The sequence below is a fragment of the Muscardinus avellanarius genome, assembly GCF_963383645.1.
Source record: "Muscardinus avellanarius genome assembly, chromosome: 10".
NCBI classification, from domain to species: Eukaryota; Metazoa; Chordata; class Mammalia; order Rodentia; family Gliridae; genus Muscardinus; species Muscardinus avellanarius.
The window spans coordinates 77,852,238-77,996,416 of record NC_137796.1 but is presented as its reverse complement, the minus strand read 5'-3'; the positions used below and the strand labels follow the sequence as shown (position 1 = coordinate 77,996,416).

The following is a 144,179-nucleotide window of genomic DNA, read 5'->3' as shown; positions in this document are numbered from 1 at the left end:
GCTGCCGCTGCTGGCAATATGTTACCACTGCCACGCCCTCGGCTGTGAGGCTGGTGTATTTCTTTTCTGGTTTTGAGCTCTGTTGTGAGTCCCTGGAAGCCACGATAAGCTTGGCCACTGGAAGTTTTAGGTGTTCTTTGCACTGAAAGAACTGCTGCATTACACCCAAATGATCTGCAGCTGCTCACTTCAGCTCCTTGTTTACCTTTCCTTTCTGGAGCCTGGTGCTGTGAGGGAAGATGTTCTGGCACAGCTGTTCTTCTAGTCTTATTTCTCTGTCCTTTGTGTTTACATTTTTTATTTCTCTGCTGATGTTCTGGTATGAAAAGCGCTGATTTTGTGGTATTAGAGATAGAGTTTTAGCAGAACTCATAAACGCTGCTTTTCTCAGGCTCCATCTTCCCGGAATTCCCCATTTCTTTTCACTATACCTATGTGTTATGTTGTTTACTAGCATTTTTATTTATTTTTAGTACCTTTATTTTTATTTATTCTATCCTTACTTAAACTTATTCTACTTGATTCTATTTTCAAGGAATTTCAAGTTTGGAGATTTCAAGGCTCTAAGAGAATGGGAAAAGGTGGGGCTTGTTGTCCACATAGCTGACCAGAGAATGCCAACCCAATTAAAGTCTAGGAGATTAAATCCTTAAACTCTGTGGCACCTGTGGCACCTCTCCCAGGACATGCTAGTAAGAGCTGGTTTATGTAAATTATCAAAGGTCAACAGTCCTCTCTCAGCAAAATGTTGACCTCTGAACCACTTTTATGTAAAATTTGAACTTCTATGTTCTTTTCTGACACATTATGCAACCTGATGTTACTCTCTAACTCTAGTCACTTCTGAGACCACTTGTTGAACTTTTTTCCATATGAAGTGAACATTTATGGAGGGTCTGAAGACTGTCATATGCTGAGACAATGCCATGTTCTCTCTAGAAAGGTTCTATGCTATTATGGTTTGGATATAAAATGTCCCCAAAGCATCATGTCTTGGCAATACTGAAGGAGATGTATTCCTGGGTTTATTGCAAGTCTTCATATTCTGTAATGGCAGCACAAAATGAACTGAGACCATAAGGATTAATTACATTGAGCCATGTCACAGTTTGTGAGAATGTCAGCCAGTGTATAATGTTTTGTGATTTCTTCTCCTCCTTGGTTTCATCACCTTTTACTTTCTCCTTTCCTGGCAGCTCAAATGGTTCTGAAATGTACATATCTGAACTCTCTGGAATGTGTGCCTTCTGCAGATACCACGAGTAGGGTGAATGCAAAATTTAGTATGACTAAAGGGATATGTCTGCCATTTCTATGTTCTTTTTTTATTGGTGCATTTTATTTATACATCATAGTGGGATAAAAAATGTGTAGACAAACATGCACACATCACCCAGTCAGTCCCCATTCATTCCCCACCCCCTTCCCTCCCTTCCCTCCTCCCCTGCTTGGCTTACTGATATCGTTACATTTGTGTAAATACATCATGTGCCTCAGAGAGCTTTTATTAATTTGTAACTACACTGTAAGTTTTTTTAATGTGTGCAAGATTCAATAATATGGGTAAGTCTCCTCCCCATTGTTTCCTTTCCATATCTATAAAGTCAAAATTAAGGTAACCTAGCTCTATGTATCTCAATGACTTTATGTAAGGATTCATTAGGAGAGATGTTAAGAAAAGTATAGCATTATAATGGGTGAATTTCTGTGGAGATGTTTAGGATTACTTTATCAGAAAGAAAGACTCAAGGACAGAGAGGAAAGTGAATAACCATGATGCACTCCTCCTCTTTCCTTTGCCCAAAAATCTAAAGGGTTTATATTTTTCATTTTTTATTGGTGTATTTTTTATTTTTATTGGTGCATTATATTTATACATCATATTGGGGTAAAAAACTTGTGTGTAGAGACATGCACACATCACTGATTTAACCCCACCCAATTCCCACCCCATTCCCTCCCCTTCCCTCCCTCCCTTGCTCGGCTTAGTGGTTGATTTCAATATGTTTAAGTACATTGTGTGTTTTAGAGATTTTCCTCTTCCCCCCTTCTTTCTGATCTTTTAGGTTGCCTTGTTTGCTCCTCCATAGGATTTTCTTTTTCATCTAGAGTTCCTCCTATGACCCAATTCTCCCTAACTCTCACATATTGGGGAAAGCATCTGATTTCTTATTTTTTGTGACTGACTAATCTCACTTAGCATAATGTCCTCCAGTTCCATCCATTTCCCTGAAAATGATGTAATTGAGTTTTTTTTAATGGCTGAGTAAAATTCCATTGTGTACATATCCCACGGTTTTGTAATCCATTCATCTGTTGATGGACATCTTGGCTGATTCCATAGTTTGGCTATGGTGAATTATGCAACTATGAACATAGATACACATGCATTAGTTTGGTAGTTTGGTTTCTTTTCTTTTGGTAGATACTCAGAAGTGGTATTGCTGGATCAAATGGTAGATTTGTTCCCATTCTCCTGAGGATTCTCCATATTTTGGATGGCTTTATTGGTGTATTGTAGTCACACATCTTAATTGAGTATAAGATGGTAGAGATATACATGCCACATCACTTGTTTACCTTTTCCCCAATTCCCATCCCATTCTCTTCCCCTCCTCAGAGCTTCATGGACAGAATGGATATTATCCTTTCTTCCCTCAACATTTTTCAGTGGTCACATTGGTGTCCTTACCCTGTTTCTGTGTATGTTAAGAGCTTTGAGAAACATCCTTTCAACACTCTCTTCCCCTGACTCCACATTCTCTCTATTAATCAGCAAAGATTAGCCTTTGTGAAAGAATATGGACACTGAATTCTAGCGCAAGATTATCTACATTTGAATCATGGCTATAATAGTAATGAACTATATAACCTTAGATGGTTGTATTAACTTCTCAGTGCTTAGTGTACTGATATATAAATGAGTTTATAGAAATAAAAATGTACACAATAGAGTTGATAACAACACTTATCTCACAGGGTTGTTGCATGGACTATAGTATTTAACTTTGGAAAAGTACTTAGAACAGTAAATATTAGCTTCCATTTTATGTGTTAAGCTTTCTATTCCTTTCTTTTCTTTCTCTTCTCCCTCAGGTGTGTTGTCTCCTTTTCATTAGACTCAGTCTCTCAAGAATATCTTTAAAATTCAGGTTTAGGTACTCTATGACAACTGTCTTCTCCTATGTCGAGAATATTCCAGTGTGTTTCCCTGAGAAGTTCTTGATTCCTGAATGGACTGGATGTGCAAGATAAGGAAAATAAAGAGGAGGATATGGTTGTCTTAGAACTTTACAGAGGCACAGAGGTTTTAGAAAGGCAGGAAGTCCTGAAGGTCTTGTGATTGGGAAAAAGGGAACCTTGGACTTCATTGGTCAATTCTTGTCCTATTCCCTGATGTACAGATGACAGAAGAGGTCCAGGCATGTCTAAGGCCTTCCACTTCCCATCCTGCAAGTTCCCTTCATTATGTTGTCTTCAAACTTTTCAAAAATGAGATTTGAATGAGAGAAGGAATGGTCATTTGGTCAAATCCTACTGGTACTTTCAGTTAAGGGTTCTTTACAATATTTATTTGCAGATCAATTTGCAGTTCATTCAATATTTATCACGTGCTTGTGTGATATTTTATACTTTATGTTTGGAAACAGGGTCTCTTCAGCTATCACAGCTGCCTTCAAACCTGCACGATCCTCTTGTCTCCGCCTCCAAAGCTCAGGGATTACAACTGTGTTCCACCATGCCCAGGCTCAGAGCTGAATCTTGAAGGAGGATTAAAAGTATTCCAGAGGGCACAGGATCATTCTAGAGTGAGGAACCTGCATGGGTAAGTGCCAAGACTTTGCTGCCCACTCCATCTCGGCATCTACATGTGTGAGAATCCATGTAGTCATCGGCGATTAGCCCCGAGAGAGGGCATCGTCTCTGGCCAAAAAACTCCTCCACTCTTAGATATTCTTTCATAACTATTATTCATTTAGTAATGATTCTTTTAACTTTCCACATGAAATTGCTCCGGTGGAAAAAAGATCAGGACTGCAAGAAAAAAATTGAATCCATGTAAAATAATCCTTCCTGTAAACTTCAGCCTTGCTCAAATGGTAATTAGATGAGCCTTGTTCAAATGGTAATTAGAAGCAGCATTCCAGTCCACCTTTATCTTTGATCTTCAATAAATCTTGGCTTTTGCACCTAGTACAGTGACACCACCAGTTTAAAAATAGCTATGTCGAAACAAAGGACAGATAAAATAGATGTGTAAAGGTGAAAGAAAGAAAATATGGTGAGAATAAGAAAGTATTTTGTATGAAGAAGAGCTTATCCTGAGATTGGCCCGAATGGGAAAGAGAGAATTAGGGTAATCAGAAAAGAAAAGAAAGTTGCAGAGGGTTAGTGATAGGAGTATGGATTATTAAAAGAGGGATAGGCTTCTAATAAGTCTATCATTTGAGGAAAATTGCTCAGCTGCTAGAGAAATATATCTTGACAACTAAATCTAGAGACTTTGTGTTACTTCTTGGTGTTTACCTGCTAAACTGTGTCATGAGTTTGTTTAAGTTTTCAGACAGCGGATGGTATTGCAGACAAAATCCAGCAGACATTCATCGAAATTCCCTAAATCATCATAAAGGAACACGGATTTTCCTTACGATAACTATATGAAAGCTGGAATCTCGGACTTCGTCCCCCATTTTAGATAAAGGAGGACATTGGACTAAGCCCTAGGATTTTGGGTGTGACTTTTAGGCAAAGAGAAGCCTCTGCAGCTGCAAGGCCAAAGGGGGCTGGGCTCCTGAGCACAAGACCCACCTGAGATAATGGGACTGATTTCAATCACAAAGACCTGGGATATCCCAGGCCTTACTTTTGTCTTGTTCAGGGTTGGTAATCTGCATGTGTATCTCTCTTTTTTATCTTGGGTGATTTGCACTTTCTTTTTACTAGAAACTCACTGGGAGAGGGGAATATATAAAAAATCTTGTGTCCAAAATAAAGTGTTCGATTGCACAAGAAGCATTGATCCATGTCAGGTTCTTTTCAAAAGCGCTGATCATAGGATTATTTTCCTAGGAAAGAACCGCTACAGATAAGAATCTGTAGTACGTCACCCTATCTTTCCCCATCTTTACTGAGACTCTCGACCCCAAGCAAACTCGCGCCCCGATTGGACTAGCTGGCTTTCGACAGGTAAGGATGTGGAGATGTAGTTTATTAGATCAAACTCAAGTATTTGTGAATGAGAGTAGCTACAAGACCAACACAAGTTAGAGGAAATTTATTGCCAAAAGATTTAGTTGAGTTTCTGATAAGCATGAAATAGTCTTTGGGTTATGATAACACTGATAGAGTTGTTCATTGATTTAGCTAAAAGTATGTTTTCTGAGAAGGTTAGAGTTTTGTTGTACATAATTTTTTTTCCAAAGTCCAAAGGACACATGTCTTTTCCAATTCCAGATAATACACAGGTGGCCCTTCTTCTTGCAGAAGTCATGGCACCACCTCCTTTCTAGGACCATGAATCTTCCAGGATGCCCTCTCTGGATCGCAGCAGGGTGGGTACAGGCTACTGTGCAGGTGTAGCCCTGCAAAGTACAGCACATTGTGCTGAAAGAAAAACTCAAGGAGAGAATTGGGGAAGGAAAACAGTAATGAATCTGATTCCCAGCTTTTCCATGGAAATCTGGCTTCTCCTGGCTATCAGCCTGCTGCTCTTCTCCATGTGAGTAACTGACCAGGATCCTCCCCTTTAACTCAGGAGTTGGAGTACACACCAGGGTTCTCTTTCTGTCATCTGATTTAGAGGATCAAAACATATGCTGGAAGGGAATATGCTTAAGACTCTTAAGTTCCTCCTGATCTTAGGCATATACCCAGAGCTCACCCTTCCACCCTCACCTACTAACCATTCCTGTGCCTAGGAGAATAACTGACAAGGTTTGATTCTGGGGATGATCTGAGTTGGGACTTAGAGAAATGTACCAGAGTGCAGCAGATACAGATTACAAACAACTGACCACCAAATCCAGTGGGAACTTCACTCTCTTCCCAAACTTGGGTATTCTGGGACAGCTGGATTATTTGGGGTTTGGTCTCAGTACTTTGTCTTCTGTGTTCTGTCTGCTTGAAGAGACATGTAGAAGTTTCTGTGCTGCGAACGAGACAAGGATGTCCATTATCACCACTTCTCTTCAATATAGTACTAAAGACTCTAGCCAAGCAATAAGGCAAGAAAAGGAAATCAAAGGAGTACAAAGAGGAAAAGAAGAACTCAAACTTTCACTATTTTCAGATGGCATGATACTTATTTAGAAAACCCAACAAACTCAACCAAAAGGCTTATAGAACTGATCAACAAATTCAGCAAAGTATCTGGATACAAAATCAATCTTAAAAAATCAGAAGCTTTTCTGTATACCAACCACAAATCCACTGAAAAAAATTCAGAAAACACTTCCACCTAGGATCTCCCACAAAAAATTAAAATACTTAGGAATAAACTTGTCCAAGGAGATAAAAGATCTCTACAAAGAAAATTATAAAACACTGAAAAAAGATATCAAAGAAGATCTTAGAAGATGGAAGGATCTTCCATATTCATGGATTGGCAGAATAAATATCATTAAAATGGCCATCCTTCCAAAAATGATCTACAGATTTAATGCAATGCCCATTAAACTACCAAGAGCATTTCTCACAGACATAGAAAAATCAGTCCTTAAATTTATCTGGAATAACAAAAAGCCCAGAATAGCCAAGATAGTTCTCAGCAACAAAAACCATGCAGGAGGAATCACAATACCTGACTTTAAACTATACTACAAAGCCATTGTAATAAAAACAGCATGGTACTGGCAAAAAAAAAAAACAGATACATAGACCAATGGAAAAGAATAGAAGACCCAGAAACAAGTCCACACACTTTCAGCCAATTGATTTTTGACAAAGGGGCCAAAAACATACACTGGGAAAAAAATGGCCTGTTCAACAAATGGTGTTGGCAAAACTGGTTAACCATATGCAGAAAACTGGAAATTAATCCCACTTTCTCACCCTGTACAAAAGTCAACTCAAGATGGATCAAAGACTTGGAAATCAAACCAGAGACCTTGAAGCTCCTAGAGAAGAGCATAGGTCCAACACTGCAACACATAGGCACAGATAAACACTTTCTCAACACGACCACAATGGCACAACAAATTAAAACGTGAATCAATACATGGGATTGCATGAAACTGAAGAGCTTCTGTTCAGCAAAGGAAACTGTCAAGAACCTCAATCAAGAGCCAACAGCATGGGAGAAGATTTTTGCCACCTACACCACTGATAAGGACTATTATCTAGAATATACAGAGAACTCAAGAAACTCAACACTAAGAAAACAAAGAATCCAATAACAAAATGGGCAAATGAACTAAATAAACACTTTACAAAAGAAGAAATTCAAATGGCCATAAATGCATGAAGAAATGCTCAACATCACTGGCAATCAGAGAGATGCAAATCAAAACTACCCTGAGATTTCACCTAACACCATCTAGAATGGCAATCATTCAAAACACAAACAACAACAGATGCTGGCGAGGATGTGGAGAAGTGGGAACTCTAAAACACTGTTGGTGGGATTGCAAATTAGTGCAACCACTTTGGAAAACAGTATGGAGAATCCTCAGAAGAATGGGAACAAATCTACCATTTGATCCAGCAATACCACTTCTGCGTATCTACCAAAAGAAAAGAAACCAAACTACCAAACTAATGCATGTGTATGTATGTTCATAGCTTCATAATTCACCATAGCTAAACTATGGTACCAGCCAAGATGTCCATCAACAGATGAATGGATTACAAAACTGTGGGATATGTACACAATGGAATTTTACTCAGCCATTAAAAAAAACTCAATTACATCATTTTCAGGGAAATGGATAGAATTGGAGGACATTATGCTAAGTGAGGTTAGTCAGTCACAAAAAATAAGAAATCAGATGCTTTCCCTAATATGTGAGAGTTAGGGAGAAATGGATCATAGGATGAACTCTAGATGAAAAAGGAAATCCGATAGAGGAGCAAACAAGGCAACCTAAAGGAGGAGAAAGGAGGGGGGAAGAGGAAACTCTCTAAGACACACAATGTACTTAAACATATCGAAGTCAACCACTAAGTCAAGCAAAGGAAGGAGGGTGGGAATTTGGGTAAAACTACCCAATCTAGGTAAAACTACACACAGATACATAGACTAATGAAGCAGAATAGAAAACTCAGAAACAAATGCCAGCAATACCACTTTTAGGTATTTACCCAAAGGAATGGGGTGGGAATTTGGTCGGGGTTAAACCAGTGATGTGTACATGTCTGTACACTCAAGTTTTTACCCCAATATGATTATCAATATAATGCACCAATAAAAAATTAAAAAAATTCATTTGAATCAACAAAAACACAAAATAGCAAAAGTAGTTCTCAGTAACAAAACTATTTGGGAAGAATCACAATACCTGATTTTAAACCATACTACAAGGCTGGGCATGGTGGCACATCCTTGTAATCCCCGCACTTGGGAGGCGGAGACAGGAGGATAGCGCACGTTCGAAGCCAACTGCGCTGGCTTAAGAGACCCTATTTCCAAATAAAAAAATATTTAAAAAGTATGTCTGGCAGTGTGGCCCGGAGGTAGAAGGGCTTCCAGGAACCCAGTACCACCAAAAAAAAAAAAAAAAAAAAAAAAAACCAACAACAAAACATACTACAAAGTCATAGGAATAAAAGCAGCATGGTACAAGCACACACACACACACACACACACACACACACACAGATACATAGACTAATGAAGCAGAATAGAAAACTCAGAAACAAATGCCAGCAATACCACTTTTAGGTATTTACCCAAAAGAAGGGAAACTGAACTACCAAACTAATACATGTGTATCTATGTTCATAGCTGCACAATTGACCATAGTCAAACTATGGAACCAGCCAAGATGTCTATCAACAGATGAATGGATTACAAAACTGTGGAATATGTACACAATGGAATTTTACTGAGCCACTAAAAAACCACAATTGCATTATGTACAGAGAAATGGATGGAACTGGAGAAGATTATGCTAAATGAGACTAGTCAATAACAAAAACAAGAAATTGGATGCCTTCCCTAATATGCAAAAGATAAGGAGAAATGGGTCATAGGAGAAACTCTAGATGAAGAAGGAAATCCTATACAGGAGCAAATAGGACAATCTAACGATGGGGATGGGAGGGGGAAGAAGGAAACTCTCTAAAGCACAGGATGTACTTATTCATATCGTAGTCAACCACTAAGCCAAGCATGGGAGGGAGGGATGAGGAGGGAGTGGGATGGGGACTACATAGGGGATAACTGGGTGCTATGTGCATATATCTATGTCTACGCAAGTTTTTTTTAGCCCATTATGATGTATGAATACAATGCACCAATAAAAATAATTTTAAAAAGTAACAAATTCGCACACTTACAGCCAATTGATTTTTTACAAAGGGACCAAAAACATACAACAGAAAAAGATAGCCTCTTCAAAAATGGTGTTGGCAAAACTGGTTAAATATATGCAGAAAATTGGAATAAACTTCACACTCTCACCATGTTCAAGAGCCAGTTGATGATGGATCATAGACTTGGAAATTAGACCAGAGACCTTACAGCTCCTTGAAGAGGGCATAGGTTCAACACTGCAACACACTGGCACAGGTAAAAATTTTCTCAACAAGACTTCAAAGGCACAAGAAACTAGATGGCACATCAATATGTGCAATTGCATTAAACTGAAGAGCTTTTATAAAGCAAAGGAAACTCAAAACCTCAACACAGAACCAACAGAATAGGAAAAAAATTTTGTGAATTATTTCTCTAATAGTGGACTAATATCTAGATTATACAAAGAACTCAAAATCAGCACTAAGAAAACAAATAATCCAATGATCCAATCAAAAAATGGGCAAGTAAACTAAATAGACACATTCAAAAAAGGAAATTCAAGTGGCCAATAGATTTATGAAAAAAGGCTCAACATCATTAGCAATCAGAGAGATGCAAATCAAAACTACCTTGAGATTTCACCTAACTCCAACTACAATGGCAAGCATTCAAAACACAAACAACAACAAATACTAGCAAGGATGTGGAGAAGTGGCAACTCTATATTTTATTTATTTATTTATTTATTTATTTATTTATTTATTTAGATGGTATTGGGATTCCTGGAAACCCTTCTAACTCCGGGCTACACTCCTAGACCTATTTTTATACTTTTTTAAATTTGGAAACAGGGTCTCTAAAGCCAGCACGGCTGGCTTAGAACCTGTGATATCTTCCTGTCTTCCCCTCCCAAGCGTGGGAATTACAAGCGTGCACCACCATGACCAGCTGAGAAATGAGAACTCTAAAATATTGATGGTGCGATTGCAAATTAGTGCAACCACTTTGGAAAATAGTATGGAGGATCTTCAAAAGAATGGGAACAAACCCACCATATGATCCAGCAATACCGCTCCTGGGTTTTTACCCAAATAATGGAAAGCAAACTATCAAACTAATGCATGCATATCTATGTTCATAGCTGCACAATACACAATTATCAAACTATTGAGCCAGCCAAGGAATCCAAAAACAGATGAATGTATTACAAAACTATGGGATATGTACAAACTGAAATTTTTCTCTGCCATAAAGAAGAAAATTACATCATTTACAGGAAAATAGATGGAACTGAAGAAAATTTTACTAAGTGAGATTAGTCAGTCACCAAAAGTAAGAAATTGGATGTTCTCCCTAATATAAAGAAACTAGGGAGAAAATGAGGGAACGTGGGACAACCTGCTGGGTGAAGAGGGTGCTCAGATCGGAGCCTGCCGAGGGGTGAAGCCGGTGACGGGGACAACAAAGCCGGGATTGGAGCCTGTTGTGAGGCAGGGCTGGTGCTGGGGCCTTAGAGGCTGGGATCAGAGCCTGCCGAGTGGTTAGGGTAGTGCCGGGTTCAGCAATGCTGGGATCAGAGCCTGCTGTGAGGCAAGGCTGCTACTGGGGCCTCTGAGGCTGGGATTGGAGCCTGGCGAGGGGTTAGGCCGGTGCTGGGGCCTCCGAGGCCAGGATTGGAGCCTGCTGAGGGGTAAGGCCGGTGCCAGGGAGGGCCAGCAAGGCCGGCATCAGAGCCTGCTATGAGGCAAGGCTGGTGCTGGGGCCTTCGAGGCCAGGATCGCAGCCTGCCCAGGGGTTAGGCCAGTACCAGAGTCAGCGAGGCCAGGATTGGTGCCTGCCATGAGGCAAGGGTGGTGTTAGGGCCTCTGAGGCCAGGATTGGAACCAGCCAAGTGGTTAGGCCAGTGCCAGGGCCGGCGAGGCCAGGATTGGAGCCTGCCAAGGGGTAAGGCTGGTGCTGGGGCCAGCAAGGCCGGGATAGGAGCCTACCATGAGGCAAGGCTGGCTACTGAGGCCTCCGAGGCCGGGATTGAAGCCTGCCAAGGGGTAAGGCTGGTGCCAGGGCCAGCAAGGCCGGGATAGGAGCCTACCATGAGGCAAGGCTGCTACTGAGGCCTCCAAGGCAGGGATCAGAGCCTGCCGAGAAGTTAGGCCGGTGCCGGGGTCAGCAAGGCCGGCATTGGAGCCTGCTGTGAGGCAAGGCCGGTTCTGGGGCCTCCGAGGCCCGGATTGAAGCCTGCCGAGGGGTTAGGCAGGTGCCAGAGTCAGAAATGCTGGGATCAGAGCCTGCCATGAGGCAAGGCCAGTGCTGGGGCCTCTGAGGCTGGGATCAGAGCCTGCCGAGGGGTTAGGCCCGTGCAGGGGCCAGCGAGGCCAGGATTGGAGCCTGCTGTGAGGCAGGGCCAGTGCTGGGGCCTACGAGGCCTGGATCAGAGTCTGCCGAAGGGTTAGGCCAGTGCTGGGGGCCAGCGAAGCCAGCATCGGAGCCTGCCATGAGGCAAGGCCAGTGCTGGGACCTCCAATACATGGAATGGAGCCTTCTGAGGGATAAGGCAAGTGCCAGGGCCAGCGAGGCTAGGATCAGAGCCTGCCGTGAGGCAAAGCCAGTGCTGGGGCCTCCAAGGCCAGGATTGGAGCCTGACAAGGGGTTAGGCTGGTGCGGGTGCCAGCGAGGCCAGAATTGGGTCCTCCCATGAGGCAAGGTTGATGCTGGAGCCAGCGATGTCGGGATCAGAGTCCTCCGGGTTGCCAGTCCACTACTGGGGTCGTCAAGAGTGGGATTGGAACTTGCAATGAGGCATGCACAGAGAAATATCACAAAAAATAAAAACCAGATGCTTCCCCAATTAGCAAAAACCAGGAGGAAAGGGGTAACAGGAGGTGGTCGAGTTATAGAAAGGGCCCTATAGCGAAACAATTAAGGTGACCAATCAGAGGGGATGGGATGAGGGAGGATGGAACCTCTTTAAAGCTCAGGAGGTATGTAAACAAATGTATCAAAGATAATCACCAATCAAGCATGGGATCAAGGGAGTGGTAGGGAATGGGATGGGGATTAGATGATGGATAATTGGATGATGTGTGCTTGTATATCCTCTCAAGTCTTGTATTCCAATGTGATGTATGATTACAATGCACCAAGAAAAATATAAAAAAATAAATAAAATGAGAAAAATAATCACATCATCACATTAGTACCAAAAATTATGCATTTCAGAAAATTTAATGTTAATTAAAAATGAAAAACAATTTATAATAATAAATGATTTATTAAATAATTATAAACCTAAAAAAATTCAAAGAAAAAGTGGTGCACACTTTTAATCCCAGCATTTGGGAGGCTGAGACAGAAGGATCATGGTTTTCAGACAGACTCAGATATTTAGTGATGCCATTTGCAACTCAGTGACACCCTGTTTCAAAATGAAGAATAAAAAATAGAGCTAGGGGTATAGCTTGGAGGTAGACTGTCCCTGGGTCCCATCCCCAGTACCACAAAAAAAAATCGTTATTCATAAATTATATTTGCTGGTATTATTATGTCCCCAAGTAATATAATATTATGTCCCCAAGTAATATAATATCCATGAATTATCTCAATTCCAAGCCTTTTAATGGATACGTTTCCTATGGAATACCCTACAAGGCTCCCTGGTAGAGTTTGATCCATATATAGTTTGAGCCCTCTTCCAGGCTGGAGTGGGTGAGGGTGTCTACTGAGCATTGGGCGGTGTGTGCTGGCTACTCAAGCTTTGGGTCATAGAGCTTGGAGGTAGCACAAGAATGTCTACAGGTCAAGGAGCTGAGAAAGGCACCCTAGTTGTCACTGAGAATTTTGTAGTATTCTACATTTGTGGATAATTTGAAGATTCTCACACAGCAGAAGGTAATGAGCTCTGGAAATAGCAGTTGATGAGTTTTGGGACCATTTAATAGGAATTAAGATGGAAAAAAAGAAAGGACTGAAATCTAGAAATTCTTTCTCAGCAATTAAATGTGATAAGAGAGGGAGACAGCCATTTTATGGCCAGAAGCCTGTGGTAGGAAGCCAGAGAATAAAATTAAGTCATTTACAGGAAAATATGAGGATATTATGGTGGTGATATCAGTAAATCTTGGAAAGTTAAGGGATGTATGTTTTCTCTTATGTACAGAAGTTAGAGAGAAATTAGAAAACAAAAAGGACTTTAGATAAATAAGGAAATATACCAGTAAACTAGTGGAAAGGAATTTGGACAGGGAAGTGGAGAGAGCAAAAGGAGACTTGATGAAGGAAAAAGTTCAAATAATGCTCTGTATGTTTATGAAGTTACAAATACCAATCTCAATATGTTTGAGAAAGGGAAGAGTTCGGGATGGTATCTGGAGAGAAACACACCATGTTCTTTGTTTATGTATATTACTATCACTCTTGACCTCTTCATAATGTACAATTAAAATGCACTGATAAAAGCATTTTTTAAAAAAGATGGAAACCAGTGAAATTTCAAGGGCAGAGAGAGCAAACACTGAGAGTTGTTGGACCCCATGGCTGGTTTCACACAGGAAACACCCTGTTCTCCAAAGATCAATGTTGTTTCTCACTAGTGATTCAGTCAATGCTAGCCAGACTTCTGGACTTAAAAGAACCGTTTTCTCAGAAGAAGTTTGTCTACATCTCGATTCACTCCTCACTTTACAATTGACATTCTTTTTTTGTGTGTGTGGTACTGGGGTTCCTGGAAGCCCTTCTACCTCCAGGATACACTCCCAAACCTATTTTATACTTTTTATTTGGAAACAAGGTCTCTTAAGCCAGCGCACGCAGCTGGCTTTGAACCTGTGCAGTCCTGTCTCTGCCTCCCTATCTTTCCCCATCTTTACTGAGACTCTCGACCGCGAGCAAACTCGCGCCCCGAGTAGACTGAGCTGGCTTGTGACACCATACTTGATTGGTGATTAACTTTGATACATTTGTTTACGTACCTCCTGAGTTTTAAAGAGGTTCCATCTCCCCTATCCCATACCCTCTGATTAGTCACCTTAATTGCTTTGCTATAGGGCCCTTTTTATAACTCGACCTCTTCCTGTTACCCCTTTCCTCCTAGTTATTGCTAATTAGGGGAAGCATCTGGTTTTTATTTTCTGTGATATTTCTCTGTGCATGCCACACTGCAAGTTCCAATCCCACTCTTGACGGTCACAGTAGTGGCCTGGCCACCCGGTGGACTGATCCAGACCTTGCTGGCTCTAGCACGAGCCTTGCCTCATGGAAGGACCCAATTCTGGCCTCGCTTGCCCTCGCACCAGCCTAACCCCTCAGCTGGCTCAGATCCCAGCCTTGGTGGCCCTAGCACCGGCCTTGCCTCAAGGCAGGCTCTGATCCTGGCCTCACTGGCCCCAGAACCGGCCTAACTCCTCAGCAGGCTCCAATCCTGGCCTCGGAGGCCCCAGCACCAGCCTTGCCTCATAGCAGGCTCTGATCCCGGCCTTGCTGGCCCCGGCACCAGCCTACCCTCTCAGCAGGCTTCATTCCCGTCCTCAGAGACCTAGGCACCGGCCTTACCCCTCAGCAGGCTCCAATCCAGACCTCAAGGGCCCCAGCTCTGGCCTTGCCTTACGGCAGGCATGGCTCCCGGACTCGCTGGCCCCGGTACCAGCCTAACCCCTCGGCAGGCTCTGTTCCCAGCCTCGGAGGCCTTAGTAGCAGCCGTGCCTCACGGCAGGCTCTGGTCCTGGCCTCGCTGACCCCGGTACTGGCCTAACCCTTTGGCAGGCTCTGATCCTGGCCTCAGAGGCCCCAGCACCAGCCTTGCCTCATGAAAGGCTCCAATCCCAGCCTTGCTGGCCCCGGCACCGGCCTAACCCCTCAGCAGGCTCTGATCCCAGCCTTGGAGGCCTCAGTAGTGGCCTTGCCTCATGGCAGGCTCCGATGCCGGCCGCTGACCCCAGCACCGACCTAACCCCTTGGCAAGCTCCGATCCCAGCCTCGGAGGCCTCAGCACTGTCCTTGCCTCACGGCAGACTCCAATCCCAGTTTTGCTGTCCCTGTCACCGGCCTCACCCCTCAGCAGGCTCCGATCTGAGTACCCTATTCACCCAGCAGGTTGTCCCACGTTCCCTAGGGTGCATGGTGGTAACATTCTGCCTCTGGGGTTATTACTTCAAAGGTTCCAGGTGTAATGCATCAGATCTCTGCCTCCCCTGAGTACTGGCCACTGCCATTGCCATTGCCTCCACCATTTCAAATCTTTCCCAAGCTCTTTTTCCACTCTGAATGTTGTCCAGTGTTCCTAAGCATGCGCGACGGTAGCATTAGACATTTGGTGTAATTTCTCCAAAAAAATAAGGTTGGTAGGATCCGATTTCTGCTTCTCCTGAATACAAGTCTCCACCACCATCACGGAGACCGCTTCCAACACCGCCTTCCTCTTAGGTCTCTGCTAAACTCTCTCCTTACAGGTGATGTCCAGGATTCTTAAGAATGTAGAGAAGAAGCAGTCCTCCTTCGCGGGGAATTTTCCAAAAGTTCCAGTTCATTTGGATAAGTTTTGTCTGCATCTCCAGTATCCTGGCATCTGCTGCGGCCTTATTGACCCCTCTCTGATATTTTTCTTTTCTTTTTTCTTTTTCTTTTTCTTTTTTTTAAATAAGAGAAGACAGTATGTGTGGTTTGAGGAGGTTGTGGGATCAGGCACGCAGTAGCACTGTGGCCCGGGCCCCGGTTCTTCCAGGAGTCTTGCGTGCCCCTCGAGACCCCTGCCCAGGACCCAGGGTCCTGCAGCCTGGGCCCCAGTTCTTCCAGGGGTGCGGTGTGCCTTGTGTGACCCCACCTGCTCCAAAGGGTCCTGTGACCCAGGACCTGTTTTTCCGGGGGTCCGGCGTGCCCCCCACGACCCATGCCTTGGGCCCAGGGCCTTGCGACCTGGGCCCCGGTTTCTCTGGGGGTCCTGCATGCCCTGCATGACCCTCATCCAGGGCCCAGGGTCTTGCGACCCGGGCCCCGGTTCTTCCAGGGGTGCAGCATGCCCCATGTGACTCCCGCCCGGGGCCCAGGGCCTTGCGACCCGACTCCGGTTATTCCGGGGGATCAGCGTGCCCTGTGTGACCCCACCCAGGGCCCAGGGCCCAGGGTCCTGGGAAGCCCACATTTTAAAAAAATATCTATTATATAGTATGTTTGACACATACTCAAGTATAATCTATAATATAATTTTTATGAACTTGATCATATATCATATTGAGGGTTGTGGTGTAAAAACATATATGTACATAGTACCAAATGCATTTCTCTCTGAGTCTCCCCCTATTCCATCCCTCTTCCATTCTTAATATTGAAATTTGAATTGATATAATTTTATTGGCTTATTGTAACCATACATCATATTGAGTTTTAGTGTGATAGAAACATATATATGCATAAAACCTGAATATTGAACACTTTTAATGTATAATCATGTGCATTATTACCTGCCACATCCACCACACACCCACCTGAGTTCCATGTTCACTCACAAGGATATCATCAGGACAGAACCTGAACTTTGGAAGCTTCCTATACTGTAGTTAAAAGCACTCTTGAGGGATGTTAAGTTTGTACATACTTCAATTTTCTAAGGAACTTAAAAGTCTCCTGTGTTTATTTCCTGTGTTTTAACTCTATGATATTTTGTGGGGGAGAAATAGAGTGATAGAATGCCTGTGTTCTACTCCACAATAACAGAACACACTAACACAGAATTGCAGAGATTGACAGAAGGAAAGATCAGAACTATAAAAGTAGAAATATACAGGATTTTTAAAAAGATTTTTAGAGAAAGAATTAAAGAAATAAAGGAACAAATTTATTCAGCTTTCTGCAGGGAAATGAGATCTGGAGAATGCTGAATAGAATTCTCTTCATTTGGAGTGACAAACTGTCTACATAGGAGAATAAGCTGTCTTGAGGATGTCCTCCTAGAATAAATAAATTCTGAAGACCTTTAAGCATTAGCAGTATCAAGCATATATTTCATCCTATTCTAGAATTATGACTTCTTAAAGTATTTTCAGTAAAAAAACTACTATATTGTTATACTGTTTCTTTGTTAAGGATATGAAGGTAAATTATATATATATTTTTGAATGTTTGTAAGGGGGTCAAAATCTAGTGGGCAGAGACACAGCCAACTAGAATACAAGTTCATTAATCATTTATTTTTATTAATTTCCAAGAGGGAAATTAACATAGCACATAGACCAAAGTAGTAAGGGAATCTGGTTAGCCAGGAAGTTCAGGGAAGCCCATTTAGAAGAGATGGTATTTTTAGCTGAGACCTTAAGAATGAGGCCTCATCCCCATAATCGGTCAGGGGAGGGCATTAAAGAAGGTAGAATCATCAATGCAAAGGTGCTGAGACAGTACAGGACTTGTCCTTCTTTGATGAGTGACAGAAGGCCTGTGTACTGGAATGTGCTGAGTGAGGTGAGAGGTTGAGCTTGGGGAGTGTGCAGACATCATCAAGGTCTGACTTGATCATGTACAGTAGGTGTATTATTAACTGCATTGGTGTTCTGCCTCTTTCTTTGCCCCCTTTGAGATTTGGCCAGAGTGCTCAACATGGGAAAATGTGTAAAATATATTTCTTTCCCTGATACAGGGAGAGGAATGGGAGTAATTTCAGGTTTGGGGAATTTCAAGGCTCTAAGGAAATGGTAAAAGATGAGGTTTTCTGTCTATATAGTTGAGCAGACAATATCAGCCCCAATTAGTGTCCAGGATATTAACTCCCTGAACACTTGTGACACCTGCAGGTCCTCACAGTGTGTGGTTTGGTAGCAAGAACTGGTTATGTGTAAATGATAGAGTCAATAGTTCACTGTCAGCAACTTGTGACCTCTGAATTATTTCTCAAGGTTGAACATCTATGTCCTCTTTCTGGCACAAGAGAACACATTATACAATCTTATGTCGCTGTATAACTTTTTTACTCTCTGAACATCTATGGAGTGTCTGAAAAGGTCAAGTATTGAGATTATGCCATGTTCTGCAGAAATGCTCATGTCTTGGCAATACAACAAGTTTCAGAGGTAGGGAATGGCTGGGATAGGGAAGTCAATGGGTTTGTTCCTTTGAATACTCCCCTTACCATATCCTACTATCATGAAGTCCACCAACTAGGGATGGAACCTTTGAAACTGTGCACACAGATAAATTTTTTCTAAGTTGCTATCTTTTTTTTTTTTGTACTGCAGATTGAATCCTGGAGCATTCTACCTTCAATTTACACCCCCAGCTGTATTTTATTTTTATTTTAAATCAGGGTATTGCTAGGTTGATAAGAGTCTCACTATTAACTACAAGTAAGGGCTAATTGGGTGATGTATACATGTATGTCTACACAGGTGTTTTATCCCATTTAGATGTATGACCACAATGCACCAATAAAAAATTTTAAATAAGAAAAAATTTGACTAAAATAATAAAACAAAGTCATATTTAGCAGCAGCAGCAACAAAACCCCCTGAATTTTAAATATTTTCCAGGAAGGAGGCAAGGGATGTATGGAATTCTGTTACTACTCTAAGTAGCCAGGCTAATAGACAGATAAATTTTGCATGTTTCTGATTTGGTCTGGCTTGATTTGGTTTACTTTTCTTTGGTGCTTTTGCCTTTTGCTAGGCAGTTAATCGAAATCATATGAATATGTGACATTCTTTGTTAAAAGCAAATACATAGACAAACATATATATATGAAAACATATATTATTGTTATTTTGATTTATAGATCCAGTTTTTATTGATGTGTAGGATATAAAAGATTAGAGATAAAAATGAATAGAATTATAGTTTAAAGGCCAGCCTCAGCAAACTAGTGAAACTCTCAGCAGCACCCTGCTGCCAAACCAAATTCAAATGGGTTGGGTATAACTCTGAATTAGAATGCTTCTGGGTTCAATCTTCAGAACCACACACAAAAAAATAAGTACAATTCTGTAATACTGGAAATAATCTATGTAAGGATACACTTTATGACATTTAGAATATAAAGGGATTTTTCAGAGCTGTAAAGTAGTACAGATTTTCTGTGAGACTTGGGTTAAGTGGACATCAATTTAAAATTATTGTTTTTTTCTTTCCCATTTAAATTTGAAAAATAAATTGAGATTCTCAACCAAGACCTTCAAGCCATATTGGTAATCACCCCAAAAGGACTTTCTGAAGAAATTCTCAGCTCAACTGCAAAGAAGAAGTACATCATAGAGGTAACATTGATGACCTTTTCCCACTCCTGCTAGTGCATTCTTGATCTCTTAATGAATTAATCTGAGTCTTCCTGGCTTTCTAAATTCCTAGACCCAAATAAAAGGATGACTCAGAACACCTAGAGCTACTACGGAATGTCCCCCAATGTTATCTCCCTACTTGTGATGTCAAATACATTTGTAGAATGGCAGCACACATATTTCCTTTTTGGAAATTGCTGAACAACTATGACACAAAGATTGCATATTTCATCTTTATGAAAGATGTCTGTGTGTTTATTTTCTAAAATGAAGTTGAAGCTGGAAATGATAACTCTGGAAGCCAAACTTCAAAAAAAAAAGTCAGCCTTCTGATGACCAGGCATAGTATGTATCTGGTATAGTAAGATGATCCTTAATAGGCAGTTGCTATGGGCTCCATAGTTCATGTCTGCCCTAGTCAGCATTCTCACTGTTGTAGCCCAGTAAATCTGACCACACAACTTAGAGAAAGGAAGACTTGTTTACTCAGTTATTTGGAGATTGGACTACATGAATCTGGGGAGAGAACCTGGAGCTCAGGCTATCTTGGAGGGAAGCAGAAAGTGGTGAAACACACAGGCTCTGCTTCTCACATCATGGAGGCCAGAAGCAAGTGAGGGCAAGCAAGTAAGGGGAGTCCAAGCAGCAAGTAGCATCCTGAAGGCCACACTCCTAGGGACCCACCTTCTCCAGCCATACCCCACAGCCTTAGGTTTCCACCCAGATAAATCCATTACAATCCACTGATGAGATTATACCTGCATGACTTAACTAGATCAACCTTGAATATTAATAAATGAGCTCTTTAGAGACAATCTATAACTATGACAGTGTCCTAAACACTTCAAACACATCACCTGAATTCATCCCTACTTCTCATATTTGCCAGCACTATCTCCTTGAATTATTGGTGAGGAATATGAGGTTGTAACTACTGAAGCATTAAGACCTCAGAGAATTGATCAAAGTTCCTGAAGCCTATAAATCTGTGGACTGAAAAAAGGAAATAACCCCTTGGGCTTTGTCAAGACCCAACCCCAGTCAATGTGAGTACTGGCTGACAGTAGCTCAAAGCTACCCCATTCTCTGAAGAATCACTTTAGCAAACCACTTAAACTAGGACTTCATGCCACATGAAATATATAACCTGTGACCAACAAAAGACAGCATCCTTGACCCAAGGTGACTGCAAATCTGTATTACAATCCTGACTTCAAGGCTTCCTGTGAAATCATACTAAAGTGAACCTCCCCTAAGACCACCTCTTCACACAGCTCTCCTCTTTATCCCTAGCCAGCACTCTCAATCCCCTTCTCTTGGAAGCACTGCCTCGAGATACTATATGCACAGGAATCCATATCTTAGGCCCTGTTTTTAGGAACCCTGAGCTATGAAAATAACTCACCCAGAGCTAATCTGAGCACATTGGCATTCACTGAGGAACAAATAACTGCTGAAATTCAGCCCAAAGTCAGCAGTCCACCTTAGGCAAATGAGAGCCCATTTCACAGGGAGAAAACACACTGAATAGTCAGAATTTGGCTCAAGGATGAGCTGGGACTTAACACCCCGAGTATTCAGCTTCACAACCCTCATACTTACTCACTCATAGAACTGCCTCTTCCATGACATAAACAAATTCAGTGAGGCTAACATGAGTGTCACAGTAAAGCCATGTAAACCACCCAGTGCCTGTGAGACCTTTTCCCCTGAGCAATCACAAAGCAACTCTGTTTGTTCAAATAACTATTATTCTGAAACTTCTGAAACTAAATGGGCAGCCCTGGGTTTGATAACAACTTCTATTTTTATATTATTAAATGGGGGTACTGAATAGAGCTCCATCTTAAGCGGTGAGCTGCACCAAAGCCAGAAGCCTGTGAGCTCACCAAGGATGGCACCACAGTGGCACAGCGAGTCCTCCAGACACCTGGATCAAGGAAGCCAGGTATCTGAGGGTGTTCAGGGAAGCTGTTGGTCTTAGCATGCACCCCAGGTCCAGCACTACACTAGCCCTGGGCACCTGTCCCTCACCCCAGGACCCAGCACTATCCTCGTGTACCCTGCCTGCACCTTAGGACCTATGCTAGTTGTCTGTGCCACCCGTACCCCTAGACCCAGCGCTCACCTGGTACACCTAGCCCACGCACCATGCCCAAGCCTCTGTGCTAACCTCATGGGCCCTGCCCACTCCCCAGGGTACCACTAGCTCTGTGCGCCTTACCCAGAGACCCACTGCTGGCTGGCTGTGTTCTCCCCATGCCCTGAGACTCAGCGCTAGCCTAGAGTGCCCAGCCCATGCCTTGGGTCTGGCTCTAGCTCTGTGCACCCTGCCCAAGCCCTGGATTGGGTGCTAGGCATCTGTGCCCACCCGCACCCGAGGTCCAGCAATATCCATGCATCCAGCCTGCACCCTGGGACCTGGCAATGCTCTGGCAGTAATTGTGTGTGCATTGGGACCCTACAGCAATCCTTTGCCCAGGGTGCATCTTGGGACCCGATGGGCTAGCCCAGTTAGAATTTCCAGAGACACAGGAAAAGTCCTCAAGATGCAATACCTGCACAGGGCCTCAGGGGGAGGTTTCAAGACTACTTTGAACATCCTCCAGCCCTGCAGTAAGGAAGCACAGGCCCGAGTCTAGGGTGGAGAGTGCAGCGGCACTGGCTACAGGCTGGAAATAGAACCTGGGACTTGTACAGAATTTACTATCAGTGACACCAGATGCCCTGAAACCTAAACCCAAAGCTGTCAAAGGCAAGAAAGGGGTCCAAACACTCAGAGACTGGCTTAAGAAGCTGACAATAGAGTACAGAGAAAATTAAGAGACATTGGATTATACTCCGAAAGCTACCACAGCAATCAGACATTCAAATATTATATGGACCTGACCCCATATTCGTAAATTAGTAGGACTATTTTGTTGTTGTTGTTGTTGTTGTTGTTGTTGTTGTTGTTGTTTAGTTCTTTTCCCCCTTCTTTCCTTTTCTTTTATTTGTTTTATTTTTATATATTTGATAGTTTGTTTTGTTTTCTGGTCTCACACAGTGACTAGTTCTTTTTATTTTATTCTTGTCCTTTTTTTCCTCTTTCTTACTCTTTTTTTTCTCTTTTCCTTTTTCCTGTTTTGGTTGTTTTTTTTTTCTTTGGTTATATAATAGTTAGCTTTTGTATCTTGTGTTGATACTTTATTTGAGTTTGTTTGCTCCTTCCCCCAACCCCCTTACAAACTTCCCCACTCTAGCCTATCTACTCTATTCCCACAAAACTTTTTCCCATACTATATCTCCTTGTTTAATATTCAAAGTATTTTATATCTCCATATAAATACTCTACTAACTAAAAGAGTCCTACTATTTAACTCACTCTCATTCTCAACAAGATATTACCTTATTATACTTAAATTCTTACTCAACCAAAACATATCCTTTTACGTAACCCAATTCCTGTACCATTACCCCAGCTCCTCTCCCATCACTCAACTCTCACCATTGGAAAAAGTACTGCTAACCTGCTGACACCTCTAAATTCCTAATTCTAAGATTAGAGTAGACATAATAATCACAAACGATGGGTAGACATCTGAAAAACAGGACTGAGAACACTGAAAATAAGAGAACCAAGAATAATGAAGAGACAACAGAAATCATGAATACTGACCTACAAGAATTGCAAAAAGGAGAATCTTGATAGACAATATGATGAAATGCTTTAAAACAAGTCTACAGAAAATGAAAGAGGAAATAGAAACACTAAGAAATCAGAAAGAGGTCTGGATTGAAATGAGAGTCAAAAAATGAAATGAAGATGGCAATAGAAAGAAATTCTGGAAGATTAGATGAAATGGAAAGTAGAATATCACTGTTAGAAGACAGTTAGTTAAAAAAACAAAAACACAGTCAACAGCATGCAGAAGTCATTACAGCAACAAAACCTAAACATCCAACAACTATGGGACAATATGAAGCGTCCTAACTTATGGATAAAAGGCATTGAAGAAGGGATAGAGGTACAGATCAAGGGCATCCATAATCTCTTCAAAGAAATAATTTCAGAGAATTTTCCAAATATGGAAGGAGACTTGGATCTTCACGTTCAGGAGAAATACAGAACACCATTAAGACAAGATCAAAGAAGAACATCCCCACGCCATATAATAATCAGAATGACCAAAGTAGATGTCAAGAAAAGAATCTTAAAAGCATGAGAACAAAAGGACAGGTGACATATATAGGCAAAACAATAAGAATCGCCCCAGACTATATATCCCATGTCATGAATGCCAGGAGAGAGTGGTATGATGTGATCCAGACCCTGGAAGAAAAAAAAAATTCCAACCAAAACTGCTTATATCAAGCAAAACTATTATTCAAAATTGATGGATGAAGTGGTCTGGGGGTCTTCGGGACCAACGAAGGGGGATCTGTGCAGGAAAGACTCAAGGCCAGCCGTTGGAGATAAGCAAGCAAGCAAGCAAGCAAGCAAGCAAGCAAGCCAAAGCTTTATTAAGACAGCCCAGCTCCCTTTTATATCAGGCAGCTGGGAGGAGGGAGCTTCCGCTCACAGCAGAAGATCACACAAAGTACGGGGCATTTACTGATTGGGTGGCTCATACCCCAGTGGGTGTGTTCTCAGAGGACTAGTTATTGGGCATCCCGTGCCCCCCTTTGGCTGGCTATGAGGCAATCAACACAATCTGGAAGAGAAGCTGGAGAGGCACCATCTTTGGCATGACTGGCTGCTTATCCTAACATTCCTCCCTTTTTGGTTTTTTAGGGGCAGGGGGCGTCAGATCATTCTGACTACTTCCTGCTGAAAGGGGGCAGCGATTGGAAGGGGTGGGGAGGAGTAGGGAAAGCAGCCCCCAAGTCCAGGCCATAAAAAGTAAATTTCGTCGGGGCAAAAGTTGGCGAATGTTCCCTGAAGATGCAGATCCCACAAAGACATAAGGCAGTCGTCAGGATGGTGGATAGGAGGTATCATCAATCTGTTTTCCAGGAGGGCTTGTATCATAAGTCTCCATCGCAAAGGGATCTGTCTCTGTACGCTGTCAGTTGTCCCTGGGAATTGGCATCTTCTGAGTTTCAAAGCTGGTAGTTTCTAAGGAGAAGCTGGTTAAAAGTCTGATTAGATATTTTATTTACCTGGTTTGGTTTTGTATGAGCTTAGTTATGCAGAGTAAGAACATGCAGGCAACAAATATAATAGAAAGTGGACCCAAGATGGGCCATATCCATGTAAATATTGGGGACTGAAACCATATGGAAAGGGATGTTTTTGAGATCCTTTTTAAGCCTGAGTATAATTTGCTCTACTATGCCTGATTCATTAACATAATAGCAACACTCTTCCTGTAAAAAAACACAGGTTCCACCCTTTTCAGCTGTCAAGAGATCAAGGGCCCTATGGTTTTGACACATTACCTGGGCCAGGAATATAACCTGTTTCTGTAATGCTGAGAGTGATTCAGCAGTTGATGTGAGGGCACTTTCAAGTTTATTGCCTAAATCATCAGTGGCCCATAAGGCATAGCCTAGAGTCGCTCCTGAAAGTTTATTTCTGACGAGGGAGGAGGTTAAGGATACTTCAACCATGTTTGGGAGAAAAGCAACCCTTTTTGTAAGCTTGGGTGGTGTAATCAAATATTGTAGTTCGGCATAGCTGTAGAGAGTCAGTTGTGGGACCACCGTGACCAAGAAACAGGGAGTGGTGGAGTTGGGATGTATGATGTTGCTGAAAGTCCCATTGCACCAGAAGAAATGGCCTGGTTGGGTATAACTGGGACTGGCAAGAGTGATAATGTACTGACAAGTGGGATCTCAGGAGGAAGGTAATGTCACAGAAATGTAAACTCTGTTTGGTTGGCTGATATTGTCGTCACTGGGTTCCCATAAGGGAACATTTTGGAGAATACGAAATGAATTAGTTTGAGAGGTGAAGGCATACTGAGAGGAATTTATAGGTACTTTAGCTCACAAGGGCCAGGCAAGTGATGTTTAAAGGAAACAGTTTGAGGGGCTCAAGGCAGGAGAGATGAGATTTAGAACCGATAGAGTTTTGGTAATTAACTGAAACCACGCATATGTAGAGGAAGACAGAGCAGAGTTAGAGACTTTTTGGAGAGAGTTAAGTACCACCTAAACTGAGTGTTGAATATCTGTGGAAACTTGTGAGATTTGGGTGCCAGTATATATATATATTTTTTTTTTAAAGAAGAAATAAAGTGAACTGCAAAGGGTAGAGGCATCTCCATTACAGTACGCCTTGGCTGTAACTCCAGAAGCCCATTTTGGATCCCATGGGTCAGGAATAGTATAGAGGTAGATTTTAGTTTTAGGATTGAAATTAAAATTTCCTGATCCTAGTTGTCCTAGATAGGCATCATGGATTTTGCATGACCAGTATGGGCATCTACCATATACATTAATCCAATTTGGGTTGCAGCAAAAACTTTCAGTTTGGTCAAAAGAAAACAAAGATAAGGGCATATAGCTTGATGGAATAACTTAATGGTAGGAGAGAGGGTTAATTGTAAACTATGAGAATATTCGGCTAGGGGGCAATCAGCCATTGTGGCTAGTTTGGTGACCCTTGTCTTATCTTCGGTGTAGGTTTGTTGAACCTTGAATCTCCAGACAAAAGGAGAGGAGAAAATTATGGGGAAGCATATGAAATTAGTGAATATAATAATGTAATTATTCATCTTCAGGTATGGGAGCCTCCAAACAAAGTTGAGATATTTAGAGTTTTTTGAGGATTATGGGGAGAGATAGTGAACATATGAGTTGATCTATTATCTTGAGGCATCCAGGTTTTTTGTGAGGCTGCTGAATCAGGTGGTCGGATATGTTCTGGAGCCGGTTTGAGCCTAGAAATATGGATCCAAGAAGGATATTGGTTATTTTTTAATTTAAGTTTTGCAGCCATAGGGGTACATAGGATAACCTGAGCTGGGCCATCCCATTTTAGTTGTAGGATAGGTTTGTCTCCCGGGGGGTTGAAATAGACTTTTTGTCCTATGGTCAAAGAGGAACTGGTAGGGGTCTGCTTAGGGTCTGGGAGTAACCAGTCCTGATATTTCCAGAGTTCTGATCTGAGATGGGATAAGAGTGGAAAAGTTATTTGTGGAGGAAAGACATTGGAATGAGGAGAAATTCCTGGGAGTAATAAGGAGCAGCCAAACATAATCTCAAAGGGAGATTGAAAGGAGGGTTTTTTTGGTAAGGCTCAAACGTGTAAAAGAGCCAGGGGAAGTAATTTTGTCCAATCTAAATGTGTTTCCAGAGACAGTTTTGTGAGAATTTCTTTAAGAGTGCGATTAGAACGTTCTAATCGCATGCCAAAGTGGGGGATAATTTGAGAAATTAGGAGATCAGAGACTGTAGAGGCCCTTTTATTGGAGGTTGGGAAGGTCTCGATCCATCCCAAGAAAGTGTCGATGAAGACGAGAAGGTATTTGAATCTCTTAACCCTGGGCATATTGGTATACTTTACTTGCCAATCAGCAACTGGAGTATGTCCCCTTGCCTGGTGGGCCAGAGAGACCTGAGGTCTAAGGGGAGTGGTTGGGTTTGTTCTTTGGCAAATGATAAAATTAGATATAATCTGATGAATGAATTTTTTGTCCTTGGGTGTGAGAACAAAGAACGACTGTAGAAATAACTCAAGGCTTTGTGGCTTCGAATGAAACAAGGAATGTAGATATTGTAAAATATCAGAATGGGATGGGTTGGAATCAGAGGGGGAGTCTGAATTATTAGGGACTGGCAAAGGTATGTCATCAGCATTGTGTAATAACAGTACGAAGGGAAGGGGTTGATAAGTTTTTTGGGCCGCCTCCCGTGCTGCCTGGTCAGCCCTAGGATTTTCCTGAGTTATTGGAAATGAGTCAGTCTGATGAGACTTGCAGTGAACAATACCTAACTGCTGTGGGAGAATAGAAGCTTGGAGGAGTTTGGCCCTTAGAATTGAGAAGACCACATTTCTTCCAAATTGCAGCATGTGAAACTAAGATATGGTAAACATATTTGGAGTCTGTGTACAGGGTGAGAGTTTTCTGTGCCGCTAATGTACAGGCTCTGATAGCTGCCATTAGCTCGGCCTGTTGGTTGGTGGTATTAACAGGAAGAGGATGTGTCGGGGCCCACTCGGCTGGACCGAGATGGCACCCAGGCTTGTTGCCAGCGTGGATGCAAGATGGCGCCTAGGCTTGCAGCCAAGTCATGAGACTCACAAGATGGACGTCTCCTTGAGCATGCGCAGTGTGCCATGCTATGTGCCTGCAGAATGACCAGTGACGCAGCACCTCATGCTGCCACCAGCCTGCCTATGAGAAAGTCAGAAATGTGCATGCCCTAGCTGTGGAAGCTTGGGGTTGGTAGGGAATAGAGGGAAGGATTATGATGCTGATATATATTGTGCTTGTTGTACACATTGTCAGACATATTAGAGACATATTTGAGACATATTAAAAGAGACATATTAGAAGAGACATATTAAGGATCCATTAAAGAAGAATTCATATTTCAGCTGAAGAGGTGTCTGTGTCATTCTCTAAGCCCCTGCGGGTCGGAGTCTTAGGGGACAATAAGGATGGGTCTCAATTTTCTCGGTGAATGGGACTATGGCATAGGCCACCCGCTGTATCCCATCCAGAAGGAATGATCTCCCATCAATGAACCAAGTAAAATCAGGATCTGTTAGTGATGAGGTTGAGGAACAAGGGAGAAATGCTTCCAGAATATCACAATAATTATGTATAGGAGAAGGATGGTTAGCTGTGGTTTCTGGTAGTAAGGAGGCAGGATTTAGAGGTGGGCAGGCCTCAAAAGAAAGGGACAAATTTTGAAGGAATGAGACTAAGAGAGATAAGATTCTAGAGGGAGGTAAAGTCTGTAAGCCTTTATAGGCGAGGAAACCCCAGAGATGATGTGGAGAAAAAATGTTAAGGGTGCTCTGAAAGTCAGTTTGTGAGCTTCCTTTGTAGAAGATGGCCTGCTGCCAGGGCATGAAGGCAGGGTATTGTTTGGACAGATATCCGACCAGGGCGAAGGTGGGCCTATACTGTTGACCAAGAACTCTGAGGCCCTGTCTTCCCCTTTCATGTATGTATAGAATAAACAGTTTCTTTAGGTCTGGCAGGTGTAAAGCTGGGGCTAAGAGTAATGCCTTTTGTAGGAGATGAAAAGTATGTGAAGGGGAGGAGGCCAGGGGCTCATGAAGGGGGCCCTTGGCCAGCTCATATAAGGGTTTGGCAAGAAGGAAGCAGTTGGGAATCCAGGCCCAAAAATAACCAGCAAGACCCAGGAAGGAAAGAATTTCATTTTTTGTGTTGGGGACTGGGAGAGTCTGGATAAGCTTCTTGTGGTCCTGTTTTAATACTGATTTATATATAGATAACCATAGAAAACAGAAACATAGGAAATTATCTTAATTTCACTGTCCTTACATAAACTTAATTCTACACAATAATTTTTAACATGCTCAGACCTTCTGCGACCTGCTTTTTGCCTTCTGATCCTGTCCTTTCCCATTTTGTCCTTCCTTACCCAAATTTCCCTTCTTTACATCTTTCTCTCATCCCTACATACTGGTTCCTTTCTGCCATAATTCCCTTCTTGAATCTACATTTTGAAATGATTCTGCATAATTTTTAACAGAATAGGTCTCCATAGAAGAGAACTCTAGGAGAGACAAAGTAAGCAGAGAACTAAGCCCTGTATTTAAAAAAAATCAATATTCTGCCTGATACCTCAAGAGCTACCCAGGCTTTCTCTTGCTGGTTAGAGGGCTGATCAAAGGGGCCTTGCCAAGCCTCGGGCATCTTCAGTCTTCAGTCTTTTAGGGCAAATTACCTCACTTCCCTTCAGAGGTGAGGGAAACATGCTTTCCGGTATTTTTTTCTTTACAGAGATGGCACAGCCCAGATGCAGATGGACTCCTTTCAGGAGTGGAGGAAATCAGGCACTTTTGTACCAGCAGGTACCAAGGAATTAGCCCCTTTTTCTCTCTGTATGAGAAGCCTTTGGTATCTCTGAGGGAGCAAAGACTTATTATCCAATGCAGGGCTATTAAATGGGCTTGTCCCTGTGTTTGTATTTGTCTCCTCTGATGCTTAATAATCAGCCAATATATTAAACCATCATTTTAATAAAACAAATTCTCAGAATGATATTAGAATTTGAACATCTATTACCAAGAAGCCAATGGTAGTTGTCTTAGCCTGAAGAAAACAAAGTGTATTATTTTTAGTGGCAATTTTGAAATTATTTTTTTAATAAGAGTAAACTTCTGATAGCCAAGAACTTTATCCAGTGTTGACCTTGGTCAGATAAAAGTTGGTTGTTATCCCAGCTGAACTCTGAATGCCAAGTGAGGCTGTAGGCTTGAGTGATATAATGGAATTTTCTGATATAGATATCAGTGTTGGAGGTGTAGGAGCATAACTTGGAGTGAACCTGGGACAGATCTGCCATGGAGAAGGGGATGTGAACTCTGATTATACCCTCGGTCCCAGCCACCTCACGGAGAGGAGCCACAGGGGGCTGGGGGTCAAGAGTGAGATTGAGCATAAGATCTTGTTAACGAAGGACTAAAGGCTGGTTGGGGAGAAATCTGAGAAATGGGGGGGGGTATAGACGAGAAGATGAAGGTTGCCCAGGAGGGGTTGAGGTTTGTGGAGGAGGGGTAGAGTTTGTGGGAGGGCGGAACACAAAGAAAGAGATAAGCGCTGGAGGGATTTGTGGTGAGGGGAGGGGAGGCAGGCTGCTGAGAATGTGATAAGCATGCTGGAGAAGAGTTTGTGTTGAAGGCACATGCCAATAAGGGGGGGTTCATTTGCCGGGTCAAAGGCAGCAGTGTCTGACTCAGGGAGAGTTTCAGAGCAAGGTTTTTTTTAGAGGGAATTGCAGCAGTTTTGCAGTCTAACAGAACTTGCTGAGGGTGCAGGACAAATACAGATTGGGGTAAGAGTGTAGATCTCCTTTCACCCTTTTGCATGCTTGCAGTAATGAAACAAATCACGGAGGAGTAGAGGGTCAAGGGATTCCTCAGGGGAATGGTTGTTATTGTCCAGAGAGTAATGAGGCCAATTTAGGTTTAATGTCTGGAATAAGGGAGAGATGGCTTAAATCAGGTAAGGAAGAGAGAGAGAGAGAGAGAGAGAGAGAGAGAGAGAGAGAGAGAGAGAGTTAGTTCTGGTGTTTGAGGAGGTGTGGGTGAAAGAAAACAGTAAGTCCCAGACCAGTAAAGGAATAAAGGACCAAAGTGGGTGTCCCCAGATGGCCGATTATTCCTGGTACCCCCAGTGGGGTCAGATAGGCTGAAGACATTGTCAGGTAATCACCTGAGAACAGTCTGCCTGGTCTGCCAGAGCCGGAGATCATGGGAAACCTAGCGCTACAATTTTCAGACAGACAGTAGTCCGACTTTATCAGTAGTCAGAAGGTGGTCAGTTGGACTTTATCAGTCAGACAAACAGTATGGACAATAGTCAGACTTTATCAGTCTGGTAGTCAGTAGGACTTTATCAGTTGGACCAAAGGTATCAGAATGCTATCAGAAAGGAGAGTGTTAGGAGGAGGAAGGGACAAGAGTGAAAAGAATAGCAGGGCCTGTTCTTCCTTCCCATTATCTCGTAATTAAATGAAGCAGTAGACTATCATGAGAGTCCACTGTAGCCTTGAAGGCCGTGGTGGGGTGCAGTCTTCTCCCAAGCCTGGCATCAGGGCAGAGCCGGACAATCACAGTCAGATACCCTGCTATAGCCAGACTCAGGCAGATAGCCTAAGGAGGACTTACCCAGCTGGCGGAGTGACAGAGGTGGTCAGGATGGCCGGTGGTGGTGGGTGCAGAGAGCGAGCGCCCCAAAAGAAGGACGAGGATGGCTGGGCAGGGGAAGAGCCAGGAGGATGGAGTTCTCTAGATAGAGGGGTCTCCCTCCCGGATTTTGACACCAATGAAGGGGCCTGGGGGTCTTCGGGACCAATGAAGGGGGGTCGGCACAGGAAAGAACCAAGGCCAGCCATCAGAGATAAGCAAGCAAGCAAAAGCTTTATTAAGACAGCCCAGCTCCCTTTTATATCAGGCAGCTGGGAGGAGGGAGCTTCTGCTCACAGTGGAAGATTGCACAAAGTACAGGGCGTTTACTGATTGGGTGGTTCATACCCCAGTGGGTGTATCATCAGAGGACTAGTTGTTGGGCATCCCGTGCCCCCCTTTGGCTGGATATGAGGTAATCAGCTCAATCCGGAAGAGAAGCCGGAGAGGCGCCATCTTTGGCATGACTGGGCTGCTTATCCTAACAATGGAAAAACAAAAGTGTTTCAAGATAAGCAGAACTTAAAAAAAATCATGAATTCTAAGCCAAAACTAGAGAAAATACTTAAAGAAATAAATCATAAAGAAGAAAAAAGAAGAAGACTCCAGAACCAGAGAAGAGATGAAGTTGATCAGCAGGGCATCTAAAAAATAATATTATATCCAACAGAAGATAGAACACAAAATGACAGGAAATAAACAACACATTTCAATAAGAACTCTGAAAGTCAAAGGACTTAACTCTCAAATCAAAAGACACAGACTGGCAATGTGGACTAAAAAACATAATCCAAATATATGCTGTTTGCAAGAAACTCACCTTACAGCAAAAGACATTCACAGACTGAAAGATGGGAAAAGATATATCATGCTAATGGAGACCAAAAACAGTCAGGAGTAACAACACTGATATCCAACAAAACAAAACAAAACAAAACAAAACAAAACAAAAAAACAGACTTTAAGCTAAAAATCATCAGAAGAGACAAAGAAGGACACTTCCTTTTATTAAAAGGAATATTCCACCAAAAAGATACAATAATAGTAAATGTTTATGCCCTGAATGTGGGTGAAGCCACATTTGTAAAACAAACCCTCCTGGACATCAAATCTCAAATAGACACAAATACAATAATAGTGGGAGACTTCAATACACCTCTCACACCAGTGGATCGACCTTTAAGGCAAAAGATGAGTAAAGACTCTTCAGAACTAATGAAAACTATAAACCAAATGAACTTAATAGACATATACAGAATATTTCAACCAGGAACAAAAGAATACACATTCTTCTCAGCAGCCCATGGTCACCTTCTCCAAAACAGATCATATCCTGGGACACAAAGCAAGCACCAGCAAATTCAAAAGATGTAATATAATTCCCTGCATCTTTTCAGACCATAATGGAATGAAAGTAGAAATAAACAACAGGAAACCCAAAAGAAACTAAATATATGGAGATTGAATGATACACTATTAAATGATGAAAGGGTAAGATCAGAAATTAGGGGAGAAATAAAGAAATTTATGGAATTAAATGAAAATAGAGAAACAAGTTACCAAAATCTATGGGACACTTTGAAGGCATGTTGAGAGGAATGTTCCTAGCATTGAGTCCCCACATAAGAAGAACAGAAAGTTGCCAAGCAAACAACCTAATGACACAACTCAAGGACCTATAAAGACTGCAACAGTCTAATCCCAAAGCCAGCAGAAGGCAGGAAATTATTAAAATCAGAGCAGAAATAAATAGAGAACAAAAAACAATGCACAGAATCAGCAAAGCAAAAAGCTCATTCTTTGAGAAGATTAATAGTATTGACAACCCCCTGGACAACTTAATCAAAAGAGAGAATCAACTCAAATTATTAAAATCAGAAATGAAAAAGGAGACATCATCACAGACATAGGGGAAATTCAAAGGATTATCAGAAACTATTTTGAGAATTTATACTCCAACAGACTGGAAAACATGGAAGAAATCGACAGATTTCTAAGCACATATAACCTACCTAAACAGAACCAAGAGGACATAGCAAGCCTCAACCAACCAATAGAAAACAAATAAATAGAAACATCAATCAAAATTCTGCCATCAAAGAAAAGCCCAGGCCCTGATGGGTTCCCAGCTGAATTGTACAAAATTTTCAGTGTAGAACTAATACCAATACTTCACCACTTGTTCTGGGAAATTGAAAGAGATGGAATTCTTCCTAATTCCTTCTATGAGGCCAGTATCACATTAATTCCCAAACCAAATAAAGATACTTCAAGAAAGCAAAATTACAGACCAATATCCTTAATGAACATAGATGCAAAAATTCTAAACAAAATACTAGCTATACACATTTAAAACCATATCAAGAGAATTGTACACCATGACCAAGTTGGTTTTATCCCAGAAAAACAAGGCTGGTTCAACATATGCAAATCAATACATGTTATTCACCACATAAATAGAACTAAGAACAAAAACCACATGATCATATCAGTAGATGCTGAAAAAGCATTTGACAAAATCCAACACCCATTTATGTTAAAAAAAAAACTGCCAAAAATTGAAATAGAAAGAACATATTTCAACACCATCAAGGCTATATACAATAAACCCCAAACCAACATTATATTGAATGGGGAAAAACTGCAAGAATTCCCTTTAAAGTCAGGAACAAGACAAGTATCCCCATTATCACCATTCCTTTTCAATATAGTCCTTGAGACTCTTGCCACAGCAATAAGACAAGAGAAGGCAATCTTCTTATTTGAATCTAATTCAAATAAGAAGAGAGGGATTAAAACTATCCTTATTTTCAGATTATATGATTCTTTATCTAGAAGATCCAATGAACTCAACCAAAGGACTTCTGAAGCTGATTAATCAGTTCAGCAAAGTTGCAGGACACAAAATCAACCTAAAGAAATAATTTGCTTTTCTTTATGCCAACAATGAATCCATAATGAAAGAAATAAAGAAAACTATTCCATTTACTATAACCTCTAAACCAATAAAATACCTAGGAATAAACCTAACCAAAGATGTAAAATACCTCTACAGAGAAGACTACAAAACATTAAGAAAGAAATTGTAGAAGACCTTGGAAGATAGAAATATCTCCCTTGCTCATGGATAGGCAGAATAAATATTATCAAAATGTCCATTCTGCCAAATGTGGTCTATAGATTCAATGCAATTCCCATTAAAATACCAACAACATTTCTCATAGACCTGGAAAATTCAGTTATGAATTTTGTATGGAGAAAGAAAAGACCCAGAATAGCTAAAGCAATGCTCAGCAACAAGAACCAGGCAGGAGGCATCACAATCACATACTTTAAATTGTAATATAGAGCAATAGTAGTAAAAACAGCATGGTATTGGCACAACAATAGGCAGACTGACCAGTGGAACATAATAAAAGATACAGAAACAAACCCACACATCTAGATTCAATTGCTCTTTAACATAGGGGCCAGACCCATACGCTGGAGAAAAGACAGCCTTTTCAACAAATGGTGCTGGGAGAACTGGATATCCATTTGTAGAAAGTGGATCTGAATCCTTACCTCTCACTGTGCACAGGAATCAACTCGAGATGAATCAAAGACTTAGAAATTAGACCAGAGACTGTGAAGTTATTAGAGAAAGGCATAGGATCAACACTCCAACATATAGGTACAGGCAGTAACTTTCTCAACAAGACTTCCAAAGCGCAGGAGATTAAAGCAAGAATTAATAAGTGGGATTGCATCAAACTAAAAAGTTTCTTCTCATCAAAAGAAACCATCAAGAACCTAAAGAGGAAGCCTACGGAATAGAAGAAGATCTTTACCAGCCACCACTCTGATAGGGGGCTAATATCCAGAATATACAAAGAGCTCAAAAGACTCTACACTAGGAAAACAAACAACCCAATCAAGAAATGGGCAACTGAACTTATTGGACATTTCACAAAAGAAGAGATACAAATGGCCAATAGATACATAAAAAGATGTTCAACATCACTAGACATCAGGGAGATGCAAATCAAAACTATGCTGAGATTCCATTTAACCCCAATCAGAGTGGCAATCATACAAACAACATACAAATCAAACAACAACAAATGCTGACAAGGATGTGGGCAAAGAGGTACTCTTTTATACTGTTGGTGTGAGTGCAAAGTAATTCAGCCACTATGGAGATCAGTGTGGAGATTCCTTAGAAAACTGGGAATAGATCCACCATTTGATCTGGCTATACCACTCCTGGGTATCTTTCCAAAGGGCTTGGAATCAGAGAACTACATTAACATATGCATACCCATGTTCATAGCAGTACAGTTTGTAATAGCCAAAATATGGATCCAACCTAGATCTCCATCAACAGATGAATGGATTGCAAAATTATGGGAAATACACACAATGGAATTCTATTCAGCTATAAAAAAGAATAAAATAATAACATTTGCAAGAAGATGGAAGGAACTGGTGAACATTATGCTAAGTGAGATTAGTCAAGCACAGAAAGAGAAGGGACATATGTTTTCTCTAATATGCCCAAGCTAGGGAGTAGTGGTAATACCAGAGGGACTCCAGATGATGGAGGGGAAATCTCAGCAAAGTTAGAATGGAAGGATAGGAGAGGAAGAAAGCTGAGGTTGTTCAATGGAAGGAGCTACATCCGAATATGTGTAATAGTATAAATATAGCATGGTTAACCTGGACACTCTTTATTGGGATGGGGAAAGGGGAATGGGAGGGGAGAGGGTATGAAGCACAATCTAAATGTACACCAATTTCAATAGGTTCCACTTATAAATAAAATAAAATATGGAAAAATGGGGGCACTGGTTCACATGACCACAATATAGCCATCAAAATAGGGGAGAGAAAACTGATGCGACACTGCCATCCACATCAGCCCAGTTGTTACATCAAGGTGCTTTATAGCAGAAGGATTCAGCCCAAGTGTCTTTTTTAGTTGTTTTATCACTTTTGTCTCCTTTGGTCTGGGACACTTTTTGTTTTCATGAGTGTGATTCTTTCAAACTTTATAAAATAATGACCTTCCAGGAGTAAACTATTTATAAATCTGTTTGTGTGATGCCTCTTTATGATTTTATTCAGGATAACCTCCTCAGCAAGAGTGTCACAGAACTCCCTCTACATTCTTCTCTCTCTGCTATGTCAGATATTTTCAGATAGATGTATTTTATTTCCAAGAATGCTGTTAGTAATGACTTGACTGGGGCGAGGAGGGAGTTTGGCAAGCTTCTCCATTTAAAGTTTGCCCTTTATCTTTTGCAATTAATTCTGAATGCCATTCTGATAGTAGTACACTCAAACTGTGTGTGTGTGTGTGTGTGTGTGTGTGTGTGTGTGTGTCTTTCAATATATTTATGTATGTGCTCATAGGTTTTGTGTTCATTTGTTTTGTGTGTGTGGTAGTGGGGTTTAGCCCAGGAGTGTTCTACCTCTGAGCTATACCCTCAGCTTTTTTTATTTTTTATTTTGAAATAGGATCTCATTATGTTTTAGAAGGCTATGAACCTGAATCCCTCCTGTCTCAGACTCCGCAGTACTGATATTATAGACTTTCACTACCACATCGGGCCTCATGTTTTGTTATTTAAATCAATAAATGGCAAGTTCTAATGTTTTTATCTATTATATAGACTAAGTGGACACTTAGTATGCCAACAGAAATTCCTCTGCCTGAATTTTGTACTTTTTTGATCTAGTCATATCATTTGGGAACATTTTTATTACTTTCCAACAGAATAAGTTGCTTCAGGGTTATCTTGGACTTTCCAATCCTGACCCTGGAATCAGCCTTTTTCCTAAAAAGCCCTGACTTCTCCAGAGAAAATGGTATTTAGAACCCTATATATGAACCGTAGGTTATCTTATTGCTTTTAGGATGTCTTTTATACCTATCTCTATCCAAGTAGAGATGTAGGTCATATATAATTTTATTATATAAACACACACACACACACACACACACACACACACACTGAGAAACACACACCTCTATCATCTATCAGCATAGATCAATATGAGTTTACACAGAATCATGCTACTAAAGATTTAACTGGCATGGCTCATTCCAATTTTTTTCCTGTATGAATTTGATACCTTTCACCAAAAGAAAACTGAGCTTTCATTGTCTTTTACATATTTACTTATTTCATGAAATCTCATTTATAGAACCAACTTTCTTCCATGCCTTTTTCACTCATGAATGCCCTCCTCATCTTACCAATGTTCTCCAGACTGTATTGAGGCAATGACAACTCATGTCAGAAAAGGTCTCTTTGGTGTGAAACCTTCCCCATCTTGTGTGGACCCCCACTCCTTGGTCTAGCTTCCCCTTCACATGAATGTCTCCCTGACCTACTGAGTCTTTTCTTTGGAGCCACCAAGACTACTTCTTCTACCATGATGTGTGACCACCATCTTGCTGTGCCCCATCTATGGCTTTAGGACTGAATTGCTTAGGAAGGAAAGAGAGGGAGCTGAAAAAGAAAATGAAGAAAAGTGTACCTTCTGATACCAAAATGAACTTGATAAGTTCTTATAGCCTTGTATCCCAATCAATTCATCCAACAACCATTTTTTAAAGTACAGAATTCACTGTATTGAAGCAGTTGGGAATTGAAGGAATACAAAGAGCTATACGAAAACAGGTACTTTGCCTTCCAGAAATATTGGGGGAGATGATAATAAGTCAAAGAATAATAGAGTAAAAAGTATCTCCTTTGAGTCTTACATTTACCTGCTTCAAAGTGGTACAATTCAATTAGGATTATATCTTCCAAGCAATGGGAAAATTTAGAATGTCTTCATTAGCATTTTCACTTCTATAATCTAAAAGACTGACCATGCAATTTAGAGAAAGGAAGAATTGTTCATGGTTTCCTTGGAGATTTGGGTTCATACCATGTCAGGACAGGGGCTGAAGATCTCAGGGTATGGCAGTGGCAGGAAGAAGATAGAGGAAGAGCTTACAAACTTTCTTGCTTACAAGTCTTCACTCGCACCATGGAGGATGGAAGTCAGAGGGTAGAGGAGGAGGAACCAATATATGATCTCCAACATCCCCAGGGTTGTTTAGCAACCTATCCCTGCTTTCAATATTTCTACCCTGTTTCCATGGGAGATAGGAGATAATTACAAATCCAAGTAATTACAGAGAGGATTAACTCTCACCAACATAATATTAAAAAAGAAATTAGGGAGAGCCCTCACACCTAGTGAGGATGAAGATGAAAAGTTGTTTCTGCTACTCCATGGTTTGTCTCTTAAGTTTTTCTTTCAAAAGGCATAATGAAACACATGTTGTTTTGGAAGAAGATATTTATTTATGTTCTCAGAAAATAGTATTTTAAACTAAACATTTGATAAAAATTTTACTTAGAGAGTCACTACAATTATTACCATTTTTGTTAAAAATTACAGTGTACCAATAAAAAATTAAAAAATGTTATTGACCAAATTTCTGGTGAATATTCAGTGAGAGTCCAAAAGCAATTGATGATACTAAGTGGGGAAGATGTGTAATGAGCACACATGCTGCACATGAGAAGCAGAAAAGATGAGTCAAATTATGCTACCGATTTACTCATTTTCATTACACTCCCAAACAGATCATACTCTATAAGAACACTGATCATATTTAATGAATTAACGGAATTCCTAATCATCCACTAAGGGCTGTAGATTAAGCCCATATTTACCTAGGATTTTTTTTAAAGTAAATTAAAGTCTCTGATGTTATGGGTCACAACCTCCAAGACAAACAATGCAGAAGTCCTTAGGGAAGGTCAGGCTCTACTTATGTTCCCATTTCTTGACACAACCTTTAGGACAATGGGTTTTTCTGGTTGAAGAAGTTGTTTATTGCTTAATGTCAGAGGGACCTGAAACAGATAAGCAAACACACTGAGAAGCAATGAAACACCAGCAAACACAGCAGAAAATTAGAAAAGAAACATTAATGCTTTATTTACAAAAGGACATTATATCCTGTAACTCATAATGATGTATGATTAAAATGTACCAATAAATTCAAAAAATTAAAAAGGACATTATAAAAGAACTTTAGAAAAGGACATTAATATTTTATAAACACAAGCAAACTATGTTTAGCATCATGTATACTGAATTCCTTCTACCTATTCTTTAAACTGTGTCAGGATTGAATAATGAAAGTATCCATCCATCTCTTCATGCAGGAAAATATTTCCTGGGTACCTATTCTATATCAAGTTGGAAACAATATCATGGGAGATCATGTTCTTAATTGATTTAAATCAAAGTAAAAAGGAAGAGAAGCATATTAAGTGTTCTCATGTTGAAAGCTAGGGCATAATTAGGATACAGGAGTGACTTAAATAATAATGAGAAACTCCAATGGAGTAATGGAAAGTGTTTAGAGGAGGGTGGCAGTTGGGAATGAAGGAGAATTAATGAAGCACACACTTCCACTGATGTTATTTACTCGTGTGAAATTAATAATGGGCAATCTCAATATCATGCATGGGGAAGAGGAGGGACTAGAGAGGAAGTAGGGGGTAAGCTAACCAAGTACATGCATGTCTCTATTACTCTGAACTACATCATAATGGGGGACTACAATGCACCAATAAAATTGTGTGCGTATGTGTATACCATATATTTAGGAATGTGGGAAATGTGTTTTGAAAGGCTATATTAAGTTAATTTTGTGTTTTTTAAAACTATCAGTGTGACCTTGAATAGGTGGGTTATATTTAAATTTATGGCCAGTTATTGAATTCCATAGTATTTTCACAACTGAATATATTCCCAAAATTCAGGAAATAAATACCAGAATCAGTAAATGGGATGACATTTAATTTTAAATTTTTTAATTAATTAAAAAACCAAAGGAACCAAAGGAAACCATCAAAAGTCTGAAGAGAGAGCATACAGAATGGGAGAAAATATTTTCCAGTTACTCTTCTGGTAGATGAACATATCTAAAATATATAAAAATATTAAAAATACCATTAAGAAAAAGTAACCCAATAAAAATGGATGGAATTAAAGAATATTATGCTAAATGAAATTAGTTTCAGCAATTAAAGAGTTGTGTTTTCTCTCATATGTGGAAACTACAGAGAAAATAGGAAATAAAAGGGAGGTCAGATAAATGAGGAGAGACTAGTAGAAGCATAAAAACAGATTTGTAAGAAGGGAAGGAAGGATTGGCAAGGATGAGGGAAACAATCTGAACAATGCTATGTACATATGTAAAATTATCAACACCAATTTTAATATAATGAATGAGTAGGAGGAGGGATCAAGTTAAGATCTAGAGGGAAGTGTTCTAGGTACTGTATGCATGTATGTTTCTATCACACTAAATCTCAATTTGATGTATTAATACAATTAACTAAAAAATTTTTAAACATTGAAACCAGATATTTAGTCATCATAAGAAGCCATTTTTAAAGGTCACATAAAGTTAGTTTTATGTTTGTTAAAACTTGTACCATGAGACACACTATTATACCTTTTAACTTGGATTCTAAAGAATACAGGTTGTCATCTATCCTGATTGAACAAATTTAATTCACTGATGAATAAGGAACTTAGGTTTATGCTTCTGTTTTCTTTCATCACCTCCTTGTGTTCAAGGATAGTTAAATAGGAAATTTCTGGGTCTTACAGGCTTTTGACTAATCCTGGAGCCCCCTTCTCCTCACTGCTGGGGATGCATCAATGAAATACTCTTTTTATATAGCCCTGGAAAGGTATCTAATTGTCTTGGAGATCAGAAACTGCCAGCTTATAGATAACTGGATCTTTGCCAGGGATGTCTAATCCACCCTAAAATGTGTCAGAGGATTGCTGTCTTTCATTCTTTAATACAAAGAAAACACAGAACCAACGTGGATATGTAAATGACAAAGTATTGAAAAAGGTGTTGACAACATCCCTCTTCCCCTGTAGTAATTAATAACAGAACATAGAAGTAAATGAGCCCTGAAGGAAATGAAGAAGGCCCCTGGTGGGGCTTTGGGGATTTAATTAGCTCTTGAAGGATAAGAGAATGAAGAAGAGACAGGAAAGGTTCATTTTGGTTTATTGGCTCTACAGTAAAAAAAAAAAAAAAAAAAAAAAAGAACTCCCAATAAATCTTATTAATGTAGAAGGCTCATTGCCTCACCTCTGTTTCTTTACAAGGTTGGAAGGAGAAGTTCTGTAGTACTCTGATGAGACCAAGTTTCATGTTCATGAGAGCAAACCTCATGCCAATGCAGTTCCTGGGCCCAGTTCCAAAGGGCATATATATGTAGGAATTGATGCTGTCCTTGTTCTTCTTACTGAACCTGGTTCCACAATAGAGGAGCAAAACAAGTTAATGAAGCACAAAAAGAGCAGCATGTTTGTGGTTCTCACACATCTCAATCAAGATTACTCAGAATATTGTGTGTGTGTGTGTGTGTGTGTGTGTGTGTGTGTGTGTGTGTGTGGTGGTACTGGGGATAGAACTGAGGGGCATTCTACCACAGTCCCAGCCCTATTTAATCTTTTATTTAGAAACAGAATCTCACTAAGTTCCTGAGGCTGGCCTGGAACCTACAATCCTTCTGTTTCAGCCTCTCAAGTCTTGGGATTACAGCCATGCCCCATTACATAGATATTTTAGAGAGATAATTATAGAAATTTTGCTGTCGTTATTTGGTTCTGAGAATTGTAAACTGAAGATTCTTTCCACTCTCCCTAACCTCTAGGAGCTTTCAGTCTTTGTTAAAAACTTCTGCCTCATCTCACTTAAGTTGGTCAAGTGGTCATTGAAGAAAGAATAGGAGAAAATCAGTCACAATTAAAATTCACTCCCCCCCTACTTTTCTTTCCACCATTTCCCTCTCTTTCCTCCTCTTGTTAATTGCTATTATTTTCATCATCATCTATCTCTTCCTCTTCCTCTGTTTCTTTCTTTAGCTCTTCCTTCTTTTCATCCATCTTCTTTCTCAAACTCTCTTTCCTTTTCTCTAACATTCAAGAAATGGGGAAAGTTCAATAATTTCAAAGGCCATATGGTGCTTTTCCATTGAGCCATCATCATCACTGAATTCCTTGTTGGTTTCCTTTACTAGGCCATAAATTATCGAAAGGGTATCAGGTTTTATTCTAAGTTGATGCCTCATTTTGATATTCATGAAACATTGATTTAGGAAAAGTAATGAGCATCTAAACTATGCTTGTGTGTGTGTGTGTGTGTGTGTGTGTGTGTGTGTGTGTGTGTGTTACTGAGGATTTAACCCAGAGTCATTCTATCTCTGAGTTACACCCCCAGCCCTATTTTTTTTATTCTTCATTTGGAAACAGGGTCTCACTAAGTTGCAGAGGGCCTCACTGAGTAGATGAGGCTGGCCACAAACCTGCAATCCTCCTGTTTCAGCCTCCCAAGTACTGGGATTACAAGAGTGTATCACCACGCTTGGCTCTAAACTACATGTTTTTAAGAGCAGTTCTTATATTTTGGAGGACATTATTTATTGTTATATGCTACAAAAATGCATAGAAGTCTGGGTATGATGTGGTTGTGTGTAGACAGGGGGCTCAGGCGAGTGGGTGGTGGATGGGGCAGATGATGGGCACATGATGATACCTTAAAAGTATTCAGTATTCAGGTTTTATGCATATATCTGTTTCTATCACACTAAAACTCAATATGATGTATGGTTACAATGAACCAATAAAGCCATATCAATACCAATTTCAATATTAAGAATGAAGAGGAGGAGGGTGTAGGACAAGAGTCAGAGAGCACTTGGTGCTATATATCTATATGTTTCTATAACACTAACCCTCAATATAATATGTGATCACAGTTCACTAAAAATTATATTAAGAATAGTAAGTAAAAATGAAAGCATATTTTAGAAGGAAATTCCTTAATGTACATGATGTACAATCATAAACATATCAAAGTCAATTAGTAAGCCAAATTTGAGAAGAAGTGGGAGATGGGGCAAGGGTTAAATAAGTGATATATGCATGTATGCCTCTACCATCTTGTACCATATTAAGGTGTATGACTCTGCCGGGCATGGTGGCACACGCTTGTAATCCCCGCCCTTGGGAGGCAGAGACAGGAGGATCGCGCAGGTTTGAAGCCAGCCGCACGCGCTGGCTGAGGAGACCCTGTTTCCAAATAAAAATGTAAAAATAGGTCTGGGAGTGTAGCCCGGAGGTAGAAGGGCTTCCAGGAACCCCAGTACCACCAAAAAAAAAAAAGATGTATGACTACAATGTACCAATAAAATATTTTTTAATTAAGATGCTCATAAAACTAAGTCACTTAATTAGATCCCCTATTAAAAATAACAAATTTGTTTTCTGCATGTATGTTTGTGCCACTTTGAATTTCATTATGTTGTATCATTACTGTGCATCAATAAAAGTATAAAAAAGAAAAAAGAATGGAAAAAAATAGAGACTAAGAAAATATATTCTACAGGTTTGTGACATAGATTATAATTAAGTATGTGTCAAACATACTCTGTAATGGATTTTTTTTGAGTCTGGGGATGGAACCCAGGGGCATTCTACCTCTGAGCTATGCCCCCAGCCCTATTTTTTATTCTTTATTTTGAAACAGGGTCTCACTAAGCTCTGGAGGGCCTCACTAAGTAGCTGAGGCTATCTGCAAACCGCAATCCTCTGGTTTTAGCCTCCCGAATGCTGGGATTACAAGAGTGCACCACCATGCCTGGCTTGTAATAGACATTTTTTAAATGTGGGCTTCCACTGCTTGGCTCAGTCCCTGACATATGGTAAGAACTTCTCAACTGTTTTATGACTGAATGAATAAAAAAAAGTACAGTGAGTGGTCCTTGAGTTTATGTTTGTAAAGTTACAGGAGTTGGAAGTGTTGGGCTTTAAGGAAACATAGAAAGGCTCTGGCTAGAAAGCAGAGTAACCAGGCAATTCAGATTGACTGCTACAAGTACTACATAGAGACTCAGAGTTGGCACTGGAATACTGTAGCCAAAAGTCTATGTCCCTACCATCAGGAAGTACAGAGTCATGGGCCAATATATGTCTAAACCACAGACCTCTTACCATAAATATATATATATATATATATATATATATATATATATATATATATATATACATACATACATATATGTATGTATAATATATATATATTCCTTAATATATATATTGTTATATATATAATGTTAAGGAATATATATATATATATATATTCCTTAACATTATAATCATTGGCAAACATCAACTATAATCATCATGGTACAAACTGTGCCCAATGCCTGATTTCACCCAAATTATCCAAAGACATGAGAAATCTCAAAAGAGAAATATTGCAGTCATCTAGAGAGCAGATAACTTGGCTTTGGAAATGACAACTACAGAGACTGTGAGGGAGCTGGCCCAGGATGTCAGCCAGAGATGGGACCTAGAGGACCTATGCTCCCCTGTCATCAGTGAGGCTGCCTGGACTGCCACAGAGGAGGACTTCTCAAGCCCTCAGCCTGCACTCTTACAATCATAGTGGAGGAACAAGGATCTAATGTTTTATCAAACAAAAGGTGACACTATTTTCTAAAGCTTGTGGTGAATTTGGATAGCTTAAGGGAAGAGCACACACACACACACACACACACACACACACACACACACACACGATGTAAAAACACTTCATACCTGAACAAAAAGGGTAAGTAAATCAAGTCAGATATATACAGTCACCAAACAATATATGTGCATGTAAATTTTATAATGAAACAATGACTAGTTAATAGTTTATTGTAAGCAATATATTTCATAGATTAAACTCAAATAAAATGTGATGGCATAAGCTATAAAATGTATATATGCACAGATATATTAAATGCATCACATTTTATGGTGCTGAGAATAAGACCCAGAGCCTAGGCACATACTCTACTATGGAGCAATAAACCCAAGAGGACACCATCTTATTAAAGATGTTTATCTTAGGGTATTAGGGCTGTGAATAGGTATGTTTCTTTTATCTGGTCTATAGATTGTATAGTTTCCACAACAATTATCAGATTGTTATTTAGAACTTTTAAAGCAAAAAGGACAAAGATGCAATTAATGTACAGTCACATATATATCATCTCCAGTCAGAGGTACCATTATGTTCTTATACCCGCCTCATGATTTGGGTTGGGTTCTCTTTCCCTGGGGTCCTGTACCTTTCAGGGTGGAACTCCTCAGGCTCTGGCCAGTATGTTGGGTCTCGGTGAAGAACATAGGTTGGCATCATCACCACAGTCCCTCCGGGAATAAACACCCCATTGACTTCAACATCTTTCTTACAGACCCTCTCAATTCTGTTGAGAATTGGGTATAATCTGAGAGTTTCATTCACCACCATGTCTAGATATTCCATCTGTACCAAAGCATCATAAGTGACAGGTGCCTGGAAAGAGAAGAAAAAATTTTGGTATTCTGAGATTTAAAATTACTTTAAACACAGGCTGTATAGTACTAAAAATTGTTAGGCGCTCCAAACATTAACTCATCTTGGTACAGAACATTAGCACTAACAAATAATGACTATCATGTCCTTTGACCTGCTACTGTAATGTGTGGTGTAATTATGAACATGGGAGATTTTTAGTATCCCATCCTCTCCTAACTTGAGCCTGAAATCCTCAGAATCCTATGCATTGATTGTCTTTCTCATGGTGGGAAAGTTGACTAATAGATTATGACAATTATTCTCCAGTGAAAAAAGGAAAAGTCACTGTCACTTCTTGATAGAGAGCCCATGTGTCTATACCAAGTAAATAGATGAAGGAAAAGAACAAAATTTCACACTCCTAATATACATTCAGCTTTCTCTTATATTACTGTTAAGATCTTTGATTTCTGGAAATACCTTCTACCAGCCATGTTTGTCCCTGTTTTTCTCTTTAGATCTTTGGTAAGTCGAACTGGTGAAAAGAATCAATGCTGGCTCCACTTATAAAAATGATCATTGCCAAGTGATGAAGACACTGATGTTGAGGCTTTACCTCTTTCTGCCCTCTCTATGTGCCATTGACTCACTTTATTGGGCAAAATTGCATCAATCTCCTCTTGAAGTTTCTTCTGAACATCAGGGTGAGTGGCCAGTTCATACATGATGAAGGAAAGAGTGCTGCTTGTGGTCTCATAGCCACCAGAAAGAAAGATAATTGCTTGGGCAGTAATCTCCAGGTCAGACAGACCTAAAAGAAACAGAAAGACTTTTTCAGATAGAGCAGGTTGATGTAGAATATCACAGTTTAGATGAGGAAAAATCCAAATGGGGCTCCCACACAACTAAAGAGAGACATGAGAAGGTAATTCAGAGTCACACTGGGAGTGGTTTTTACTCTGATGTTTATCTTACCAAGAAAAAAAGTATATTATTTTAATACAGATTGTCCAAAGGTCTATACTACTGTAGTCCATCTTTTCCTCATTACACCATCCTCACCATTGTAGCTGGATAGTGTCAATAGATAGCATTTTTGTGTCCTATACACAGTATTATCAGAATATCTCTTGGATAATCATAATTTTACCTTCAAGTAAAATACAGGTGGTTTTGTACTTCCAACAATTTTTAACTTATTCTACTTAAAATGTAGCTGGAAAATGACTAAAAAATTTGTCAGATTAAGACATCACCATATGGAAAATGTGATTTAGGTACATGAGCTAGTATTAGAAGCAGGATTTCTGTCTGTGAGAGGCATCAGGCAATAGAAGAAATGAGTCTTAAAAATGGACAATCACAAGATGTGTAGAAACTACTGAGCAAGAGAAAAAGCTAGAAGAGCAGCGACCAACCCTCATCTAATGAAAAATAGCAGAACAAACAAGGTGTCACTAAAACAGCATTGAGCATAAAGTATAAAAAATGAGGATCTGGCTGGGCGTGGTGGTGCATGCTTGTAATCCCAGTGCTTGGGAAGCTGAGACAGGAGGATCACACGTGTCCGAAGCCAGCCTCAGCTACTTAGTGAGGCTCTCAGCAACTTAGTGAGACCCTGTTTCCAAATAAAATATAAAATAGGTCTGGGAGTATGGTCTGGAGGTAGAAAAGCCCCTGGGTTCCACTCTTGGTAACACACACACACACACACACACACACACACACACACACACACACACACGAGGATCTGCATGTGGAATTAGCAATGCTTATTTAATCATAGTCTAAATTTTGTCTTCCTTAGTACATGCTCACTCTCTCTGCTCTACTTCTTGCTCAGAAAATGACCCTTGTGATTATTGTTTGGCCTCTTTTTATTTTCCTTGAGCTAGGTAAGCTGGTCATGCACTGGTATGATCCGTACTGAAACTGGCTCTTTTATATACTTGGAACTCTCAGAGAAACATCATGGCCACACCATTCATTTAATTTGAAACTACAAATACTGCAAAATATAAGAAAGGTATACAGGATTCTGATTTTCTGATAACGAGTCCTGTGATTTTGTTACCAGTAAATTCAACCATCAATTTCAATCTTTCATTTAGCATAAACCACATGATAATGAACTGAAATCAGACTGGAGCTCCATTTACTATGGTAGCCTGTAGTCATGCGTGGCTATTTTTTTAGTGTATAGCAAAATTTTTATTAGCTTATTTACAAACAGTGAAAAGTCTTTCTTGAAATCTAGGGAAACACATAGGTTCAGTACTGCACAGAAGAACCAGGTGAGATGTTCGTTTGTTGCAATACAGTATTTTGTAAATTATCATAATCTCTTTTTGAGGTACTTAGGAGAATTAAGCAGGATTATATATGCCAAAAAGAAGAAACAGCTTTTAATTACTTGAACAGTAACTCCAAGTGAGCATGACATTGTTCTTCTACAGTCCCTTCCCTGTGTTTACAGATTGCTGCATCCTGCCCCCTGCTGGAATAAAGAGCTAATGACCAATGGTGGCCATCCAAAAAGCACTTCAGTTATTTTTTATTTATTTATTTATTTTTAACTAGAGTAAATTACATCCTCAAATTGCGTTTTGTTCTCCTATTTATTCCTACTTACAGATTAAATAAAAAGCAAATAAAAAGGAATACAAGTGCCCAAAATACAGAGGGGAGAAAAAGAGCCTTTGTATATTTAAAAACAAAAATAATCCTTTATATCTGTAGAACTATTCAGGTTGGACTTATCTGCCTCTTCAAATATATACCATTACTTTATACTGACAACTTATTTTTTATTTTATTTTTAGTGTATACTAGTTATCCAAAATGGTGGATTTATTGTGGCATATATGTTCATATGCAAAATACAATTTGATTAATTTAAATTCTAATTAATTAAAGTTAAATATAACAAACTTTGTGTATGTGTGGTACTGGGGATTGAACCCAGGAACTTTCTACCTTTGAGATCCATCCAAAGCCCTATTTTATTATTTTTCTTTGCAAAAGGATCTCACTAAATTGCTGAAAGCCTCATTAAATTGCTGAGACTGGTCTTGAACTGGTAAGGTCAGCCAATCTCTGTCCCATTATAGGTGCGTGTCACTACACTTGACCAATTGAAACATTAATTCTTTGCCACATATCAAGTGGTAAATAGTCACACATATCTAGTGGAAATCCCATTGAATTACAGTAAAATATTGTCTTTATTACAGAAATTCCTATGCCGCCAGAGAGATAAATTGATATATAAATGAATAGAAGATATAGACATGGATATGTTCCAGAGATTGTCAGCCTATCTCTGATCTAGAGCCCATTGGTAAATATTCAGGACTTTGGTGAGATTATTATTATTATTATTATTATTATTATTAGTAGTAGTAGTAGTAGTAGTAGTAGTGGGGTAGAACCCAGAGGCTTTCTACCTCTGAGCTATACTCCCAGATCTATTTTATATTTTATTTGGAAACAGGGTCTCACTAAGTTGCCGAAAGCTGAGGCAGGCTTTCAACCTCTACGATTCTCCTGTCTCAGCCTCCCAAGAGCGGGTATTACAAGCGTGCACCACCACGCCCGGCTTGGTGAGATTATTAACAAACCACTGGGAGGTTCATATTGAAACTGATAAAATTATTGAATTTATATCATAGCAACAGGCTATATCTCAACTTTTTTAGAAAGAATCAGCTTGTGAATATCACCAAATATGAATATACATAAAATATTTGTATTTCTCTAATTGGTGTATTTTCTTAGGTTTGTATTTTCTTAGCTTTGCCCACTTAAAGGAGGTAGAAGAAAAACAAAATCCCAGTACCCCTAGTCACACTAGCTCTGAGATTTTGGTGTTGAACTCTTATTTCTCCTATTTATTTCTCAATTTTAAAAAAGCTCTCCTTGGAGAAATGGCTAATTTCTGGTTTTGGGGGGGGGAAATAGAAAAGAAACCTTGAATATCTTCCACTAAAAATTAAGGCATTTCTCAGAAAATAATAAATTAAAAAGACATAGAATACTCTGGATTTTTAGGAGACTAGAGGGGGATTTGTCAAAACTCACAGAATGCACAAGACCATAAATGAATTCTAATATTAACTACGGGTTTTGGGTGATGATAATGTGTCCATGTGGATTCATAAATTATCATGAAAGTAGCACTCTGGTAGGGTTGCTAGCAGTGGGAGAGTGTCTGCACATGTGGGAGATTGCATATGATGGGTCTGGAATACTTGGGAAATCTCTATATTTTCCATCAGTTTTGCTATGCAGAACACTGCTCCAAAACATTACATTTTAGGAAATTAAAAAATTTTGGAAAGAAAGAGAAAGATCCAGAAGGCCAAGTTAAAAAAAAAAAAAAAAAAAAAAAAAAAAAAAAAAGCTTTGAGTGGACAAGCCCAAGAGAATTAAAAAAAAAAAAAAAAAAACACCATTTAAAAAATTTATCCACTATTTTCTTTGCCTGGTGCTGTTTTAGAAACACAATGGCAATGGTGACAAACTAAAAGCCCTTGCAATTTTGGAGCCAGCATTTTTTTGAAACTGGATTACATTCATAACTGGATTACATTCATTTTGCTCTCAAGCAGATATAGCCAAATACTATGTCCACTTACATTAGTTGACAGGAACATTAGACTGAAAAGGAGAAAGGATTAACCTAATTATACTCACATAAGATAGTATGAACATGGAGCCAGGTACGGTGGCACACACTTGTAATCCCAGCATTTGGGAGAATGAGACTGGAGGTTTGCGGTTCACAGACACCCTCAGCTACTTAGTGAGGACCTCCATAACTTAGTGAGACCCTGTTTCAAAAAATAAAAGACTAAAAATAGGGCAGGGTCTGGGTCTGTAGCTTGGAGGTTGAATGCCCCTGGGTTCCATCCCTGGTACCGCCAAAAAGAAAAAGAAAAAAAAAGCTAGTATGAACACTGTATCTCTGTATCTAGATGAAAATTTTAATTCTGTATATAATAATATTCCCCAGGAGATAAAATGGAAATTAACTATGTGTAGATTTGGGAGAAGAATAACTAACCAAAATTACTTTTGTCACTGAAGGAAAGGAGCTAGTGGAAAGAAATTCTGATGACTAGTAAAATCCCTCCTTCTTCCTTAAATGTTAAAAATCCTCATTAAAGACTTGCTATCTGTCAGAATATAAAAGTCACAGACCAGAGAAGTAATATAATTCACAGAATTAAAGGGGCTGAAAATGTTAAAAAAAAAACCCTGAGTAATGACAAGAAGAGAGTAAATGGTGAAGAAATACAATCACACCGATATAAATACATGAGTATATGAAGATCAAACAAATATATAAGAGGAAAGTACTTCCCATATACTGGGTGCTGAATCATAAATATAGAAGAAATTATGAAGTTTGAAAGTCACTATTTTCCACTATGATAGTAATAATGATTTTAGTCAAAACAATACATGAGTGCTAAAACTAGTAAATGACAATATAAAAAGGAACAGAATTATTTGCAAAGTAACAAAAGCTTCTTCCAGAAGTCACTAATTCATTATGAAATGAAAAATAAATCTTTAAAATAGGTGAAGCCACTGAGCATATTTTCACCAAGCATTCCAGGTGAACATCACTCTCACTGGGACAGTTGTCTGATTGGATGTCTAGATCAAATTTCCAGGTTGAGGGTCAGATTTAGTGGCTCTGGATGAGGCTGAGAATCAGCATTTATTCTGATGGAGGTGATTCAAGACCTGCTGCTCAAAATTTCACCATACTTATGTCTGTGCAATGTTAGAAAGCACCTCTCTCTGCCATATTTAATACACAAGCATATGTCTTTCTGCAATCTGATAAAAATACTTCTCAGCATGGAAATATTTTCTCCATTTCTGTTATATTTTCTGAACAACCCCCTTACCCTGAGATTTCCCATGAGCAGGTAATGAAATATCCCTGGTTACCTTTATGTGACTCTGTGTCGTTGGAGTTAGAGTTCATCATCAGTTGAAGAAAATCCACTCGGTTCTAGAAACAGACATTTCAAAGACAGAATGTCAATTGTGAAATGAGAAGTGAGTTGAGATGTAGACATTAAAGCCCTTCTGAGAATATGATTTCTTTAAGTCTGGCTAGTGTTGGCTAAATCACTAGTGAGCAACATTCATCTTTGGAGAACAGGGTGTTTCTTGAGTAAAACCAGCTATGGGTTCCAACAATTCTCACTGTTTCTTCTGTCTGTCCTTGAGTTTCTCTGGCTTCCACTTTTTTAATGCTCTTATCAGTGCATAATAATTATCATGAGGAGGTTAAAAGTGATAGAAATACATATATCATGGTGTGTTTCCCTCCAGATCCCACCCAAAATTGGTATTTATAACTTCATAAATGTACATAGCATTATTTGAGCTGTTTTCTTCATCAAGTCTCCTTATTCTTCTCCCCTACTCCCTGTACAAATTCCTTTCCAATATTCTACTGGTATCTCTATTTATCTAACTCTTTATTTTCTAATTCCTCTCTAGCTTCTCTATATAAAATAAAACATACATCTCTGAACTTTCCAACACTTGCTGATATCACCAGCTTAATGTCTCTAGTTCCTTGCATTTTCCTGTAAGTAACATAACTTTGTTCTCTGGTTTCTTACCACAGGTTCTGGCCTGAGAATGGCTGGTTTCCTCTCCTAGCACATTTAGTTGTTGAGAAAGAATTTCTAGATTTCAGTCCTTTCTGTTCTTCTATCTTAATTTCTATTAAATGATCCCACAAGTTTATCTACTGCCATTTCCAGAGCTCATTACCTTGTGTTGTCTGAGCATCTTCAAATTCTCCATAAATCTAGAATACGATAAAACTCTCAGTGACACCTAGGATGCCTATCACAGCTCCTTGACCTGGAGACATTCTTGTGCTGCCTCCAACCTGTATGACCCAAAGCTGACTTATCCAGCACGCACCCCAAATGCTCAGTAGACACCCATGCCACTCCAGGCCAGGAGAGGGCTCCAACTCAATATGGATCAAACTCTATCAGGGAGCATTCCATGGAAAATGTGTCCATTAAGAAGCTTGGAATTGAGATAATTCAAGGGTATTACATTATTTGGGGACATGATAATGCTAGCAAATATAGCTTTTGAATAGTAATTTTTATTATTTGGCAATTTATTGAAAATGGGTAATTGCAAAGATGTTGTTTTAAGAATACACATACTATACACAGTAGTTTTTATTCTATTGCTAATGTTAAAATCTATCACTGACCAATTCTCATAGCAAAATCCAAATCTCCACCTTTCTTATTTTCTTCAAAATATAAAAAAATCTCCTGCTTTAAACTTTGAGTTCTCCATCTGTTCCTAACAAAATGCAGAGGTAGTTATGCAAATTACATGTATTTAGCTCAATTTATTATCAAAAGTGAACAATTTCATGTCACAAAACCCCATTTTACCTTCTCCTTAGCTTTAATACGATTTTCTTTTGTTTTTTTTACAAATTCCTTGAAAAATTCCGTAGATTCACTTGGAAAAATGTAGAGATTTAACATCTCATATATTGGGGTAAGGAATGGAAAGAGTACTGTAGACAAAAGAAGAGAAACTTTCATGAAAATGGAATTTTACTTGGAGCAATTTTACTCTTCTTTAAAAAAATAGTGGAATAATAGTCATCAGCATTCCTAAGGAGAGGCCACTCACTCTGTGACCTTGCATCAGGCTCTAGGCCACTAGCTGAGCAAGGGAACATCCACACATATGCTACCACCATAGTGAGATCAGTGGCTTCCACTGAAGTTTGCAGTGACCAAACCAGTAGGATTAAATTTGCTGAACTCTTACCCTTTACCTACTGAACTAGAACTAGAATATTTATAATAGACATGATTATTGTCAGATATAATTAATTATACTGTTTTAGAAAGGGCAGTCAGGAATGAACTAATACAGCACATGTTCCTCAACCACCAGGGAATAACACCAGAAATAAAGAATAGAAAGAAAATTACAAAACTCCAAAATATAGGCAAATTAAATATACTCCTTGGTAACCAATGGCTCAAAGTAGAATTAAAGAAATTAATTACAAATTATTTTGAGATGAATGAAAGTAAAGACAACATACACAACTTGTGGCATGATGACAAAGCAGTACTCCAAATGAAAGATAATTTATATATTTTTAAATCCCAAATACTCATGGGAATATACAAAATTTTCAGCATATATCCAATCTCCTGCATCTCTGTCTCCTACTAAGGTTCTCCCCACCATCTACCCTGACTATCCACATGGACCTTTCTGTCCTCTGCTGGTTCAGGGGCATCAGGAACACCAGGAGAGATACGTTGGGCACCACAGTGTACCTGCCCAGGCACTCACATTTGGCTGGTCACACTCATCAATAGTTGGTTTTGTATGCACAGAATGTATTCGTGACATTGAATAGAAATGCCCTCTAGTATCTCTGTATTCATCTTGATGTGGAAATCAAGTCATTCTACAGAGCATTCTGTTTTGGCTGTGATCCTAGGAGTAAAACTAAACAAGAATACAAACCACATTCCAGTCTGGTGTTTTCTCTCCACCTACAGGCTATACTTTTACTGTATTTCTTCATACTTGAAACTCATTCTGCTATTTTAATATCTGGGTACAAACATGAGGGTGCATGTTCCCTCCAGGTGCATAATTCCTCTCATTATGTTGTCTCATACTGCTACAGAGTGCTCTGTACTCTGTCAATCAACAACTGACAATTATGACAAATTGAATTTTACATTTTAAATGGGAAATTATTGGCATCTGAGGTATCTATCAATGACATTTGTAAGTGAGGGTGGAAGAGGAAGAGAAATAAGAAATAGTCTACTCACCTACTGAGAAAACAAGTGGACTGAGGAAATCAAAGTCTATAAACTTCTTGACTTTGTCCAAAAAGGGATCTTGTGGGTTATTGAGGGAATCAACATCCACTCCAAATGATGTGGCAGTGATCACGTCCATGCTGTAGGCCCCAAAGATGCTGAGGAAGAAAGACATGAAAGTTAAAATCTGTGCCTCTTCCCAGTCCTTCTACCAATTGTGAAGTAAGAAGTGGGAGGAAATTCTCAGACCTCATCAATACAAGTTGAGAGTTAGGCTATATAAGAAGTATCTGCTGGCCATCCCAAAACCATATGGTCCCCTCACATTCACTAACTGAACAAATGCTGGTGATGAAGCCACCCTTGTACTACAGTGACAGTGATACTAAGGTGAAGTAAACTCATTTTGAGCTCAAGAAGCTTGGTCATACAGAGAAAGACACCCAAGATCTAATAAATTATAGCAGTATAAGTGGAGGGTAGACAATAATAGCTATGTAAGCATCAAGTTTCAGAAGGACAAGGGTGGAGTAATAAAATCTTCCTGGTAACTCAATTAAAATTACCTTGATCCTGGTCTTGTCTAAGTACAGAGTCTGTGCCCAGGACTAATTTCTCATCAGCACATTGCACAGTATCAACATCCTGATAAGAGTAAGTGGAGCAAGATTGTTGCTTCTCCACACCCCCTCCTACAGTTCCCAAGAGACCCTTTTCCCCACTAAAGGAGTCTGAGGCTGCCATGAGAGCAGAGTCATTTCTGAACAGGGTTAAAACCAATAATGTCCTCATTTCAAAATAATAGTAAAAAAAATCCCAAAATAAACTTGGGGATCCTCTAACTTACAGAACACATGTCCCCAATTAGCACAGGAAGGTCAGCATGTACACCTGTGGTTCTGGCAAAACTAGATAGTCTAGTTTATACAATAAAGTATATTGTTCATCTATCATTAGCTTTACGAGTACCATTCACCTTGTGAATGGAAGAATAATTGCTAGAAATTTTTAATATTGAACATTAAAATGAGCAAATAATGTGATCTAACTGAGGCTGGTGGGAAGGAGGAAAATGGAAATTCTCTAATGCACATGATGTACATTCACAAACAAGTCAAAGTCAATTGCTAAGCCAAACATGAGAAGGAAGTATAGGAGAGGGAATGAAGTGGGATATGGAAAGGGCTAAATGAGTGATGTGTGCATTTATTCCTCTACCATCTTGTACCCCATTAAGATGCATTACTACAATGTTCCAATAAAAAAAATGGAAAATTATGTAGGTATCCTCAGCAAAAGCATGAAGATTTAAAATTCTTCCAAGTTTCATATTTTAGCTTCCCTACCCTGGTAATTGCCTCTAAAATGTACCAAGTACTTTTATTTCTCATCATCACCTACTCTCTAGACTCACAACTTCAGTATGAGTATGTTTCTTCTTTCTAAACTATATAGTTTGTCCTGTGAATATCTAATGTGATATGCAAAGAGCTAAACTAATCCCAGATCCTATACATAGAGAAAAAAAACCCATTCCCCCCAGATAGCCTGCCTCCCTCTAGAGATGCCTTTTTATGATTGGCCCATTGCAGTGTTATCTCCACACCCCTTCCTTGTGTGGTCATTGAAGTAACTCTACAGTGGGAGTGGCTCCCTGGAAAACAGCTGGAGGGTCTCATGACAGAGCTCAAAAAACAGAAGTTGCAGTGCTCCTTACTCTTTCATGGTGACAGGCTCGCCTTTGTCTGCTTTTTGCTTCAGATTTTTCACCAACACATCTCCATAGTGATCAATGATGGGGAACATCTAAGTACAAAACACAATATGACCCACAGTTATACATGGAGACTCAAGTCCAACACAGACAAGATACTCTTGATCATGAATCCATAAGTGAAATTTCTTAATAAATTGTAAAAAGGGCCTTCTAGGCTATAAGGACAAAAGAACATTCTTAGAAAGCTCTACCTTAAATGACCACAGCTTGGAAAGGGACTATAATCTCATTCTCTCCCTGTCCTTAGATTCACTATTTTATTCTCAGTGAAAAGTCCTCTTCTTTTATTACCTCTTTGAGTTTCCCACTGGTGAAAGTTGGAGACAGCACTGTTCTAATTCTCTTCCATTCTTCATCCTTAGATATGGAGAGAGCTGTCTTCATAAATCCCACTGGACCAAAATCCTGTAATACCAAATGAAACGTAATTTGTCCTTTGTAAGCATAGGGATATTTATAGTTGTATAATTTATTGAATGGACATCACTTATTTAATAAATATTTAGTTACTGTCTACTAGGTGTTTGGCACCAGGATGGATACACCATCAATATTTATCTCCATTGCCTCTTCTCCTATGATGATAAAAATTCAGCTGAATAGGAAGAGAAGGAAAATTCCTCTACTTGATAAGGATAGTCTACAGAAACTATAAAGATATAAAGATAGTTACAGAAAAAAAAACCTCCAGCTAATGTCACATGTCATTGTGAAAGGCAGAATGTTTCCCATTAAGATCAGGATCATTAAAAATCATCCCCTCTCACCATTACTCAGTACCATCCTGAAAGTACTAGGTAGTGAAATAAGGGAAAATTTTAAATAAAAGCATATAGATTGTGAAGGGAAAGTAGAAGTGCCCATATATTATGGAGATATCCTTATCAATGTAAACAATATCAGAGTACACACAAATAATTTCTAAGACTCATAACTTTGTTTGGCAATGTTCTTGATACAAGGTCAACACAGAATTCACTTGCACTGTGTGTAGCCACAATAATAGGCAAAAATATTAAGAACATCAAACTACTTACAAACACCCCAAAGAAAATGACATATTTTGGGTATATATCTGAACAAGGTATATATAGGGATTCTATGCTGAAGGCTAAAAAATGTTGATGAAAGGAATCCACAAAAGCTAAAAAAAAAAAGAGAGAGAGAGAGAGAGAGAGAGGCTCAGTTTGTTCATATGTGCATGTGATTAATTTGCATATAGGTACACAGGTGCACACAAACAAACACACAAACAAGAATACAGACAACTGAGAAAGTGGAAATAAGATCCATGAGTTGTGTTAATTTCAATTGCTTTTTTTATTGGCAGCAACATATTTAATACTAGTGCAAGACATTATTTTTAGGAAAGAGGCATAATAAAGGTAACTTCCTTACTTTTCTGGCAATTTACTATAAATCTAATATTTAAAAAAAATAAAAATTTTAGGGAATTTTCTTCTTTCCCCCTCCCATCTCCTACATTCACAATCATATCAAAATCAATCACTAAACTAAACATGAGAAGGAGGGAAGATGGAGGGAATGGGGTGGAAGTTGAGGAAAGACTAAAAGAGTGATGTGTACATGTTTTCCTCTATCATCTTGTACTCCTTTAAGATGTATGATTATAATGCATGAATAAAAATAAATAAATAAATAATTTAAATAATAAAGTATAGTTATTTTTAAAAGATGTATGCCTGCTGGACATAGTGGCACATGCCTATAATCCCAGCACTTGGAAGGCTCAGACAAGAGGACTACAGATTGAAAATTAGACACAGCAATTTAGCAAGACTTATCAACCAGAAAGACTCTGTTTCAAAATAAAAATAAAAGGGGCTCTGGGAGTAGCTGGGAGGTAGAATGCCCCTGGATTCAATCCCATGTAAAAAAAAATTTTTTTTAAAGTGTATGCCTACCCGCCGGTTTGTAAAGATAGAATAACATTCTTTCACCATCACTGTTTTGATCATCTCTGGATCTGTGATAACCAGAACAGGCATTCGACCATCATACAACCTGAATGTGAAAAAGAAGGCAGATTAAACCTAATAAGCCAGGTTTAACACCTGGGATTGTACCTAGGAAACCAGAATTTTATCCTGATGTAATATAATCTACACTCCTGGTTGTACAACACACAGCAAGATTAGCTCCCAGTTCAATTGAACAATTTAATCACAAAAGTCACTGGAGTGTCCACAAAATGTGGCATATGTAGGTCAGGCAAGGAAGAGACGGAAAGATAAATGACTCCTTAAAGAGAGCATTATTGGAAATATCAGGGGAACATACATGTGGTATGCATGGTCCCATCAAATATGTATGTTCCACATTCGCCATAAGTTTAGTATTTTTAACATGTTCTAATATCTTTACTGAGCTTGTTGATCATGGTAGAATACTTGCCTAGCATAGGTGAGACACGAGGTTAGATCCCCACAAGAAATGGACAAAATATTTAAAATCTAAAAATGATCTGGATGTGGTAATGCATGCTTTTAATTTTAATACTTGGGTGGCTGATATAGGAGGATCATGGATAGCCTCAGAAAGGATCTTTCCAAAATACTCACCCCCATATTTTCCCATATTTTTTATAGCACTCTTCATCAAATTTCCAAGTGCCCTGAAAAGAAAAACAAAATGAAAATCCGTGATGGCTCTATATATACTGATCATGGCTTTAATGGGGCACAAGTGACTGGAATTGCATGAAATCGGGGCTTGTTATCCCTCACTATCAGTTAGAGGAAGCTCTTGGAGATGGATAAGGAAAAAAGAAAATGCAAGAGATACTTGAAATGGAGAATTTAAAGTCATCCTTGAGTTTTCTCTAAGTATTGTATATATTACAAGAATTGTCTTGGTCAATGAATCTTATTTTTTATTTTTTATTTTATTTTACTTTTTGAGGGTCTGGGGATGGAACCCAGGGGCATTCTACCCTCTGAGCTACACCCTCTGCCCTCTTTTTTATTCTTTATTTTGAAACCAGGTCTCACTGAGTTCCAGAGGGCCTCACTAAGTAGCTGAGGCTGTCTGTGAACTGCAATCCTCCAGTCTCAGCCTCCTGAATGATGGGATTACAAGTGTGCACCACTACACCAGGTGGTCAATGAATCTTAACTGTTAAATTTTCTAAAGTGTTTGGGATTGTGCATGTGTTATCTCTAGAATTCTACAAACCCATGAATGCCTTCTGCTCCCACTGAAGGAATGTGAAGAAACCAATGTGAGAGACAGTGAAGTTCCAGGCACATGCACATTTTTAATCTCCTAGTTGAACATTCCTCTCTCTTTTTTTCATGCACTCTCTGTAGAATTTTGGTAGGATTAGGAAATTGAAGGCACAAGACCTCTTTAGTCTAACAGACTTATGCAAGTCTTCAGCAGGTTGTTGAGTGACAAACTGAGTAAGTGAGTGAATGACAAAGGGGACTTGGCCTCAGTGTTCCCCATCAATGTGAGCACATGTTGAGAGGCCATCCCTACTCACAAGACATGAAAAATTAAACACCAATCTGTGTTTTTACTTCTGAAAATACAAAAGACATCTTCCTGTTGCTAAGTCACACTTGCCACTGTGAACTTTAACTGTACAAATGAAGTTCTAGAAATGTGGATCTTGGGTTATCTGTACATGAAGAGGTAGTTATTGATTTTTCAAAGAGAAAAAGAAGTAAGGTATTTGTGAAGTGGTTATTAGGCAAAGAAGAGCTCATGTGCAAAAGTTAGAATCCAAGAGATAATATATGAGAGTTGGGAAAGAAAATCTGAGCAGGGATGGGCCTGAATACAGGCTTTGCTGCTGGCTTTCTGGATGAGAGGTTGGTATTGTCTATCCAGGTGCTCAGCCCTGAACCAAGTATCAGATCAGGTTAGCAATGAAGACTCAGCCAAAATCCAGTCTGTGTGACACATATTGCATTGCATTCAAACTCATGTTTTAATAATTTTGCCAAATCATTCATTCTTTAGTGATTTTATGTAAGTGATTCTGCCTTTGGTTAGAGAAACAAAACTCATTATGTGGTGAATTATCTGAAGTCAATAGACACCCGCTGTCCTGTAACAGTTATCGCCAATCCCTACTTAAACTCAACCCTAGAGTGCTCATTTTAAAGAAAAATAAACACTATCTCTCAATTCCTCAAAGAGGAATGAGTAGAAAGTAGAAAGGTAGGGGAGGGATGAAAAAATAATCACAGGGGATTTAGCAGTTCCTGAAAGAATGAAAATAATATTTGAATCTATACCAGTAGTGAACTTGGCTGCCTGAAAATGAACATTCAGAATTTTCCATTCGGAAGAAAAGAAAAGCTGCTTTATAGACTCAGGAATGAAGAAGGAAGCTTATATGTAGTGTACATAGGTTTATGGGCAGGAATCTTTACTAGACAGGAACAAAATCCTATTCCAATGCTCATAAAGTCTCAATATCATGCCATGAGCGTCCAAAGATGATGCAATAGCTTTCTGGAAGATGCTCCAAAGCTAAACCTGAGGCTGTAAAGTGCTGATAACAGACCTAGGGATACCTGGCCATAGTCTGGTTGTGGCCACACACTGTTTTGGAGAACCTGGAATCTCAGAACTTCCTACCAAGGCATAACTTTGATGGATGGAAGTAAACTAGAATTTGCAATCATGAGAAGTTCAAACAATGCTCACCTTTCGGTTGGAGAGAATATTTCCCACAAAAGGAAGTGGTTTTGGCCCAGGAATCCCCATCTTCTTAAAAATTCCATGTGAGTAGGTTCCATATCTATAAATTTAAAGAGAAAGACAAATCACAGGGATTGTGAATTTACATATATGAGGAATAACCAGTCATGAACTAAGGAAATGGCAAGGTCAAGCCAGGAAGGTGACTTGTGGGCAATAGGAACAGTGAAACCTCCAACAGCAATCCATTCACCATCTCCATTTCCACCTCTACTGTGAGACCTCCCAAACTGACAATGACTAGCTAAAGTAGCTGAAAGATTAATTCTTGCAATTCTAAAGTGAATGCTTGATACATGTCCCCATACTGGAGTTTTCCTGGAAGATTCAGAGTAAATATTTTCCAGGGGATTTAATTTATTTAAATTTAATTTTAAGAATTAAATTTAAGAATTTGCCTCTTTGGTGAAGTAGAAATTCTCATTCTACGTAGGTGAGGGGACTTGTTTTACTTCTGCACCTATGATAAGAATTTATATACCTAGATTTCCTCAATAACATGAGGTCATGGAAAGCTTATGTTACAATTTCCACTGAGGTTTTTTTTATAGTTTTCCTTTCCTCTAAGGTATGTTCATGTCTTAGTATCTATTTCTTCTTATATATGCTTTCCAAGAACAATCTGGGAATAGACATAGCATTCTTGTTTTAATAGAATGACAACTGGAATATTTATGTGCTGAGAAAGAAGGCGAGACAGAATTGCAGCCTGTAGAAGAGACACCTGTGCAACATATGGAGTTGAAGGATTCAGGCACCCTCTGCACCTTGGCCATTGACAAACAGTTACATGCACCTCTACTTTGACCTCCTTTGAATTCAAAGATTTTATGGACTTTAAATAAACTTGAACACTTTCAGAGACCTATAAGTCTTTGTTGTGAGACAATAATGATGATTTGATCTGTTGGTAAGGCTGACTGGTTCTCTCTTTCCTAAATGACACAGTTCAGAGGAATATATAATTAACAAAACAGGGATAAGGCCATTCCTCTACAAGGAATCTGTACTTCCAACTGGAGATGCTCATTTGGTAAGCACAGTGCCAGTCATAATCATATTCATAGAGATTCAATGTAAAGCTATTAGAATCCTGCCTCTACATCAACTATCTCAGTATGAAAACCCACTAAGGCTGGTGGCCCCTAGGGAAACCCTGCCTGCAACTCATCCTTGATGTGTTCTGTCCTGATACTGACAGCTGAGGTTTTTGGATGCTGCAAACCTCCCTGCTCCAATGTGACTGAGAGACATCAGGCTGGAAAAGAAGAAGGGCTAGGAGAAGAGCCTTATAATATCCACGTGAAGTTTGCAGCTGCCATTCTCACATGGTTGTCCATGTAGCAGCATATAGGGAAAATATGGCTGTACCATTTGGTAATGGTTCCACATTCCCCAAGAGTGCTTTCAGATACAAGCAAGACTTGAGTCTGAGCATTCCAGGATATATGAGGTGCACTACAGAACCTTGTATAAACCTTGATGAAGGTAAAGGAAGGGAAGCTAGAAGTCCCAATGTCCACAGAGAAAAAGATTTACACATACCTCTTCAGGAAGACAGAGAAAGGAAGGCAAAGATATTAAAACAAAAATCTAAAAATCCCAGCCACTCCCAGTATTCCCAAGGTCTGTGAAGAGGGCAAGGTTCCCACTGCACATCATGATTGGTTGTTTATAATATGCTTCTGCCAAACTCTTGTGCATTCCTCTAGGTATCACCTCAAAGTCAATCCTCCTAGACACAGAAATAAGGTGGGGTAGGGAGGGCACTCAAAGGATCTGAAGATCATAGGAAAACCCTTTGGGTTTATAGCAACTTTCCCTGTATTATCTCCTTTGACTTTCCAAAAAGAAAGGGAGTAAAGAGCCTGATGATTACCTCAACCCCATGGTTTAGAAGATAGAAGCCTGAACAGTTATTTACCGATAAAGTAGCAACAAGCTGATAGCCAGGAGAAACCAGGATTCAATGGAGAAGTTTGAAAACAGGTCCATCACTGGTTTTCTTCAGCAATTTTCTCCTCTGGGTTTTCCTTTCAGATGTATATTCTGAATTTTGCAGGGTGGTTCCTGAAGAGTTGTCTGTACTGCCAAGCAGTGATCTACTGAGGCCTTCCTGGAAGATTTATATTCTGGGAAAGGAGGTGGATCAGACATGCAGCCAGTAGAAGGGCCACCTATGCATTACTTGGACTTAGAGGAGTCAGGTGTCCTTTGCACCTTGGCCTTTGGCAATGAATCATGAACACCTCTACTTTGATCTCCTTTGAGTGCATATTCTGTGAAAAAATCAATAAAGAACTCTGCCGGGGTCATTTTAAGACCCAAATTATTTTATTCCTATAAGAAACTCAAGGGAAGCCACTGGCATTTACTTTTTTCAACTTGCAATTGTCACCATTGCTTTTATCATTCCAAATTATTTGAAATCAATAAGAAGGCTCATCTAAAGACCTTTATCCATACAATTCCCTCAGCTTCAACTGAAGCCATTGACATTAAATTCTTTCTAACTTGAGTTTTTCTCTATGGCTCACATCATTCCAACATTCATGAAATAGATCTAATAAGCTAAACATGCAGACCCTTACTTATGAAGTTTCCAAGCTTATACTTACTGGGTGACATATGGAAGACTTCTGATGCTTAAAAATCTCATATATGTCACTATCACTATAAACTAAATTATAACATAAGACTAAAATGTACCACTAAAAGTACATTTTTAAAAATCCGGGTTGAGTTCAAAAGCAATCTGGTAGAACCTTTCTTCACCATTCACCTCTGACAAATAAAAGCACTTCCTACTCTGGGAAACTTCTATCAAGAGCACATAATTATGTCAGTGGCATCTCTATACTTGGCCTCAATTGGAGGTTTCTATATGCATACTTTCAGTGGGTTGTGGGGATGTCAACAGAATACTCTGTGTGGTATTCACTGTTTATGTCCTTGGTCCCAAGCAGAATACTTCACACAGAGTGAGCATCCTGAACATTTGGTTGAGTCAAGTGTTCTTGCTGGGCCTCTGCATGTTCTTCCCTGTGAATCCCTTGTGAACACTCCATGTTGTTGGTGTTATATAATAAGAGAAAAGACCTGTGTCACAGTCACCATTACTACATGTTCAAGCAAACCCACCAGGATAATGTGGGAATGGGCTCCTCAGGGAGACACTGGAGATGGATGAAAGAGCACCAATTGATGACTGAGCACTAAAGATTCATGCTGCTCTTTGGGCATAGACAAATGCTGGGCCCAAGAATGGTCTCATCTCTCTGACATGCTACATACCTGAGAACGACTTGTGTGAAAGGACAGAAGAGATGAGCAACCTGCGTGGCCAGATGGACTCAACTAACTAGACTATCAATATTGTGACAGATATTACTATAGGCAACATACATAACACCTAAGACTCCAAAACAGGGGTGGAAATGTAGCTCAGAGGTAGAGTTCTTGACTAGTATGTGCAGGACCCTGGGCTCAATCTGTAGGACCAGATTTTAAAAAAGATTTCAAGCCGGGCGTGGTGGTGCACGCTTGTAATCCCCATGCTTGGGAGGCAGACAGGAGGATCGTGCAGGTTCTAAGCCAGCCACGTGCGCTGGCTTAGGAGACCCTGTTTAAAAATAAAAATGTAAAAATAGGTCTGGGAGGGTAGCCCAGAGGTAGAAGGGCTTCCAGGAACCCCAGTACCACCAAAAAAAAAAAAGATTTCAAAACAAAGGTCCCAGATTTTTCTTTCAGTCATTCTGGTCAATTAAGTTGGGTTCTGGCTTTTTAATGAGTGATTTCTCAAACACATGGAGAAAAGGCCTTGGAAGACACTTGGTTTTAGTCCTGTATTAGTGCTCTTTGACCCTCATGACACTTCATCACACTACTATGGCAGAGATCCCAAAACTGAGTGCTTAGAAATCATCATGACAAGTAAAAACTTAAAACATCTTCAAAAGAAAATAGAAAATACATGCTGCTCCTGTGAACATCCTTTTCTCAGTATCCTTCTGCAGAAACTGATGGGCTATGCATGACCTATAACTGAAGGAGCCAGGTACCCTTTCACAGTGGAAGTTTCACACACCTCTTAGATCTCTCTTGAGTTTATATTCTGTGAGATGTTAGTAAACACTTTTTTATTTTTTTAATTGAAAATAAATGGTATACACTTAAACTGTGCTTGGTCTCCTCCCCCCCCCCCAACTCCCTTCAATGAGTGTCCTGGGTATCCATGCTATATTCATTATTTTACACATGTTCAGATGTAGTTCCTCCATTAATCAGGTTCAGCCTTTTACCTCTCCTATCCTTTCATTCAAACTTTGCTGAGATTTCCCTTCCCTTATCTGGAGGCCCTCTAGTATTCCTAATGCTCCCTAGTTTGGGCATATTAGAGGAAACATGTGTCCCTTTTCTTTCTGTGCTTGACTGATCTCACTTAACATAATGCTTTCTAGAATTTTCCATCTTCTTGTGAATGCCATGATTTTGTTCTTCTTTATAGCTGAATATAATTCCATTGTGTGTATTTCCCATAATTTTGAAATCCATTCATCTGTTGATGGAGACCTGGGTAGGTTCCATATTTTGGCTATTACAAATTGTGCTGCTATGAACATAGGTATGCATATGTTACTGTAGTTCACTGATTTCAATCCCTTTGGAAAAATACCCATATGTGGTAGAGCTGGGTCATATGGTGGATCTATTCCCAGTTTTCTAAGGAATCTCCACACCAATCTCCATAGTGGCTGAATTAGTTCACTCTCACTAGTTTGAACTCCCACTAGTTTGAACTCTTGGTCTTTTGGCTAATATAAAGTGTAGTATCTGTTCTTATCAGTTAGTAAACACTTTAAACAGTGTTATCAGGAAGACTAAAGGTTACCAATCACTGCTGCTCATCTATTTCAAATCTGGGGTTGCTGGATACTGGCCTAAGTAGGTGGAAATGTTAATGGTAACATGTACTAATTCACAATCATCTCACTTGCTTGTATTGCTTACATTGTAGTTTCATAAGCATCCATAAATGTTTAACATTATAGTTTGTCACCTTTGGATGAAGTCTTTCTCTAGAAAGCACCAGAAGAACTCCATCAATTCCACTTAATGTGTAATAAATGAAGGCATTTATTCCTGCATGCACTGAATCAAAACCAAGCAGGTAAATACCATCCATAGGTATTATGCCAGGTGTAGGTCTAAATCTCCTAGCACAGTTTCATGTGGATGGAGAACCACATGTGTGGACTCAGATGGAGATGTGCCTCTAGCATACCTATGAAATCTCTGGACAAATAGAGCTCTTTGGAAATGTAATTAAGGAAAAGCAATGTCATAGTGCTTTAATATCAGCATAGAACAGGCATGAGAAACTCTAAAATTATCAGGGACAGCCATATAAAAAGTGCAAGAAAATGTAATGCATTTTTTACTCCTTTCCTTGACTTTAATGTGCATGTTTAATAGGGTGATGCTACCACCCCTGATTTTCAGAGATATAAAGGAGACTCTGTAACTGCAACTGGCAACTCCAAAGCTACAAATTCTAGTTAAAATAACATATATTAGGCCGGGCATGATGGCACATGCTTGTAATCCCTGCACTTGGGAGGCAGAGACAGGAGGATCGAGCAGGTTCTAAGCCAGCCGCACTGGTTTAAGAGACCCTGTTTCCAAAAAAATATAAAAAAATGGGTCTGGGAGTGTAGCCTGGAGGTATAAAGGCTTCCAGAAACCCCAGTACCACCAAAAAAAAAATAATAACATATATTAGGTTAATATGAAAGGAGAGACTTCCGGGAAGATGGCGACGGAGGAAAGCGGGGCTTATGAGCCCCGCTAACAACCAATCTCTATTACCACAAAATCAGCGCCTTTCATAGCCAGAAAACACCATCAGCAGAGAAACAAAAAATGTAATTACAAGGAACAGAGAAAAAAAGGGCTGGAAAAACGAGGCACCAGAAAGAAACCAGACCGCAGTGCTGCAGCCAGAGCCGTGGCATGGAACGGCGTGGGCGCCATCTTTTCTTGCAGCACCAGGCCTCAGAGAGGAGGGGGACTCAGAACGGAGCCCAGAGCCACAGAAGAGATATGCCGGCCTCATGCCCGAGGACGTGGCAGCAGCACCTTACTGCCAGCGGCAGCGGCGAGTTCACCTGATGGCACCAGACCAACGCACTGAACAGCCCACCAGGCTCCAGAGAGGAGTGGTGGACAGCGAGCTGAGGTGAGCCACTGCGGATCAGCTGGGAGGAATTGGGCAGATTTTTCGGCGCAGGGAGCATCTGAAGCTCCCAGGGGCTGGGCTCAGCATACCCTGCAGGGACTCAGAGCAGAGCTCAAAAACAGAGAAGAAATACGCCAGCCTCATGGCCGAAGGTGTGGCAGTGGTGCCATATTGCCACTGGCGGCAGCAGCAAATTCACCGAGTCCACTACAGTTCCATCAGCGCACTCAACAAGAGTGAGTGAAATTGCGGCCCCTAGAGGAGAAATCCCAGTACTGCACTCCCAGGGACTGGACCCACTGGGGGAGTGGCAGTGGCAGAGATATCACACCATAGCAACAATTCCCTGCAGGAGAACACCCAACCTGGCACTCCCCATGATCTAAAGCTGCCTTGATTGACTCCCTGGGTGTCTGAGACTTTGCAATACAAACTAGTAAAGGAGTAGTGGTGACTGAGATACCACAGACTCGAGATCCAGAGCACCTTAAGTGAAGTCATATTGACCCAAGGGAAGAACCCAGAGAAGGCACAAACTTCTGAAATCATGGGAAAGAGGAATAACAATGGAGCAATGAATGCCCATAAACCCCACAACATCAGAACCTGATAAAACAGAAATTCAGAGGTTTCTAGAAGACCAAATCAGGAAAATAACTGTAGAAATAATAGAGGTGTATCAAAAAGAATTCAGAGAGAGAGAGCCAAAAAGAGATAAAGGATACAATCAATGAAGTAAAGACCTCATTAAGTATAAACAACCGATTAGACCACATGGAGAATAGAATTTCGCTTCTAGAAGATGATCACTCCAAAATGAATGCATGGTTTCTAATTTAGAAAAAAAAATCCGACAGCAGAAATCTGACATTGAAGAAATATGGGCCCATTTTAAGAGAGCTAACCTAAGAATAATTGGAATAGAGGAGGGAAAAGAAAGTGAAACCAAATAAGAGAGCTAACCTAAGAATAATTGGAATAGAGGAGGGAAAAGAAAGTGAAACCAAAGGGATCAACAATCTCTTCAAGGAAGTAATAGCAGAAAATTTTCCAAACATAGAGCAAGAGGTCAATACACAGGTCCAGGAAACTTATAGAACTCCCTTTAGACAGGATTGGAGAAGAGGATCCCCATGCCACATAACTGTCAAAATGACCAATGTGGAAGCCAAGCAGAGAATCTTAAAGGCAACAAAAACAAAGGGCCAAGTGACATTCAGAGGCAAACCAATTAGAATCACTCCAGACTTCCCAAACCAAGTCATGAGAGCCAGAAAGGCTTGGAGTAACATATTCCAAACTCTGAAAGAAAACAACTTCCAGCCAAAAATTTCCTACTCAGCAAAACTTTCTATCAAATTAAATGGAAAAATAAGAAGCTTCCGTGACAAACAGAAACTGAAGGAATTTATGTCTTTAAAACCAGCGCTAGAGAAAATACTCAAAGAGATTAACTACAAAGAAGAAATAGGTAACACACACCAGAACCAGAGAAACAAGATTTTCTATCCAGCAGACAACTAAGATTGGTTATCTGTGAGATTCATTATTTATGTTAGTCTTTTACCTATCTCTAAATGGTATTGTTTGCTTTTATTGTTGCTAATTTTTAGGATTTCTAGTTGGAATATTAATATACCTTCAGATATAGCATTTGGAAATATTTTATTCCATTATATCAGTAACTTTTAACTCGGTTTACATTGTCTTTGGATATACAATATGTTTTTATTTTTTAGGGAGTTTGTTTACCCTTCTGTTGCCTGTGCCATTGAAATCATATCCAAGAAATCACTGCCAATTTCAATGTTGTGAGGTTTCATGACCCATATTTTCTTCTAAAAGTTTATAGTCTTAAGATTTATATTTAGGTCTTTTAACTATTTTGAGTTAATATTCGTATATGGTGTTAGGTAAGGGTCTGATCTTATTCTTTTTCATGTAATTATTATTTTTCAACAATATTAAGTTAAAAGATAATTATTTCCACCACCAAATGTTCGTGGAAACCTTGTCATAAATAACTTGACCATATATAGAAGAATTTATGTCTAGGCTTTTTATTTTACTCCACTAATTTATATATCTGCCTTTATAGCAGTACTACACTGTTTCAATTATTGTAGCTTTATATGGTTTGAAATCAGAAAATATATATCTTTTAGCTTTGTTCTTTTTCGAGATCATTTTGGGTATCTAGAGTCCATATTCCATATTAGGATAGAAGGATCGATTTTTTGTGAAAAATAAATAAATATATGATAGTTTCACCTTAAAAAAGAAAAAGAAAGAAATATTCTCTGGTAAGAAAGAAAGCAAAAAGAAATATTGAAATGTTATCTTTAAGTCATCAAAATCTTAGTATCAGACAAATGAAACTGTTATGTGAGATTATCAATGTTAATTTTGGATAAATTGCTATAATACTAGATGCCAACCACTAAGCCAAGCATGGGAAGGAGGGATGGGGAGGGAACGGGGTGGGGATCAGGTAGGGGCTGACTGGGTGATGTGGACATGTATGTCTACAAAAGTATTATTTTTATCTCATTATGATGTATGAATACAATGCACCAATAAAAAAATTAAAAGAAAAGAAATTTCAAGTTCTAAAAAAAAATATAAAAGGAGTTTGAAAATGCCTCTGCTCTCTGCTGCAAACTCACTCAATACCTGCCATTCCTGGACAAAGGTCACAAGCAGGAATAACCAAACTCAAAACTGCAACAGGAAATCAGTTGAATTCTCATCCTGTCCCCATATTTACTGCCCTGAGAAGTTTCCCCCTTGTGTCTTACAGACTAAGAACTCATCTCATCTCAGCAGGAATGCAAGTCATGCAGGTATGAAGTGTACTGATATGTAGGACTCCCTTCTGTCTATGTTCCCAGACAGAGAGGTTCACAGATTACATTCAAACAAAGAAAGATGAGAGGGTCATCTCTCAGCTACCAACACCTTTATTACCTCAATTAAACCCAAAGCCTTTCCTACACATATTAGCCTCCCAAATACTGGGATTATAGGCATGTGCCACCACACCTAGCTCCCACACTAGGTATTTTTTTTTAATGGCCATCCTAGTGAAAATTAAATGGTAACATTTCTGAGATTTTGCTTAATCCCTGAAACTACTAATGGCTAAAATATGTGGGAATATGCCAGAAATATATAGAGAAGAAGAAAGGGTGGTGATCGCAACCTGGCCCAGGGAGCCCTTGAGTTTTCTGTGAACTCTGGGGTCATCTATTCTTTAAGGTTATCTGAGGAAAGTAGGCATCCACACAATGTGACTCATGAGCAGGTGCTGTGTTAGTTAATCTCACTCAGCCTCAGCTGTCTAATCTAGAATATAAGTGTTCATGATTATGACTCTCTTTTTCAAAGGATCCAGAAAACACCACACCCTGGCATATACATTGCAGTAGTGTCGAGACCCAAGCTGTGAGACCTGACCTGGCCTGCCTTTGAAGAGAACAGGGTACCAGCCCAGTACTTGACTTTTGGCAGTCTCTCCATAAATGCTGACTCCATATAAAATGAGTGAAATTAGTGGTTCAGAGAGGGCAGAAGTTATACAGTAACATCAAATTGCATAACACCTGCTCTTGTATCAAGAAGAGGAGATATGAGTTCAGGTTAAAGTTGAAAAATGGTTAAAAGTTTGAGAGTTTTCTGACAGCAGACTGTTGAGATTTAATCACTTACCTGTAACCAGCTCTTCTTAACACAATTTATGTAAGAAAACACAGTTGTTATATGTGTTTAAGGACTTAATTTCCTATATTTTAAATGGGGCTGACACTGTCCGCTCAGCTGTGGGATCACCAAGCCCTACCTTTCTCTAAACCCTTAGGCCTTACAGCCCCCAATGCTTGACACTTCTCCCACTTTCCTGGGAAGCAACTAGTCTTTACACATTTCCCAGTGTTTGAGCACTATGGAGGCAAATGCAAAAGGGAGCAAAGGAAGAAGAATGTTCTCAATGCATTTAATGAAAGGTCCAATGCACATAATTAAAGTCAGACCTTGCCTTGCCATGGGCCACCGAGGTCCTGCCCACTCCCCAGTCTCAACTCTCCTCATGTCTTCACCTCACTCAGCACCTTCTAGCCAGATGGGCCTTCTGTCACTCATGAAACAAAGAGAAGCATTGCCCTGTCTCAGAGCCTTGCATTGCTGAATCTGCCAACTAGGACACTCTTCCCTTGACCATTCATGGGACAATGCCAAATTTTTTCTTAGGTTAGGGGAAACCACAGAGAATGGAAAACCAATAAAGCACAGGCTACAATATGGAGCCAAGATGACCTCAGCCTAAGGAGCAAAGAAATAAGGGAGATGGAAAACCTACAACAGTTGTATCATTGCCAGTGAATTTAACATAAAAGCTGGTTACAAGAGAACTCCTCTAAAGTGTTAGTAGTAAGGTGCAGTGTTAGGATATTTTCCTAGCATGCAAGAGGTTGTAGGTTTCAGGCAAGACATTAAACACCAGTTGTCCACTACAACATACCCAGTACTAAAGGCCACCACAATAAGCATGGGGGTGACAGCAGACATTTTATAAACTAAGTAGTTTTAAAAATGGTAAAAATGACAACAGGTAAGGAAGGTAAGAGAAGGCTTAGAATATAAAAAGAAAAATAAAGGAAAACTTATAATGTGCAAAGAGAGATGTCAGAAAAGAGGTAGCAAGTAAATGCTAAAGAGAAAAGAAACACTAGAAGAAAAATACAGAGAAAAATCACAGGTATATTTAACTTTTGCAGGGAGAATTAAGGAGATAATGAGTAACAAGGACAGCAAAATAAATTGACAAAATAAATGAAACAAAACAACAAATGTAAAAGAGAATCAAAGTAACAAAAAGATAATTAAAAGAAAATATAAAAATAAAGACTAGTACTAATACTTTCATATACAAACATAGCAGTATTTGAACTGTTTCCTTGATCAGTACTGCCTATTCCCTGCTACTTCTTCCTCTCTCATTCCCCTTTTACTATTCTACTGGTCTCGCTCCATATTTATCTGAATTTTTTTTTACTTATTTCTTCTCTAGTTTTTACATATGAGAGAAATCATTATGGCTGTGACTTTCTGAGACTGTCTGGCATAATATTCTCTAGTTCCAACCATTCTCTTGAAAATGCATCAAAAAGTGTAAAAAGCAAAAATAAAAATAAATTAAAAATAAATATTTACATGTGTGTTATATGTCTATATATATACAAATCAGCAAAATACACAAATCCATCTGCAATTACAAGAAAAACCAAATTCTTCATGAGACAAGGAGGACACCCTCAATACACCCAATAGAATTGCAGTTCCCCATAGTGACACTGGAGAGAACAAGGTGCCCAAACTGACCACCTCTTCCCTCCTTAGCTTCCTAAACCCACTGATCACCAAGCAGCAGAGCTACATAGGTACTCAGGTGACTGGGGACATGGGTGAAGCCTGAGGAATGAAAGATTCCAAAGGAGAAAGAAAAAAGGCTGGCTAAAGGCCAGACTCCCCCAAGACTCCAGATAGTACTCCAGTCCCTCCGGAATTCATACCTCAAGGCCCCCCAGTGAAAGAGGGACCTTATCTTAATCATTTACTGAGTGGCTCTGCCCTGCATTTGTTAGTTTGTTAGTTTTCTTTGATGATTGTATCTTAGTGATTTATGACACCTTCTCCATCTCTTACATTCCTCATGGTATTGTGATGTCTGGTTTTTGCCCATGAGAAAGTGATACTTAACTTAGTTGTAAAAAGGGTATAAAAATCCTAGTTTTAGAGAATTAAATTTTCAGTTGCACAAGGGGCAATTGTCCTGGTCCTTCATTTCAGGTCTTTCCCTCCCAAGTCCCTGAGAGGAATCTCCACACTCAGGTAGGGAAGGGCTGCAGCTGTTATACTGCAGAGTTTCTCTCTCTCTCTCTCTCTCTCTCTCTCTCTCTCTCTCTCTCTCTCTCCTTTGTTCTAATGATTAATCTATAGTAAGAATGTAAAGAAAATTAAGGTCTTCAGCCTTAAAATATCTAGACAATTGAAATCTTTAACCTTAAAAATACAGAGGCAATCAGTGCCTTTATTTACTTTTTCTTCTTTGAAACCTACCCGTGTATAAGAAAGGTAAACTACATGTGCTGCTTCAAAGCCCCCATAGTTTATGGCCAACAAATATAGCCCAATTCAACAGAGGTAAAAGCAAGGTAGATTATTGACTCCTGCACTTATTACATGCACTGTCCGGAAACAAAGAGGCACCACCTGTCTAAGAAATAAATTACTATCCCATTGACTTGGTAACACTGATAAGAACAGACCAATACAAAATCTGTATTTAAGGGGCCAGGGTTGGGGATGGGGACAAAGTTCCATTTTGAGTATCTTTAATGTGCCCACCAGGCACATTGCTTTTCTTCTCTTCCCTATTGATTTTGTAATAAGGATTTGTTTATGTTGCACCAAGCCATCTGTTAGTTTAAATTTTCATATTCAACAAATTCTAGTGAAATAGAGGAAAAGAGCCCACAGCACAGTTACAACTATAATAGAAAACAGATTCTCACTCCTAGAAGATGATCCCTCCAAATATGAACTCATGAACTGGATATCCAAGCAATTTGGGATGACTTTAAAAGAGCAAACCTAAGAATAATGGTTATAGAGGAGGATCTAGAAACCAGTATTAAAGGAACAAAAAGTCTCTTCAGAGAAACAATATCAGAGAAACAATATCAGAGAATTTTCCAAACTTAGAAAATGAGGTTGGAAATATATAGAACCTCAATTAGCAAGATCATAGAAAAGGTTCCCCATGCCACATTATAACAAAATTCGATAGTGTAGAGGCCAAAGAAAGAATCTCAAATGCAACCAGAGCAAAAGATTTAGTGAAATCCAGAGGCAAAAAATAAGAATTATTCCATGCCTAACCACATGGTAACTGCTGGCACTGTGACCTCCAGAGTCCCCCAGAAAAAAACCCAATGACTTGATGCTAAGTAAGCAGCTGGAGTTCATTGGAATTATAAGCAGTCAGCACCTTGTTCCATGTTTCACAGAGATCCTACAGCCAGGATACTATAACCTGTGGCAGCAGCTGCCAATCCCACCTTGGTCTCCAGAGGTCTAGAGTGGTGCTCAGCAACACCAAAAATGAACTAACTGTCCCTGTGGGAAACCACCTAGTGAGACAGCAGGAACGTTTGACTTGAGGGGCCTGAGACACAGATGAGGCACAGATTAGCAGACGGTCCCCAGGGCTAATTAGGCAAAGAGGCCTACAGTACACAGGGCACAGAATCTTAGTATGATCTCCAGAAATTGCCATACACCACCCAATCTTGGTGACCAGGGAGAAATCAGACCAAAACAGCCCTATCTGTGAGAACACAAACTCCTACATATATACCGGGTCTGGTCCCCATGGTACCTGCCACCTAAGTAGGCAGGGAGAGATGCAGACTCAGGGTCTGTGGAAAGTGTGAGCAACCATGCTCACACTAGATTCAGCCCCGGTGTTACTGGCTGCCTCTGTGGACAAGAAGAAATGCAGGTACAAGTCCTGTGAAGCTCAGAAACCCAGGCTTATAGCAGGAGAGATACCAGTGGCACTCAGTGCCTGCACAGATGGAGAGAGACACCAGGCCAGGGTCCCAAACATTGAAGGAGACCAAAAAGTGAGAATACAAACTGACATCATTGCTATAGTGTACAAAGCAAGTGAGAATACTTGGAACATGATCAAGAACCAGATATAGAAAATGAACCTAATATGGTTGAAAGACTCCATAAAGACCCAAAAGGACTGCAGAGGCCAAGTCTGCTCTGTACTCATATATTTGTAGAATTGTTTTGTTGTTGTTGGTGGTGGTGGTATTTGTGTGTGTGTGTGTGTGTGTTTGTGTGTGTGTGTGTGTGTGTTTGAGTGTGCTTGTTTGTTTGCTCTCTTCCTTTACCTTTTTTTTTTTGGTGGTACTGGGGGTGGAACCCAGGGGCTTTCTACCTCCGGTCTATCCTTCCAGACCTATTTTATATTTTATATGGAAAAAGGGTCTCACTAAGTTACTGAGCGCCTCACTAAGTAGCTGAGGCTGGCTTTGAACCTGTGTGTTCCTCCTGTCTCAGCCTCCCAAGCGCAGGGATTACAAGCATGCGCCACTACGCCCGGCTTTCCCCCACCTTTTACAAGCTTCTTCCCTCTTTCATTTCTGTGTGTGTGTGTGTGTGTGTGTGTGTGTGTGTGTGTGTGTGTGTGTGTTATGGGGGATTGAATCCATGAGCACACTACCTCCCAGGTACATCCCCAACATTATTTTTTTATTCTTTATTTTGAGACAGGGTTTCACTAAGATGTGGAGGGCTGCACTAAGTGGCTGAAGCTGACCACAAACCTGCGATCCTCCTGTCTCAGCTTCCAAAGTGCCAGTATCTTCTTTCATTTCTACTTTCATCTCTCGGTTTTCTGTGATGGACCAGCTTGGCCGGAGCACTGAAACCCACTGAAACCATTGGGATGGAATTCTTGGAAGGTGGGGCAAGGATTCGGCTTAGTTCTGCAGAGGCTTTTTCTGCATCAATTTCTCCCCCTTATCAAATAAACTCCTTCAGGTCCCTGTTCATGGCGCTAAAAGTGGAGATTTTTCTCCAGAACTTGGGAGGGAGAAACCTGAAATGACTGACACGGACAATTGCCTCCTCTTGTGCAACTGACAAAATTTATTTTTCAAAACCAAGATTTTTATACCCTTTTCCAGTGAAATTCCCAGTAGAAAAGTGTAAACACAAAAGAACAATAGTGAGGCACCAAGTGAAGGACATGTAAATCACCAATTATAAACAAGACAAAAGGAAGACCTGTGGTGTCACTGGTCTTGTGATTAAGTTCAGCCCCCTGACCTTGCAGGTGGGCAAATTTCAGAAAGGAAAGGAGTCACATCCAGAGTTTTGGAGAATTCAGCCTTTCATAGAATCTCCTTTAACTCTTCCTCAGGCTTTGTCCATGTCCTCCTCTTTTGTTAAGCTGAAAGGCTTGAGGTTCTGAAGAGAGTACATGGGTGAATGTTTCTTTGATTCCTCTTTTTTCAAGGCAGTAATATCCAAGGAATTGTTACCAGAAATTCTGGCCAAATGTTGACAAACAGAGTCTCATTTATACTTTGTCTGATTGTATTCTAAATTAGTAACACAAAACTGACTAATGTTTCAGTGGCATCTCAGAGATAATTGATACTGTGTTTTTACCAATTGATTTCCTATCCATTGAACAACTTCTCTGAATTCATTTACCTTATCTATCCCCTGTCTCCAGTAGATGGTACTGATTAGCTTTTTTTCTCCTTAGAGGGTTTCCACAGCCTATTCCCAATAATGTTCTTAAGCAGGCCTTCTAACTGCTTAAACCTTTTGTATGACTAAGTTCTCTTTTGGGCTTTCCTAAAGTATTCCTTGCTGTTATAATATATCCACTGATATGCTGAAATTCCTTCTTTCTTCTCTAGCCAATTTTATTATAGCTTGGAGCAAGGCAGGGGGCATCTGAGAGCTCAAACATATTACCAGAAAATTTACCTTCCACGGAATCAGTTTTACCTGTTCCTATAGTCTTGATTCCAGGACCTTGTTCTGCATCACTTGAGCCATGAGTGTGAAAAGTTAATAGAATCATTATCAAAAGACAAGAGCTACAAAAGAACATCCAAGAACAAGGAGTAGTCTGACCAGGAACCATGCTCCCTCAGGGCTTGCTTTCTTCAAGCAAGAAATGTGTTCCACATCATGCATGCAGTGATCACGCAGACTTCCAAGGGAGGCAGGGCGTGGCAGTTCCCCTTGTTTTCTTTGTCTGGAATTAAATCCACCTTATATCACTATTTCTAAACATCCTAAACTAGTTACTAGAATCCTTCTATATATTCATTGCCTCTAATCTCTAATATATATTTACCATACTACACTCAGCCTCTAATTCTACTTGATCCTATCTGCTACTTTACCCTATTATTGCATTTTTTACTTCAGCACATTCCTTGTCACTCAACCTTCACCATTGAATAGAATACAACTTGCCCTTGTATACACCATCTGACACCTTTAAAGTAAGACCAAGCTATCAAAAGCAACAAAGATATAAACTTGGCGGCTCTGGCCTACCGGTGGAGGCCCAGGTAGCCGCAGTGGCGCCGCCTGCGACCACTGCCAGCTCGCTGTACTCGGGCCCCCCGCTGCCCTCGGGCCCAGCCCGCCAGCCTCCCTCCCGCTGCCACCCCGCGACCCCGCCCCCAGCCGAGGATGTGAGGCAGGCTGGGCGCGCTCCCGCTGGCTGTGGGCTCCGGGCGATGGCCCAGGGTGCTGCAGGCCTGGGGCGCTTCGCCAGTGAGCCGGGTGAGGCCGGCGACACCATGGGGGTCATGATGTACAAGTGGACCAACTATCTGAGCGGTTGGTAGCCTCGATGGTTCCTTCTCTGTGGAGGAATATTATCCTATTATGATTTTCCTGAAGATGCCTGGAAAGGTTGCAAAGGGAGCATACAAATGGCAGTCTGTGAAGTTCCGGGAAGATGGCGACAGAGGAAAGCAGGGCTTATGAGCCCCGCCAACAACCAATCTCTATGACCACAAAATCAGCGCCTTTCATAGCCAGAAAACAACATCAGCAGAGAAACAAAAAATGTAATTACAAGGGACAGAGAAAAAGAGGGCTGGAAAAATGAGGCACCAGAAAGAAACCAGACCGCAGTGCTGCAGCCAGAGCCGCAACGTGGAGCGGCGGGCGCCATCTTCTTTTGCAGCACCAGGCTCCAGAGAGGAAGGGAACTCATAACGGAGCTCAGAGCCACAGAGGAGATACGCTGGCCTTACGCCCGAGGATGCGGCACCAGCGCCTTACTGCCGGCGGCAGCGGCGACTTCACCAGACAGCTCTAGACCAATGCACTCAACAGCCCACCAGGCTCCAGAGAGGAGCGGCGGACAGCAAGCTAAGGTGAGCCACTGCGGAACAGCCGGGAGGGATTTGGCAGATTTTTCGGCACAGGGAGCATCTAAAGCTCCCAGGGGCTGGGCTCAGCACACCTTGCAGGGACTCAGAGTGGAGCTCAAAACCAGAGAAGAAATACGCCAGCCTCACAGCCGAGGGCATGGCAGCAGCGCCATATAGCCACTGGCGGCAGCAGCAGCGAATTCACCGAGTCCACTACAGTTACATCTGTGCACTCAACAACAGTGAGTCAAATTGCGGGCCCTGGAGGAGAAATCCCAGTACTGTACTACCAGGGACTTGACCCAGTGGGGGAGTGGCGGTGGCAGAGATATCACACCATAGGAGAATGCCCAACCTGGCACCCCCCATGGTCTAAAGCAGCCTTGATTGACTCCCTGAGTCTGAAACTCTGCCATACAACACAGTAAAGGAGTAGTGGGGACCGAGATACCACAGACTCGAGATCCAGAGCACCTTAAGTGAAATTGTAGTGACCCAAGGGAAGAACCCAGAGAAGGCACAAACTTCCGAAATCATGGGAAAGAGGAATAACAATGGAGCAATGAATGCCCACAACCCCACAACATCAGAACCTGATAAAACAAATTCAGAGATTTCTAGAAGATCAAATCAGGAAAATAACTGTAGAAATAATAGAGGTGTTTCGAAAAGAATTCAGAGACAGTCAAAAAGAGATAAAGAATGCAATTAACGAAGTAAAGGCCTCAATTCAAAGTACAAACAACCAACTAGACCACATGGAGAATAGAATCTTGATCTTAGAAGAAGATCATTTAAAAAATGAACGCATAGTTTCTAATTTAGAAAAAAAAATCTGACAGCAGGAATCTGACATTGAAGAAATATGGGCCCATTTTAAGAGAGCTAACCTAAGAATCACTGGAATAGAAGAGGAAAAAGAAGGTGAAAACAAATGGATAAGTAATATCAACAAAGAAATAATAGCAGAAATTTTTCCAAACATAGAGCAAGGTTCAGGAAACTTATAGAACTCCCTTTAGACAGGATTGGAGAAGAGGATCCCCATGCCACATAACTGTCAAAATGACCAATGTGGAAGCCAAGCAGAGAATCTTAAAGGCAACAAAAACAGAGGGCCAAGTGACATTCAGAGGCAAACCAATTAGGATCACTCCAGACTTCCCAAACCAAGTCATGAGAGCCAGAAAGGCTTGGAGTAACATATTCCAAACTCTGAAAGAAAACAACTTCCACCCAAAAATTTCCTACCCAGCAAAACTTTCTATCATATTAGATGGGGAAATAAGAAGCTTCCACGACAAACAGAAACTGAAGGAATTTATGTCTTTTTTTAAATTTTTTTTAATTGGTGCATTATATTCATACAACTTATTGGGGTAAAAAACTTGTGTGTACAAACATGTACTCATCGCTGATTTAACCCCTACCCAAATCCCACCCCATTATCTCCCCGTCCCTCCCTCCCTTGCTTGGCTTAGCGATTGATTTCGATATGTTTAAGTACATTGTGAGCTTTAGAGATTTTCCTCTTCCCCCCTCCTTTCTCCTCATTTAGGTTGTCTTGTTTGCTCCTCTTTTCTCCCTAACTCTCACATATTAGGGAAAGCATCCGATTTCTTATTTTTTGTTCCTGACTAATCGCACTTAGCATAATGTCCTCCAGTTCCATCCATTTCCCTGAAAATGATGTAATTGAATTTTTTTTTGATGGCTGAGTAAAATTCCATTGTGTACATATCCCACAGTTTTGTAATCCATTCATCTGTTGATGGACATCTTGGCTGGTTCCATAGTTTGGCTATGGTGAATTGTGCAGCTATGAACATAGATACACATGCATTAGTTTGGTAGTTTGGTTTCTTTTCTTTTGGGTAGATACCCAACAGTGGTATTGCTGGATCAAATGGTAGATTTGTTCCCATTCTTCTGAGAATTCTCCATACTGTTTTCCAAAGTAGTTGCACTAATTTGCAGTACCACCAACAATGTTTTAGAGTTCCCACTTCTCGTTTTCCGGGAAGATGGCGACCGAGAAAAGCGGGGCTTAAGAGCCCCACTAACAACCAATTTCCATTACCACAAAACCAGCGCCTTTCATAGCCAGAAAACACCATCACCAGAAAAACAAAAAAACCACCAGGCTCCAGAGAGAAAGCGGACTGAGAACAGAGCTCAGGGCCACAGAGGAGACACACGCGCCCGAGGACGCGGCAGCGGCAAACTCAACGGACGGCTACAGCAAGGCGAGGTGAGCCACTGCGGAACAGCCAGGCGGGATCTTTCGGCGCAGACAGCATTTAAAGCTCCCAGTGGCTGAGCTAAGCACACGCTGCAGGGATTCAGAGTGGAAATCAAAACCAGAGAAGAAAAAATAACGCCAGCTTCACGGCTGAGGGCGTGGCAGCGGCGCCATATTGCCACTGGCGGCAGCAGCAGCAGGGAATTCACCGAGTCCAGTACAGCTACATCTGTGTACTCAAGAACAGTGAGTCAAATTGCGGGCCACAGAGGAGAAATCCCAGTACTGTACCCCCTGGGACTTGACTCAGTGAGGGGGTGGCGGTGGCAGAGATATCACACCATAGGAGAACGTGCAACCTGGCGCCCCCCACAGTCTAAAGCAGCCTCTATCGACTCCCTGGGTCGGAGACTCTGTGATACAACCCAGTAAAGGAGTAGTGGGGTCTGAGATAATACAGACTCGAGATCCAGAGCACCTTAAGTGAAGCCATAGTGACCCAAGTGAAGAACCCAGAGAAGGCACAAACCTCCGAAATCATGGGAAAGAGGAATAACACTGGAGTAATGAATGCGCACAACCCCACAACATCAGAACCCGATAAAACAGAAAATCAGAGATTTTTAGAAGATCAAATCAGGAAAATAACTGTAGAAATAATAGAGGTGCTTCGAAAAGAACTCAGAGAGAGCCAAAAAGAGATAAAGGATGCAATTAATGAAGTAAAGGCCTCAATTCAAAGCACAAACAACCGATTAGACCACATGGAGAACAGAATCTCGCTCTTAGAAGATGAGCAATCCAAAAATGAACGCATAGTTTCTAATCTAGAAAAAAATATCCGACAGCAGGAATCTGACATTGAAGAAATATGGGCCCATCTTAAGAGAGCTAACCTAAGAATAATTGGACTAGAGGAGGGAAAAGAAAGTGATACCAAAGGGATCAACAATCTCTTCAAGGAAGTAATAGCAGAAAATTTTCCAAATATAGAGCAAGAGGTTGATACACAGATCCAGGAAACTTATAGAACTCCCTTTAGACAGGATCGGAGAAGAGGATCCCCACGCCACATAATTGTCAAAATGACCAATGTGGAAGCCAAGCAGAGAATCTTAAAGGCAACAAAAACAAAGGGCCAAGTGACATTCAGAGGCAAACCAATTAGAATCACTCCAGACTTCCCAAACCAAGTCATGAGAGCCAGAAGGGCTTGGAGTAACATATTCCAAACTCTGAAAGAAAACAACTTCCAGCCAAAAATTTCCTACCCAGCAAAACTTTCTATCAAATTAGATGGAGAAATAAGAAGCTTCCATGACAAACAGAAACTGAAGGAATTTATGTCTTCAAAACCAGCACTAGAGAAAATACTCAAAGAGATTAACTACAAAGAAGAAATAGGTAACACTCACCAGAACCAGAGAAACAAGAGTTTCCATCCAACAGACAACTAAGATTGGTTATCTGTGGAGATTCATTATTTATGTTAGTCTTTTACCTATCTCTAAATTGTATTGTTTGCCTTTATTGTTGTTAATTTTTAGGATTTCTAGTTGGAATATTAATATACCTTCAGATATAGCATTTGGAAATATTTTATCCCATTCTATTAGTAACTTTTAACTCTGTTTACATTGTCTTTGGATATACAATATTTTCTTTTATTTTTTAGGGAGTTTGTATATTCTTCTGTTGCCTGTGCCATTGAAATCATATCCAAGAAATCACTGCCAATTTCAATGTTGTGAGGTTTTATGACCCAGATTTTCTTCTAAAAGTTTATAGTCTTAAGATTTATATTTAGGTCTTTTATCTATTTTGAGTTAATACTTGTATGAGGGATTAGGTAAGGGTCCAATTTTATTCTTTTCCATGTAATTATTATTTTTCAACAATATTTAGTTAAAAGACTATTATTTCCACCACCAAATGTTCGTGGAAACCTTGTCAAAAATAACTTGACAATATAGGGAAGAATTTAGCTCTAGGCTTGTATTTAACTCCAATGGTCTATATATCTGCCTTTAGAACAGTACTACACTGTTTCAATTATTGTAGCTTTATATGGTCTGAAATCAGAAAATATATATCTGCTAGCTTTGTTCTTTTTCAAGATCGTTTTGGGTATCTAGAATTCATATTCCATATTAGGATAGATTTTTTTTCTGAAAAATAAATATATAAATATATGATAGTTTCACCTAAAAAAACAGAAAAAAATATGCTCAGGTAAGAAAGAAAGCAAAAAGAAATATTGAAATGTTATCTTTAAATCATCAAAAGCTTGGTATCAGACAAATGAAACTGTTATGTGAGATTATCATTTTTAATTTTGGATAAATTGCTATAATACTAGATGTCAACCACTAAGCCAAGCATGGGAAGGAGGGATGGGGAGAGAATGGGGTGGGGATCGGGTGGGGGTTGACTGGGCGATGTGTGCATATATGTCTACAAAAGTTTGTATCCCACTAGGATGTATGAATACAGTGCACCAATAAAATAAAATTAAAAAAAAAATAGAGTTCCCACTTCTCCACATCCTCGCCAGCATCTGTTGTTGTTTGTGTTTTGAATGATTGCCATTGTAGTTGGAGTTAGGTGAAATCTCAGGGTAGTTTTGATTTGCATCTCTCTGATTGCCAGTGATGTTGAGCAATTGTTCATGCATTTATTGGCCATTTGAATTTCTTCTTTTGTGAAGTGTCTATTTAGTTCATTTGCCCATTTTGTTATTGGATGCTTTGTTTTCTTAGTGTTGTGTTTCTTGAGTTCTCTGTATATTCTAGATATTAGTCCTCTATCAGTGGTGTAGGTGGCAAAAATCTTCTCCCATTCTGCTGGCTCTCGATTGAGGTTCTTGATAGTTTCCTTTGCTGAACAGAAGCTCTTCAGTTTCATGCAATCCCATGTATTGATTCTCCTTTTAATTTGTTGTGCCTTTGGGGTCTTGTTGAGGAAATGTTTGTCTGTGCCTATGTGTTGTAGTGTTGGACCTATGCCCCCTTCAAGGAGCTTCAAAGTCTCTGGTTTAATTTCCAAGTCTTTGATCCATCGTGAGTTGACTTTTGTACAGGGTGAAAAAGTGGGATTAACATCCAATTTTCTGCATATGGTTAACCAGTTTTGCCAACACCATTTGTTGAAGAGGCTATCTTTTTTCCAGTGTATGTTTGTGGCCCCTTTGTCAAAAATCAATTGGCTGAAAGTGTGTGGGCTTGTTTCTGGGTCTTCTATTCTGCTCCATTGGTCTATATATCTGTTCTTTTGCCAGTACCATGCTGTTTTTATTACAATGGCTTTGTAGTATAGTTTAAAGTCAGGTATTGTGATTCCTCCTGCGTGGTTTTTGTTGCTGAGAACTACCTTGGCTATTCTGGGCTTTTTGTTATTCCAGATAAATTTAAGGACTGATTTTTCTATGTCTGTGAGGAATGATCTTGGTAGTTTAATGGGCATTGCATTAAATCTGTAGATCACTTTTGGGAGGATGGCCATTTTAATGATATTAATTCTTCCAATCCATGAACATGGAAGGTCTTTTCATCTTCTAAGATCTTCTTCAATTTCTTTTTTCAGTGTTTTATAATTTTCTTTGTAGAGATCTTTTACTTCCTTGGTCAAGTTTATTCCTAGGTATTTTATTTTTTTGTGGGAGATCCTGAGTGGAAGTGTTTTCTGAATTTCTTTTTCAGTGGATTTATGGTTGGTGTACAGGAAAGCTTCTGATTTTTTAAGATTGATTTTGTATGCAGATACCTTGCTGAATTTGTTGATCAGTTCTATAAGCCTTTTGGTTGAGTTTGTTGGGTTTTCTAAATATAGTATCATGTCATCTGCAAATAGTGAAAGCTTAAGTTCTTCTTTTCCTATTTGTACTCCTTTGATTTCCTTTTCTTGCCTTATTGCTCTGGCTAGAGTCTCTAGTACTATATTGAAGAGAAGTGGTGATAGTGGACATTCTTGTCTCGTTCCAGTTTTTAGGGGAAATTCTTGAAGTTTTTCCCCATTTAATATGATGTTGGCAGTGGGCTTATTGTAGATTGCCTTAATAATGTTGAGATATGTTCCTTCTATTCCAATTCTCTGCAGTGTTTTTATCATAAATGGATGTTGAATTTTATCAAATGCTTTTTCAGCATCTATTGAGATGATCATGTGGTTTTTGTCTTTGATTCTGTTTATATGATGAATTTCATGGATTGATTTTCATATATTGAACCAGCCTTGCATCCCTGGGATGAACCCTACCTGGTCATGGTGAATGATTTTCTTGATGTGGTTTTGAATGCGTGTTGCTAGTATTTTGTTTAATAGTTTTGCATCCAAGTTCATCAGAGATATAGGCCTGTAGTTCTCCTTCCTTGAACTGTCTTTATTCGGTTTGGGTATCAGTGTGATGTTGGCTTCATAGAATGTATTTGGGAGAGTCCCAGTTTTTTCTATTTCCCAAAATAGTTTGAGTAGTATTGGGATTAGTTCTCCTATAAAGGTTTTATAGAATTCACTTGGGAAACCATCTGGTCCTGGGCTTTTCTTTGATGGTAAGCTCTTTATTGGTATTTCAATCTCTTTGATTGTTATTGGTTGGTTTAAGTGTTCTATATCTTCTTGACTCAGTTTAGGAAGGTTGTATTTATCTAGGAAGTTGTCGATTTCCTCCAGATTTTCCATTTTGTTGGAGTATAGTTTTTCAAAGTAGTTTCTGATAATCCTCTGGATTTCTACGCTGTCAGTAGTAATGTCTCCTTTTTCATCCCTTATCTTCATAATTTGGGTTGATTCTCTCTTTTTTTTAGTTAGGTTGGCTAGTGGTTTATCAATCTTGTTAATTTTTTCAAGAAACCAGCTTTTGGTTTTGTTGATTTTCTGTATTGATTTTTATTCTCTATTTCATTAATTTCTGCTCTAATTTTAATAATTTCCTGTCTTCTGCTGGCTTTGGGGTTCAATTGTTCATGCTTTTCAAGGGCTTTGTGGTGTGTCATAAGGCTATTTATTTGAAGATTTTCTGTTTTTCTTATGTGAGCACTCAGTGCTATAAATTTTCCTCTTAATACTGCCTTCAAAGTGTCCCAGAGGTTTTGATATGTTGTTTCTTTATTTTCATTTGTTTCTAGAAATTTCTTGATTTCACCTCTTACATCTTCTATGACCCATTCTTCATTCAGAAGTGTGGTGTTCAGTCTCCACATGTTAATGTTGTTTCTCTGGGTCTTCTTATAGTTGATTTCTAGTTTCATTCCATTATGGTCTGAAATGACACAGGGAAATATGTAACATTTTTTAAATTTGCTAGTGCTCATTTTGTGTCCCAGGATGTGATCTATTTTGGAGAAGGTTCCGGAAGCAGCTGAGAAAAATGTAAACTCCGCTGTAGTTGGTGAAATATTCTATATGTGTCCAAAAGGTCCATTTGGTTAATGGTGTTCTTTAGTTCTGAGACATCTTTACTGACCCTTTGTCTGGAAGATCAGTCCAGTATTGTGAGAGGTGTGTTGAAGTCTCCAAGTATTATTGTGTTGGGATTTATGTGTGACTTCATGTCACAAAGAGTTTGATTCATGAAAGTAGCTGCCCCTATGTTTGGGGCATAGATGTTGATTATTGTTATTTCTTCTTGTTGGATTGTTCCTTTTACCAGTAAAATGTGACCTTTTTTGTCTCTTCTAATAAGTTTGGGTTTGAAGTCTAACTTGTCTGATATCATAGTTGCTACTCCTGCTTGTCTTCGAGTACCATTAGCATGGATTACCTTGCTCCAGCCTTTTACCTTGAGTATCTTTACTTGTAAGGTGTGTTTCTTGTAAGCAGCAGATGGATGGATTCTGGCTTTTAATCCATTTTTCCACTTTATGTCTTTTTACTGAGGAGTTGAGGCCGTTTACATTCAGTGTGATTATAGAGAGATAATTTTTAATTCCCAACATGTTAAGATCTTATTTCTGTTTGAGATACTGTTTATTCTTCTTTGCTTAGTTGTCTGCTGGATGGGAATTCTTGTTTCTTTGGTTCTGGCATGTATTACCTATTTCCTCTTTGCAGTTCATCTCCTTGAGTATTTTCTCTAGCGCTGGTTTTGAAGACATAAATTCCTTCAGTTGCTGTTTGTCATGGAAGCTTCTTATTTCCCCATCTAATATGATAGAAAGTTTTGCTGGGTAGGAAATTTTTGGCTGGAAGTTGTTTTCTTTCAGAGTTTGGAATATGTTACTCCATGCCCTTATGGCTTTCATAACTTGGTTTGGGAAGTCTGGAGTGATTCTAATTGGTTTGCCTCTGTATGTCACGTGGCCTTTTGTTTTTGTTGCCTTTAAGATTCTCTCCTTGGCTTCCACATTAGTCATTTTGACAATTATGTGGCGTGGAGATCCTCTTCTCTGATCCTGTCTAAAGGGAGTTCTAGACAGCAAGCCCAGGTGAGCCGCTTCGGAACAGCCAGGCGGGATTTCTCACCACAGGTAAAATCTAAAGCTCCCAGTGGCTGAGCTCAGCACACGCTGCAGGGATTCAGAGTGGAAATCAAAACCAAGAAGAAATATGCCAGCCTCATGGCCGAGGGTGTAGCAGCGGCGCCATATTGCCAACGGCAGCAGCAGCAGAGAATTCACCGAATCCAGTGCAGCTACATCTGCGTACTCAAGAACATTGAGTCAAATTGCGGGCCACAGAGGAGAAATCCCAGTACTGTAGTCCCTGGGACTTGACCCAGTGGGGGAGGGGCGGTGGCAGAGATATCACACCATAGGAGAACGTACAACCTGGCACCCCCCCAAAGTCTAAAGCAGCCTCTATCAATTCTCTGGGTCGGAGACTCTGTGATACAACCCAGTAAAGGAGTAGTGGGGTCTGAGATACTACTGACTCGAGACCCAGAACACCGTAAGTGAAGTCATAGTGACCCAAGGGAAGAACCCAGAGAAGGCACAAACTTCCTAAATCATGGGAAAGAGGAATAATACTGGAGAAATGAATGCCCACAACCCCACAACATCAGAACCCGATAAAACAGAAAATCAGAGATTTATAGAAGATCAAATCAGGAAAATAACTGTAGAAATAATAGAGGTGCTTCGAAAAGAACTCAGAGAGAGCCAAAAAGAGATAAAGGATGCAATTAATGAAGTAAAGGCCTCAATTCAAAGCACAAACAACCGATTAGACCACATGGAGAACAGAATCTCGCTCTTAGAAGATGAGCAATCCAAAAATGAATGCATAGTTTCTAATCTAGGAAAAAATATCCGACAGCAGGAATCTGATATTGAAGAAATATGGGCCCATTTTAAGAGAGCTAACCTAAGAATAATTGGAATAGAGGAGGGAAAAGAAAGTGAAACCAAAGGGATCAACAATCTCTTCAAGGAAGTAATAGCAGAAAAATTTCCAAACATAGAGCAAGAGGTTGATATACAGGTCCAGGAAACTTATAGAACTCCCTTTAGAGAGGATCAGAGAAGAGGATCCCCACGCCACATAATTGTCAAAATGACCAATGTGGAAGCCAAGCAGAGAATCTTAAAGGCAACAAAAACAAAGGGCCAGCCGGGCGTGGTGGCGCACGCTTGTAATCCCCGCGCTTGGGAGGCGGAGACAGGAGGATCGCGCAGGTTCGAAGCCAGCCGTGCTGGTGTAAGAGACCCTGTTTCAAAAATATAAAATAGGTCTGGGAGTGTAGCCCGGAGGAAGGAGGGCTTCCAGGAACCCCAGTACTACCAAAAAAAAAAAAAAAGGGCCAATTGACATTCAGAGGCAAACCAATTAGAATCACTCCAGACTTCCCAAACCAAGTCATGAGAGCCAGAAAGGCTTGGAGTAACAGATTCCAAACTCTGAAAGAAAACAACTTCCAGCCAAAAATTCCCTACCCAGCAAAACTTTCTATCAAATTAGATGGAGAAATAGGAAGCTTCCATGACAAACAGAAACTGAAGGAATTTATCTCTTCAAAACCAGCACTAGAGAAAATACTCAAAGAGATTAACTACAAAGAAGAAATAGGTAACACACACCAGAACCAGAGAAACAAGAGTTTCCATCCAACAGACAACTAAGATTGGTTATCTGTGGAGATTCATTATTTATGTTAGTCTTTTACCTATCTCTAAATGGTACTGTTTTCCTTTATTGTTGTTAATTTTTAGGATTTCTATTTGGAATATTAATATACCTTCAGATATAGCATTTGGAAATATTTTATTCCATTCTATTAATAATTGTTAACTCTGTTTACATTGTCTTTGGATATACAATTTTTTTTTATTTTTTAGGGAGTTTGTATACTCTTCTGTTGCCTGTGCCATTGAAATCATATCAAGAAATCACTGCCAATTTCAGTTTTGTGAGATTTTATGACCCAGATTTTCTTCTAAAAGTTTATAGTCTTAAGATTTATATTTAGGTCTTTTATCTATTTTGAGTTAATATTTGTATATGGGATTAGGTAAGGGTCCAACTTTATTCTTTTCCATGTAATTATTATGTTTCAACAATATTTAGTTAAAATATTATTATTTCTACCACCCAATGTTCATGGAAACCTTGTCAAAAATAACTTGACAATATAGGGAAGAATTTAGCTCTAGGCTTTTATTTAACTCCAATGGTTTATATATATGCCTTTAGAATAGTACTACACTGTTTCAATTATTGTAGCTTTATATGGTTTGAAATCAGAAAATATATATCTTCTAGCTTTGTTCTTCTTCAAGATCGTTTTGTGTATCTAGAGTCCATATTTCATATTAGGATAGAGTTTTTTTCTGAAAAATAAATATATAAATATATGATAGTTTCACCTAAAAAAATAGAAAAAATATTCTCTGGTAAGAAAGAAAGTAAAAAGAAATATTGAAATGTTATCTTTAAGTCATCAAAAGCTTGGTATCAGACAAATGAAACTGTTATGTGAGATTATCATTTTTAATTTTGGATAAATTGCTATAATACTAGATGTCAACCACTAAGGCAAGCATGGGAGGGAGGGATGGGGAGAGAATGGGGTGGGGATTGGGTGGGGGCTGACTGGGCGATGTGTGCATGTATGTCTACAAAAGTTTGTATCCCACTATGATGTATGAATACAGTGCACCAATAAAAATAAATAAATAAATAAATAAATAAATAAATAAATAAAATAAAATAAAGGAAGTTCTATAAGTTTCCTGGACCTGTGTATTGACCTCTTGCTCTATGTTTGGAAACTTTTCTGATATTACTTCCTTGAAGAGATTGTTGATCCCTTTGGTTTCACCTTCTTTCCCTCCTCTATTCCAATTATTCTTAGGTTAGCTCTCTTGAAATGGGCCCATATTTCTTCAATGTCAGATTCCTGCTGTCGGGTTTTTTTTTCTAGATTAGAAACTATGCGTTCATTTTTGGAATGATCATCTTCAAAAAGTGAGATTCTATTCTCCATGTGGTCTAATCTGTTGTTTATACTTTGAATTGAGGCCTTTACTTCATTAATTGCATCCTTTATCTCTTTTTAACTCTCTCTAAATTCTTTTAGAAAGTCCTCTATTATTTCTAAAGTTATTTTCCTAATTTGATCTTCTAGAGATCTTTGAATTTCTGTGTTATCAGATTCTGATGTTGTGGGGTTGTTGGCATTCACTGCTCCATTGTTATTTCTCTTTCCCATGATTTTGGAAGTTTGTGCCTTCTCTGGGTTCTTCCCTGAGTCACTACGAGTTCACTTAAGATGCTCTGGATCTCGAGTCTGTGGTATCTCAGTCACCACTACTCCTTTACTGGGTTGTATCACAAAGTCTCAGACCCAGGGAGTAAATCAAGGCTGCTTAGACCATGGGGGGTGCCAAGTTGGGCGTTCTCAGCGGGGAGTTGTGACTATGGTATGATATCTCTGCCACTGCCACCCTCCACTGCTAAAATCTCCGACCCAGGGAGACTATCTGCGCAAGTCCCTGGGAGTGCAGTAATGGGATTTCTCCCCTAGGGGCCGCAATTTGACTCACGGTTGTTGAGTGCGCTGATGGAGCTGTAGTGAACTCGGTGGATTCGCTGCTGCTGCCACTGGCAATATGGCACCACTGCCATGCCCTCGGCCGTGATGTGGCATATTTCTTCTCTGGTTTTGAGCTCCGCTCTGAGTCCTTGCCAGTTGTGCTGTGCCCGGCCCTTGGGAGCTTTAGATGTTCCCTGTGCCAACAAAACTGCTGATTGCTGCCCGGCTGTTCAGCACCTGCTCACCTCGGCTCGCTTTCCACGCCTCCTCTCAGGCGCCTGGTGGCTGGTTGAGTAGATTGGTCTAGGGCCGTCTGGTGAACTCGCCGCTGCCGCCAGCAGTAAGACGCTGCTTCTGTATCCTAGGCCGCGAAGCCAGAGTACCTCCTCTCTGGATTTGAGCTCTGTTTTGAGTCTCCCTCCTCTCTGGAGCCTGGTGCTGCTAGGGGAGATGTGGGCCACGCCGCTTCGGCCGCTCTGTGCTGCGGCTCTGGCTGCTCCGCACCACGGCTATGGCCGCTCCGGTCGCTCTGCACCGCGGCTCTGGCTGCTCTGCACCGCGGATCTGGCCACTCCGGCCGCTCCGGCTGTTCCGCGACGCGGCTCTGGCTGCTCCGGCTGTTCTGGCCGCTCCACTCCCGCTGTTCTGGCCGCTACGCTCCAGCTGCTCTGGCCGCTCCACTCCGGCTGCTCTGGCCGCTCCACTAGGCTGCTCTGGCCGCTCTGCTCCAGCTGCTCCAGCTGCTCTGCTCCGCGGCTCTGGCCACTCCGCACCGCCGCTCCGGCCAATCCACGCTGCAGTTCTGGCTGCTCCGGCTGTTCAGGCCGCTTCGCGCCGCCGCTCCGACTGCTCTGCACTGCGGCTCTGGCCGCTCCGGCTGCTCCAGCCGCTCCGCGCGGCGGCGGACGCAACACTTCGGGCTGTTTTTTTTCTGGTGTCTTGTTTTTCCAGCCCTTTTTCTCTGTCCCTTGTATTTACCATTTTTATTTCTTTGCTGGTGGTGTTTTCTGGCTCTGAAAGGCGCTGGTTTTGTGGTAGTAGAGTTCGATTGTTAGCGGGACTTGTAAGTGCCGCTTTCCTCTGTCGCCATCTTCCTGGAAGTCCAGCAAATTCAACTTAGGAAAAGAGATGGAACCAGAGCTCTTAACGTGAAGCAAAACAAGTCAGATTTGGACAGACAAGTATCACACTCCACATTCTGAATCAGGAACCAAAACACATCCAGGTACCTCAGCGGAACCCTGAACTTGAAGAAGAAGAACAAAGATCGGACACGGGACCTGCTGCAGATACAATCGGAACGCTGATCGGAACCCCGATCGGCCGGAATTTATGTCTTCAAAACCAGAGCTAGAGAAAATACTCAAAGAGATTAACTACAAAGAAGAAATAGGTAACTCACGCCAGAACCAGAGAAACAAGATTTTCCATCCAACAGACAACTAAGATTGGTTATCTGTGGAGATTCACTATTTATGTTAGTCTTTTACCTATCTCTAAATGGTATTGTTTGCTTTTATTGTTGCTAATTTTTAGGATTTCTAGTTGGAATATTAATATACCATCAGATATAGCATTTGGAAATATTTTATCCCATTCTATCAGTAACTTTTAACTTGGTTTACATTGTCTTTGGATATACAATATGCTTTTATTTTTAGGGAGTTTGTTTACCCTTTTGTTGCCTGTGCCATTGAAATTATATCCAAGAAATCACTGCCAATTTCAATGTTGTGAGGTTTCATGACCCAGATTTTCTTCTAAAAGTTTATAGTCTTAAGATTTATATTTAGGTCTTATATCTATTTTGAGTTAATATTTGTATATGGTGTTAGGTAAGGGTCTGATTTTATTCTTTTCCATGTAATTATTATTTTTCAACAATATTTAATTAAAAGATTATTATTTCAACCACCAAATGATTTTCATCAATATTTTCTGGTTCTCTATAATTCTGTTTTCTTGCTTATCTTCAGTGTATAAAGACATTAATTTTTTTTAACTTACTAGTACCTAACTTTGTGGTACAGAATGTGATCTATTTTGGAGAAGGTTCCATGAGCAGCTGAGAAAAATGTAAACTCTGCTGTGGTTGGGTAGAATATTCTATGTGTCTAATAGGTCCATTTGGTTGATGGTGTTCTTTAGGTCTGAGGCATCTTTACTGACCATTTGTTTAGAAGATTGGTCTAACGGTGTGAGAGGGGTGTTGAAGTCTCCCAGTTGATAAATAGGGGCCCTCTCCTCCTTCACGTGATCTTGCAGCTGAGACAGGAGGTGGAACTCTGGAGATGGAGATGTCATCAGATGCTTTGAGACCAGGCCTCACGAGACTACAGATGCTGTGAGAGAATCAGCATTCCCACGTTTAGTCCCACTCCCCGAAATACCAGCTTAAAAGCAGAAGTACTTCCACCCAGGTGGAGGATCAACTCAACCAGCTGATCCGGACTATGTGATGTAGCACAACTCCTGGGAGGGTGGCTTGTGGGTCACTTCCCTGACCAGCTGACCTTGCTCCAAATACTGAAGGTGCTGAGGTTCCAAGTTTTTTTATTCTTTTCATTAAAAGCAGATTTTCTGATACCTCACTGGCAGCTTGCCTCCTTTGTCTCCCCAAACCTTTTAATCTTTACATCCATGCCTATACAGTTAAAGATGAATGTTACCACTTGGGTTGAGGTTACCATTTAGGGGTAATTCCCAAAAAAATACTGCGGGTTCTTGTCCTGAGCTAAGGATAAATATGCACTACCCGGACTCTTGTTGAAGATTTAAAAAGTTTATTAAAAAGATAGAAATATAGCTGGGCATGGTGGCACATGCTTGTAATCTCCACACTTGGGAGGCAGAGATAGGAGGATCACACAGGTTCGAAGCCAGCCACGCTGGCTTAAGAGACCCTGTTTCCAAAAATTAAAAAAAGTATAAAATAGGTCTGGGAGTGTAGCCCGGAGGTAGAACGGCTTCCAGGAATCCCAGTACCACCAAAAAAAAAAAAAAAAAAAAGATAGAACTATAAAAGACAGTTTTGAATGATTTCACTGATGTTTCCTGGACACAAAGTATTCTTATAGCCAGCCCAACCAAACCTGTGGCAGGTCATTTGATGTGCTGATATCCTGCCCTATCTCTAACCCAGGCATCTTGCTCTGTCTCCAACCATATCTGCCCTCTCTGTCTTGGGCACAGACCCTCGCACCTTTTGTTACACTCCCAAAATGTGTTAAGTTGCTTATTCAGAATCTGGGATTTCCTCACATCCTTGAGAAAGTTTGCCTCTCTTTAGAAATGTAAAAAGGCCCTAGGCTCTTGGGCTTCTTCTATTCCTTGAAGCCCCTGGCTTTCTTCACTACCAACGATATATTTTAAAACTGAAAATCTTTCCCAATGCTGGTACATTAATATATTTTGAAACCTCTTCCCAATACTGGTATAGTGCTGATCCCAGGACGATTATTTTTTATTTATTTTATTTTTTAAATTTTTTCTATTTTTTTTAACTCTCCAACCCCTGGCTGCCACGGCATGCTCTGCACAGGCACGGCCCTAACCTTCACTTACCCAGACACCTTTGCCTGCAGCCACTAGACACCTGGCCATTGGCCAACGGCCACCAGTTCTGCCTGTCCCACATCAGCCCTGGTCCTGAAAACTGCCTGCGTCTGCTCAGTCTGCCATCTGTCTCCGCCACCACTTTGCCCTCCCATGATTGTCATTCTGGCTCTGTGCTCACCACCAGAAACCTCTGTTCCACCCAGCCCACACCAGGCTTGGTTTGTAAGCACAGCTCCACTCCCTGTCACTGCTCCGTCCTGCCCGCTCCAAGTCAGACTAGCCACAGCCCGGGACTCCATGTCCTTGACGTGACCTGTACCTGCCGCGCACCTGGCAGCAGCGCTGTGCACTCATACCCATTTTAATTTTGCCATGCTCCTGGCAGCCACACCATTTTACCCAGCAGCCATTTTACCCAGTGGTCATTTTGCCCAGCCACTGGCCCCAAATCCACCGCCTGCCCTGGATCCGCAATGAGCCCCGGCTCCACAGCTTCTGAGCGCTTCTGCTGCAGCCGTCATTGGCCAGCAACACTTCACTCTGGTAAGCTTCTTTACCTTCCTTGAGCCAGCGGTCCCGGCATCTAGCCTCTCCCAGACTTGGGCTCATGTCTGTTAAAAATCCAAATTTTTGGTGTGCATTGTCCCCCAGGGCAGCCAGGCTGCCGTTTGGTCCTGTAATGAGAGTGGAGATGTCCTTCTCAACCACAACCCCCTGTTTCCAGATGCAAAGCAGGATTTTCAGGGTCGCCTTTTTCCTGTTTTTCATTCTTGTCTGCTGACCAATTATGGGAGGAACCAACCCTCTAAGATCAACTCCCAAACCCCACTAGGTCATGTCCTTGCTAATCTCCAGACTCTGAGTTTACCCGGGGAATTGTACCCTGAGTGGCTAATTTTTTCTGCACAAATGTTTGGCCTACTTATGAACTGGGTAATGGTTTACAATAGCTGGAATTTGGTACTTTAGATCTTAGAATGTTGACTGATCTCAGTAACTAAACGGGCTGGTAAATTGTCAGAAGTGCTTTATGTGCCAGATTTTCTTTGCATGCAGTACCGGCTTTCCCTTTCCACCCCTCCCTGCTCTATTGCCCAAGTCATGCAGGCTGGGGATTCCTGCCAGGAACAGGCACCATTTGGTTGCCATGTGGCAGCTCACAGGTGCCACCTGGTGGTCTGTCTGGATTATAGGTCTGCAATTCTGCTGGCTCACTGCCACCATTTTTTAGTGGCATGTGGATATTGGAGTCTGACCTGGCTGAGTTAGAGGACCCATTTTCTGAGGACCTGACCTCCAAGATCACTCTTTACCACCACGCCCACCATCTTATTCCAGGGCAGCCTCCCACTCTAAACCACTGCCTAACCTTGCTCAAATTCAAAAGAAACTGGGTTTTCTGACAATCCATCTGGTTAATTAGCGAATTTCAACATATCATACAAATATGATTTAACTTGGCAGGATCATCGTGTTATTTTAACTTCTGCTTTAACTCCAGATGAACATGATCATATAGTAAGGGCTGCCAGGGACTGGGCCAACCAGGCTCACCTAACCAATCCAGAGCTCCCTACTAGAACAGCTGCAGTTCCTTCCAAGGACCCCCACTGGAATTATAATAATAGGGGTGAGGGAATAAAGAACAGAAATCACATGATACTATGCATTCTTGATGGCATGTGAGATGCCTTCCACAAACCAGTTAATTATGATAAATTAAGGAAATCACCCAGGGTTCAGATGAAAACCCAACTGTTTTTCTTAATTGGTTGCAGGAGGCTTTTACCTTCTATACCCACTTAGATCCATCTTCGGAGGCAGTCCCTGTAGTATAAGAAACTCATTTTATTGGGCAATCTGCCCCTGATATTCAAAGAAAATTTTAAAAAGGCTGAGGACGGTTCTCAAACCCCTATCCGAGGTTTGGTAAACATGTCATTTAAAGTTTTTAATTCCAGTGATGAACAGGTGGAGGTGGAGCATACATTCCGACTTCGACAGAAGGCAGATTTGCAAGCCCAAGTCCTGGTAGCTGCCTTGCGGCCAGCTCAGGAGACTCAGTCCTTGAGGTGATGAGTGCCACCTAGGGGTGGAGGATGGCAATGACAACTAACTCCAAGAGTCTGCCTCAAGTGGGGCAAGGCCACATCCAACAATCATACCATGCCCAGCGTGTGGCCAGGAGGGACACTGGAAAAGTGAGTGCCATTGGAAAAGCGGTGAGCCCCAGGTGCCTCAACACAAGGGGCCTACCTTTCCAGACCAGGCCCCACCCCTGGCCCTACTCGGCCTGGCCAAAGACTGATGGCTCCTGGATCCCTCAACCTCCATCCTCCTTGCCAGCCCAGTGTAACTCTCAGGGTAATGGGTAAGCTAATCTCCTTTTTGGTTGCCTGCTCAGTCCTTCCATCATTTCAGGTCCTAGTTTTCCTTTTCCAACCTGAGTACAGGGGACTGATGGCAAGCTCTCCTGCCCACGCACTACAGGCCCTCTTCTACAAGACAAAATTGTTCTGCCTGAATCTCAGGCCAAGTCTAAAAAGGGCTCCACTACAACAGCCTCATGACAAATTCTCTTGTACAGTGTTGGGGCCCACTAAGCTTCATTTTTCTCAGCATAATTATCTTTAATGTTTTTATTTTAGCAGGTCCAGTTGTTTACATAGTACAGTGCTCTCCCTCTCTGAATGCCAGACAGCAATAAGTACTAAACTCTCTAAAATCCATTACTGATGCTTCTGACCCAATAGCATGTTTTCATTTGACCAGACTGACCCAAAACCACTCACTGCTGAAAAGAGTGGCATGTGTCTCCCTCAGGAAAAATGCTGCTATCATATTAATAAATCTAGTGACAATCTACCTTATATCTGAAAGGGCTCCAAGGGCCAGCAGCTGCTGGGCTCCTTCCCTTCTGGGCGAGGGACAGTAGCTGATAGGCTCCTGCCTTTCCCATGACCCACTCTCATGATTTGCCATTTCTTTTAACAGCTCCTTGTCTGTTAAAGTCTCCTCACACACACATTACCAAGCTGTCTAGGGTAACCTTCGACTCCTGCTGAAGCCATACTCCCACCTGCCCACTTCCAGAGTACCTGACCTCTCCCAGCCAGGGGCCCTACGATGCCCCCTGACAGCAGGAAGTAGCTTAAGACTTGGTCTCCACCCATTATCACCAAAATGCCAGGATGATAAGTCAGGTCCCTCCCCTCACCCATGTGATCTTGCAGCGAAGACAGGACGTGGAACCCTGGAGACAGAGATGTCATCAGATGCCTTGAGATCAGGCCTCGTGAGACTATAGATGTTGCGAGAGAATTGGCATTCCCATGCTTAGTCCCACCCCTCAAAATACCAGCTTAAAAGCAGAAGTATGTCTGCTCATGCAGAGGGGCGACTTAACTGGCTGATCCAGACTATGTGGCATGACTCTCCAAGAGGGTGACTTGTGAGTTCCTTCCCCTAACAGGCTAACATCCCTCCAAACCCTGAAGGCGCTGAGGTTTTATGGTTCTGATTCTTTTCATTAAGCAGATCTTCCGATACCTCACTGGCTGCTTGCCTCCTTTATCTCCCCAAACCTTTCAATCTTTACACCAGTATTATTTTATTGGAAATTATGTGTGACTTAATGTCACAAAGAGTTTGTTTTATGAAAGTAGCTGAACCTGTGTTTGGGGCATAAATGTTGGCTATTGCTATATTCTCTTGTTGTATTTTTCCTTTTACTAGTAAAAAAAAATGACCTTCTTTGTCTCTTCTAATAAGCTTGGGCTTGAATTCTAACTTGTCTGATATCATAGTTGCTACTCCTACTTGTCCTGGAGTGCCATTGGCATGGATTACCTTGCTCCACACCTTTACCTTAAGTTTGTGACTATCTTTATTATAAGGTGTGTTTCTTGCAAGCAGCAGATAGATAGATTCTGGTTCTTAATTCATTTTATTACCTTATGTCTTTTTATTGGCGAGTTGAGGCTATTTATGTTCAGTGTGATTATTGAGAGATGGTTTTAATTCCTAACTTCTTGAAATTTAATGTCTGTTTGAGGTAGTGATTGTTTTTCTTTGCTTAGTTGTTTGCTTGATGGAAATTCTTATTTCTCTGGTTCTGGCATGTATTACTTATTTCTTCTTTGCAATTAACCTCTTTGAGTATTTTTTCTAGTGCTAGTTTGGAAGACATAATTTCCTTCAGATTCTGTTTGTTGTGGAAAATTTTTACTTCCCTGTCTAACTTGAGAGATATTATTGATGGGTATGAAAATTGGGGCTGCAAGTTTCTTTCAGAGTTTGAGATATGCCACTCTGGTCCTTCTGGATTTCATGACTTGATTTGGGAAGTATGGAGTGATTCTAATTTGTTTGTCTCTGAATGTCACTTGGTTTTTTATTTTTTTTTGTTGTTGTTGCTCTTAAGATTCTCTCATTTTCTTTTACATTGGTCAGTTGGACTAGGAATCAAAGAGATGCAAATCAAAACTATCCTGAGATTTCATCTAACTCCAACTAGAATGGCAATAATTCAAAACACAAACAACAAAAATGCTGGTGAGGATGTGGAGACATGCAAACTCTACTACTACATTGTTGGTGGGAAACAATGGAACAACAACCACTTTGTAAAAACAGTATGGAGGATCCTCAGAAGAATGGAAACAAACTTACCTTATGATCCAACAATATCACTTCTGGGTATATCCGTAAAAGAGTGGAAACCAAACTGCCAAACTAATGCATGTGTATCTATGTTCATAGCAGCACAGTTTGCAATTCCCAAACTATGGAACCAGCCAAGATGTCCATCAAAGATGAATGGATTACAAAATTATGCTATATATACACAATGGAATTTTACTCAGCTATAAAGAAAATCACAATTATGTCATTTACAGGGAAATGGATGGAACTGAAGAACATTATGCTACGTTAGATTAGTTAGTCACAAAAAATAAGTAATCAGATGCTCTCCCTAATATGCAAAAGCTAGAAAGAAAATGGGTCATAGGAGGAACTCTAGATAAAGAAGGGGATACTATAGATAAGTAAATAAGGCAACCTGAGAGGATGGGAGGGGGAGAGGGAAATTCTCTAGTGTGCATGATGTACATTAACAAACATATCAAAGTCCATCACTAAGCCAAACATGAAGAGGTAGGGGGAGGAAATAGGGAAGGAATTGGGTAAGAGCTAACTGGGTGATGTGTGCATGTATACCTCCACCATCTTGTACAGCCTTAATATGTATGACTTCAATGCACCAATAAAATGTTAAAAAAAGACATCACATATTTTTGAAAATATATATTTGCTTATATTCTCAACATAACACTTATTACATAATAGTATAAAGAAAACACTAGGCATACATTTGATGGGTGAAAATTACTAAGAAAGGTTTATAATGTAAATGATGTACATTTACAAATATATCAAAGTTAGTCACTAAGCAAAACATGAGAAAGAGGTGGGAGGAATGGGGTGGGTTTTGGGAAAGGGATAATTGAGTGATGTGTGCATGTATGCCTCAACCATCTTATACTCCATTAAGATGTGGGACTACAATGCACCAATTAAAAAATTAAAAAATTAAATTACTAAGAAAGGTTTGGAGATCAAAAGGAATCCATGATCCTCATAGAGGTAGATTAAGATATTCCCAGAAACAAAGATGATGATTCAATATAATGTATGCAAGTGATTTCCTCATTTTCTTTATATTACACAATAGGTCATACTCTACAAGCACACTGATCCAGTGTGATAAACTAACAGAATTCTTAATCATTCATCAAGGGCCATAAATTAGAGCAACATTCACCTAGGTTTCATTCAAAAGTAAACAAAATTATCTGGAATACTGCAAAACAGGCTGGAAGAAGAACAAAACAGAAGTCTTCAGGGAATATCAGGCTCCATTTGCAGTCCCATCTCTTGGCACAACCTTTAGAATAATTGGCTTTTTGGGTTCAAGAATTGGGTTTCTGCTTAATTTCAGTGGAACCTACAACAATTGAACAAACACATTGAGAAGCTGTAAATGAAGTGTCAACAACCACAGAATAAAAATAGGAAGATACATTAAGAACATTAATGCTTTACAAACACAAAAGGCTCACTTTGGCCATCATCTGTCCTGAATTTCTGTTACCTATTCTGTAAGCTCTATCAAGACTTAATAAGCCAGGCTTGGTGGTGCACCCTTGTAATCCCTGCACTTGGGAGGTGGAGACAGGAGGATCACGCAGGTTCGAAGCCAGCCTCACTGGCTTAGGAGACCCTGTTTCCAAATTTAAAAAAGTATAAAAAATAGGTCTGGATGTGTAGCCAGCAGGTAGAAGGGTTTCCAGGAACCCCAGTACCACCACCAAAAAAAAAAAAAAAAAGAATTAATAAAAAATTCATCCTTTTCTTTCTCAGTAAAATATTTATTAATTACCTATTCTATAAGGGGTGTAAGACAAAACTCTGGTTGTTTCTGTGCTTCCTTGATTTAAATTGAAAATTTTTAAAAAGTACCAAAAATTAAAACCAGATTCTTAGACATTATGGCAAACTATTTTTGAAAGATTATATAAAGTTAATTTGAAGATTGCTAAAATGTGCAAGATGACCCTGACTCTGTACTATAAATTGTCTATTGATACCACTCAGTTTCATGAAAGAAAATGTCATCAGGAAGCATTATGCCAGATACCTTACATTTCTCCTTGGCTCAAAATTGTAGTGCAAATGGAGAGTTATCCAGTCCTACACTGCTTTGACTAATGCTTTAGCCCATTCTCTTCAGTATTGCATGGGGGCCTGAGACAAAGTACTTTTCTAAGTTAAGCAAAGAGCAAACAATAGTCCTGGTAACTGAGGAGTATCAACTTGTAGATGAGTAGGATCTTTTCATGGAGTATCGATCCCATCCCTGGTGTGCCAAAGGCCAGATTTCTCTCAACTATGCACATCATATTTACACCCTATAGGACAGATACACAGGTGCCCCAAATACACAAAAAAGATGATGACCTCCTCTACTCACTCTTCTTCCAGGAAAAAGGACAATAACTGAGCATAACTTTCTCTAGTCCTATCCATTAGCTTGCAAATGACATCATTTTGTTCTTTTATTTATGGCCAAAGACAAAATTCTGTTGGCTTGTGTTATCCATTGATTAAAATTTGAATTAAAAGGCATAATTTTTAAAAATTTAAACCAAATTTTTAGTTATTATGACAAACTGTTTTTGGAACACTATATGACATTAATTTAGGGTTCTTTATAACTTGTATAATGACCCTACCTAGGTATTTTATATTATGATTTTATGAAAAGTCTTCAAATTCTAAAGTGTCTAGTCAACCCTCCCAATCAATCTCGTGCAGTTTTTTTTAATGGTAAAAGGTCTTTAGGAAGCATTCTGTTTGATCCCTTCCATTTCTCCTTGGCTTAAAATAGTAGTACAAATGTGGAGTTTTGAGTCCAATGCTGTTTTGATTTATCTTTGAGCACCATTCTCTTCAGTGGTGAGTTGAGACCTCCAACAGAGTACTCTTCTAATATCAGTAGAAGAAAGTACTATTAATTTTCGTGGAGATTGAGAAATGTGAGCTTGTAGATTTCCAGGGAATATCTACCCAAACCTGGTGTGCCAAAGACCCACTTTCTCTCACAAATACCCAATGTGGATCCATGTTACAAGTCAAATACACAGCTTCCCCAAAGACATAAAAAAGATGATAACTACATCTACCATCCTCTTCTTCCAGACAAAAGCCTATGGTGAGGTAAAATTTGAATATTAAATGCACCAGTTTCAGGTATTAAAATTATTGGGCATTGCTTCATGTGAATCAATGACCACTGCTCGTAAAGTTCTTCAGGGTATATATTTCAACCATTTCTATAAATTTACCACATTATTATTTTATAATTTCAAACTGACAGATATTTGTTTTCCTTGTTGAAAATGATACCCATACAAGCAACATTTGCTAAACTTTTAAGTTAAAATAGTTTGAAATTTGTATTAAGAAACTTCAAAATAATTGCAAATCACTCTTTAAACATTTTCTGAGGGCCTTGCATGCACACACTCCCCTTCAATTATCCATTGAATATTTATGGATAGAATAAAATAAAGTTATGTAAAAATGAAACAGAAATGCAAAGAAAACCTACAGAAACAAGTTGATCATTTATTAATAATGTGTTAACTTAGGCTGTGATAAGAAGCCTGAAGTAATGAGTGACAGAGAAGAGAGAGAATAGGCCTATTAGCAGACTGAGAAGGCTCCTTAGAGGGCTTTTGGTATTGAATTAGTAGATGAAAGATGAGAACAGAATAAGGAGAAAAGAGGAAATAAGTCACATTTTTATTATCAGAATGTACAAGGCACCTGGTGTGTCTGGAAAAGTGGAATATCAAACAGTCAGATGGCTCACAGCAGTGAAATCATTCCTATTTAGAATCAAGGATTTGAAACAGCAATTTTCAACCTTGGATGCACATGAAAATTAATGTTTAAAGCCAAAGTATTTGTTTTATTTTAGAATATCTGAGATGACCTGGACATCCTGAGTATATAAAGCTTTTTTGTCATTCCCATGTACAGTCATGTGTCAAGAACCACCATAATGAGGAAGCCTCGGTAAGTTCTGATAAGGAAAGCATCACAATGATATCTTAATAGTGTGATTGTACTAACCTGTGGTTTTGAATGTGTCCATCTACAGATGACTTCAAACTACATTTCAAAGTTCATGTAATGTCAAGAAGACCAGACATAATCATGTCATGTTAATCTTACCTAACTCCACATTGTGTTCTTTGCTGTTCTTTGTTCAAATACAGACTTAAAGCTTTAGAATGAAGCTGTAAATATGAGCTTTAAAGCTCATACCTGGATCCAAATAGATACATTTTTTTCAATTTTTAAAAACTTATTGGTGCTCAGCTAATCTCACTTAACATAATGTTCTCCAAGTCTTTCCATCTTTTTGTGAATGACATGATTTTGTTCTTCTTTATTGCTGAGTAGAATTTCATTGTGTGTATTTTCTGTAATTTTGCAATCCATTCATTTGTTGATGGAGACCTAGGCTGGTTCCATATGTTGGTTATTGTTAATTGTGCTGCTATGAAAATGGGTATGTACATGTCACTGTAGTTCTTTGATTTTAAACCCCTTTGGAAAGATACCCAGGAGTAGTATAGCCAGATCATATGCTGGATCCATTCCCAGATTTCTAAGGAATCTCCACACTGATCTCCGTATGGCTGAACTAGTTTGCACTCCCACCAACAGTGTAACAAAATTCCTCTTTCTCCCCATCCTTGCCAGCATTTGTTGTTATTTGACTTCTTTATGTTTGACACTCTGGTTGGGGTTAGATAGAATCTCAGTGTAGTTTTGATTTGCATCTTCCTGATGGCTAATGATGCTGAAAATTTTTTGTCTCTCTAGCCAAGCACAGAAAGAGAAAGGACATATGTTTTCTCTAATATGTTCAGGCTAGGGAGTATTAGGGATACCAAAGGGACTCCAGATAATGGAAGGCAATCTCAGCAAAGCCAAAAAGGAAGGGTAGGGAAGGAAGAAGGTTGAAATTAAATAATGTAAAAGCTACATTAAAACATGTGTATACATGTAAATATGACATAGCTAACCTGGACACTCAGTATTGGGAGAGAGGGAAAAGGGGAAACAGGGGGGAAGGGTACCTAGTACTGTGTGAATATATGCCATGTCAACATGATCCACATTATTATGTGAGACTATAGTGCATCATTAAAAGAAAATTTTAGTAAATAAATAAATAAATATCAAAGTTCCCTCCAAAAATGTCCACATTTTATAAATAAAAATTGCTTATCCTCAGTGAAAAAATTATTGGTGCTTATACCTGTATCTAAATAGATAACTTATTTTCAATTTTTTAAACTTATTGGTGCATTATAATCATACCTTTTCTAAGGAACTTATTATTAAAAGATGAATGATAACATACCTTTCTGCAATACACCCCTCAGCTAAAAAAGACTTAATAAAGCATAATACATCCAGAAATCTTACTGTCTCACCTGTGTTTCTTTACAAGGATAAAAGGAGAAGTTCTGCAGTAATTTGACAAGAGCAAGTTTCATGTTCATGAGAGCAAACCTCATGCCAATGCAGTTCCTGGGTCCACTTCCAAAAGGCATGTATAGGTAAGGATTGATGTTGTCTTTGTTCTTCTTACTGAACCTGGTTCCACAATAGTAGATGAAAATGACTTAATGAAATATACAAACAAGGATTACATGTTTCTGTATCTCAACCCTCCTAAAAGTAATATATATGAACTTGTGTGAATTGGTTATTGAAATCCTGCTGTAGTTATTTTGCTTTCAGAATTGTAAACTAAATATCTTTTCTGATTCCATATTAATGCAAGCTTATACATTAATTATGCATTTTCTTGATGCTTTTTCTTCTCTCCCCTCCACAAAATGGCTTAGTAACAAGCTCAATAAGCCTACTTATTGAGATGAAGTGAATGAAAGCTGTCTGAAAGAATACCTATTCTGACAAAAATGTACACAGATACATTCATTTGATACTGAGTCAAAATGAAAAAAGTTTGCAAAAATACATTGTTTCAGAAAATGGTTCTGAGAAAACTGTAGGTATGTAGGTAGATAGATACATAGATACATAGATATAGATAGGACACCTATTTTTTACTCTGTACAAGCATGAATTCAAACTGGAACTAAGACCTGGGATTTAGACCAAAAACTTTCTATCTCAAATAAGAGTATGTAGGGTCAACACTTAAAAGTATTGGTACTGGCAATCACTTCTGCGATAGAACCTAAGTCTCTGGAAATAAGTGCAAGATAAATGGGATGACATCATACTAAAAATCTTCTACACAAGAAAAAAACAGGACTGTGAGGAGAGAACCTACAAAAAGGAAAAGTCAGCTGTGCATGGTGGTGCACAGTTGTAATCCCAGCATTTGTGAGGCTGAGACAGGAGACTCTGGGTTCACAGCCAGCCTCAGCTATATAGTAAGGCACTCCAACTTAGTGAGACCTTGTTTTAAAATAAAAAATAAAAATAGGGCTGGAGGTGTAGGTCAAATGTAAGATGTCCCTGGGTTCCATCCCCAGTACCACAAAAAAGGGAAAAATTTTGGCTAATTACTCTTCTAAAATAAAATATAATAATATTAAATTTAAAATATTAAAAAATTAAAAATTATTAAAAATTTAAAAACATGAAAAATATTTAAAAATATACAAAGAACTAAAAAGTTTAACTGACAAAAATATTCTTTCAAAAGTAAAAAACTAAATATTAAAAACTACAAAATACATAGGAGGATTTAAGGGACAGAGGATAAAAAGGAGAGGGGCCATGTCAATACATAATTGATGTCACAGGGAAGCACATTAATTTATACAATTAATACATGTTAATTTTTTAAAGTAGAAATATGGGCTGGGTGCACTGTTGCAAACATGTAATTTCAGCTATTTGTGAGGCTGAGGCAGGAGGATCACAAGTTTGAGACCAGCCTGGGAAATTTAGTGAGACCCATCTCAAAATAAAAAGTGCTGGGGATACTGCTCAGTGTTAAAATGCCCCTAGGTTCAATCTCCAGTACCAAGAGGTGAAATATGTACCTTTAAACATTTAAATTTCATTCAAGATGATGATGTGTTTCCACTCTGAAAGATACATAGAAATTGAACTGAGGGGGAAAAAAAGCAGATTCATGCTTCAACTGACACTTAAGTTGGTCACGTGATACCATAAAACTTGTAAAAATGCATGTATTTACTGAGGAAGGATCAGGACAAAATCTATGTCACTATTAAAAATATTTTCACTTCCTTATCCTCTCTTTTCTCAGTGCCTCCCCTTCTTTGTCATATTCCACCTCTTCCTTCTCCTTTACCTCTTCCTTCTCTCCTTTATTTTCCTCTTTTATTTCTCCTCCCCCTTTTCTTCCTTAATCTTTCAGAAACTTTTTTTCTTCTCTTCCCTCTACAAAATGGCTAAAGTCAGACAGTTTACAAGGTCATATTGTTGCTTTTCATATTCACTGACTTTCTTATCTTTCTTCTGGATTAATAATTAGTGAAAATTTGGACCTGTGTTTTATCCCAATTTTATTCCTTATTATTAGATTATATGAAAAAACATTTGGAAAGGTGGTAAGAATATAAAAATTATGTTTTTAAAATTCTCTAATGTATATGATGTACATTCACAAACATATCAAAGTCAATCACTAAGCCAAACATGAGAATGAGGGAGGGAAAGGGAATGGGGTGGGAATTGGAAAAGGGCTGAGTGATGGATGCATGAATACCTCTACCATCTTGTACTCTAGTAAGATGCATGACTACAACGCACCAATAAAAAATTTAAAAATAATTAATTATCTTGAAAACAAAATATTCTTTGAAGAACATTCTGAAATAATTACAAGTGGCATAACTAGCATGGGAGTCAGGGCAGAGTGTGGTGATGTGTATATGCGGCAGCTTAAGTGGGTGGATGGTGGTTAGGACAGGTAATGGGCACATGCAGATACATTAAAGTATTCTATTGATGTTTAACACATATTATGCTAAGTATTTGTCAGCTCTTCTATTGAGTAGATATTTTCAACACTTAGATTCACAATTACATAATCCAGCTTCTAACACCTTTAAACATGTATTATCTGGTTGATGAATTAATGAATCAGAGAAGAACAGTGAGTGGTCTCTGAGTTTAAAGTTGGGAAGTTACAGGAGGTAGAAGTGCTGAGCTTAGAGAATGCACAGAAGGCCTGTGTCCAGAAAACAAAAGAATCAGTCAACTGTAATAGTCTCTTCCAAAAATTTCTAGGTATAGAGTCAATGTTGACAATAGAGACACCAAGGCCATCAGAGCAAAGTCTTCACCACTGGAATAAATCTAGTGCTCAAGCCAGCTGGCATGGCAGACAATGCTTTAAACACTCTATTCTCAATTTTATTTACCAATACAATACTTAGAAAATATTAACTCTTTCCAGAGTAAAAAATATGCCCAAAGGCCAACTGTCACTCCAAATTCCAAGAAGTACATTCTGAAATCACCTGCAAGGGAGAATATCTCAGATGTCTAGAGACCAGATGATTTGGCATTGGAAGAGAGTGTGAGAAGGCTGACCAAAGACAGCAGCCAGGGACAGGACCCAGAAGACCTATACTGTCCTCTATATTCAGTGAGGCTGCCTGGACCATCAGGTATGAGGATATCAACATGCACTGTTAAAAATCACACTGAATAAATGAGAAACAAATCTTTAACAAAATAGAGAATGGAAATGTTTCCTAAATCTGTCAGTAAATTCAGAGAGTGAAGGGGACTGTACAGGAAAGCTAAAAGGAGTAAATAACCTCCATATCTGAAAAAAGGTAGTATTCTGTAAATTATAAAAGTTGCATTCAATCACCAAAAATATATGTGTTTGTATAATGTAATAGTGAATCATTTAAAATTCACTCTAAGCAAATTAAGCATCAGATTAAAATATAAGTAATATGTGATACACTGATTTGTAAATATACGTAGGCTCAGGAATATATTTCATATCCTAAGCTATACCCCAACCTTATATCATATAATGAAAGAGGTTTATCTTAATATCTTGGGGATATATTTGGAGTATGTTTTATTTTTCTGAAGTAAGATTTGAGCAGTTTCAAAAATTCTCACTTTGTACTGAAGGAAAATTTGCAAAAACAAAAAGGCAGACAGGCTTGGTGATCTATAAACCCAGCCCGTGGGAGACTGAAACAGAAGTATTGTGGGTTCAAGGCCAGTCTCAGCAACCTAGTGAGACACTTTTTCAAAGGGTAAAAAATTTGATGCTCTCCATAATATGCGTAAGCTAGGGAGAAAAAGTGTCATAGAAGGAACTCTAGAAAAAAAGGAGAAATCATAGATGAGCAAATGAGGTGACCTAACTAAGGGGGATGGGAGAGAGAAAGAAGGAAATTTCCCAATGCATATGATGTAGATTCACAAACATATCAAAGTTAATCGCTAAGCAAAACATGAGAAGGAAGGAGGAGGGAAGGAATGGGCAAGAACTGAAGAAGCGCTAAATGAGTGATGTTTGAATGTATGCCTCTATCATCTTGTAATTTATTAAGACGTATGACTACAATGCAATAAATTAAATAAATAAAATAAAAATTAAATTTAAATAAAAATTAAATAAATTTAAAATAAAAATTAAATTAAATAAATAAATAAAAATTAAAATAAATAATTAATTATTTAAAAGTGCCGAGGTGAAACTCAGAGGTAGAATGCTCCTAGGTTTAAAACTCTTAACCAAAAAAAAAAAAAGAATACAGATGCAAATGTATGTACAATAACATATATGTCATCTCCAGTAAGAGACATCGTAACTTTCTTTTACCAGCCTGGTTAAGGGTGGGTTGCCTCTCCCAGGGACCCTGTACCTTTCAGGACTAAACTCTTCAGGCTCTGGCCAGTGTTTTGGATCATTTTGAAGAACATAGATTGGTATCATCACCACAGTCCCTTTGGGAATGAACACTCCATTGAGTTCCACATCTTTTTTACAGACTCTCTCAAGTCTGTTAGCGATTGGATATAATCTGAGAGTTTCATTCACCACCATGTCCAGATACTCCATCCCTCCCAGGATGTCATAGGTGGGTAGTGCCTTGAAAGAAAGAAACAGAACTTGATTAATGGATATTCAGATTTTGCTTTTAATTCAGCCTAGGCAGTACCATTGAAATGTTAGAGTTTCCAAAAAATAAATTATATTGGTTAAAGACCTAAGCTTTTAGAAATAATTTTAATTTTTACTTAATAGTTTGATGGTTATATATCATGCCTCTGATGTGCTTGTTGTGTGGAATCCTTGTTAGAGAACTTTAGGACAATTTCACCCTGGAGCCCAGAATCTTCAGCACTGCCTTAAGTCTCCTTTTTCCTTCTCATGTGAACAAACAGGACAAACTATGATTATTAGTCAAGTAAAAAATACTAAAGTTCTTGTCACCTGTCAAAACAGATGCCACATGTCTGTACCAAGGAAATATAGGGGAAAAAAATAAGTCCCCTGTTCTACATAAAGCTTTTTACTTTACAATTCCTGCTTGGTAACTCTTTTGGTCGTATATTTAAAACTTAAGAAAAGCACTGTATTAAAGTGACACTCTATAAATAATTTGGAAAGAAATTATACACTGTCTATATGAGTATGAAAAATGGTTAGAATTGGATGCCACAGAATACATAAATTCATTTCTAGTGAAAATTCTAAGGAAGGATAGAGACCTACATTAATCCCCATTCTCTGTTGCAGGGCTAGTTTACTGGTTTATGCTTAAGGGTTTCACTGTGAACTCCAAAGATGCTTTGTGTCCACATCACTAACAAACAAGCTCCATCAGCCCCAGCATCCACATCTATTCACACACAAGAGCCAAGGCGTTTTCTTGCTTTACCATTAGCTCTATGACTGGAGTGTGCAGATGTGTGGAGCAGAGTAGAATCAGTTGGGACAAGACCAGCCTTGCTCAGTTGACAGCCAGGCCAGAGTTTCTGCAGCAATGTCAGTATAGATAACTATCCAGACATTTCATCAAAAAGCTCACTGTTACATGCAATAGAGGTTTTGCGAATAATTCTCTGTATCATTTTGCTAAAAGCTAAGTAAAATACCAGGGCCAGTGCCTTATTACAAAAATCTCCTTTTTATGGGAGGCTGAGATAGGAAGATTGCACAGGTTCAAAGCTAGCCTCAGCTACTTAGTGAGGCTCTCAGCAACTTAGTGAGACCCTGTTTCCAAATAAAATATAAAATAGGTCTGGGAGTAGGGCCCGGAGGTGGAAAGCCTCTGGGTTCCACCCCTGTGCCACAAAACAATCTCCTTTTTATATGAATAACATTTATTTTTATGATCTCCTCTTCAGATGCTTCATAAATAATGATGGTGAGAGAATTCAAAGCTGGTTCCACCTGTAAAAGTTCTTTCAAGTGACGAGGAGGCATTATTGCTGTGGTTTCATCTCTGCCCTCTCTCTCCAAGTGCCTTCCACCCACCTTATTGGGCAAAGCTGCATCAATCTCCTGCTGCAGTTTCTTCTGGACATCAGGGTGAGTGGCCACTACGTACATAATGAAAGAAAGAGTGCTGCTTGTGGTCTCATAGCCAGCAAAAATAAAAATGATTGACTGGGCTATGATCTCCAGATCAGTGAGTGCTAAAGGAGATAAAACATTTAAAAAACAAACATCAGCATCGCACATCACAGTTTAGACTAAGAGAAATTCAAATTTAGCTTTCACACACCCAGGGAGAAACATGGAAAAGCAATTTCATTACACTGAGTTTTCACTCTGATATTTATCTTAGGCAGGAAAAAAATTTATTTCAATTCAGTTAGTCCCAAGGTCTGCACAACTTATAGCAGAACTTGCAATCCTCATAGCACTACAGCTGGTTACTATCAAAAGATAATATTTCTATCTAACATATGCCATATTATCAGTATACCACTGAAATATTCATAAACGTCCCTTAGCTATAAGAAAAAAATTGAGTGACTTGGTCCCTCAGGAAATTTTAAATTATTTAATAAAAAAATCTAAAAATTGTTAAGACAGTTTGTCATAATAAGGCTTCATTATATGGTAAATTAAAGAATCATATATATATATATATATATATATATATGTTTGAGGGAACATAGGGAACAATATTGGACTACAGAGAAACTCTCTCAATTAGTCATCCATAAGCCAGTATGGTGGCCCATGCCTGTAATTCTTTTACATGAAAGGTTGAGACAGAAGAATTGTATGCACATCCTAGATGGAGCAGATATTTTACCTTTGAGAACCATTAAATAATATCAATGAATGATCTAACATTGGGTACAAATTATAGAACAAGGAAATAAAATGGAAAATGGGTCTATAGAAGGATATTGGGCATGAAAAATAAACAATAGGATCAGATGAGTGAAATTATCAGTTCCTATTCAACAGTGGCCTGACTGTTGTTTTCATAGTGCATGCTCCCAAAGAAACTTGTGTTAGATCAAAATGATGGAGGGAGGGAGGGAGGGAGGGAGGGAGGGAGGGAGGGAGAGAGGGAGGGAATGAGGAAGAGAAGAAGGGAGAAAGTATCTATAGATAGATGGGTGTAAGCATATGCAGAAAAAACGTATTCACAGTGCTATACAAAAATTAGTCCATTTCTACTCTGGAACCCATTGAAAATGGGTAGGATATTTATAGGGTAATAATCAAACCATTGGAGACTTAAATTTGACAGTAATGGAACTGTTCTGTTGTTAGCATACAGCCATATGTCTTTCTGCAATTTGGCAGAATTTCTCCTTTGCATGGGAAACTTTCTACACATTTCTAGCATATCCCCTCCCTCTGAGTTTATCTGTCAGTAGACTATGGAACATTCTTGGTTACCTTTATGGGGCTCTGAGTCTTTGCAATTCTGGGAGTTCAGCATTAGCTGAAGAAAATCCACTCGGTTCTGGAAAGAGAAAGAGAAATTTCTTTTTCTTTTCTTTTCTTTTTTCTTTTTTGGTGGTACTGGGGTTCCTGGAAACCCTTCTACCTCGGGGCTACACTCCCAGACCCACTTTATATTTTTATTTGGAAACAGGGTCTCTTAAGCCAGAAGGTCTGGTTTCAAACCTGAAGATCCTCCTATCTCTGCCTCCAAGCTCAGGGATTACAAGCATGAGCCACCACACCCAGAAGAAAGATAAATTTCAAAGAAAGAAGGTCACTCGTGAGGTCAGAAGTCAATCAGTACAGAACACAAACACCTGAAAATGTGGGTCCTATAAGCCCAGAATCTGGGCTGGGCATGCTTGATCAACAACAACAAAAAATCCATCTGCAATCTTTGGAAATCAAGATGTTTCCTGAATGAAAATCAGCTGTGGTGTCCAAAGGTTTTTGGTTTTGCTCTCCCTGGTCCTGATCTTCTCTGGTTTCTAAACACAGCCTCCTGGCAGGAGAATGGCTGACTTTCATGTTATACCTGCTAGCTCAGAAGAGGGCCATATTTTATTACTATCTCTTCTCCTGCCTTAAGGAATGGCCCCATGGATTTACTTGCTGCCATTTTTACAGACTCTTACCAGAATTTAGTGTGTGTGTGTGTGTGTGTGTGTGTGTGTGTGTGTGTGTGTATCTTGACATATTCCAAGCTCACAGAACACTGTAACAACCTCAGTGAACCTGGAGTAAGCCATCCTGGATCTGACCTGCAGACATCATTCTTTGCCAATATAAGACATGGGGACATTATAGTACCCATTCAAATAATGTTTAAAAAGTAATTTACACCCTGTTAGTCAGTCACAAAAAGTAAAAAAATGATATGCTCACCCTAATATGTGAAAGTTTATAGGAGGAACTCTAGACAAAGAGAAACCATAAATGAGCAAATAGGGTGACTTAATTGAGGGTGATGGGAAGGGAGAAGAGGGAAATTCCCTATTGTACATGATGTACATTTATAAACATGTCAAAGTTAATTAATAAGCCAAACATGAGAAGGAGAGAAGGGGAGGGAATGGTATGGGAAATGAGGAAGGGCTGAGTGATTTGTTTATGTATACCTCTACCATTTTGTACCCCATTAAGATGTTCAACTACAATGCACCAATACAAATAAATAAATAATTTACATCTCTGAATAAAGTTTTAAGGGAAAAAGTAAAAAGATTTCTATATCAACAATACTAAAGCCATAGCATGCTAATTTTTATTCTTATTCTTAAATGTTAAACACTGTATATGAAACTCCTCATACCAATTTTCTCAAACTTGAACTTCTACCCTGCCCAATATAAATGCTCTCCTGCTCAAACCTAGAGTCCTTTATCAACCTTTAAAAAAAAATACAGATACAGCCAGGCGTGGTGGCGCACGCTTGTAATCCCCACACTTGGAAGGCTGAGACAGGAAGATTGTGCAGGTTCTAAGCCAGCCACACTGGCTTAAGAGACCCTGTTTCCAAATAAAAAATATAAAATAGGTCTGGGAGTGCAGCCCGGAGGTAAAAGGGCTTCCAGGAACCCCAGTACCACCAAAAATAAATAAATAAATAAATTTTTAAAAATTAAAAAATACAGATAAAATACACAAATTTAATGTGAGTCCAATACATTATCAAGAAGTGAACATACTCATGTTTGCCACACAATCATATTTTACCTTCTCACTAACATCATGACGATTTGCCTTCATCTTTTTTACAAATTGTTGTAAAAAGTTTGTAGAGTCTTTTGGAAAAAGGGAAATATTTAACTTCTCAAATATTGGAGTAAGGAATGGAAAGATCACTACAGAGAAAAAAAATAAGCATTAATTAAAAGGCAAACTTTGCCTGGAGGAATTACACAATCTATACAGAACTTATACAGCATATGCTCCTCAACTACAGTGGATGAAGCCAGAAATCAAGCACAGAAAGAAAATTGGGAAACTCATAAATATAAGGAAATCAACTGATGCATTCAATAAAGATCAAAGGGACATAGAACTCAAAAGACTAAAAATTATTTTCTGATGAGCAAAAGTGAACACACAACACAACAACTTTGTGAGAAGAAAAAGCAGTGATTAAAGGGAAATTCATAGCCACTAATTTTTTTGAATCAGAAGTAAATAGTTAAACCCTACACCACAAATTACTAAAAAAGAAAAAAAACCTAAAAGCAATGAGAAGGAAGAAATTATTATAGAATAGAATGGAATCTAATAAAGTGGGCAATAAACATAATACAGAAAATCAATAAAGCAAAGCAGGATCGATGAAAACATAAAAAAAGACAAAGCCATATATAGTTTCACCAAGGAAAAAATGGTTCAAAATATAAGCAATAAAAATTAAAGAGGGGAAATTAGTTCTGAAATTCAAATCACATAATAATTTTTTGAAGTAATTCTATTAAAAACTGTCACTAATAAGTGTAAAATTTAGATGAAAAGACAAATCTATAAAAAAAACATAAATTGTAGAAGTGACTCAAAAAGAAATACAAAATGGAAAAAAGAAGTGCAAAATGGGAATAAATCTGCAATATACAGTGATTTGGTAATTAAAAATAATTCACGAGGAAAAAGAAAAGCTCAGTTCCAGATGGCTTCAATGCTAAATTTTACCAAACATTTAAAGAATAGCTAATATCAAATTTTCACACACTTCCAAATTTAGAAAAATAGTAAATACTTCCAAATTTGTTCTGTAGTCCAAGTATTACTATGATACTAAAACCAGATAACTGTATTATGAAAAGAAAACTACAGGCAAATATGTCTTGTCAGGAAAATAAAAGTGCCACGGATATTGTGGAAAATATTTTATCAGGTCCTAATATGTTAAACACATAAATGCATATAATTCAGCACTTCCACCCCCAAGTATATATCCAGAAATACTGAAAACAAGTGTTCAAACACAATATTGAACATAAATTCATGATATCACTATTCACAATGACCAAATGTAGAAATAATATAAATTCCATCTACCAATTAATAAATATACAAAATCCATTAAATAGGTATATTAATTATTCACTGAAATAACATAATGATACATGTTTTACTTGAAAACAGTGCTATATCAAAAAAGCCAGTCACAGAAGACCACATAGTCTATTATTTTAATTCTGTGAGCTGTCCACAATAGACACATCCACAGAAACAAAGTATATTGGTGGTTGTTTAGGACAAGTGGATTAATGTTGAAAGTGAAAATCCAAAAGTTTTCTCAGTGGAGAAAAATGTTCTATAATTGACAGTGGTGATAGGTGCACATGTCTTTGAATGTACAAAAGCACTGAGTTCTACATTTTAAGTACATGAATTATATAGCATGTGAAATTATATCTCTATAAAATTATTTTAAGGGAGTCCAAAAGAAATAATTTACCTACCTATTGATAAAAACAATGGATCAAAAAAATCGAACTTTAGGAGCTTCTTTGTTTTGGCCACAAAGGGATCATGTGGGTTGTTGAGAGAATCTACATTCACTCCAAATGATGTGGCAGTGATCACATCCATGCTATAGGCCCCAAAGATGCTGAGTTGAAAAAGAAATGCAAAATTAAACCTTGTACCTCTTCCCAGACCTGCTACATGTGAAGAAAGAAGTGAGAATAAATTTATATGACCAAGCAAGACAGTCAGACCCTCACTTTGTCAGAACTATCTGCTGGACCATGTGATGACCCTGTGCTCCCATCACATTCATTTGTGAGCTCTTTATCACATGCCAGTGGCACAGCTTTTCTTGTGCTAGGGGTAATGGAGACATTCCAGTGAGTTAAACTCACCTCTGAATTCAAGGAACAAAATCACAGAGACATAGAGACTCATAATCAGACAAATTACAGCAGTATGAGTGGAATGTGGGCATTAATAGAAGTGTAAAGACTGGACATCAGCAAGACAAAGGTGGAGAAATTGACTCTTCTTAGGGGACTCAATTAAAGTTACCTTGACCTATGTCTTGCCCAAGCACTGTCTCTTCTCAGGACTGATTTTTTCTCAGTACATCATGCTACACCAACATCCTCTTCTGAGCCTAAGGAACATCATTCTTACTTCTCCATACCCCTGCTACAGCCCTGGAGAAACCCGCTCTTCCCTAGGTCCAAGGATCAAAGGTTTTCTTGAAGGCAGAGTCATTACTGTGCCATGTAAGAACTAAGACTGTTTCCATTAAAATCAATAATAAATCAGACAAGGATTAAAAATGGCAGATCTATTCTTAGAGGCTGTCTTCAAATTTCAGCTGTTTTATGACTTGGAATTGAAACAAGAGATGATAGTTGCAAGAGAAGAAAAGGAGTCTGAACTCAGAAGAAGAAATAGTTATAATTTTAGCTGAATCAAAAGATCCACAAGGAGCAGATGTCTGAAAAGATCTCTGTGCATCTAATCTGGTAAGTGATGAGCTGAGGTGGGAGCCACCAGATGAGCCCATGATGGAGCTGGCAGCTGTGCTAAAACTATCCCAGCCAGCAGTTGGACATTTATAAATTTGGAGTCAATGCCTTGGAAAGCCATATTCAAAGGCAAGGGAGTTTCCAGGTCCTGCAGAGATTGTTTCCTCTGAGGGGAGTTAATGTTATTGCCCTTTTAGAGGAATCTGTGGAAAGCCCTGCAATCCAGATGTTCAATAGACATCAGCATCCACTTGTCCATCTGAGTGTGTTGATAGAATCTCTCCAAAGTGGCTAAAAATTTCAAAGGTCCAATCAAAACTAGACCCCTACTGCAAGTCCATTAATGTAATTCATCACATAAACAGAACTAATGACAAAAACCATATGATTATCTCAACAGACTCAGAAAAAAGAGCATTTGTCAAAATCCAGCACCCATGTATAATAAAAAAAATACTTAAAGAAAGAAATTAGAGATGAAGGAACTTACCACAATATATAAAGACAACATATGATAATCCAATGCCAACAACATGAATAGGGAAAACTGAAAGCATTTTCTCTAAAATCAGGAACAAGGGAATAACATCCACTATCCTCACACTTAACTCAATATAGTTTTTGAAATATTATTCAGAGCAATTTGGCAAGAGAAGAAAATTAAAGAGATACAAAGAGACAAAGATAAAAAGAAATTATTTCTCTTTTCAGGTAATACAACTCTATACTTAGAAGATCCAAAAAGAAAAAAAACTCAACCAGAAGAATCAAAAGCCGATACAACAATTCATCAAAGTATCTAGGCACTATATTAACTTATAACAATTAAAAGCTTTTCTATGCACAAACCCACTTTGAAAAAGGAATCCAGAAGAAATTCCATTCACAGTAGCCTAAAAAAATTAAACCAGAGACCTTGAGGCTCCTTGAAGAGGGCATAGGTCCAACACTGCAACACATTGGCACAGATAAAAAAAACTCTCAACAAAACCCAAAGGCACAAGAAACTAAAAGGTGAATCAATACGTGAGACTGCATGAAACTGAAGAGCTTCTGTTCAGCAAAGGAAACTGACAAGATCCTCAACTGAGAGCCAACAGAATGGGAAAAGATTTTTGCCACCTATTCCTCAGACAGAGGACCAATATCTAGATATACAGAGAGCTCAAGTAACTCAACACCAAAAAACTAATAATCCAATGAAAAATGGGCAAGTGAACTTAAGAGACACTTCCAAAAGAAGAAATTAAAATGGCCAATAAATGCATGAAAAAATGTTCAACATCATTGGCAATCAGAGATGCAAATTAAAACCACCCTGAGATTTCACCTAAAAACTTCTACTAGAATGGCAATCACTCAAAACACAAACAAAAACAAATGCTGGCGAGGATGTGGTGAAGTAGGAATCCTAAAACATTGTTGGTGAGATTGCAAACTAGTGCAACCCCTTTGGAAAAGAGTATGGAGGATCCTCAGAAGAATGGGAACAAATTTACCTTTTGACCCAGCAATACCACTCCTGGATATCTATCCAAAAGAAAGCAAACCAAACTACCAAACTAATCCATGTGTATCTGTGTTCATAGCTGCGCAATTCACCATTGCCAAACTATGGAACCAAGCAAGATATCCATAAACAGATGAATGAAAAATCAGCCATAAAAAATACAACTACATCATTTTCAGGGAAATCAATGGAACTGGAGGACATTATGCTAAGCGAGGTCAGTCAGTCAGTCACAAAAAGTAAGAAATCGGATGCTTTTACTAATATGTGAAAGCTAAAGTGGAATGAATCATAGGAGGAGCTCCAAGTGAAAAAGGAGATCCTATAGAAGAGCAAATAAGGCAACGTAACTGAGGGGACGTGGGGGGAGGGGGGAAGCTCTCTAAGGAACATGATGTATTTAGACAAATGTATTGATATCAACTATTAAGCCAAGCATGGGAGGGAGGGTCGGGAAGGGAAAGGGATAGGGATTGGATGGGGGATGACTGGATGAATGTATGCATGTATGTCTACACAAGTTTTTTTTTATCCCACTATGATGTATGAATACAATGCACCAACAAAAAAAATAGTAATAGCTCTTATGAATCTCTGATGTATTTTCCCATCAGAAAGTAGGCTTTCTCATGACATAGAATGTTGTTTTACTCATGAGTGTATTCCAAGTGTCTAAAACAGTATCCAACAAATATTTTTAACATCATGAAATAAGTAATAAAAATAAAAATAATGAAAATATTAAAAATATCAAGTTTTACTGGGTCAATCTTATTTGACACAAGAACATCCTTGGTTTTGAAAATACAGGTTCAAAATTTATTGAAAGAGAAAGAAAACAAAAACATCTACCAAGCTGTGCTCATGAGGACAAGAGTAAACCAGAGGGAAATACACCAAGTGAAGTGTGCCTGTATGTTTACACCACTTTCAATCTCACTCTAATGTATTTTTATATTGATGTATTAGACCAATAAAAGTATATAAAAACAAAAAAGTACCTAGGAGCCAGGCATGGTGGTGCACACTTTTAATCCCAGTACATGAGAGGCTGAGTCAGGAGGATCACAGGTTTATGTGGCCAGCCTCAGCTACTTAGTGAGGCCTTCCATAACCTAGTGAGACTTTGTTTCAAAATAAAGGACAAAAAATAGGGCTGGTGGTATAACCTAGAGATAGAATGCCCCTGTGTTCAATCCCCAATACCACAAAAAAAAGTATTTAAGTACAAATGCAACCAAAGTGGTAAAATATTTCCTCAATGAAAATGATAGAACACTGAAGAAAAAAACTGAAGAACTTAGAAGATGGAAAGACCTCCCCATTTCTTGGTAAAGCAAAATAAATATTGTGAAAATGGCCATACTACCAAAAGCAAGCTACAGATTCAATACAATCCCTAATACACTACCAATTTCATTCTTCACCAAGCTAGAAAAAAGAAACAGTCCTAAAATTTATATGAAGCGATAAAAGACTCAGAATATCCAAAGAAACTCTGAGCAATAAGAACAATACCGGAGGCATCACATTACCAAAATTCAAATTAAATTATAGCTGGGTATGGTGGTGCATGCTTGTAATCCCAGCATTTGGGAAGCTAAGACCAGAGGACCACGGTTCACAGACAGGTTCAGCTACTTGGTGAGGCCCTTTGCAACTCAGTGAGATCTGGTTTCAAAATAAAGAATAAAAAATGGGGTAAGGGGTGTAGCTCAGAGGTCTAATGCCACTGGATTCCATCCACGGACCCACAAAAATAAAAGAAAATTAAATTATAGAAATATAGTAATAAAAAATCACACAGTACTGGCACAAAGAAGAAACATAGATAAATGGAATGTAACAGAGGAAAGAAAGAAAGAAGAAAATAGGAGAGAAGAGGAGAGGAGAGAAAGAAGAGTAGAGAATAAATCCTCATATGCATAGTCAGTTGATTTTTGCAAAGTGCCATACATATATGCTTTGTTGGAAAAGACACCCTTTTCAAAAAATGATAATGGAAAAACTGGACATACATATGTAAAGAAATGAAAATGGGCCTCTATCTCTTGCCCTGAACAAAGTCAACTCAAGAGGTTTCAAAAACATTAGAACTTAAAGCAGGAACTCTGCAGCACATAGTTGCTGGTAGAGACTTCCTCAACAAGAAACCTAAAACTCAGAAAATAAAATTGATAATTAATAAATGGGATTTCATCAAATTAAAAAGTTTCTACATAGAAAAGTATACAATCAAGAGTTCAATGAGAGCCAGGCATGGTGGCACACGCTTGTAATCCCAGCATTCGGTAGGCTGAGACCAGAGGATCTCTGTTTGCGGACAGCCTCAGCTACTTAGTGAGGCCCTCCGCAACTTAGTGAGACCCGGTTTCAAAATAAAAAATAAATATAGGGCAGGGGGTGTAGCTCAGAGGTCAAATACCCCTGGGTTCCATCCTCAGACCCACAAAAAATAAAAAAGAGAGAGAAAGTTTAATGAGAGAGCCAAAAGGTTGGGAGAAAATCTTTCAAAGCTACTCTTATGATAGAATACTATATCTAGACTATAGAAAGAATTTAAAAAATAATGCCCAAAACTGGGCTACAAAAATGAATAAACACTTATCAAATTAAGAAATAAAAATGGCTAAGAATATGAAAATATTTTCAACATCATTAGCAATCAGGATTACACAGGAACAACAGATGTAAACTCAGAGTGTCCTAGGCTGACTAGGACATGTGATTAGTTACCTTACATATTGCTATATTCATTTTGAACTGATTTGTTATTCATTTTTATACTTTTATCAATAGTATAATTTTACATAATAATGAGATTCAAGAAACATACATGCATATTTTCCTTCCCATACCAACCCTTCCCAATTTCTTTTTTCATCCCCATATATATTTAGTGAAATTGGTAGTGAAATCTTAAATAGGCATAACCTTGCTTTGATCTGTTCTCTTCCTCAATCGTTATTTTCCTCCTCCCCAATGTTCTCCTTCAATCTTTTCTCACTATTCTTCTGGGTTCTCCCTTCATTGAATTGAAGTCATTTTGTCATCTAGGACACTCAAGGTGAAAAGTAAAAGCTAAACTAACCCTGGCTCCTGTACACAAGGGAGGGGCACTTTTTTCACACAGCTCTGCCTACTCTTGGAGCCGTCCCAGTGAAGTCTTAACTCCACACCTCAGCTTCTCTGTGGTCAGTGGAGTAACTCAACAGTGAAGAATTTATCTCCCATTCAGGCAACTAGAGTATGCTGCGACTCAACTTTGAACTCCAGTGGTTACACCGATACTTACTCTTTCATGTTGACAGGTTTGCCTTTGTCTGCTTCTCGCCTCATGTTTTTCACCAACACATCTCCATACTTATCAATGATGGGGAACATCTAAGCACAAAACATAAAACCATCTACGGTTAAACATGAATAATCAAATCCTGAAAAGATAAGACATTGATAAACATGAAGCAGTATATGGCATTTTACAATAAAATTTAGAGAGATTAATGTCAGACATTGAGACAAAACACCATTCTTAGGAACCACTTTCTCAGGAGACCAACACTTGCAAAGGAAATATGACTTCACTTTGAACCTGGCCCCCTGATTCATTCTTTAAGCTTTTAATAAAATGTCCTCTTATTTTCTAACCTCCTTGAGTTTTCCACTGGTGAATGTTGGAGACAATACCGTTCTAATTCTCTTCCATTCTTCATCTTCAGATAAAGAGATGGCTTTCTTCATAAATCCCGCTGGACCAAATTCCTAAAATTAAAAAACAAAAGATAATTCAAGCAAAAATTTGGAGATATTTATAGTTGTATAACATCCTAAACAGATATCACTTTTTCTTTCTTTTCTTTTTTCTTTTCTCTTCTTTTCTTTTCTTTTCTTTTTTTATTTTATTTGTGGGTCTGGAGATGGAACCCAGGGGCATTTGATCTCAAAGCTACACCCCCTGCCCTATTTTTATTCTTTATTTTGAAACAGGGTCTCATTAAGTTATGGAGGCTGTCTGCAAACCACAATCCTCCAGTATCAGCCTCCAGAATGATAGGATTACAAGCATGTGCCACCACGCCTGGCTCACTTTTTAAAAGTAAAAATATTTGTTGACTATCTATCTAGTAGTTAGTATATCCCATATTAGATGTTCAACAAATATTTATCAAATTGCCTGACCTCCTGTGAAGAAGGGGCACCTAGCCACTTGGTATGCTTTCAGACCTTTACAATACAGTATTTTGTTTAATGCAGAATATAGAGGGTGAAAAACCTAGTGTACCTTTCAAGACTGTGCCAAATACAAACAGATTGGTGACAAATACAAGATGCTTTGTTAAATGGATTTGCCTCAGAACAATTCTATATCCACATCTATTCACAGCATAAAAAAGTTTAAGAAAAGGAGAACCAATATTAGATGAATATGTTTTGAAGTGTAGCTAAGGAAATGCAAAGATTATTCAACATTTTTTTACTTCAAGCCTTCTTACATATTTTATAACTATAAGTCAGTTGAAAGTGGAATCTCCAGCATTCATTATTGATAAAATCTCAGCAAATTAAATGGGACAGGAATGTTCTTACATTGGTGAACAGAACCTGCAATTAAAGCCTTTAGCTAACATAATAGTAAAAGATGAAAAACTGAATACTTTTCCTAAGGATCAGGAATAAATAAAAAAATTCCAGAACTAACCATATTTTTCAACATCATCCCCTGACCAGTGGAGCAGGATAGAAGATGTAAAAACAAATCCACACCCTTGTAGCCAATTAATTTTTGACAAAGGGGCCAAAAATGTACACTGGAAAAAAATTAGTCTGTTCAACAAATGGTATTGGCAAAACTGGTTAACTATATGCAGAAAAATGGAAATAAATTCCACATTCTCATCTGCACAATAGTTAATTCGAGATGAAATAAAGACTTAGAAATTAGACCAGAGACCTTGAGGCTCCTCAAAGAGGGCATAGGTCCAACACTGCAACACAGGCACAGATAAAAACTTTCTCAAAAAGACCCCAAAGTCACTACCAACTAACAGGCGAATCAATTCATGGGATTGCATTAAACTGAAGAGCTTCTGTCCACCAAAGGTAACTATAAAGAACCTCAACTGAGAGCCAACTAAATGGAAGAAGATTTTTGCCAACTATATCTCCAATAGAGGCTTTATATCTAGACAATAAAGAGAACCCAAGAAACTCAGCACTAAGAAAACAAATAATCCAAACCGGGTGTGGTGGCGCACGTTTGTAATCCCCGTGCTTGGCAGGCGGAGACAGGATGATCGCGCAGGTTCGAAGCCAGCTGCACTAGCTTTAAGTGACCCTGTTTCCAAATAAAAAAGTAATAAAAATAGGTCTGGGAGTGTAGCCCGGAGGTATAGGGGTTTCCAGGAACCCCAGTACCACCAAAGAAGGGGGAAAAAAAACAAGTAATCCAATAAAAAGATGGACAAGTGAACTAAATAGACACTTCACCAAGGAAGAAATTTAAATGGCCAATAAATGCATGAAAAAATGTTCAACATCATTGGCAATCAGAGAGATACAAATAAAACTATCCTGAGAACAAATGCAGGTGAGGATGTGGAGAAGTGGGAACTCTAAAACATTTATGGTGGGATTGCAAATTAGAAAAGGGAATGAATTTACCATATAATTCAGCAATACCACTCCTGGGAATCTACCCAAAAGAAAGGAAATCAAACTATCAAACTAATATGTATATCTATGTTCATAGATGCTCAATTTACCATTGTCAAACTATGGAACCAGTCAAAATGTCCATCAACATATGAATGAATTACAAAACTGTGGGATAAGTACACAATGGAAGTTTACTCCGCCATAAAGAAAAAGAAAATTGCAGCATTTCTAGGGAAATGGATGGAACTGGAGGACATTATGCTAAGTGAGATTAGTGAGTCATAAAAAATAAGAAATCCAATGCTCTCCCTAATATGTGAAAGCTAGGGAGACAATGGGTCATAAAAGGAACTGTAGATGAAGAAGGAGATTCTATAGATGAGCAAATAAGGAGACCTAACTGAAGGGATGGGATGGGGAAGAGGAAAATTCTCTAATGCACATGATGTACTTTAACAAACATATCAATGTACTAAGACAAACATGAGAAGGAGAGAGGGGGATGGAATGGGGTGGAAACAGGGTAAGGATTAATTGGGCAATATGTGCATGTATGTCTCTAACATCTTGCATCCCATTAAGGTGTATGAATACAATGTACCAATATAAAAATTTTAAAAATCACTCTGAAAGTTTACAACAGTAGTAGATTTCCCCTATTATCACATGACATCATGGTTAATGTAGAATATTATAAAGAACATAAAAGTCTTCTAGAAAAACACAAGTGAATTCAGCAATGTTGTAGGATATAGGTATGTTCAAAGTTCAATTGCATTTGTATATAACAACAATAATATCTGAAAATATAAAAAACAAAATCTATGTGCAACATACACTCATAAACATATAATCCAAACATGAGAGGGAGGGAGGGGGAGAGAATGGGGTGGGAATTGAAGAAAGGTTAAATAATTGATGTGTGCATGTATGCCTCTACCGTCTGGTATCTCATTAAGATGTATGACTACAATGCACCAATATAAAAATGCAGTACTTGATATATAGATGTATATGTGTATATGACAAAACATAGATGTATATGACATAATATATACAGGATCCCTACACCAAATCTAGACAATGTTAAGGAAAGAAATTGAAAACTAGAGAGGGTTAGGGTGTTCATTTATTAAAAGACTCAACACAGTAGAATGAATAGTATCCCCTTGATTTATTAATAAGTTTAGTTCATTTTTATCAAAATACCACCAAGATATTTTAAAAATTATTTTGAATTTGTAGATTATCCTGAATTGGGATGGAAGTACAGAAGGCCAAGAATACCTTAGTTCTGCCAAGGAATTAAATGGAAGGAATCACTCACTCTCCCTGATATGAAGACTTACTATGCTGCAATCAAGACTGGAGTGTGCTACTGGAGGAGGGGAAGACACAGTGAAGGATGAAAACAAGTTAGAATGGGAAAAAATGCACAGAAACAGGCCCAAATAATTTTGAGTCAAGTGCGAAAAGAAACCAGGGAGGTAGGATAGGCTTCCAAAGGTGGTGTTGGAATAACACAACTTTCTGAAAAATAAAATAAAACAAGTGAACCTTATCATGAATGACTCACCTAATAAAAAAATTAACACAAATAATTCGTAGACCTAAATGGAAAGCTTGAAACCATAGGACTTCTAACAAAGAGGGTAAAAAATATAGGTAAGATAGGAAAATAGTTATAAAAATTGACAGCAAAAGCACAATCCACACAAAGAAACATATAAAGGACCAAGCTAAGAGAAAAGCAGAAGCAACACATGGTAACTCTAAAAGACAAACAAGAGGGAATCTGTTGAAGGAGTGGTTAACTATTTTGACTGTGCTGGTTGGTCTACATGAGCACACGTGATAAATTTGATTAAACCCACAGACACAGAAAGGCATGAAAATTGGGCATTTGAAACTGATAAAATGTAAATAAACTCTATGGGATATATCCATATCAGTGTCCTGTTGTTCTGTGTTACAGCAATATGTTATATTTATACTTAAGCAAATGATTAACTTAAAAAAACAGTATGAATGGTACATGGACCTCACTGTAACTTCTTTTAGAAATCTTCAATTAAGTTATTATTTCCAAGTAGAAACCTAATAATAAAAAATAAATAAATAAATAAATACTTGAATTTAAAAACTGCATGCCTACCTTTATAGTTAGATATAAAACATTCCTTAAAGGGGACATTCAGGGTTGATTTACTAGAGTCATGTGGGTGGTAAACCATTAAGTGGATAAATCCACTGTAACAGACATCCCTGTGGTGCTCAGTAGAAGGGGAGGCTTTGGTTAAAGGAGGTGATCAATTGGGTTGCAGCCTTGGGGATTAAATTTATGGTTATTCCCCTCCTAATTTCTCTTGCTACAGCCTCAATGATGTAAGAAGCACAGCTCATGTTCTCTCTCTCTCTCTCTCTCTCTCTCTCTCTCTCTCTCTCTCTCTCTCTCTCTCTCTCTCCTTCTCTCTCTCTCTCCATCTCTCTCTCTCCCCACCCTCCACTTTCCATCCCCATGCCCTCAGATCAATTGTGCCTGGCCTCACATGGACTGAACCAGAACCAATATGTAAATAAATCTTTTCTCTAAATTACATGGTGAATATTTTAGGTTATATCTGCAAGAATGCTGACTAGAACACCTACCCTCCGGTTGGTGAAGGCAGAATAACACTCTCTCACCAGCACCGTTTTGATCATCTCTGGATCTGTGATAGCCAACACAGGCCGCCGACCATCATACAACCTGTGTAGAGAAAGGGTAACTAATTAAACCTGACAAACCTAAATTTCTTGCTGGAGGTCAACACATGAGCCCACAGTCTGATCTTGACATCTCATAAGTTAAAAGCCTGTCCAAACAATATATAACAACATTAACTTGTATAACAAGTAAGAGATTGTCAGCAGAGTGTGATGATGTATTCATGTACTCCTAGTACTTTGGAGGCTGAAAAAGGAGAATCACAATTTGAGGACTGCTTCAACAACTTAGTAAAACCCTCAGCAATTTAGAGACTTTTTAAAAATAAATAACAAGGGCTGAGTGTGAGTTCAAACACAGAATGCCCCTGGGTTTAGTCCCCAGTACCACTAACACACACACACACACACACACACACACACACACACACTCACACACAACATAGAAATTCTGTCCATAGGACTAAATCCAGGAAGAGAAATTAAGAGCCAAAATAGATTTTCAAAGCTATGATAATTAGAAAAAATATCACAACTCTTGTAATGTGTACATATTGCTACCATTTGTCAAAAAATGCATATGCTCAAAATATTTCAAAATTAGCATCAATGATATAACTGAGGGGAAAAGTACTTGTCTAACATGTGTGAGGTCTGGGGGTGACAGCCTGTATTAAAATTTTAATTAGCCGGGCATGGTGGTGCACGCCTGTAATCCTCACTCTTGGGAGGTGGAGACCGAAGCCAGTGCCTCTGGCTTAAGAGACCCTATTTCCAAATAAAAATATAAAATAGGTCTGGGAGTGTATCCCAGAGGTAGAAGGGTTTCCAGGAACCCCAGTACCACCAAAAAATGTTTAATTAAATTATTTCAGTATCAAGGTGTTAAATTAGTGCTCATGAATAGGAATTATGAAAGGGGAACTTTGGGTCTGATTATGGTGATCCAGTGCTCTGTGCTCTTGCTACTGGATCACATTCCCTTTTGGGGGACAGTCAATTCAGCAGACCCTATTATTAGCCATGTGTTTTGTGAGGATTGGAGGCAAAAGTCACCACATAGTAAGACACAAAGCCCCTGACTCATGCCTGTAGCTTGTAAGCAAGACTGTACCAGTTCCACAGCTCTCAGAAAATTTCCAACAACTCTTAAAGGAATCAGTTGCCATGCTGGCTCAGGTCATCCCTCAAAGTTATTGAGTATATATTACAAAGGAAGCACAGTGGTTTAAAAATATTCTTCATCACTTCTTCAAAGTCAGTAGAATGTGGTAGAGGACCTGTAGACACATCTATTTAAAAGCCTTGACTTTGCCACATGAGGTGGTACATGCCTGTAATCCCAATATCTGGGATGCTGAGACAGGATAGCAGATTTGAGCCAACATAAACAATGTAGCAAGACCCTTAACAACCAAATAAGAAGCTATTTATTTTATTTTATTTTTATTTTTTTAACATTTTTTTATTGAACATAAATAGTATACATTTAAACTATATTTGGTGCCCTATCCCCCCCCCCCGCTCCCGTTTTCCCTTCCCCCCTCCCAGCAATGGTTGTCCAGGTTAACCATGTCTTATTCATAATTTTACACATGTTCAGATGTAGACCCTCATTAATCAAGATCAGGCTTCCTCTTCTCCTATCTTTCCATTCAAACTTTGCTGGTATTTCCCCTCCATTATCTGGAGTCCCACTGGTATCCTTTGTGTTTCCTAGTTTGGGCATATTAGAGGAAACCTATGTACCTTCTCCTTCTGTGCTTGGCTGATCTCACTTAACATAATGTTCTCCAGGGCTTTCCATCTAAGAAGCTATTTTGAAACAAAAAATAAGATAGGGCTTGGAGCGTATGCAGCTCAGACACAGAATACCTTGGATTTAATTCCTAGTACTACTTCTACCCCTAAAAAGTCTTGGATTGACATTAAAACAATAAAACAGATAGAAAAACTGTATGCTTGCAGAAGAAATAAAAAATATTTTAACAATGTTTCCCAACCTGTTTAGGTATATCCACCAGCCCATCTTTAAAAAATTAAATTTCATGTTAATATAAATGAGTTTTGCCTATTAACTGAAAGTGAATAAATGTAGGAAATATTATTGGGCATTTATGAGTACAAATAGTAAGGGTGTAAAATAAGGGGTTTATATAGTTAAGGGGGTCCAAAGAAGAAAAAAATGGAGACCAGAGAAGTAACAAGACATTAGACACAAGGTGAAGCTGAGACCCTGGGCTATCAAAGCCAGGAGAATAGATATCTTTTAAAGATTGTCAACATAATGAGACTGTGGACCCTGGAAGTTGGTGACATATGGAGCCCTTGGCAGAATAAGCCACCAAACACTTCACAACAGAGAGCTACAGCCTATGAGGTCTGTGCTGAAACTCTCCTCATGCATTAGGGATCACATCATCACACATCAACCCATGGGAAGGTTTCAAAATACTTACCCCCATATTTTTCCATACTTTTTGTAGCACTCTGTGTCACATTTCCACATGCCCTGGTTACAAGAAATGAAATATTTTACTCAGTCATAAAAAAGAACAAAATCACATCATTTGTGGGGAACCTGGAGAACATTATGCTAAGTGAGAGCAATCTGTCTCAAAAAGTAAAAGATAGGATGCTCTCCCTAATACATGGACACTAGAGAGATAAAAGGTCATAGAAGGAACTCTAGATGAAGAAAGAGAAACCATAGGGGAGCAACAAGGTGATGTAACTGAGAGGGATAGGAGGAGAAAGAGTAAAATTCCATAATATACATAATATGATGTATATTCACAAACATATCAAAGTCAATCACTAAGCCAACCATGAAAAAGAGGGAGGAAGAGAGAATGTGTGGGAATTGGGGAAGGGCTAAATGATCCCTCTACCAGGTATCCCTCTACCATCTTGTACTCCATTACAATGCACCAATAAATAAAGAAAGAAAACCCATAAATTGTTCTAAAAGTTCTCATCATATCCAAAATGGAAAATAAAAACTGCAATCCCATGAAATCAGGGAAGCTCTTCTTCAGAGGCATTTGAAAAAAAAGGACAGAAAATGCAGAAGATATTTGAAAATAAGAATATAGCCACTCTTGCTTCATGGAATCATGCACATATTTCAGAAATTGTTCTTATCTTTGAACATTAAGTAACTGCTTATATCTTAAGTTTTTCAGATTGTCCCTGTGTTTTCTCTAAAATCCTGAAACTCTGTGAATTCCTCCCTTTATGAGCATGTGAAGAAACAAAAAACAATGGGACAATGAAGGAGGTTTCCAAAGATATGCCACACATTTATTTCCACCATCAGTGTTATGATTAGTTATAAAATGTCTCCTAAAGAATGCATTTATTACTATTCAGGGTTGATGTAGTTAAATCATAAGGGTTTTAATCTCAACAGTGGGCAAATTTATCTGGGTAGTAGACTGACCCAGTAAGGTGGAGCTGTACCCTTAGAGATTATTTATGATTCCTCTTCCCCTCACTCTCTCTGTTGCTTCTGGACTCCATAATGCAAGGATGAAGGACATGTGCTCTTCCTCTCTCTACATATCACCTCTGTCATTCCCTGACATCAGCATCTCAGCCTCACAGGGATGGAACCCTAATATCTTCAAAGAAAATCATGAGCAAATAAGTCTTCCTAACTCTAAGTTATGTGCTCAGGTCTTTGGATTATGGCTGTGAAAATGATGACCCATAGAGTAAACATACTTTTCATTTCTCGAATGCGCTTTCTCTAGATTTCCAGTATAATTAGGAAGTTGAAGGCAACAGTGACATTTTTAGTCTAGCAGACTTCTAAAAACTATCAGCTTGTTGTTCACTAAGACAGTGAGTGAGCCAGTAAGCAAATGAAAATGGAGACTTGCCTCCAGTTTCCCAACCCCCTGTAAAGATGGAAAGATGCCATCACGGTACATAGGATATAACGTATTAAATATTGGTTCTTAGTTGTCTCTTCTGAAACTTAAAAAGAAGTCTTCATAATGCTTAGATGCAGTTGTGATACCTGATTCTCCAAAAATGAGTCCCCAAAAGGAGGATCTTTGGTAAATCTATGAAAGATCTCATCTGTGAAGAATTAAGAAAAATTATTGTTTTTAAGTGTACAGAATTCTTAGGCAGTCACAGCAAAGAAGGGTTCAATTGCAAAAGTTAGAATCTGAGATATAAGCATGGAGCCTTGAGATAGGAAGTCTGAATAGAGAGTGAGTTGTGCACAACTTTGTTGCTGGTCTTCTGGATGTTATCTGGGGAATCTCCTTCCAGGTACCATACCCTGGTTAGCCACAAAGCCTCACCCAAAATTCACAGTGCCTAAAAATACACTCAGTTTAGCTAGTGTTTTTTAAGATTTTAAACCATATTTTTAAAATTTTTATTGGTGTATTGTATTCATGCATCATAATGGGGTACAAGATGGTAGAGGCATACATGCACACATTACTCATTTAGACCTTCCCCACTTCCCACCCCATTTCCTCCCCCTCCCTAATGTTAATAATGTTATGAATAATCTTTTCCCTAATAATTTATAAATTAATTTTATTTTTGTTCAGAACAATAAATATAATTATATCAGTATCTGACATTGATAAACAACCAAAATCCTGCCTCAGTTATACCCAGTCCTTGCTCAGAATCAACCATAGGGTACTGGCTTTGAAGAAAAAGAAGTAAAGTAGCATACGCTGATTCTATGTCTCAATTTTTTGCCACAGATGTCAAAGGTGGCAAAAGAGGGACAGAGTCATGGAAATAACCACAGGGGACACTGTTCCAGAGAGATTTAAGTCTGTGCACATTTCCCAACTGGAATCTTTGTGCTGTATGATAAACTAAAGTTTCAGAATTAACCATCAAGAAAAAAGAGATAAGCTGCTCATGAACCCTAGAACAAAGGAGAGCTTAATTCTAGGACACCCATGGTAATGAGCTGTTACTGAGGAACACCTTCAAGTATTTATCCCAATACTAATCAAGCACCTTCCTGAAATCTATGTGGGGAAAAAACAAAATTTTCTCATGCTTACAAAATCCATACCCTGAACATCAAATGCTGATGTGCCAGAGATCAGGGCTGTGCACATGAGCCAAACTGTGACCCTAAAGACCTGTGAACAGAGCCCCAGTAAAAACCTGCCAGGCTCTGGGTGGGGCCACACAGTTTCTGAAGGCCTGAAATAAGGGAACTTTCTACCATGGAGCTACATTTTGAATGATGGAAGTAAACCAATCTTTGGAACCTCAAGAAGCAAAACACTGAGCTCAGACAACACTCACCTCGCGGTATATAAGAACAGTTCCCAAAAAAGGCAGAGGTTTTGGTCCAGGAATTCCCAGCTTTGTAAAAAGGCCATGTGTATAGGTCCCATATCTATAAGGAGAAAGATAAAACCAGATCACAGGGATTGTGAGTTTTTGTATATGTGGGCTCACAATTAACAGACACAAGACTTGTAAACAATAAATAAAAAACCCTAGGAAAAACCCTAACATCAATAATCACAATCGTTCACCAACACCTTTTCCACCTCCACTGAGAAACCTCCAAACATTCACACTGACTCACTAAAAGCAGCTGAGTTCTTTGGGCTCCTAATATTTAGCTGAATAATTGATTGAAAAAATATATATGTATTCTTAAGAGACTCAACCTGCAGGCTTTTGAAGGGCATTTCATTTTATCATGGCACTTTAGAAAACTGTCTCTTCCACAAAGTAGGAATTCACATTTTGGGTTAGAAGAGAGATTTTCCCCAATTCTACTCCAATGATATTTTGTACAAATGCACCTACTCAAAAAAACAGGGTCATGAAAACACTACCATAAGACTGCTCTTTCAGGTTGTTTCAAGGTTTTTTTTTTCTTTCCTTTTGTTTAAGGCATGTACCTTTATTAGGATATAGTGCTTCTTTACTCTGCCTTCCCAGAAAAACTGGGAGGATGGTCACCATGTTCTTTTTCCATTGAACAACAACTGCAATCAAAGCTCCCACTGGCTTCAGAGAAACAGTAATGAATTTCAAAGACACCCAGATCTCTATCAAAAAAAAAAAAAAACACTCTGACGCCAGGCATGGTGGCACACGCTTGTAATCCCCGCACTTGGGATGCAGAGAGAAGAGGATCACGCAGGTTAGAAGCCAGCCTCGCTGGCTTAAGAGACCCTGTTTCCAAATAAAAATATAAAATAGTTCTGGAAGTATAACCTGGAGGTAGAAGGGTTCCATCCCCAGTACCACCAAAAGAAAAAAGAAAAAAAAAAAACACTCTTGTTGACTCCAGCTACAGGAAATAATGATTTCCTATAAATTCCTTGAGTGACACTGTGATGAGGTTTGAATAACTCAGAAATCATATCTAGTCCATTCAACTCATTACTGAATAATTTTCTAAAACTGATGATGTTCAACTGCCAGGCATACTCTTCTTTACTGAGATGGTAGTCATAAAGCAGTGTGTTCCCTACTTCTACCCATCAACTCTCTCTGCAGGAGAACCCATTAAGGCTGTTTTCCGAGGAAGGTCTACTTGCTCCATATCTTCGATGTGTCATGTCCTGATCACCAGAGTTGTAGCTTCTGGATGATGCAAACCACCCTGCTCCAGTGTGGCTTACAGATGGCTGACTAAGTAGAGAAGAGAGACTGAAGTAAGAGGCTGACAACAGCCATGTTAAGCTTACAGCTGCTATTCACACATGTTAACTTCATAGTGGCAAATGGGAAATTATGGCTGAATAATATGGTATGTATAAATGGTTTGACATTGCACAAGAGTGCTTTCAACTACAAGAGAGGGGCCTACCAAAGTTCAGATTATTTCCTGTTTATAGGAATATAAATATACGTATAGGAAAATAAGATACGTAACATTTTTTACAGTTGAATTAACAACTTGTTTCTTCTTCTATAGAGGTAAGTTTTAATACAATGCAGTTTGAACTAGTCTATATAAATCGAGTATAACTTATAAAATGTCATAAAATGAAACTAAAAATTTCACAACAGGAATTGTTTATAAATCCTCAGGTGATGGAGGACATGGAAGAAGCCTGAGGAACAAAAGGTTCTGAAAGAGTTAAGGCAGTTTGATGAAAGGTCAAGCTTTCTAAGACTCTGGGTGACTTCTGGTCTTTCCAGAATTTCATGCCCCCAGCCCACCGGTGAGAGCGGGAACTGGCTGCAATCACACTTTTAATAATCTTTAACCAGGTCTCTTTGTTCTCCCTTGCTCTTGTAATTTCCCTTTAATAATTGTATTTTGTAAGCACATGACGTATGTTCGATATCAATCATTCTGTATTGTACTTAGATGTTTTCTTTCTCATGAAGTCATAATTTTAACATAGCTGAAAAAAGGTATAAAAACTTAGTCCTAAAAAATAAAGTTGTCAGTTGTCCAAGAGACAATTGTCCATGCCTTCATTTCAGGTCTTTCCTTCCCAAGTCCCAGAGAGGAATCTCCACACTCAGGGGCACCTCTACAAGGCCAAGCTGTGGAGTGAGGTTCCTCCCCAGGATTTCTGCCAGATATTCTCTGCTCTAAAACATCATCATTTAGAGGTAAATAGTTTTGCATATTACTAGATAAAGAAATACAGTTTTAGGATGGGAGATAGATGTAAATGTCACAGAAAGGGAAGAAGAGTAGAATCTAAGCCTCTGATGAAGTCTGGGGAGCAGCGAGGAGCCTTGTGTGAGCCTTGCTGAGGGTGGGTGGGAGGGAAGCTGGAAATGCCCACATTCACAGTGCAGAAACTTCCACATGTCTCTTCAAGCAGACAGAACACAGAAGACAAAAGTACTGAGGCCAAACCCAAATAATTCAGCTGTCCCAGAATTCCCAAGTTTGGGAAGAGAGTGAGGTTCCCACTGAACTTGGTGGTCAGTTGTTTGTAATCTGTGTCTGCTGGACTCTGGTACATTTATCTAGGTTCCACCTGAGATCATCTCCAGGATCAAACCTTGTCAGTTATTCTCCTAGGCACAGGAATAGTTAGTAGTTGTGGGCAGAAGGATGAGCTCTGGGTATATGCCTAAGATCAGGAGGAACTTAAGGGTTTAAAGCATCTTCCCTTCCAGCATATGTTCTGACCTTCTAAATCAGATGATAGAGAACCCTGGTGTGTATTCCAACTCCTGAGTTAAAGGGGAGGAACCTGGTTAGTTACTCACATGTAGAAGAGCAGCAGGCTGATAGCCAGGAGAAGCCAGGATTCCATGGAAAAGTTGGGAATCAGATTCATCACTGCTTTCCTTCACCAATTCTCTCCTTGAGTTTTTCTTTCAGCACAGTGTGCTGTACTTTGCAGGGCTATGCCTGCACAGTAGCAAGTATCTGCCCAGCTGTGATCCAGAGAGAGCAGCCTGAAAGCTTTATGGTCCTAGAAAGGAGGTGGTGCCGTGATTGCAGCCAGTAGAAGGGCCACCTGTGTATTATCAGGATTGGAGAAAACAGGTGTCCTTTGGACTTTGGCAAAAAACCATGTACAATGAAACTCTAACCTTCTCAGAAAACATACTTCTTTGCTAAATCAATGAACAACTCTATGAGTGTTATCATAATCCAAAGACTATTCATGCTTATCAGAAACTTAACTAAAGCTTTTGGCAATAAATTTCCTCTAACTTGTGTTGGCCTTGTAGCTACTCTCATTCGTAAATACTTGAATTTGATCTCATAAACTACATCTACACATTCTTATCCATGCAGGGTCCTCGCTCTAGAATGACCCTGTGCCTTGTGGAAGACTTTTAATCCTCCTTCAAGAATCAGATCTGACACAAAACTAGTTGAGACTGCCCTCACTGATTTCCTCCAAGTAAAACCTGTTCATCCTCTGGGCAACTTTTATCCACAGCAAGCATTTACAAGAGTGAGCTCTCTGTCTCTGTTGGTGGTTTCCATGCTGAAACTGTCAAAAAGATAGTCTGGATATTATTCATTGTTACTTCCTTCCTAACTAGCAGAATACTTTACACACAGTGGGCATCCATTGGGCAAGTTTGGTAGCATCAGGTGCCTCTGCTGGACCTCTGTGTGTCCTCCCCTGTGAGTGCTTGATGAACACTCCATCTTCCCAGTGTTAGAACAACAAAAAGGATCACTAGTGTCTTGGCCACCATCATGGCACATTCAGGCAGATCCACCAGGACCTGTCAGAAAGCACCTAAGATTCCATAATTACGATGCCAGAATTTTCTTTCACTGTGGGGTAGAACAATTGGATTCTGATTTTTTGATGAATGGATGATTATTCAACTGGGTGAAAAAAAAATCCTGGGAACCAGGTCCTAATCAGTACTGTACTAGCTATCTGCGTCATCTTTGAGCCCCCACTACATTTCTGATGGCAAAACCCAATAACTGAGCACTTGAAAAACAGTTTCATCATTCTAATATTCTGCATAATCTTTATCTCACAAATTCAGGATTGCATGAAAAAAAGCTTCACATTTATTTAAAAGCAACATAAATGGAAGGCATTTATGATGCTCTTGCACGTGTCTTTTTTTTACTTACTCTTTCTCATAATTGTCAGCTCCCCTGCACAAAGTGATAAGCTGTGCATAACTCACAGTTCAAGGAGTCAAGCACCTACTCCACGTTGGAAGTTGACAATGAATGGTGCACACCCTTCTGTGACCTCCTTTGAATTTGTATTTTGTGGGAGTTCAATTAGTACCTTGACTGGTGCAATCAGGACACACCAAGGTTACTTATCACAGTCTCCATCTCTTCCCATATTTAGGTCTTGTAATTCTCTGGGGCTGCCAGACATTGACCTGATTAGGTGGATGTTTCACTGGCAAATTTACTAATTCACATCCTTCTAAACTCCCTCCATTCCTTACTTGGGAGTTTGGGGCACAGCCTGAAATGTCTAATTTTATAATTTGTCACATTGAATGAAGCTTTCTCAATGAGCTTCCCACCATACTCCATATCTGCCATGTTAAAATATAATAAACAAAGGCATCTATTCATTCATGAACTGATTCAAAGCCAAACTCATGAATATCCTCTATAGGTATTATGCCATATGTAAGTCTCTTAACACACAGTCTCATAAACAGGCAAAAACACATCAACAGGTTCAGATGGAGATTTACCTATGACATACATATGGAATCTCTATGTAGGTGGAGCTCTGAAGATATATAGCTAAAAAGAAGTTGCAGCAGGCTTGAATATCAACAAAAAATGTAAAAAGGACTAAGAGACAATCACCAGAAGCTGTAGAATCAAAACCTCCGAAAATTTTAAATTATTTCTTTTTTTTTTTTTTTTTTTTTTTTTTTTTTTTGGTGGTACTGGGGATGAAAACTTTTCTATCTCTGGGCTACATTCCCAGACCTATTTTGTATTTTTTATTTGGAAACTAGGTCTTTTAAGCCTCTGGCTTTGAACCTGCATAATCCTTCTGTCTCTGCCTCCCAAGCATGGGAATTACAAGTGTGCACCACCACGCCTGGCTAATGCATTTGTAACTTCATAGCTGACCAACATCTATTGATCAAACACTAAGACTGCAACAGCAAATTCTTTGAATTCTATCTCTTATCCTCATGTTTGTTTCCCTCATGATTTCTTCCTTGGTCTTCCAGAACTAAGAACCCATCTCTTAATGTGGAAATATTAAGAGTATTGTTATGGAAGATGGGCGTGGTGGCACACGCTTGTAATCCCCGCGCTTGGGAGGCAGAGACAGGAGGATCACGCAGGTTCGAAGCCAGCCACATGCGCTGGCTTAGGAGACCCTGTTTCCAAATAAAAATGTAAAAATGGGTCTGGGAGTGTAGCCCAGAGGTAGAAGGGCTTCCAGGAACCCCAGTACCCCCCCCCAAAAAAAAAGAGTATTGTTATGGGAACATCACTTTGTCTGTGTCTCCAACCAGGAGGTTCATAGGATACATTCACACAAGGAAATGTCAGAGTACCATCTCATAGCTTTTGATATTTTAATTGCCTCACCTAAACTCTAAGCTTTCTCTATTATTTTGGAAACCAAACCCGTGTGGAAGCTGAAATGCTTTCTCCTTCCTCCAAAACATCTCAGGCCCTTGCCACAGTGGTTTTAATCTGTACAAAACGCAGCAACTAGCATTGTCTAAAGTCAAAAGAAGCCAGCATCATGTCCAAACAAATTGCAACTGTCTTGCACTGCAGAGGATGACAACAAAACACATGTTCTTCCTGTCATTTAATTCCACAGAAGAAACATCTTCTAACACAGAGTAACAGTTGTAAAAGAGCAACGGTAACAGTTGTGTTGAACATGCCTGAAGATACTATGCTTTGAGAGAGCATCTAAACCACCCCTTGTCTTACATCCACTCATTAAGTAGGGAAGCACTCACCATGACCTTTCAAAGCTCTGCCCTAAGTGCTGAAGTTCAAAGTTGACTAAGATCCAGGTGATATTCTGGTTGACGATAAAAACAAATAAACAGATAACTACAGCACAACAATAACGCAAGTATCACAAATCTCCTTTAGAATATTAAATGTCTTAGTTTCTGTCTCCTTGTGCTTTGCAAAGATTTAAAGTGTACTATGTAATAATATTCATGAGGCATTAGACACTTATCAACAGAAATGTACATCTGTTCAGGAACTCAGTGATATAAAGATGATTATGTGTCTGATTTTTCTGTCCCTTATATTGTTAATCAAAGTCTCATCTCTTTTGGGAAGCCTTTTCTGCCTTCCACTGCTGGAGCAAGTTGTACTTGTTGTAGGAATACAATATTTCACTGCAACTATTTGAATACTATATCCAAGCTTTAAAATTCATTATCTTCTTTATAAATTTTTTAAGTGAAACAAGATTTTTTGTTTAAATCAACTACCAAGAGTTCATCCTTCCCATTAGGGTTAAACTGGATATTGACAAGTTGAGGGACCAACTTGTGGAATCTGGTGGAATCTGCTTTGGTTGCTGGCACAGGGGAATAACCATTTCCTATGGGCCTCCTGATGGTAAGTCTCAGGACATTTTCTCCTGGCATTAGAGGAGGTGGGTAGCTGGAAATAGTGCCATTGCAAGTTGGGTAGACTGTGTGCCTGCTGTGCTCAGAACATGTACTGAATGCTAAATGTAGGATACTCAGAATCCTCATACTAATACAGTTTAATGGAGCAAGGGCTGAAACACTGAGCACGCAAGCACATGATAAATATTGAATAAACTGCAAGTTGAACTGCAAATAAATGCTGTAAAGTAAAAGAACCCTTAACTGAAAAGTACCAGAAGGATTTGAACAAATCACAATTCCTTCTCTCATTCAAATCTCATTTTTAAAAAAGTATGGAGACAACATAATGAGAGGGACTTGCAGGATGGGAAGTGGAAAGCCTTCAGCATATTACAAATTAAGAACACAAAAATGGCAGGCACATTCTTTTAGTCGTACTAAATTTTGCTTTCACCTTACTCATGGTACCAGCAGAAGGCAAATTTTCCAAAGAGTTCAGATATGTAAAATTCATAGCTATTTGAGCTGCCAGGAAAGGAGAAAGCAAAAGGTGATAAAAACCAAGGAGGAGAAGAAATCACAAAACATTGCACACTGGCTGACTTTCCCACAAACTGTGACATGGCTCAGTGTAATTAATCCTTATGGTCTCAGCTCATTTGGTGCTGCTATTACAGAATATGAAGACTTGCAATAAACCTAGGGATACATCTCCTCCACCGTTGCCAAGACATGATGTTTTGGGGGACATTTTATATCCAAGCCATAACAGCATAGAACCTTTCTAGAAAGAACATGGCATTGTCTCAACATATGACACTGCAGACTCTCCATAAATGTTCACTTCAACAAGTGGCCTCAGAGGTGACCAGAGTTAGAGAGTACCATCAAATTGCATAATGTGTCAGAAAAGAACATTGAAGTTCAAATTTTAGATAAAAGTGGTTCAGAGGACAACATTTTGCTGAGAGAGGACTGTTGACCTTTGATAATTTACATAAACCAGCTCTTACTACCATGTCCTGTGAGAGGAGCCACAGGTGCCACAGAGTTTAAGGATTTAATCTCCTGGACTAATTGGGTTGGCATTCTCTGGTCAGCTATGTGGACAACAAGCACCACCTTTTCCCATTCTCTTAGAGCCTTGAAATCCCCAAACTTGAAATTCCTCCCACTCTTTCCCCCTTTCTCTGAAACAGAAACAGTTTTTAATATTTCCCCAGGTTGTGTGCTCTGTGATCAAATCCCAAAGGGGCAAAGAAAGAGGAAGCTTACTAACACAGCTTCAACTCTCACATTCTCTTTTCACTCACCACCTACCTGCACACAGGTCTTCTGTTTCTCATCAAAGAAAAGCCACTGCATTGATAATTCTGCCATCTGGAAAGTCCTCCTCTGCCTGTTCAGGGACTGATGTATAGTCCTTATTCTCTCAGCTAAAAATATCAGCTCCTCTAACAGGGATACCCTGACCTTTCTGGCTAACTGGTTCTCCTCATTAGTTTTAGTTTCTGCACCACATTAATTTCCTTCTTGGTGATTAAGAGAAATACATGATTGATAAACTTGTACACCTTCTTGTTGGCTGTGTCTCTGCCCACTAGAATTTCACCTAATTATGAACAATGAACCTTCTACATAATATTCCTCAAAAAAAACAGTGTTACAATGCAGTGGTTGTTTGACTGATAATACTTTGAATAATTCAAATTTCTATAATTCCAGAAACTACAGCAGAATATTCCAGATAGCTTCAAACTCTTTACACAGAATCCATTGGTTCTAGTAGAGTCTGGCCCTCAGAAAACCCCATTGTCCTATTTGGACAATTATTTTCTTTATTCCAAATGAGGAGACTCATCACCATTCTCCAGACTTCATGTCAGATTCAGGAACTTGTCTCACCATAGATGAACTGCTCTGTTACTATTGCAATGGGTCAGGCTGATTTGTATGAATATACTTTTAGAATATATGGTAGAAATTAGCATCAAGCCATAGAAAAATATGAACTTCGATGTCACAATTAAATGTATAAAAAAATTTTTTAAACTATATAATCATGAGAATTTCGGGAAAATGGCAACTGAAGGAATCAGAACATCTCAGTTGTGCTGATACTTGGAACTCAATTGCCATGAATGCATTGTCTTGACAAAAGAAAAAATACAGCCAAAAATTTGAACAAAGCAACAAAAAAAATTGAAAGGTGGTGGAAACAAAACCAGAAGACAGAATGGAGGACAGCAAAGTACCCTGTGCACCTCCCCTGGGAATGGCCATGGCCATGAGATCTGTGGCAGTGCCATCTTGCCTAACCACACCAGTACTGCTGGCACTGCACCCTCCAGAGATCCCTGACAAAGAAGCCAATGACTTGATGTGAAGTAAGTGGTGGCAGCTCATCAGAATCATAAGCGGTAGGCTGCTTGCTCCAAGCTTCACAGATACCCAATTGCCTGGATGCCTGACTAGACTCTGCAGAAGCAAAGAAACCAAACTACCAAATTAATGCATATATATATATATATATATATATATATATATATATATAATGTTTATAGCTACAAATTCACCATTGCCAAACTATGGAACCAGCCATGATGGTCACCAATAGATAATGGAACACAAAACTGTGGGAAGAAAAATTATGTCATTTGCAGGATGGAACTGAAATACATTATTTTAAGTGAGATTATCCAGTCACGAAAAGTTGAATATTCTCCCTGATATGGGGAAGCAAGGGAGACAATGAGATGTAGGAGGAATACTAGACAAAGAAGCAGAAACCTTAGATGAATAAAGAAGGGGACCTAACTGTGTGAGATGGGAGAGGGGGAGAGGGAAGCACCGTAATACACATGATTTACATTCACAAACATATGAGAGTCAGTCAATAAGCTGAACACAAAGAAAGAGGAAAGGGGGAGGAAATGGAAAGGAATGGGATTAGACTTGATGAAGAGATAAATAAGTGATGTCTGCATGCATGCCTCTACCACCCTGTACCTCATAAAAATGTATAATTATAATGTATCGATAAATTAAAAAGGGAAAGGAAAAAAGTTCTGAATTCTACTGACATTCTCTGCAAGTCAGAGTTTGTGGTTTCTGTTGTTGTGGGATTTTAGGTGCTCATTGTTTCCTTGTTATTCTTTTTCATGTTTTCAGGTTTTTAAAGTTTATTATTATTTTATCCTTATTGAATTTGCATTTGCTAGCTCTTTTTCACTCTGGATTTTCTACTTCTAATCTCTCTCCCTTTTTGTTATCCTGTTCTGGAGGTAAATATTTAGCTCAAGTTATGTGTTTAAAAATGTATAATGTTAGCCAGGTGTGGTGGTACACACTTCTAATCCCAACATTTGGGAAGCTGAAGCAGGAAGATCACGCTTCCCAGACAGTCTCAACTATTTGGTGAGTCCTTTTGTAATTTAGTGAGACCTTGTTTCAAAATAAAGAATAAAAAATAGGGTTGTGGATGTGGCTCAGAGGTAAAATGTCTCTGGGTTCCATCCTCAGTACCGCAAGAAAAAAAAAAAAGTATAATGTCATCTGTATTGGTAACCAAAACTTTGTTAAATATTTATCACCCTACAATGCTGTCTCTGCAGTCTGTGTCTCTGTTGTTATACCTGTAGACCACCAGCACCGGATTACAGCTGCTCCAGGACTCTGTCTGCCCACTGCAATGGTGTTGTTAATAGGCCATAGGTGTTAAAGTCCAGGGAACAGCCTGTGACCTCCTTAATAGGGAGTTGTCTCTGTGGGCCAGCCCAGTTTGTGTCCTGCTGGTTTCTAAACTTCTTGTAAGGTATTGTACAGCTCTGTCTGTCAGCTGGAATTGGATCATCACCTTCTTCTTCTTCTTCTTCTTCTTCTTCTTCTTCTTCTTCTTCTTCTTCTTCTTCTGGTGGTGGTACTGGGGATAGAACCCTTCTACCTCCGGGCTATACTCCCAGACCTATATTTATATTTTTATTTTTATATTTTTATATTTTATATTTTATTTATTTTATATTTTTATATTTTTATATTTTATTTTTATATTTTATATTTTTAAACAGGGTCTCTTAAGCCAACAAGGGGCTTCAAACCTGCGTGATCCTCCTGTCTCTGCCTCCCAAGCATGGGGATTACAAGCGTGCGCCACCACACCCGGCTTGAATTGGCCTCTTCTTAGTGTCTGGAAGTCTGACTTGTTGGTTCATCTATCTGGTCCAGCTTCAGCAGTGGAGATTTAGAGAATTCAAATGGTGGCTGGGCATGGTGGTGCACACTTATAATCCCCGCGCTTGGGAGGCAGAGACAGGAGGATTGCACTGGTTCGAAGCCAGCCTCACTGGCTTAAGAGACCCTGTTTCCAAATAAAAATATAAAATAGGTCTGGGAGTGTAGCCCAGAGGTAGAAGGGTTTCCAGAAACTCCAGTACCACCAAAAATGAAATAAAAAATAAAGAGAACTCAAATGGTATCTATAAGGTCAAACTGTGATGTGAACAATGGTGAAGTGTGAGTGAAGAAAAGGAGATGCAGAGAGGGATGCAAGAATAGTGTAATAGTGTAGAAAATAGAATCAAGTAGAATAAGAGCTTAAGTAAGGATAGAAAAAATAAAAATAAAGGTACTAAAAATAAAGGAAAATGTTAGTAAACAAGAGAGAACACATAGGTACAGTGAAAAGAAATGGGAAAATACAAGGCAGGGGTAAACAGGTGCCCCAGATAGCAAACGAACAAAACAAAACACAGTCACTTGCACATACACACAATAATGAAAGAAGAAAGAAGAAAAATAAAGAAGAACTGAAAAAGGAAGAGAACCTTAAAACTTAAGAATTGTTTAACACAGAGTGAGTAAAATTTCCTTGTTGGAGAAGAGCTGAATCACATTGTGATTTTGGTGGTCCCTTGCCAGGTTTTTCTTTCTTTTTTTTTTTTTTTTTTTTTCTTTTTTTTTATTTTATTTTATTGGTGCACTGTATTCATACATCATAGTGGGATACAAACTTTTGTAGACATACATGCACACATCGCCCAGTCAGCCCCCACCCGATCCCCACCCCATTCTCTCCCCATCCCTCCCTCCCATGCTTGGCTTAGTGGTTGACATCTAGTATTATAGCAATTTATCCAAAATTAAAAATGATAATCTCACATAACAGTTTCATTTGTCTGATACCAAGCTTTTGATGACTTAAAGATAACATTTCAATATTTCTTTTTGCTTTCTTTCTTACCAGAGAATATTTTTTTCTTTTTTTTAGGTGAAACTATCATATATTTATTTTCAGAAAAAAATCTATCCTGATATGGAATATGGACTCTAGATACCCAAAACAATCTCGAAGCAAAAACAAAGATAGAAGATGTATATTTTCTGATTTCAAACCATATAAAGCTACAATAATTGAAACAGTGTAGTACTGTTCTAAAGGCAGATATATAGACCATTGGAGTTAAATACAAGCCTAGAGCTAACTTCTTCCCTATATTGTCAAGTTATTTTTGACAAGGTTTCCACGAAGATTTGGTGGTGGAAATAATAATCTTTTAACTAAATATTGTTGAAAAATAATAATTACATGGAAAAGAATAAAATTGGACCCTTACCTAATCCCACATACAAGTATTAACTCAAACTAGATAAAAGACCTAAATATAAATCTTAAGACTATAAACTTTTAGGAGAAAATCTGGGTCATAAAACCTCACAACATTGAAATTGACAGTGATTTCTTGGATATGATTTCAATGGCACAGGCAACAGAAGAATATACAAACTCCCTAAAAAATAAAAGAAAATAGTGTATATCCAAAGACAATGTAAACAGAGTTAAAAGTTACTAATAGAATTGGATAAAATATTTCCAAATGCTATATCTGAAGGTATATTAATATTCCAACTAGAAATCCTAAAAATTAACAACAATAAAGGCAAACAATACAATTTAGAGATAGGTAAAAGACTAACATAAATAATGAATCTCCACAGATA

At 39.2% G+C, this 144,179-nt stretch overlaps 1 protein-coding gene across 1 annotated transcript; it reads right to left on the bottom strand.

Moving 5' to 3' along the window:
- Window positions 1-39,318: 39,318 nt before the first annotated feature.
- On the bottom strand, window positions 39,319-134,449 carry LOC308268738 (uncharacterized protein; the record flags this gene model as incomplete). Its single annotated transcript, XM_080703846.1, has 32 exons — window positions 39,319-39,414; window positions 41,688-41,850; window positions 45,721-45,947; window positions 46,580-46,740; window positions 51,894-51,957; window positions 53,387-53,514; window positions 54,809-54,957; window positions 56,517-56,605; window positions 56,868-56,981; window positions 58,502-58,601; window positions 59,159-59,211; window positions 61,257-61,350; window positions 63,235-63,307; window positions 77,122-77,234; window positions 77,704-78,016; window positions 91,512-91,665; window positions 94,357-94,633; window positions 94,719-95,017; window positions 96,273-96,389; window positions 100,230-100,310; window positions 104,380-104,542; window positions 108,796-109,022; window positions 110,415-110,575; window positions 111,804-111,870; window positions 113,568-113,695; window positions 115,295-115,443; window positions 121,117-121,205; window positions 121,470-121,583; window positions 126,126-126,225; window positions 128,642-128,694; window positions 131,481-131,574; window positions 134,379-134,449. 32 exons carry the CDS (start codon window positions 134,447-134,449, stop codon window positions 39,319-39,321), a joined length of 4,281 nt encoding a protein of 1,426 aa, XP_080559972.1.
- Window positions 134,450-144,179: the final 9,730 nt, after the last annotated feature.